Source organism: Ranitomeya variabilis, chromosome 1 (genome assembly GCF_051348905.1).
Source record: "Ranitomeya variabilis isolate aRanVar5 chromosome 1, aRanVar5.hap1, whole genome shotgun sequence".
Classification (NCBI taxonomy): Eukaryota; Metazoa; Chordata; class Amphibia; order Anura; family Dendrobatidae; genus Ranitomeya; species Ranitomeya variabilis.
The window spans coordinates 469,015,053-469,159,231 of NC_135232.1; the positions used below are offsets into that span (position 1 = coordinate 469,015,053).

A 144,179-nucleotide genomic window follows, 5' to 3' on the forward strand; every position below is an offset into this window, starting at 1 on the left:
TGTTCACTGATGGGGTTTATATACTGCTCTCTTTTCTCTCTTATTTATCATGTACAGTACAAGTATACATGTGACTATTATCAATTTGTCCATCTTTGGCAAGATTTTTTCGGTGCCTAACATTACGCTGTCTCTCAAAGCAGGCCCCCGCTGCTATCTTAGCGTTGTTTTCCATCTCATTTCCCTAGCGCAAGCGCTCTTTACCATTGTTTATGCGCTGCCATGGCAACCAGGAGCGGAGCTCATACTTCCGCTCTTGGACGCCGGCGCATGCGCAGTAACCACATGCCGGGCCCGGCAGACTAACAAACGCCATTACTGCTGCTCCATGCGGCCCATCTGGCCGCCTACACAGCTGCATATTGGTAAGTCATTTTATGACGCTTATTTAAGCTGAAGGCAGGGCATGCAGACATCACCCCTGACGAAGCCACCGCTGTGTGGCGACACGCGTTGGGTGTCTGCTGCCCGCACCTCCTTTAGGGTACACATGCCCGTGTAAGCAATCTGTGGTATTTTTTGTGTTATTACAATTGCCTTTGTGCTCCAGGTCGTGGCTTTCCCTTATCTGGTGGGTATTCTACCCATGTTCACACATAGCATGCTGTCTAAATCTGGTCATTTAATCATGTTTAAAATGGTGTGTATTTTTTTGCTTCCCCAGATTGTACATCACAATTAGGTATGCACTACACCCTTGCATCCTAGTGACAGCTAGCATTCAGGGAGGTGGTTACTATTCTTAGCCATTACTGCACTCTGTAGGACAGGCTATGTATTATTTTGGGCATGTGCAATTAATACCCTTTTGAGAGTGATGCGGTGCTGTGGCCGTATTATGGGCCTTTTGTTTGCACAGGGATATGTCACATCCCTTTGTTTTTAATGTTTTTAAATAATGTTCTGTCTTTTGCATATTTGTGGAATAAAGCTGTTACTATGATATTTATATGGTGGTGACTCCCGTTTTTGTTAGGCCCACCTTTTTTCTCTTCATATGTCTCACAGTGGTCTTTGGGCCTAGGTTTGAGTCCCACCGACCGTGGTGCCCCCATTTGCTTTTTTGGTCCACGTTGTGGAATCTGATGCAGATTTTTCCACGCAGATTCCTAAAAATCTGCAGGTAAAACACAGGGCGGATTTACAGCGGAATTACCGCGTTTTTTGTGTGGATTTCAACAGCGTTTTTACACCTGCGGATTCCTATTATGGAGCAGGTGTAAAAAGCTGCGGAATCTGCACAAATAATTGACATGCTGCAGAAAATACAATGCAGCGTTTCTGCGTGGTATTTTCCGCAGCATGTGTACGGCGGATTTTGTTTTCCATACGTTTACATGGTACTGTGCAACGCATGGAAAACTGTTGCAGATCCACAGCAAAATCCGCAGCGTGTGCACAGAGCCTGAGAAACCAGTCACCACTTCTGTATTTCTCACCCTCCTGGTTTTGGCTTACACATATGTCACGAGGATACAAGGAGGGCGAGAGCTAATAGCCCGGGCCCCTGCAATTTCCCTCAGACTAGGGAAACCCTGTCTGACCCTCTACCTGAAGTTTACACTGAAGGTGTGCATGTTCAGGCCTCCACCCTCACCCTGACTCCTGATTCAGCCCTAGACTGAACACCACCGCGCACCACCCAGTGAATGCAATAGACCAATACCAACAGTTATAACAAACAAGGATAAAGGAAAATATACACCACGCCGCAGTCAATCAGGAATACACTATAAAGGTGCAGGGCAAAATAAATACAAATATAGGAAGGAGTAAATAAGACAAAGGAAAATACACCACCAGCAACAATTCTCTCCAACCAGCTCTCCACTCCGGACCGAGATAACTACGGATAAGACAGAAGCTATAATCGGCGACGCCCAAAGATCAGGAGAACCATTTAAAGGAAATGGACATGGCCCAGCTTCCAATCCGAGGATCAGATAAATTAACCCCGGAGCAGCCAGACGAAAACTAGCCGACGCCAATGAGCAAACAGTGGTCAAACGCGGAATTACCGCTGTCTGTCAGACGACCTGGTCTGGACAGTGTCCGACATGACAACATACTGATGTGAAATACTGACCAAATACTGATCGTGTGAATGTGGCCTTAAGCATACTGTAGACAAAACAAACATCCTCATTCCAAAAAAAAGCTGAAAAAAGTGTGAAGAACACCACAAAACAAGCTGAAAACCAGGGGTTTTGAACGCAACGTTTTTACTGCTAATAGAAAAGGTTTTGGCTACTGAAAAAAAATGCTGCATGTGAACATAGTCCTACTCTGAAATGCTATGTCTATCTGTGTACATAGGACTGCATGTGATATATACTAAATTATCTGTACTCAGAGAGTTATCACTGTATTATCTGTGGTGTTAAAAAAAAAATTAAGAGGGGGTTGGGGGGCAACTCTTTGTCTTGGGGCTTGGGCCCCCAATCTTTTCTGACCCTAGCAACGCCCCTGCATACAGCTAATAGTGGCAGACCTGTTGGCCGATATAAGGCCCCTAAATATGGGGGCCACAGTGAGAGTACTGGCTCCAGGCCCCTCCACCAACTGTATCCGCATCCTGGTCATGTAATGTAACTTAAATGTTTGTGTGATTTTACAATGTTAGCATTTGGGGCCCCACTTTAAATTTTTGCCTAGGGCCCCACTTTATCTAAAACCGGCCCTGCGTATAGCATCGGATGCTAGATGCTAATGACACTCGGTTCCTGCCCTGCTGCGAGGGCAAGCCGAGTGTCAGTGCTTCAATCCTCTCATATCAGAGAATCTGAGCACAGGTGTGGAGTAGACGGAGAAATTAATTTCTCCATCTCCTCCATTGCCGGTGTCCACGGAAATCGCACTTAGAGATAGCTGAGAGCTGCTACTGCACAGGCAGCGCCATTTTGGAAGAGGAATTTTTCTTTTTCAGTAAGATGGCGCCATCGGCACATGCGCAGTAGCAGCTATCGGATCACAGCTATAGACACGGATAGCAGCTACTGCGCAGACGTGGTGGGTAGTGTTGAGCGATACCGTCCGATACTTGAAAGTATCGGTATCGGAAAGTATCGGCCGATACCGGCAAAGTATCGGATCTAATCCGATACCGATACCCGATACCAATACAAGTCAATGGGACTCAAGTATCGGACGGTATCCCTGATGGTTCCCAGGGTCTGAAGGAGAGCAAACTCTCCTTCAGGCCCTGGGAACCATATTAATGTGTAAAATAAAGAATTAAAATAAAAAATATTGCTATACTCACCTCTCCGACGCAGCCTGCACCTTACTGAGGGAACCGGCAGCCTTCTTTGCTTAAAATGCGCGCGTTTACTGCCTTCCGTGACGTCACGGCTTCTGATTCCCATGTGACGGCGACGCGACCAATCACAACAAGCCGTGACGTAATTTCAGGTCCTGAATGCCTAATTCTAGGCATTCAGGATTTGAAAATTACGTCACGGCTTGTGATTGGTCGCGTGCCGCCCATGTGACCGCGACGCGACCAATCACAACAAGCCGTGATGTAATTTTCAGGTCCTGAATGCCTAATTCTAGGCATTCAGGATTTGAAAATTACGTCACGGCTTGTTTAAATTAAATTAAATATGCAAATTGCATCTTCAGAGAGGAAGAGGGCTTGAGCCACCCAGAAGAGCATTGCATGGCCTATAAATCTCCTTACACTGTCATGTCAGGCATGTCACGCTCCATAAGGAGAGGTGTCACCTCTTAGAATCCCAGTCAGAGACCTCGTATATAGCCAAATCAGATTTTATGCTTTGCCCTGAGGAAAAACAACACCTCAAAACTCGTGTCTGCAAATTGAAATTCTGGTTTGTTTTTTATTCTAAGTCATAAGGCAAGTCTCAATAAAGAGTCGATTTTGACTTTTAGGATTGCTACTTCCAATAGGTGGCAGTACAGTTCAAGTCCTTTTCCTCTTTGAAGAGGTAATTTGCACACTGCATTTCAATTATGCGTTTGGGAGTTGTGACCCATTGGAGTTATGTTCTTTGCCTCAGTTTTTTTTAGGTGTTTTTATATTTTCTGTAATATAGTGTATTAATTTCTGATTTATATTTTATTTGTGTGAGTTCTTTTGTATAGGTAGGTGGTATAACTCTCTGCCATAGTGAATGAAAGCCTAGCTGCAATTCTGATTTAGTATTTTGATATGAGTCTTTCACTACTACAACAACTAGTTTTCTTCTTCCTTTATACATTTTAACTATTTTATTTTCTAATTTCTATATGAAACATTAAAAGAAAAGCTATAAATGGCAAACTTTTCATTACAATTGTTAGTATTTCCTATTTCTCCATGTGTGCATGTTTTATTACTATACTTTCTTGCATATTTGCTAGGAATGTTTCATATTGTTTATCTTTAGACAGTGTTTAGCTCGATTGTACTGTGCCTCCAAAGCAGCGCTCCGTTGTGGCTCCACATCTTTTGTAAGCTCTATTGTCTTCTCTCCGCTGCTATTCAATGAAACCAGTCAGCTTGGAAGGGGCTTTCTTTCTCAGGAGAAGCTGAAAGTGGTATTATAGCCACTTGGCTAGGGGCAAGGCAGATGACAGAGCCCACAGTAGTCCTTCCTAGAACATCACTGTATCTAATTTGCTGGGCTTATCTGCACATGGGAGCTGAATGAATGATGGAAAGAACTGTCCCTTTTCCAAACTTCTTTGGCACATTAGTGATCCCGGGGAGTGGCTTCTAAGCCCCAGCTGTCCAGGGTTTTACTGTCAGAGCCCATTAGCACTCAGTTTGTTTGGGACAACAGGAGCAGCCTGTCACTGAGCACAGGGACAGTAGTAAGGTACCAGACATGCAGTACCTCTTGTTTTTGCTACCAATATCCTTATGGCTGCACCATATACATGAAGTAGATGCATCGGGCTGTGGCCCTTGTGCCAGTGATGCCTGCAGATCTGTCACCTGTGCAGCTCCTGAGCTGCTCACTAAAGATGAGTGTGACTGCTGTGACCGATGTCTCAGCGTAGAAGGAGAGGAATGCGGTGGACGAGACGAGTCAAGGTCCCGCTGTGCTCCCGGCATGGTTTGTGTAAGCCGATCCAGTTTCGGAAGTGAATCTTCCTCTTTGTCGGATGGAACAGGGTTCTGCTTGTGTGAAGAGGATGGTGCTGTATGTGGCTCTGATGGAAGGACCCATTCAAGTGTGTGCGCTCTACGTCTGCACAGCTGGAAGACACAAAGCCAAGGTGAAAGTTCTGTCCATAAGGTCCATGATGGAGAGTGTACATTTGGTAAGATTTTCTGTATTTATTACTCTAATTGTTAGGCCATGTTCACACATTCAGTATTTGGTCAGTATTTTACCTCAGTTTTTGTAAGCCAAAACCAGGAATAGAACAGTCAGAGGAAAAGTCTAATAGAAACACATCACCACTTCTGTATTTATCAACCACTCCTTGTTTTGGCTTACAGATACTGAGGTAAAATACTGAATGTGTGAATGTGGCCTTAAACAAAGTATTTGTAACTACTTACATGTTTTTTTTATGAATACTGGATACAAAAAGAGATGTGTAAAAACGACATGACAATAACTTGGAAAGTCAATAATTTAAATATGGATTACTTCAGAAAGCAGATGCTGCAACTGTGTAATACCTTTACATTGGTTCTAAGTTTCCAGCTAGTATTTTGAGGGATCACAACTAAAGGGACCCCAGAGTTATTATACATTGTGTCCAGTGTTTCATACTTCATTTATTCCTATTTACTCTTCCAAATGGGGACATCATTGAAGTCACTATACTAAACTACCATATAATTTTGCAAGAAAAAATGTTCTAAAATTCTTTTTCTGCCAGCAGAAACGTAATGGCCTTAGTTGAGTCGTATTCTTGCTCGTATTCTCCTATGACAGGCTGAATTCATATAAATGTATTGTAGAGAAGAATATTGGTCAGTATAGAGTAGAATACCGACCTCATAATTGCTTCTTGAGTGGGTGGTATGTTATTTCAGAAGAGAGAATTATTGGAATCAGTCAACAACTAAACATAATATAGTTAGGTTATTGTAGGCAAAGCCGAAAAGCATTAGTGTGCATGTGCCAGCGCAACATGTCCCGGAAGTATTTCGCTGTGTTCCGGGACATAGTGCGGCGGCGCATGCGCACTAATGCTTTTTGGCTTTGCCCACAGTTGGGCAAAGCATACTGCACGTGCGCAAGGCAAGATTGCTTTGCGCACGCGTGAACTACGGAGGAAACCTACTGAAATTCAAGAAAATATTGCAGCCAGCGGGAAAGGAAGGGGTGAATGAAAGAAGAGGAAACACCGCCCATCGGACCGGACACAGGGCATTTACATAGCCCACCAAAATTCAGGAGACAGAGTCCCCTTAAATTCACACAATCAAGCGGGAAGACGTGATACATTTTTTTTACATTTTTCTTGATATTTTTGGGTACCATTGATTGCCTAAGGGCTAATGCGCTCAAAATAAGTGTCCCTTTTAAATCTCCTATTAAATAAGAGGCCCCTATTTTATCTGCATATGCCTTTCAATATTATATATAGCTCCCAATAGATCTGAACATAGGAACATTCTCTACGTTTTGCCGTTCCGCCATTATGCTGGGTGCATGAGTGCTAAAATGTGAGAGGCAAAGACACCTGTGGTCTAGATAAAAGTAAAATTAGAATATCAAAGAGATTATCTTATAATCACAACTTATCATCATAATAACAACTTATCATCATGATAATTTGTTAATTGCTGCGGGGTCCTACTGTTGACACACTTACTGATACTGAGAATAGAGCTCCAGATTCAGACAGTAGACGTGGAAGCCGCATTCTCATGATTTCTACAGGTCCAAACATTACGGTGAGATGATAAGTTGCAGTTATGGGACAACGCTAGAGAATCATGCAGTATACAGGATTTTGGTCTTAATCTTTCGAGATTGAGATTGTATAGAAAAAAATTTCAAAAGAACAATAGAAACCTGTTCTAATATCTTCAGGAACACTAGAAGGAGTGTCCCATCATTGGACCTAAACCTTTATGGAGGGATATGATAGGATATAAACCTTCAAGACCCAAGAATATTTCTCCTTTGAGTTTGTTGGTCAGGCTTTGTGTTTGTTGGTCAGGCTTTGTGCTTGTTGGTCAGGCTTTGTACACACTGGTATATTGTCTTCTGTTTGTAAAGGGTTCATAATGATATCATGAATCAGTTTTGCTACTGATCGTAGATCATTTTAACTGATCTCAATGACTTATAGCTTTCAGTCAGCCAAATATTTCTTCTGACACTACAATAATCTGAGCGTGATGGAATTAAGACTTGTCTAATGCAGAAACAAGGATTATATGTGTGAAAATCTAACACACCCACTACCTCTTCCCCGTAACATCAGTCAGGAGACCACCAAACACATGAGATCAGCTGCTAGCTTTCCTATTTCATTTCCTTCATTAGACCTGTTGTTTATTTCTGAAGTTAGTATTAGGCCGTGATTACGCAGTGGGGATAAGTGGCAGTTTTATCATGTTTTCCTGGAAAAGTAGCAATGCTGCACGCAAAGTGGAGTTGTGTAGCAATAGTGTTGTTTTACACAAAAGACTGGTCATGTACATTGAGAAATGGTAATGAAGCCTCTGCAACAGTTATTGTGGTTGAACAAAGCAAATGTTAATAAATATGGACTTTTAGACCATATTTTCCAATATTTTGTGTGCCAGGCAGATGGGTATAATTCGGCCATGTGTTGTATAGAGGAACATTCATGGTGGTATTCTCAATTCTCACAAATTAGCCTTAAAGGGGTATTCCAATCTCCAAAATTCAATCCCAATATGTTGTAGGTATAATAATATTAGCAATTATGTCCAATTAGAAATGTAGTATAGTTCTTCTGATTCGCTATGTCGGTTACCCCATGTGCAGGGCATTACAGTAGCTTAGGTATCCATGGTTACAACCACTCATGTAGTGATAGCTGTTACTGGTCGTAACTATTGATACCTAAGCTACTGCAATGCCCTGCTCATGGGGTAAGTGACATAGCCTATCAGAACGACTATCCTACATTACTAATTGGAGGTATTTGCTATTATGATTATTATTGCGCCTACTATATATTAGTATATGATCTTTGATATGAGAATTCCCCTTTTAACTCTTTCCTTTTTGGTGCATCAGGTCCACTTTAGGGTGTTAGACATTAGAACTGGCTTGTATTGTGCAGAGTTAGCATGAGCTGGCCTACAGACTTTGATTTGGTGTCAGACTTGCTATCTTCTGTCCTTCATACCGCTCTCTTTTACGTTACCTTATCTGTGACCTGGCTGACATATAAAATATAGTCTGATGCCTTCTTACAATGGGCATCAGCTCTGAATTCCACCGAGAGCATTGCTATACAATGAAAGTGAATGCATGAAAAGCACCAATACCTGTCTGCTGGAAGAAGAGGCCTCCTTTGTCATCACTGACAACACAATAGCCCTTCAATACAACATCAGGAATGCATTGTAGGCTAGATCCTTTGTCAGAGTACTGTGGCTGGGTGGCTGGGATATAGTCTGATGTGTGACATTGTTCTTTTTTACTAGTCTCAGCACAGAACTGTTGCTTGCCTTAGTAGTAGATTACAAAAAGAGCAATCACATGGAGCTGCCATAGCATCTTTCATCCCTCTCCTCTTCCTATATGTAAGGGGATTTTTTTCCATGTCTCAATTTTATCGGTAACACATAGGGCTTTCGTCAGTTTGATGACTGTCAGAAGTCCAAGACAAAGAAATGCTAATTTAATGAGTGTACTAATTCTGCACGCACCCCTGGGGATGTGGTGAAAACATAGTGAACATGGGGTTATGTAACACGCCATCTGCCAAGGTATTAAACAATGACCTTCTCCCCTGGCACTTCCATCTGATTTATAGCTTAAAAATGACCCCATGTCTCAAGAGAAGACCCTGAATAGTTCACTTGCTACAAATCTATTTAGAAAATAAATTTAAGAGCTTCACTTTTAGGCAATTTTGGGTTTGATACTGTAGAAAGAGCAGAATGATGCAGGTCAGGTAATTATCTGACTAATCTAACTAAATCTGAGAAGAAGTGTTCACCCATACAGGGTAGTTGAACTGGTACACTACATATGGGTAATTAAATAGATTTCTCTAATGCTGTAAAAACAATTAACTTAATTTCTACAATTCTTCATCGTCTCTGCCGCATGGGATGCACAAGGGATATTTCCTTTTTATTGCAGATCGCATTGGTTTGTGTTTTGGATCAACAAAGAAAATCTCAAATTCCATTTCCTCTTTTTTTAAAAAGGGATATCCAGGATTATTTTACAGGCAGGTAGATACTAACTAATGCATGTTTTGTCTGGCACCAAACTCTGCTGGCCCAGAGTGGTCAGCGACTGCTCCTGCAGCTTCCCATGATGTCATGTCGACAGCACATCTGCTTCTCTTCTGCTCTGCTCTGTTGATGGAGTGTGCTTGCCAATGTCGTGCTGATTGACAGCCAGGTCCTCGCTGCCTAACAGCCCCATCGGCAGAGCAAAGCGGAAGAGGAAGAGCTGCTCTGTTGACATCATGGGAAGCAGCAGTATTGCCAGCAGGAGCTGTCATGACTACTCTGAACCGGCAGAGATCGGCTCCAGGCAATACAGGTAGGTAGATGACAACTATTTACTTGTCAGTTCTTAGCCCATGAGAAAAAATAAAATAGTCACAGATAACCCCTTAATCCACAGCCTCCTCCCTTGTTTGAACTCAAATCTGTTACTCTTATAAATCAAGGCTATTTCACAGTCCTGTTCAGAAATTGACATCACTTACGTCCTATCCCCAGTCACAATGTAAATTTGCAGAGAAGGCCAGACTGATAACTGAAAGTTGTAGGGAAAACTCCATTTTATCTGCTAAATACCTTGGGAGAACTGTATCAGAGCCAAGGCTTATCTAAAAGAATCTGGTTTTAGACACAAACTCGAAATAATGTCTTACATTTGCCATCTCTGACCCAAGGTTGCTAAATGTCCAAAACTTCCTGGACAATCTGTAAAAATAGGACACTTTTTGCACAATTATGGGCTGCAGACATGTAGCACTTAAAATGTTACTGATTTATTATGGTTTTCTAATGAGCCAATAAAAAAAAATGTCTGCCTGGGCTTTTATGAGGTGTCCAGAAAGAATAAAAAATGAAGTTAGCAACTCAGCTCTGAGACAATCTAAAGCCTAATTTAAGAAATTCACTGGCACTATTACTGGTTCAGCATATCTTCTAAGTGACACATATGGAAAGCCATACCATAGCTTCTTCACCTGTCAAGACCTTGAGGAGAAATCAGTATTGATGGCATCTCATGTTCCTTGTATATGTACGTATATATGAAGGGCACTAATGGATGGGTGATAGTCTTTTCCTGTAGATCTCTGTGTGGTCCCCTTGGGATAATACAATCTAAACAATGAGCAGCTTTCATAAACATATTAGACACACACTTTAAGGACTTTCTAAACTATGGCGCACATCCGTCTGTAGAACAGGATGTAACAACAGCTTGCACTCTTTACTTACATAATGTTTTAATGAGAAAATCCAACTACAGTAGAGTGTGTGTGTGCATGTATGTATATATACGCTGCTCAAAAAAATAAAGAGAACACTTAAACAACAGAATATAACTCCAAGTAAATCAAACTTCTGTGAAATCAAACTGTCCACTTAGGAAGCAACACTGTTTGACAATCAATTTCACATACTGTTGTGCAAATGGAATAGACAACAGATGGAAATTATTGGCAATTATCAAGACACACTCAATAAAGGAGTGGTTCTGCAGGTGGGGACCACAGACCTCATCTCAGTACCAATGCTTTCTGGCTGATGTTTTGGTCACTTTTGAATGTTGGTTGTGCTTTCACACTCGTGGTAGCATGAGATGGACTCTACAACCCACACAAGTGGCTCAGGTAGTGCAGCTCATCCAGGATGGCACAGCAATGCGAGCTGTGGCAAGAAGGTTTGCTGTGTCTGTCAGCGTAGTGTCCAGAGGCTGGAGGCGCTACCTGAAGACAGGCCAGTATACCAGGAGATGTGGAGGAGGCCGTAGGAGAACAACCCAGCAGCAGGACCACTACCTCAGCCTTTGTGCAAGGAGGAACAGGAGGAGCACTGCCAGAGCCCAGCAAAATGACCTCCAGCAGGCCGCAAATGTGCATGTGTCTGTACAAATGGTTAGAAACCAACTCCATGAGGATGGTCTGAGTGCCGGACATCCACAGATGGGTGTTGTACTCACAGCCCAACACAATGCAGGACGCTTGGCATTTGCCACAGTACACCAGGATTGGCAAATTCGCCACTGGCACCCTGTACTCTTCACAGATGAAAGCAGGTTCACACTGAGCACATGTGACAGATGTGACAGAGTCTGGAGACGCCATGGAGAGCGATCTGCTGCCTGCAACATCCTTCAGCATGACCGGTTTGTGGGTCAGTAATGGTGTTGGATGGCATTTCTTTGGAGGGTCGCATAGCCCTCCATGTGCTCGCCAGAGGTAGCCTGCCTGCTATTAGGTACCGAGATGAGATCCTCAGACCCGTTGTGAGACCTGTTGTGAAATTGGATTTTGGGCTCCCCCGGTGGCCACTGGTGGAATTGAACTGGTGTGCATCATCCTCTCTGTTCACCTGTTTCCATCAGGATGTGGGAGTCGCTATTTAGCCTTGCTCCTCTGTCACTTCCATGCCGGTCAACATTGTAATCAGAAGCCTTTCTGTGCATGTTCCTGCTGCTAGACAACTCCCAGCTAAGTTGGACTTAGTCCTTGTTTGTTTTTGCATTTTGTTCCAGTTCACAGCTGTAGTTTCGTTTCTGTGTCTGGAAAGCTCTTGTGATCTGAAATTGCCACTCTGATGTTATGAGTTAATACTAGAGTCTTAAAGTAATTTCAGGATGGTATTTTGATAGGGTTTTCAGCTGACCATGAAAGTGCCCTTTCTGTCTTCCTGCTATCTAGTAAGCGGACCTCAATTTTGCTAAACCTATTTTCATACTACGTTTGTCATTTCATCTAAAATCACCGCCAATATTTGTGGGGGCCTCTGTCTGCCTTTCGGGGAAATTTCTCTAGAGGTGAGCCAGGACTATATTTTCCTCTGCCAGGATTAGTTAGTCCTCCGGCCGGCGCTGGGCGTCTAGGGATAAAACGCAGGCTACGCTACCCGGCTACTGTTAGTTGTGCGGCAGGTTTAGTTCATGGTCAGTTTAGTTTCCATCCTTCCAAGAGCTAGTTCGTATGTTTGCTGGGCTATGTTCTCTTGCCATTGAGAACCATAACAGAGACCATATGCTGGTGCGGTTGGCCCTGGGTTCCTCCTAATGCAAGACAATGCCAGACCTGATGTGGCTGGAGTGTGTCAGCAGTCCCTGCAAGATAAAGGTATTGTAGCTATGGACTGGCCTACCCATTCCCCAGACCTGAATCCGATTGAACACATCTGGGACATCATGTCTTGCACTGTCCACCAACGTCACGTTGCACCACAGACTGTCCAGAAGTTGGCGGATGCTTTAGTCCAGGTCTTGGAGGAGATCCCTCAGCAGACCATCCGCCGCCTCATCAGGAGCATGCCCAGGCATTTTATGGAGGTCATACAGGTACGTGGAGGCCACACACACACACTACTGAGCATCATTTCCTTGTTTTGAGGCATGTCCACTGAAGTTGGATCAGCCGGTAATTTGATTTTCCAATTTGATTTTGAGTATCATTCCAAATACAGACCTCCATTGGTAATAAATTTGATTTCCATTGATGATTTTTGTGTGATTTTGTTGTCAGCACATTCAACTTTGTACAGAGCAAAGTATTCAATGAGAATATTTCATTCATTCAGATCTAGGATGTGTTATTTGAGTGTTCCACATAATTTTTTGGAGCAGTATATATATTGTGATATATGTGATGCAGTAACCCCTGTAACAGGTAGGGGGCGCTGCATGATCTCCCCAGTATGCGCTTGGAGGCGTGATGGTGAAGAGAGAAAGTTTGGCAGGATTGTAAATGGCCAATATGTGTGTTGCAGAGGAGGTTACTCTGCACTGTCAATCTGATTGTAAGTTGGTCTGCTGGGACCTGTAGTCCCTCAAGAGTTTGTGTTATGTGTATAGTTCTCATGGGAGATTGGCAGGGCTAGTCATGAGAGATGGGAGGGTCAGACTAGCCACACACACACACTCCCACCCAGGGGAGTGGTTACCAGTATGTAATGTGACCAGGGTGTGGATCAGTGTTGGTTGTGAGCTCCCTGTGTGTGGAGCTGAGAGGTGTGTCCGGTAGGTCCTGTGTGGTTCCTGTGTATGGACCTGACCGGTGAAGGTGCTGGATTGTCCTAGGAATGACTAGGGTCCTGCAAGCACCTGAGACCGTGAGACTTGGCTTCGGGTGGCCTGGGTATTGGACGTTCCCGGCTGGGGAAGGACGTCCTGAAGAGTACCCGAACTAGGCCACCAGGCGGGGTCCTGGCTACCTGGGTGTTGGGAGGTCCTGCGAGGAGGACCGGATCCCTGAATAGCACGAGGTGAGGACCGGGATCTGCGGAGCCAGTGACAGTTACTGTGTGGGGAAGCTGGAGTCCTTCGGTGAGGTCTGGACTAACTACTGTGTGCCGGACAGGCAAGTTGGGGATCCCCGTTAGGCAGCTTACCCAGAAGAGTGTTAACGGAGTGTGGGGAAGCTGGAGTCCTTCGGTGAGGTCTGGACTGACTACTGTGTATTGACCAGGCAAGTTGGTGATCCCCGTTAGGCAGCTTACCCAGAAGACTGTTAAAGGAGTCGGCAGGTGGAGCAGGAGCTCCCGTCAGGTACCAAAGGGACTGTTGGTGCTTGTTGTGTTTTATGAGCTATAAGTAATGTACTTTGCATAACCCGGTTTATGGCATTTTTAATAAACCGCATGGACTGTTTTGTTAGAAAGTTGTGCCTGGCTACATTAATCCCGCGCCAAGCGAGTGTCCCCCAATACACTCAGTAAGAGTAATCTTACATGTGGTGGAGAATGCGGGCAACGATCCAGGTGGCACACGTGGAGTTAATTGCTGTGGCAGAGCCACGAAGGTGACAAGCGTCTAGCTGTAACTTGGCGGGGTTACGAAGGTGACAAGCGTCTGCTGTGACTCGGCGGGGTCACAAAGGTGACAAGCGGCAGCGGTGGAGCCGTGCAGAGCCATGTGGAGAGTAGCCGCGGTTGCAGCGAGAGGTTCCGTAGCAGCCAGAGCTGCAGTGGCAGCAGCGGTGACTTGTGGTTTGCTGCCGGTTATGTGTGACTGCAGCGTGAGCTGTGGCAGTGCCAGCAGGTGCTGGTGAAGAGTCGGAAAAAAAAAACAAAAAAGAGGGACATTTTTTTTTCTGTTTGCAGACTCTTAAAGGGCCAGAGTCACATTAGTGTATTGTGTGAACTGGGGTCTGAGTGCCGTGGGGAAGTCCACGGGGTGTATCCCAGGGAAGGAACTATCCCTAATTGTGAGCGGTGACCCAAACGGAGATGGTTGTCCAAAAGGGGGCGGAGTCCCAAAAAGGGGCGGTAACCCGAACAGGGGTAGTGGCCCAAGAAGGGGTGGAACCCGAAGGGGGGCTGAATCCCGAACAGGGGTGGTGTCAAAAAGCAGAGCACTTGTCCAAAAAGGGGGCGGAGCCAAAAAAGGGGTGGCAATCAGTGAGGAGTCACGACTATGTCCTATTTGGCTGGCAATCAGTGAGGAGCCACGTCTGTGTCCTTTTTGGCTGAATGGAGAGCGTGTGCAGGGGTTGTTAGACCCGGGGAGAGAAGCGTCTTTACTGAGAACCCTGCCAGGAAGTTCTGTATCACCTGGGGACACTAAATGTCTTCAGGCAGCCACTCTCTCCGTTACTGCAGCTGATGTTTCCACATACCATGAGGTGGTTGTAGTCCCGAGCTTGCCGTGTCCTATGGTTATAGGACAAGATTTGGTGACACTGTGGGACTGGTGGAAAAAGGGTGAAGTGTTTGTGGATGTTATGTGGAAGGGTGGTAGTATTAGTGAGAATGCGCCCCCTAGAGTTGACAGTCCTAAGGTGGGCGGGACCAAAGAAAATGATAAACGTGCCCAACTTACGGACATGCCACCTGAAGTGTGCCACAATGCGACTGGTAGTGGTCTGGTGGATGAAATAAGTGGAGCTGACACCCAGACAGAGAGGGACTTGCGGGATCTTCGTACTCTGGGTGGTGACTATGACAAGTCATGGCCAGTAATAGGCGCTGGAGCGGAGTATGACTCTGGGCTATCAGACGTACTGACACAGAGAGACGACAGGGCTCCACAGGCTGAAGTCATGACAGCAGGGGCAGCCATTCCAGAAGTTGTGACCTGTTTAGAAAGGGACGGCTGGTTCCTGGATGACAGATCGGGTGGTGGTGACTCCCAATCAGACGGTGACGAAGGCGGTAAAGAGGGCAGTAAGACTGACGCTGGTATAAGGAGCAAAACTTCCTCCCGTCGCCGAAGACGTAAAAGAGGCAAAGGGGCTGAACCAGTTGCGCCTTGTGAAGATTTGATGGGAGATACGGAAGACCTGGAGTGTGTGAAGTACTCTGAAGTCCCTGTGAATCAGGACGAGGTTAAGGTTGTCACTACTGAAGCCCTAGAGAGGGTTGAACCTGTTAGTGAAGGGGTAGGAAGATCTCTGAAGAGGCAGAGTGTGGGTGAGCAAACTGACCCATCTGAAATAGAGCTGATTAAAGAGACAGTGAAAGAACATGTCGAATGAGAAAGGGTCCTGAGACAAGAGGCTGAGCACAGGGTGAATGAGCTGGAGAAGGAAGTCTCGGAGCTCAGAGGTCACCTGTTAACCTGGCAAGGTGTGAACAAAGCCTTAAGGGAAGATGTGAAAGGGCTCAGAGAAGCAGTAAGTGGTCTTCTACAAGAGAAGAAGATGCGGGGCGAAGGCTCACATCTGCTAATGCCCATCTTGACCAGGGGTCTGGAAGAGGGTAAAACTGAAGAAGAGTGGGCGTTAAGAGCCGAACAAGATAGTCACCCGGTTGTGGCAGATGTCTTGTTGGAAAGGTTGATGGCAAAACAGGGGCCATCCGTTCCTGAAGAAAGTGAGAATCCACTCTTCAAGTGTGTGATAGATGTACCCGAAGAGGCGCAAGATGCATGTACCGGTGAGGGTGTGCATGAAGCCTTTAAAAAGGCAGTAGAAGCGTGTAGTGTGCATTGGGCACTAGAGACGAAACAGTTGGTGATACTGTCGACTAAGGAGGTCACAGTGAAGCGGGTAGCTGTCCTGAAGGATATGCATCTACAGTGCCTCCGCACAAAACAGATGATCCTGTTGAGGAATAATGAAGCCACTCGACGTTTGGAGCAAGCCAGGAAAGCTCAAAGTTGTCTGGGCTTGGTGGAAGACACAGTGCGAGTACCCAGAAATCGGGTGGGGAAGATCATTGGTAGATTTGGGAAAGTGATGCAGGAGATGGTGAATATATCCGGTGTAAAGAGGCTGGGGATTGCGGCTGATGATGAGGCCCAGATGGCTGAAGATGGGATGGTTCCATTCCTTGTTGTCGGGTCCAAGGAGAGTCTAAGGAATATCAGGATGCTCCTAGGGTATCGCGTGACATTCCTGAAAGAAATAGAGCAGCTAAGACTGTACAGACAGCGGGTCAATAAACAGCTGCAGAACACAGGATGGCGGCCGCCTTCTTCCCAAGGAAAAGGGAACAAAAGGGAACCTCCAAATAGTGGAATGGCTGATCGCCAAGGAAGAGTGGGAGGCAGTAACTCCTCAGTTAACTCAGTGTTGAGTGACCTAGGTGGGAGACCTGGTAGAGAAAATGTGGTGACTAAAGGTTTGGTGACACAGACAGACTGTGACTTAAGGGCCAAAGCTCAAGGCCTACGTGTTGACCGCTGGGGGCGGGGTAAACCCAACAAGGGTGTGATTGTGAGTGTTGCTCAAAACCGACTGAGACGGTCTTCTCGACTGGTAGGGCAAGGTAGTGTGCGTGACCTGTCTCGAGATTCCAGGTGTTTGACAGGTGTTCAACCCTACAGGTGTGAACAGAGGGGGGGGATATGTGATATATGTGATGCAGTAACCCCTGTAACAGGTAGGGGGCGCTGCATGATCTCCCCAGTATGCGCTTGGAGGCGTGATGGTGTTAAGTCCTTCTCAGTCCCTGGCTTACTGGAGGTAAGCTTCCAGGTAAATGACACGCAAACAAAGTATTGTGTGATCATATACAGGGGAAGCTCAGGAGCGCGTCTGACTCACTGGACTTTACCCCTCCTTTATATAGAAAAAAAAACATACATTTACAGACATGCGTACAAGCGCTCATTATTTCACATTCTCTTACAAAGCTTATCTATACTGTGAAATTTACAACCTCTAGTATGTAGGTAAAAGGCTATAATAACAGAAGGAATGCGTGCATAAAAAGGAAATGTCAACTTGTTCAAGTTTCTTGATATGAGCCAGATGTCTCAGAAGAAAGATACAATGGATTCTTTCAGTCTAATCTCTACAATTCCCCCCTTTGACATATTCCTTTTATTTATTACCATAGGGCCAAAGACAAAGCCTTTATTTTTGGTATTACACATACACACACTTATATTATTAATAAGAGAATCAAATCTAGTATTAATTCTTCTATTGCAAATTATTTTCTTCTTTAGCAGTATACTAAAATATAAAAACAAAAATTAGTACAGTAATATTAATCAGAATCACTAGAGGATAACATAAGAATAAAGGAGAAAGAAAAAAAAACTTTATACTCTTGCATCGATTACACAAAGTTTATCTGTGCATACTGAGATACCCTTGAGCACAATCTGGAATAGTACGTATATGACTATTATAAGCTGATTCTGTACAGCTATACTAGTGTTTAGTATATCCAATATATCCCAAATCTGATCATCTAGATAATCCGTGGCTCTAACTAATTTATCCCACATCTGTGTTAACATTATTAACATCAATATCATGAGTTTTGTACTGCTTTTTTGCAGTGGCTTGCATGTATCCATGATGCCTTTCCTTCAAGCTTGACTGATGTAGGTGTTGTCAACAGGACTTGGAAGGGTCCGTCAAACCTTGGTTCTAGAGCCTTTCTGGTGTGTCTTTTTACATAGACTTGATCACCTGGTTCCAACTTGTGACTTCCTTCAATGTTGTCAGGATCTGGAAGAGAAGCAAAAACTTGTGCATGCACCTTAGTTAATTGTTTCTGGAGGTTTTGCACATAAGAAGTCAATGACTCAATATTTAACACAAGTTGTTGTGGAAAATAACATCCTAAATTGGCAGTCCTGCCAAACAAAATTTCATATGGAGACAGTTTAGTCTTACCCCTTGGGGTATTGCGTATTGAGTAAAGGGCCAGTGGAAGGCATTCTGTCCAAGGCTTTCCTGTTTCAGCCATGGCTTTCTGTATTTTTAATTTTAAAGTTCCATTCATGCGTTCCACCTTACCGGAACTTTGAGGATGGTATGGAGTGTGTAACTGACTTTCAACACCCAACATTTTCAGTACATTTTGAAATATTTCTCCAGTGAAATGAGTACCCCTATCTGACTCGATCACTTCAGGGAGACCGTAACGGGGTATCAGTTCGGCAACTAGCTTTACAGCAGTGTTTTTAGCTGAAGCCTTCCGAACTGGATAGGCCTCTGGCCACCCTGAGAACATGTCCACACACACCAACACATACTCATACCCATTACTTTTTGGCAGCTGGATAAAGTCTATTTGTAATCGCTGAAACGGATAGAGAGGTCGGACGTGGTGCTTCATAGGGGTCTTTGTCGTCTGTTCGGGATTATGTGCCAGGCATATAACGCATGCAGCACAATAGTCTCTTGCGTAGTTGCCAAAACCTGGAGCCAACCAGACTTGCTTTGCCAGTAGTGTCATTGCATTTGCAGACACATGAGTAGGGTGGTGTAGTCCACCAACTACAATCGGGTACCAGGCTCTAGGTAGACATATTAGTCCATCTTTCTTCCAAATTCCTGCTTGTTCTTCTGCCCCTTCCTTTTTCCACCTGTCCCTCTCCTCTTCTCCTGCATCTTCCTGTGCTTGTCTCAGTCTATCTTCAGTATTTTCTGTGGGGTTTACAGTATGAACCTGCTGTAAGGGTTTGACCGCTGCTGCCTTGGCTGCTTTATCAGCCCTATCATTTCCCCTAGATTCCCTAGTGTCGAGTCTCACATGTGCAGCTACCTTAATTACTGCTACTTCTTTTGTTTCTTGTGCAGCCTCTAAGATCTGTTTGATCAGAGAAGCATGTTTTACAGGTTGGCCTGACGCTGTCATGTAACCTCTAGCTCTCCAGATTACTCCAAAGTCAAACACAATACCATGTGCATACCTAGAATCAGTGTATATATTAGCTGTCTGATTCTCAGCTATTTTTAGCGCTTCAATCAATGCTGTTAGTTCTGCTTCTTGTGCAGACTGTTTCGGTGGAAGAGGTTCTGCTTTGAGAGTTTCAGATTCTGACACAACTGCATACCCTGTATGGAAGTTACCTGTGTCATCTGCAAACCTACTACCGTCTATAAACAGCTCTAAATCTGGATTTTGAAGTGGTGTTTCGGATACATTGGGTAAGCCTGCTGTTTCTTGTAAAATGAGCTCTGTACAATCATGTGTGTCTGTAGGGAAAAAATTTGCGTGTGGATCAGTGTCCTTATTCCCCTCTTCAGACTCGAGAGGTAGCAGTGTAGCTAAATTGAGAGTCTGAAGCCTTGCAAATGTGATAGTAGAGGGAAGCAGCAAAGAACACTGTAGCCGCAAATGTCTGGCCATGGAAATGTGTTTTGGTTGGACCTGGTTTAATATCCCATAAACATCATGTGTAGTTTGAACTGTGAGTGGATGCTCTAGGACAATTTCTGATGCTTTGTCCAACAATAGCGAGACAGCAACAACCACACGTACACAGGTTGGCGCTGCTCTAGCTACGGGATCTAACCTTGCTGAAAGATAGGCAATTGGTCTTTGTTTCCCTGCATGCTTCTGGGTAAGAACTCCTGTAGCATGAGAATCAACTTCTGCAGCCATAAGCTGAAATGGTTTTGTGTAGTCTGGTAGCCCTAACGCTGGAGCTGAAACAAGGGCATCTTTTAATTGTTGGAACGAAATCTGACCTTCTTTTGTCAACAAATAAGGTTCACTTTTTACACAGTCATACAGTGATTGCATTAGTTGACTGGCATGTATAATCCATTGTCTACAATGAGACACTATTCCTAAAAATGCTCGTAGCTGTTTATGATTTCTAGGCTCATTCATCTGTCTTATTGCTTCAGTTCTTTGAGGTGTAAGATGCTTTTTACCTTGAGAAATGCAATGACCTAGAAAGACCACTTTGATCTGACAAACTTGTAGCTTTTGTCTATTCACTTTACACCCTTCTTTTTCTAGAAAACATAGTAAACTCACAGTGGACCTTTCTGCAGTTTCTAGATCTGGGCAGCAAAGTAGTAGGTCATCCACATACTGCAAAATTACTACCTGTGATTCAGGTTCAAACCTTTGAAGAACTGTTTGTAGGGCATTTGAATAAAGAGTAGGGGAGTGTATCATTCCCTGTGGAAGGCGTGTCCACGCCAACTGTTTGCCCTTAAATGTAAATGCAAACAAATGCCAACTATCTTGGTGTAAAGGAACCGAGAAAAATGCATTTGAAAGATCTATTACAGTAAACACTTGAGAACTGGCTGGTATCTGTGATAGTAACGTATGAGGATTGGGTACAACTGGGGTGATTGGATCTAGAACTTTGTTTATTTCTCTTAGATCATGTACCATACGATATTTGGGCATGGAACCCTTATCAAGAGTTCTCTTCTTGACTGGATACAGAGGAGTGTTAGCAGGTGATTGTATCTCTACCAGAACTCCTTTCTCTCTATATCCCTCTATCTGTTTTGTAATTGCTAATTCCTGCTGGGCACTCACAGGGTATTGTCTGAGCTGTGGGAGAACAGCTCCTGGTTGCACAGATAATTTTACAGGAGAGATATGCAATAGTCCTACATCAGTATCTCCCTGTGCCCACAGTGTTTCTGGGACCGTTGAGAGGTCTAGATCTGTGGTGTACTCTTTTTCTTCAGTATAATCCTCAAAAGCCTGAATTCTGACATATTGTTCTAATGATTCTGCATCATCAGGGATAGTCAGCATAACTGTGCCATCGTCCCTAAATTTGATGTTAGCTTCTAATTTCTTTAGTACATCAGTTCCTAACAGACATGTTGGGGCACCTCTGGCATACAAAAATCTGGCTTATGATTCTCTCTCATATCCATGGCTATTCCTAAACATCGTTGTTTCACAATATTTAGTTGTTCAATTGTTCTCCAATCTGGAGTAGAGGATTTAAATTTTTCTCTGATTTTTGGATCTAGCCCCTCTATTAATTGTTTTGTAAAAAGTCTCCTTACTGAAGCATCAGTCAAATCCAATCCTTCATCCCTAAAGTTATTTTCTAGTTCTTGACTATATTCTTCAATACTTTGCCCAAATTTCTGCATAATCACACCTGTAGACCCCCTTTCCCTCTGTTTTCCTCTCATGAAAATTATTAATGCCTCTGTGAACTGGGTACCTGATGCTTCTGTCTGTAAGGCACCCCCTTCTGCCACTGGTCTATTGGGCTGTAGGTGTGTCAATAATTCCTGAAAAAGTCCGGGGGACATTTTCATTCTACATAATTCTTCCCCGTCCGCCCAGACCCCAGCATGAGTCTGCATGATTTGTTGTATATACTGCGCAAACCTTATGGGGTATTGAGTGGGATCAGGCGCATTATGCAGGAGGGACATACCCTCAGCAGGGGACCAAGGAAAGTATTGTCTGGTCTGATGATATCTGGTGTTCATTACCCCGTCAGCACCAGCTTCTCTAAAAGGTCTTGGTACTACCCTAACAGGGGCAAGTACAGCGCCATATCTAGGTGTACCACAGGCTAGGCAATCATTTCTCCAATCTGGATTTTGTTGTCCACAGTGTGAACATTCCCATCCTCCTACCCCACCAAGATTGGGATACAAGGCTGGAAATTGTTTTCCTCCTTCTGCTCTTCCAGATGGTACAAATGATTGGGCTTTTGGATCTAGGTAAGGTGGCGGGATTATGTCACAACTTTTTCCCTTCCCCATGATCCATTTGGAAGTGTCTGGATCGTACTTCCAATTCTCCTCTTTAGCTGTTTTTGAGACCTCTATCATACAATGTATGATTTCTTCCCACCCATTGTCTTTGATAATTCCACCTCGTTCTTTACTCAGTCTTTCCCATTCTGTACTGAACATTAGTGCTTCTGAAATTCCCAATTTTCCTCTTACCCTTCTAATCTGTCTTCTGACTATCTTTCCACATCTTTCCTGTATGATATCTGCTGCTTCCACTTGTCCTAAGACGGTTTTGGTCTGTTTATTTCCCATTTTTCTTTTCAATATTAGCTATGACTACCCTAGGTGACGTTTGGACAACCACTTACTCTATGGTGATGTCTCGTTGCCTTCTCTCCTAGGGAGCTAAAATATTGAAGGGCTGATCTGCTCCGTTCCCATTTTTCTTTTCAAAATTAGCTATGACTACCCTAGGTGACGTTTGGACAACCACTTCCTCTGTTGGTGGCGTCTCGTTGCCTTCTCTCCTAGGGAGCTAAAATATTGAAGGGCTGATCTGCTCCGTTTCTTCTAATATGCAGGACGTACTTAAGTGCTATTATGCACGCAGACAGACCCAGCAACACCATACAGATCACAAAACTTTCTGTGTCAGTTAGCATACTTGTCCCAGGCTCATGAAAACCCGCGTCCTGGGCTCATTCTATCAAACCTTATCCAGAAATGAAGGAGGTTAAGCACTTAATGAATAGTCAAGCATGGGCGGAGGTCTCCCAGAAGGACGCAACCACATGACCCAGTTAGGCTGACTTCCGTGTATAAGGCTTATACCCCAACTATTTCGGCTTATTTTTCTACGCACTTTTGCTCTTCTTTCACAACATACCACAACCTTCACACTGTTCACACACTGCCAGGGACAGGACTCATAAGTCTATACAATATGGTAACCCGAGTTTTATAGGTATCTACTCACTACTAGACTAACCCAGCGTGACACGGCTCATAGAGATCTTTCGGATAATACAGGGCAGATAAAAGAGAACTAATAATGTCTCTTACCTGGCCAGGTTTTTCAGTTCATTTGCCGTCCATTATCCCAGATCTCCGTTGTCCGTATCCGCAGGTAAATCTCGAGCAAATACTCTTATCTCAGGTCCCTGTTCGATGCGCCAAAGAAATGTTAAGTCCTTCTCAGTCCCTGGCTTACTGGAGGTAAGCTTCCAGGTAAATGACACGCAAACAAAGTATTGTGTGATCATATACAGGGGAAGCTCAGGAGCGCGTCTGACTCACTGGACTTTACCCCTCCTTTATATAGAAAAAAAAACATACATTTACAGACATGCGTACAAGCGCTCATTATTTCACATTCTCTTACAAAGCTTATCTATACTGTGAAATTTACAACCTCTAGTATGTAGGTAAAAGGCTATAATAACAGAAGGAATGCGTGCATAAAAAGGAAATGTCAACTTGTTCAAGTTTCTTGATATGAGCCAGATGTCTCAGAAGAAAGATACAATGGATTCTTTCAGTCTAATCTCTACAATGGTGAAGAGAGAAAGTTTGGCAGGATTGTAAATGGCCAATATGTGTGTTGCAGAGGAGGTTACTCTGCACTGTCAATCTGATTGTAAGTTGGTCTGCTGGGACCTGTAGTCCCTCAAGAGTTTGTGTTATGTGTATAGTTCTCATGGGAGATTGGCAGGGCTAGTCATGAGAGATGGGAGGGTCAGACTAGCCACACACACACTCCCACCCAGGGGAGTGGTTACCAGTATGTAACATGACCAGGGTGTGGGTCAGTGTTGGTTGTGAGCTCCCTGTGTGTGGAGCTGAGAGGTGTGTCCGGTAGGTCCTGTGTGGTTCCTGTGTATGGACCTAACGGGTGAGACTGTGGAGACCTGGGTGTCGTAACCAGTGCCTTCCCCCCTCCCATCAATCCCGTAATGAAACACACACAGTCCTAGGTGGGTTGAACAGGTCGGTCACAGTTTATTAATTAAATAAGCTGAGAAGGGCAATTACCTATCGTAACGGCCGCTCGCGCCGAGCTCCTGTCCGTGATCGACAGGGGAATTGGACCAACGAGCGACTACGACCTTTGCCCTCCTCCGCTTCTTCCGCTGTGACTTAATAACGGTTACTAGGGTTAGTTATAACACGTACAAATATACAATTTTTTTTTTTTTTTTTTAAATGTAAAATATTACAATAGCATTTACCGATTTACATCATCCCGCAGGTTAGTCTCATCTTTAGCCTTTAAAAAGGGAGGGTGGGTGGGACAATGCTTCCAGGTGTCCGCCGGGAGGAAAAGAGAAAGTTCCCGGCCGGACACCTGGATTTAACCCCTGTAGGAGTGGCCGTAGGACCCCTCCCCTCCAGTGCCCACTGGCCGGCCGGGGGTCTTCCAATTAGTGCATCACTAAAGGGGAGTGATGCCAGGGGGGAACTGGCACTGATAACCTTTCCGTGCTGCTCTATCTAGGTGCTCCCCAGTCAGAGACGCGCACCTTATACAGTACCGCGTCTGCCAGACTGTGGAGACCTGGGTGTCGTAACCAGTGCCTTCCCCCCTCCCATCAATCCCGTAATGAAACACACACAGTCCTAGGTGGGTTGAACAGGTCGGTCACAGTTTATTAATTAAATAAGCTGAGAAGGGCAATTACCTATCATAACGGCCGCTCGCGCCGAGCTCCTGTCCGTGATCGACAGGGGAATTGGACCAACGAGCGACTACGACCTTTGCCCTCCTCCGCTTCTTCCGCCACGGAGGATCCCGTGTATTACCTACGCGGGACTCCGACCCCACCCAACACTTTTAGGGCCTGTTCAACCCCGTCCTGTAAACCAGACAGAAAAATATCGAGGCCAATGTCCGTTAGGTGAACTCCGTCCGGTCTTAATTGTGGCGTGTTTTTCTTTTGTAGGTATTGGTGATGAATCGCGATACCGCCTCTTCCTCTCACATATTTTCCGATCCGAGCATTGAATTTCACCCTTGTCCGCTCTATGGCTTTTTTATCTCTTGCACCACGCCATTCGGCCCGTGGTGTTATCTCCGACCACACCAGAATCATGTTCCTGAACAGACTGCTGAACCGTTCCGTATCCGTTGTCACCCATTTGTACAATTCGGCCACCTTTTGTTTGCCCAGGTCATTGCCACCCACGTGTAACACCAATATCACCGGGCGTTCCGCCATCCTTGCTATGCCCACCATCTCCTTGAACACCTGGTTCCACCGGAGGCCTCTGATACCCCTCCAGTTAACTTTTATTACCGGGATGTAGAGATTTGTTCCTCCTGGCCGCAATTTGGCCCTCTTTTCGGCCCAGTGTACGTAGGAATCTCCTACCACCCAAACTTCAACCCCTTTAAGAGACAACACATGTTAATTAAGCAAGTCGGGTCTGATGTATCTGGCGAAGCATGCGGACTTCCAACGACCCATTCTCTGAACTTCTGCCTCCGGCACTCCCGCCCTAGCTGCCTCTGTGGCCGCCCCTATCCGGAAAGAATGTGTTCCGTACTCCTTTGGATTTGCCCCGGTTTTTTCCAAGCATAGCTTGAACATTGCCTGGAATTGGTACTTGGTCAGAGGGGACCCGTCTGTATGAGTGAAGAAAAATCTACCAGCGTGTCTTATTACGGCGTATGTTTTAACCATTTTTAGTGGGCAAGCTGGGCCCTCTGTAGAGTTAACCAGGACCCATGTGCCCCTACCGGTGGGATCGCATTTGGATTTTCTAACCCTGATGCGCAGGGCGTCGCTGCATATAACTATGTCCTCGTTAATGAGGCCTCCTTCCGCCGCGTTTTTTGACCGCGGTAACAATTCGCTAATACGCAGTGCTCCGAAAAAGACGGTCGCAAAAGCTGCTGATATGAGGGCCACCTCATATTGCGCTGAGCAGACTGACGGGGATATCGCAATCAGGTCCTGCAATAGTCTCAGAGAAATGGGGCGGCGACATTCTTGGCTTGGCTGTAGCCTTTTCCAACCTTTTATGGCTTGTCTTATGCAGAAGGATTTAGTAACGTCTACCCATCCCAATAATTGAAAGAAAAATGCTAGACCCGCTAATTTCCGTTGTGCCGTGGTGCCCGACGCCCCGCCTTCCCTCATCCGTAATAGGAAGTCAGTTGTCACTGCGCTTCGCGCTCCGTCGCTTTCGTCGACTGGCCTACCCTGAATTAGTGAGCACCACTCCTCCCAAGCCTTACCATACACCTGCCAGGTAGCTGGCGAAACGGAGGCCCGGATTAAGGGCATCAATGATTGGCCACTGTGTCCCGCAGGGACAGTGGACACAGAATACCCCGGGTTTGCACGTTGGGTTGCTGGATTCTGAAAGCCTGCCAATTGGAAAATAATAGAGGGTTAATGATATTATCATCTACTTCCGCTACCACAGTGGCTCTACACCAAATATTGTTTTCAAGGCAAATCAGCGCTAGCTGGCGCAAGAGAGCGAGTATGGGCAGGGATGAAGAAGACATGTGATTTAAACTCTTTGCCGTTTTCGTATTTTTTGTTTGGAAACGAATGTTCGTGTTCCTCAACTGAACGGCCCATATCTCCAATGCTGCTACCACCGCAAACAATTCCCATAGGGCCGGGTCTTGCCCCCATTTTGTTGTCGTCCATCTCTCTGGCCAACCCGATTTGCACCATTGGTTTTTATAAATTGCTGCAAATCCCTCTTTTTTGTTCCACCCTACAGTCAGCCCTAAATCCTTGCTTGCGATCTCTCTCGCCATAACGCACGTGTGACCGTTGTACGATTGCAGGAACGTTTGCCATACTAGCAGATCTGCTTTCAGCGATCGAGTGAGCCTGATTCTATGGCCGGGCTGAGAAGCGCCTTTTGTTGCCAAGGATAGTCTGCGCGAGAATGCTCTGCCGACCGGCATTACGCGACAAGCGAACGTTAGTAGGCCCAGTAATGCCTGCATTTGCTAGAGGGTTACCTTATTAACCACGCGGAAGCCTTTCAACATTTGTAGGGTTTTTAGTATTTTATCCTTTGGTAATCGGAAAACCATTGAAGTGGTATCTATTTCGATGCCCAAGAACGGCAATACATTACATGGTCCTTCCGTTTTTTCCGGTGACAATGGCACGCCGAATTCGAGTGAGATATATTTGAATTTTTCAAGTAGCTCGGAGCAGAGTTTAGAGTTTCTGGGGCCGACAAACAGGAAATCATCGAGGTAGTGAATTAGGGATTTACTGCCCGTTTCGTACCGAACTACCCAATCTAGGAATGTGCTCAAAATAGTGACAAGAGATGGAACATCCCATCGGGAGACACATGTCGAAGTAATAGAGCTGTCCACTTTGCAGCCCAGAAGGTGGAAACATTCAGGGTGCACGGGTAGTAAACGGAATGCCGATTCAATATCGGATTTGGCTAGCAGGGCGCCGGGTCCGGCTGCCCGTACTAATTCTACCGCCTTATCGAAAGACGCGTATGAGACAGAGGCTTCTTCTGGGGAAATTGCGTCATTAACCGAATCGCCCTTCGGGTGAGATAAATGATGAATTAAGCGGTATTTACCGGGTTCCTTTTTTGGTATAACGCCTAACGGTGATATTTTCATGTTTTTGAAGGGGAGCGACTGGAAGGGGCCTGCTATTCTACCCAACTCGACCTCCTTTTCAATTTTTTGTCTAAGTATTTCGGGGAATTCGCGAGCCGATTTTAGGTTATCGGATAGGGTTGGCGTTCTTGTTAGCCTAAATGGAATAAAAAACCTGTCGGAGAATCCTGCTTGCAGCTGCTGAGCCGCTTCCTTTTTGGGGTAGAGCTTTAGCCAGGGGGCCATCGCGGTTACGCTCACTGGGGTTCTGCCGCGTAGGCGCTTTGTAAGGCTGACGAGTGCACCTTGACGCTGGGTGGCCCCCCCCCGCAAGCGGAACAGTCATGTCTGAATTTGCATAATGCGTGGAAACGGCAGTTTCCCTCGTTGAACAACCAGCAGGCCCCGGGTTTTCGCACGACCACTGAGTTTTGACCTGCGACTGCGGTGTAATTAGTGGTCGTGGCCGAAAAGGGGGGCTGCTTTTGGGACAGCATCAAACGCAACCATACGTCTGTTGCTTTAACCCCCCAACCTAGATCGGGCTGTAGGGCCAGACGCCTGCGGAACTCCTCGTCATACCGCCGCCAGGCTGAACCGCCGTGCGACTTGTATGAACTATATATCATGTCCTGGTATATAAACAATTCGGAGCAGCGTTCCGGATGTTTCTGGCCCATAATACAGCCCAATACTGCGAAGGCCTGGAGCCAATTATTCATGGTTAATGCAATTCTGGATCTCCCCCTATCGAAACCCCTCTCGTTAGGTTTATCCACCGTTTGTTGGTCCGCTGATAACAGCGACCATATATCAATATAATCGTTGCTCCAGATTTTTAGTCTAGTTTCCTGATCTATATGGGCGCCTAGCGGGCTGATCCCGCAGAAGAAGGCGCCTTTGTGTAGATTAGCGGATTGTGGTGTTGTATTGTTCACCACCTTTCCGCTCGAGTGTGATAGTTGTAAGATTAACTCCTTTACCGCTGAGGTTAGCTCCATTTCCTTTAAGTTAACACCGTAGCGTAACATTTCCTCGCTACCCTTGGAACACTCACCGCTGTGTGACTCTGGACGAGTGTACTCCGATCCTGGAGGAACCCCCGCAGATGTTGACGGGGTGATGTCGCAGGATGGGGAAACTCTGGCTCCCGCTACAGCGTGGGATTGTCCGATGGTCTGAGTATCGTGTGTTGGAGCCCGATTACAACCACATAGTGGCGGATTAATGGCTCTGTCTTCGGCACCTGCACGGTTGTTGTTGTTGTGGCTGGAAGCCGTGGGGGATTGTTCTCCCCGGCTGAAAGCCCTAGAGGGTGCGCGTGATTTTGAAGTCCTGTCACGTGCCCGCTGACTCCTATCCGGGCTCTGCGATACATCGGACCCCTCAGATGTTGCTGATGACAGCCATTCTGAGGCCCGCGATCTGCGGCGGCTCCTATGGGAGCTGCGTCTACGTCGGTAACGGGAGGGGCGTTTAGAGGGGTAGCACGAATGGCGACGGGGGTTATCGGAGGAAGATTGGGAGGACGTGCGGCGTCTACGCCTTCATCCGCCATTACTATGCGGTGTCATGGGAGGGATTGTATCAGTAGCCCGAAGGGGATCATTGGCCGTAGACGGTCCTGTAGTGCTCCTTAGGAGGGGGGGCGTTAGGAAGCCACCGTATTCGGCACCATTACTGGGATTTAACAGGGCAGCGGCTATCGTATAATTTTTATTGGGCATGTGGGCGGTGTGGGGCGGTGCGAATGTGTCCGTGATTGGTGCCGTTAACAAAACTTCACAGTAATTGTTGTTGTGCAGCTGTTGAGCGCCTTGATCGGTCCTTGTGGACCGAATAACGCGCTCCTCAGCTGCCCTGTCACCTGTACTGCCCAATCCCTGATACCCCCGTGCAGGCAACATTACTGCGTCTGCCGGGGGTATGCTGGAGGTTGGACCTGGTGGGGGATCTGCGCACCGATCGGTCAGATTCGACCGATCAGCGCAATCAGGGGGCTGCGTGGCATTAAAGCCCGCCTCCCGATTACTCCCTGCGGGCGGCGTATATGTGCCCGCAGGGAAGGCAATGGAGGACCGGCCAGCGCTGCCGACGCTGGGGAATTGCGGTGACCGGAAGTCGGGGGGCGGGGACCGGAAGTGCCCGGCCGGAGCCCTTGCAGAGCCCCGGGCCGACACCGAGGGAGCCGGAAGCCGCCGGCTGCAGCGAGGCGGCGAAGCCGCCCCCTCCCCTACCTGGAGACGCTCCGGGGCGCGTGGTAAGCGGGCGGATCACCTTCCCACCGGCGCCGCCGTTAGCGTCTCCGGAGCGGCTGGGGAAAGGGGGGATGCCGCACACCGCCTGTCGCCACCAGCAGCTCCCGATGCCTGCCGCACTCCGCAACCCCCCGTCCCTGCAGGGGCCTGCAGAGACGCCGTCATCGAAGAGATGCCCTCCACCCTCCGACGGGTGCGACGCCCGGCCCTGCCCCGCCTCCTTCGTGCGGTCCCCGGGCCCTCTGCAGCCGGGAGCCCCTGTGCCTGCAGCGGCACAGAGAGGGGCCCCTGCATACCGTTCTGTGCCGCTCCAACCTCCGGTCCCCCGGGTGCTGGCGTTCCGGATTGCAGCAAAGGTGAGTTAGACCCGAGGGGACCCGGGGGCGAAGGGGAGAGGTAGGCCGGACCTAGTGGACCCGGGGGCGAAGGGGCGATTGAGGCCGGACCTAGGGGACCCGTGGGCGGGGGGGTGAGTGCGAACGGATTAGGGGGTGAAGGGGTGAGGAAGGACCGGTCGGGAGAGGGCCCAGGGAGGTGAGCCCTGACGTCGGTAATAATGGCCTGAAGCCAGTGCTCACCTCTCTGTTCCACTCCTTTCAGCAGGGCCTCGACCAGGGGGTCCGACATAACTACGGAGTAGGCAGGGGCTGACAATGCTTCCAGGTGTCCGCCGGGAGGAAAAGAGAAAGTTCCCGGCCGGACACCTGGATTTAACCCCTGTAGGAGTGGCCGTAGGACCCCTCCCCTCCAGTGCCCACTGGCCGGCCGGGGGTCTTCCAATTAGTGCATCACTAAAGGGGAGTGATGCCAGGGGGGAACTGGCACTGATAACCTTTCCGTGCTGCTCTATCTAGGTGCTCCCCAGTCAGAGACGCGCACCTTATACAGTACCGCGTCTGCCAAGGTGCTGGATTGTCCTAGGAATGACTAGGGTCCTGCAAGCACCTGAGACCGTGAGACTTGGCTTCGGGTGGCCTGGGTATTGGACGTTCCCGGCGGGGGAAGGACGTCCTGAAGAGTACCCGGACTAGGCCACCAGGCGGGGTCCTGGCTACCTGGGTGTTGGGAGGTCCTGCGAGGAGGACCGGATCCCTGAATAGCACGAGGTGAGGACCGGGATCTGCGGAGCCAGTGACAGTTACTGTGTGGGGAAGCTGGAGTCCTTCGGTGGGGTCTGGACTGACTACTGTGTATTGACCAGTCAAGTTGGTGATCCCCGTTAGGCAGCTTACCCAGAAGACTGTTAAAGGAGTCGGCAGGTGGAGCAGGAGCTCCCGTCAGGTACCAAAGGGACTGTTGGTGCTTGTTGTGTTTTATGAGCTATAAGTAATGTACTTTGCATAACCCGGTTTATGGCATTTTTAATAAACCGCATGGACTGTTTTGTTAGAAAGTTGTGCCTGGCTACATTAATCCCGCGCCAAGCGAGTGTCCCCCAATACACTCAGTAAGAGTAATCTTACAATATATATATATATATATATATATACATATATATATATATATATATATATATAGTGATGCAGTGACTCCTGTAACAGGTAGGGGGCGCTGCATGGTCTCCCCAGTATACACACAGAGGCGTATTGAGGCCATAGGTATGCATGGATGTGATAGAGAGACAGTGTCCGGCATTGTGGTTAATGGGAGGTATGTGTCACAGGGATAGATGCTCCCTGCGATGCAACCCGGAGTATCTTGTCATTAGAGCACGTAAGCACGGAAGATGTCATTTAGTGCACCTGGGTCCGACTTGTGGGTAGCTATGAGAAATGGGAGGGTCTGGCTACCCACATACCTCACCACTGGGTGAGGGTGCTCACTATACCCCTTTTTCCTGCGGGAAGTGCGGATGTTTGAGGACCTGCATTGATGTCAGGATCACGTGACCAGCCCATGTGATCCATACCTCACCAATGGGGGTGTGGTTACAAGGTACATAATGTGACCAGGGTGTGGGTCACATGTCCCTGTGTATGTTCCTGTGTGGTTCCTGTGTTGGAAGACCTGGGAGTAGGCTTCCTGAAAAGCACATGCTGGTGTTGGGAGGTCCTGGGAGTAGGACCGGATCGCTGAGCAGCGCACAGTGAAACTAGGGGAAGCTACCGTCCTTCGGTGGGTCTGGACTGACTAAGATATGCCGCAAAGGCAAGTTGGTGATTCCCGTGAGGCAGCTTTCCCAGAAGAGAGGACTGACAAGGAGTCAGCAGGTGGAGCAGGAGCTCCCGTAAGGTACCTCCACAGACTGTTGGTGCTTGTGATATGAACTGTGTGGTAACCCACAGCAACTGGCAAGGGAGGACCAGTGTGTTTAGTTGCTGCAACCGTAATGTCATGTGTTGGTGCCTGTTGTGCTCCATGGACATAAATCAACTGTATGGCGTGCGGTCATCCACGATAACTGGACACAGAGGTTCAGTGTGTTCAGTGACCGCGTTTCAAAGCCGTATACTGTTAATGTGAAGATTGATGGAAAGACTGTTTGCTTATTGTTCATATTTCTGTGGTTTATGGTGCCATAATAAACCACGTGGACTGTTTAAGTGGAAAAACACCCGTGCCCTTGTGCTTGAATCCCGTGCTAAGCGAGTGTCCCCCAACACACTCAGTAAGAGCATTCTTACAATATATATATATATATATATATATATATATATATATATATATATATATATATATATATATATATGTGTGTGTGTGTCTCAGAATTAAGAGACATATGGAGAATCAATATCAATCACTAGTGGGTGATGGCTCTGATATCGGTCCTACTATATTATGCAGTAAGGTAAAAGCATATCCGCATGTGTTGCTGACCTTGTAAACAGGATTGGCACTGCCAAGAATAATATGCCAGCCTATGAGCACTGATGGATCTAGTATGCATTGTTCAGTGCTCGTCGTTTATTGTAGTCTGCCTTTATAAACATGCTTTTAAATTACCACAGATCGGAAAATGTTTATCGACCTGTGGTCATTAAGTGCCGCTGGTTGGTCAGGGTAAACAGAACCTTACTCCCCTGGTGGCATAAATGTCTTTTTATGCCCCTTCCTTTGTTTATGCCATCATAATGCCTCAGGCCTCATTCACACATCAGAATTTTTGATCAGTATTTCATCAGTATTTGTAGGCCAAAACGAGGAGCTTCTCCAAAACACATAACAGGTGTCAATCTTTCAATTTTTCTCTTCCCCTGTTCCAAGTTCCAAGTTCCAATCCTGGCTTTGAATTACAAACAGTGATGCAAATTACTGACCAAATACTGATGTGTGAATGAGGTGTAACATACAGTTATGGCTGTCCCTGGTACCCCAGGTTATTTTCAATCGTTTGAGACATGGTAAACTGCAGTACCAGTATAATCAATAGAGGGGAAATGGCGCTTACTCCTCTATATGCATGCCTTAAGACTTCCATTTTTGTCTCCCATTCTTCCAGTGTTAATGTATGGGTAACATGATATTTAGCGTTTTAGCACTATTCTCTCCTAAATTTTTAATTATGAACTCATTTCTTACGAAAACGAGTGGAGTAGCGTTGAGTGGTCATGCGAAGCCTCTGTATGTGCCTACCATAATGTTACCAAAGGAAGATATTTAATAATGAAGAATGTGGTTTTCAGGGGATTTCATCTGTGCTAGAGATTAAAAGAGCACGCATGATTAATGTGCCATAAAAAATCGGGCAAAGTGAATTTCTGAATAAAAATTATTGAAAAATGAAACGCCAAATGCACAATTGAAGTACTTAATTTTGTGTCCCTTGCATATATACTTGGCAGGTTCATTTCGTTCCTCCTGCCTGACTGAATGTATGATTTGATTAACCTCTGCACTCGGGGAATAGGGCCGCTAGTAATGTTCTCCTCTGAGAGGTTCAATGCTACTGATCCTGTCTGTTAATAGACAAAGCTTGTGCCTTCATATTGCATTTGTCCTCTTGAATATTTATTTCCTGTCAGCTGCACCAAAGGTTTTCATAGTCATTTTATTCCTAAAGCCAGATCAGGAGGGATTAAGAAAAGCTTTGGTTTGGTCTATGGCCTGTGCCTCATTGAGATCTATTATTCAGAGGCTGATCCACTCTTGAATAGCAAGCGTCTGTGTCTTTGAAGTGCAATTCAGCCTGACAGTGCCGGGCACAAGGGTTTGCAAATACACCGGTGACAATTTGCACCTGGGTCTTATTTTATTTGTCCTTTATGCATTTCCTATTGCCCGTAAATAATATGGAAATGCAACGATGTAAAAAACATATTTGCAAGTATTATTATTATTGTTATAATTAACAATACATTAGAATTATTTTACTGCAGAATCTAATACCCTACCCTACCTCACATCAAAACCTTACTAACCTTATTAATATTAATTGCGCTCCTTCATCTACTTTTAATTTTGCCCTCTGGAATCCACTGTCTGTATGTAACAAACTTCCTTTCCTGCACATTTACTTTCTGAACAACTCTCTTAATCTGTTGGCCCTCACTGAAACCTGGATTCAGGATTCTGACACTGTCTCCCCTGCTGCATTTTCCATGGTGGCTTACAATTCTCCCATTCGCCGAGACCCACAAACAGACTTAGTGGTAGAGTCAGCTTACTCCTGTCCCCACAGTGCACTTTCCAGGTCATCCCCGCAGTTCCATCACTCTCATTCCCTTCTTTTGAGGTCCACGCCATCAGGATCTTCTGTCCCCTCTCACTAAGAGTAGTGGTCATATACTGGCCCCCAGGCTCACCCACCCACTTCCTTGACCATTTCTCTGCCTGGCTGCCGCATTTTATGTCCTCAGAACTACCAACCCTTATCCTGGGAGACTTCAACATCCCCATTGACAGCCCCACTTCCACATCTGCATGCCAGCTTCTATCACTAACCACTTCTCTCGGCCTCTCACAGTTCTCAATCTCTGAAACATATAAATACGGTAACACCCTTGACCTGGTCTTTGTCCGGCTCTGTTCATTCTCCAAGCTAGATAACTCACCGCTTCCCCTCTCTGACCACAACATTCTCTCCTTCATGCTGTCGTAGCTGTTTTCATTCTGAGCCAATGTCAGTATGCCAGATCACCAGTGAGGCCAAATCAAGAGGTTACGCCCGCCATTTTACAAACCCACTTGGAGACAAAAAGACACCTCACACATATCCTGTGAGCAAGTCACTTTTATCTGATGTAATGCAGAAAGATGCAGTATTTTATACCATTTACAACAAATGTAGCACACAATGTAATTCATGTAGCCCCCCACCATTACCCAGGGTCATACTTTATTTATCATGCACCCAGAACATGTTGTGGCTGACTATTGAAAGCATACATGATAAGAAGTGTATTCTCCTTGAAGAGGAGACCATCAGACTACTGCGTCAACAGATTCTAGTAATTTGTTGTGAATTTGCTTTTTGGCTCCCTCTAGTGGTTACTAGTGATTTGACTCTGGGTATGTCAGTCATCCCTTGTATGCTCACCTGGGCCGTTAGTTCAGGGGTGTTGCTATATAAGCTCCCTGGACCTTCAGTTCAATGCCTGGCAACGTTGTAATCAGAGCTAATCTGTTGTGCTCTTGTCTACTGATCCTGGTTCCTGCTAGATTAAGCTAAGTCTGCTTTCTTGCTTTTTGCTATTTGTTTTTGTTTGCATTTTTGTCCAGCTTGTACTTAATCTGTATCCTGTCCTTGCTGGAAGCTCTAGGGAGCTGGTGTTCTCCCCCCGGGCCGTTAGATGGTTCGGGGGTTCTTGAATTTCCAGCGTGGATGTTTGATAGGGTTTTTGTTGACCATATAAGTTATCTTACTACATTCTGCTATTAGTAAGCGGGCCTCTCTTTGCTAAACCTAGTTCATTTCTATGTTTGTCATTTCCTCTTACCTCACCGTTATTATTTGTGGGGGGCTTGTATCCTACTTTTGGGGTCCTTTCTCTGGAGGCAAGAGAGGTCTTTGTTTTCCTCTTCTAGTGGTAGTTACTTCTCCGGCTGGCGCGAGACATCTAGCGACCAACGTAGGCATGTTCCCCGGCTACTTCTAGTGTTGGCGTTAGGAGTAGATATATGGTCAACCCAGTTACCACTGCCCTATGAGCTGGATTTTTGTACTTCGCAGACTTACCTATTTCTCTGAGACCCTCGCCATTGGGGTCATAACAGTAATTCTAGCAATTAAAGGCAAAAGGCACTTAAAGGCAAACTATTAACCCTTCTATATCAATGCTCACAAATCCTCACCCTCCTCAGCACACTCCTACCTTCCACACAGTCAGAAATCTACAAGCCATTGACCCTCCTACACTTACAAACTACCTACTCTCATCACTGTCCCCAATCTCCTATTTTTCCTGTCCTGATGTCGCTGTACACCACTACAATGACACTCTCAGAAGCAACCTTGACCAAGTAGCTCCCCTCACCCTCAGAACTTCCAAGCATAGAGTAAAACAACCCTAGCTCACATCGCATACTCTATTTCTCCAGCAATGCTCTAGGATTGCTCAATGCTTATGGAGGAAAACTTGCACACCAGAAGACTTCATCCACTTCAACTTTATGTTAAGAACCTATAACTCTGCCCTTCACCTCGCCAAACTCACCTACTACACCACCCTGATGTCCTCACTATCCTTCAACTCCAAGAAACTTTTTGACACCTTTCACTCACTCCTCAGGCCGAAAGCACAAGCCACTATCACAGACATTTGTGCTGATGACCTGGCCTCCCACTTTATAGAGAAAATAGATAATATCCATCAGGAAATCAGCTCCAAGCCACCAGGTGCCATGACTCTCATCCCTCCCTGCATTTCCCCTGGCTCACGCTCCACATTTGATCTCACCACAGAAGAAGTCTCCAATCTCCTCTCTTCTTCTCGTCTGACTACATGCACTACTGATCCCATTCCCTCACATCTCCTGCAGTAACTACCATCTTTTATCTCTCCCTCTCCTCGAGCATTTTCCCCTCCTCCTTCAAACACTCTATCATTACTCCATTATTAAAGAAACCTGCTCTCAACCCATCCTGCACAAACAACTACAGACCAGTCTACAATCTCCCCTTTATCTCTAAATTCTTGGAGCATCTGGTCTACTCCCGCTTTACTCATTACCTCTCCACACATTTCCTCCTAGTCCCTTCACAGTCCGGCTTCCACCCCATACATTCGACATAAACTGCACTCATCAAAGTGACCAATGACCTTCAGGCAGCAAAATGTAATGGTCACCACTCTATGCTCATTCTTCTCAAGCTTTCTGCAGCTTTTGACACTGTTGACCACTATCTCCTACTCTCTATGCTCCAGTCACTAGGCATTAAGGACACTGCTCTCTCCTGGTTCTCTTCCTATCTTTCTGACCACTCATTCAGCGTTTTGTTCACTGGCTCCACTTTATCTCCTCTTCCTCTCACTGTTGGGGTACCTCAGGGCTAAGCCCTCTTCTCTTCTCTCTCTATACGGCCCCAATTGGACAGACCATCAGTAGATTTGGCTTTCAGCACCATCTTTATGCTGATGACACACAACTATGCACATCATCCCCTGACCTTACCTCCGCTGTACTACAGAACGCCAGTGACTGTCTGTCCACAGTCTCCAACATCATGTCCGCTCTCTATCTGAAACTCAACTTTTCCAAAACTGAACTTCTCCTCCCGCCATCTACTAACCTCCCTAAATCTGACATTTCCCTCTCCGTGGGTGGCACCACAATAACGCCTAGGCAGCAGGCACGCTGTCTGGGTGTTATGTTTGACACCAATCTCTCCTTCACCTCCCATATACAATCTCTTGCCCGCTTTCACCACTTACACCTAAAGAACATCTCTAGAATCTGCCTTTTTCTCACCATGGAAACAACAAAAACCCTCACTGTTGCCCTGATCCACTGCTGCCTGGACTACTGTAATGCTCTATTAATTGACCTGTCCCTCACTCGACTTTCCTCTCTCCAGTCTATCCTTAATGCAGCAGCTAGGATCGTCCATCTGGCTAATCGGTACTCAGACGCGTCCGCTCTTCACCAGTCATTGCACTGACTGCCCATTCATTACAGAATCCAATTCAAAGCACTTGCTCTCACCCACAAAGCTCTCCACAGTGCGGCACCCTCTTACATCTCCTCCCTCATTTCTGTCTGCCTAGCCGATCGCTCTGCTCTGCAAATTACTTTCGACTAACCTCTGCAGTAATTCATACCTCCCACTCCCGATTCCCAGACTTATCCCGTGTTGCGCCAGTCCTCTGGAATGCTCTACCCTAAGAAATTAGGACCAGCCACAACTTGCACAGTTTTAGGCGCTCACTCAAAACACATTTGTTCAGGGCGGCCTATCATGTTCCCTAATCAAAGTAATTTTATGTTAAGTGTGTGTGTGTGTAGCCCATTCACTATCTCTATCTATCCCCCACTCCCTCAAGATGGCTGGACCATCATTGTAAATATACACCTGTACTCTGTATCTCCCCCACCTCATTGTAGATTGTAAGCTCTCACAAGCAGGCTCGTTTTATTTTGCTTTAATTATTGTATTATTGTTAACATTGTTACTTATGACTGTTGTGTTTGAAACTGTTAAACTGTAAAGCGCTGCAGAATATGTTGGCACGATATAGTGTAAATAAAGATTATTATTATTGTTTAACCCCTTCACCCCTGAGCCTGTTCCTGATTCAGTGCAGCTTGTGGGCAGAGTCTTATCTTCCTGCTCTAAGTCAGAGAAACCAAGGAGAGACATGCTCACAGGCCACCCCGAAGCATAAACAGTCTGTCTCTATGATGAGGAACATGTTTGTGCTTTGGGGCGGCCTGTGGGTAGGTCTTTCCCTGATTTCTCCAGCCTAGAGCAGGAAGATAAAGCTCTGCCTACAGTTCTGGTTCAGAACACGGGCATTCCATTAGCTGCAAACTTCTAACACTGATTACACAAGAACCACAAGACTGATTTCTTCACCCCAGGTATCATCTTAATCAGTTTAACTGCGCCAACCTGCCACTGTCTGTAGTTTACTTAGCAAACTCCTGCTGACAAGTTCACTTTAAGTGCGGATATCTTTAAAACTTTTTTTTTTCAGAGTACATTTTCTTTATTTAAATAGATGTCTCCAATTGGACTCCACTGGAGTGATTATCACATCTAGAATATAACTTCTATTAAAAGATACAGCATTTTGCTGATCTCATTTCAGGAACATAGCCCTGCCAAATGAATTTAGACATTAAACTAAGAGACATAGAGCACAGGCCAATGATATTGAATATCACCATCTCAGCTACAGGTCACTTAAGCACAAGGCTTTTTTTTTTACTTTGAATAAAATAAAAACATAATAGTCTTATTACTCCTTTCGTATGGTTTTATCAGTTTTTATTCAAAAATATGGCTAAATGGAATAAGTAGAGAAGGTTCTGATCTGTCCGTCTTTGACCAAGTATCAGTGTTAAATGTTTGTTTCGGTAAACTTTCTTTCCCCATTAATTTTGCCAGTTGTGTTTGATTATGTGGCAGTAATTATTATATATCATCACAATGAAGTAGATATTAAGAAATACAGTTCATTGAAGTAGATTTGTCACAAGAATAACCATGTCCGTATGAGGTCACCACAGTATCAGGTGTTAATAGACTTGAACCCGACAGCAGGATTTATCCCTATTAACTAATTACAACGTCACTGATTTCTAGCAACCCTAATGTTAAGGGAAACATTTTTAGCATAATCGTAAAAGCAATGCTTTAATCTTGTGTTGCTGCATATTTTAATTAGTTAGACAATTCAGAAATGCTGAGCAGTCTAACCCAGCCAACCGATATCCCTATTACTGCAGTTATAGAGGCATGGTTATAGTCTGTGCTTACTCCATGCTTCCATTGTGCGTGCCCGACTTGACTTTTGGAATGCGCAGTGATATGCCACTGCCTGACCGGCCAAGCACTTTCTTCTGTGCTGCTGTGTTATAGTAATGATACAGGAGGTAGTAACATGTACAATGAACTTCTGCCTGCGTGCCACTACATGCCAGTTCAGCACTATACACAGCAGCGCAGAGCATCAGCAATCAGATCGCAAAGGAAAAGTCTCCTGACTTTTCACCCACAGTTTACGTATAAAGGTACCTTCACATTAAGCGACGCTGCAGCGATAGCGACAACGATGCCGATCGCTGCAGCGTCGCTGTTTGATCGCTGGAGAGCTGTCACACAGACCGCTCTTCAGCGACCAACAATGCCGAAGTCCCTGGGTAACCAGGGTAAACATCGGGTTACTAAGCGCAGGGCCGTGCTTAGTAACCCGATGTTTACCCTGGTTACCAGTGTAAAATGTAAAAAAAACAAACAGTACATACTCACCTTCGCGTCCCCCGGCGTCCGCTTCCTGCACTGACTGAGCCCGGCCCTAACAGCAGAGCGGTGACGTCACCGCTGTGCTGTACTTTCACTTTCACTTTACGGCGCTCAGTCAGTGTGGGAAGAGGACGCCGGGGGACGCGAAGGTGAGTATGTACTGTTTGTTTTATTTACATTTTACGCTGGTAACCAGGGTAAACATCGGGTTACTAAGCGCGGCCCTGCGGTTAGTAACCCGATGTTTACCCTGGTTACCAGTGTAAAACATCGCTGGTATCGTTGCTTTTGGTGTCAAACACGACGATACACGCCGGTCTGACGACCAAATAAAGTTCTGAACTTTGTTCAACGACCAGCGATATCACAGCAGGATCCTGATCGCTGCTGCGTGTCAAACTAAACGATATCGCTAGCCAGGACGCTGCAATGTCACGGATCGCTAGCGATATCGTTTAGTGTGAAGGTACCTTAAGGTTCACACTTATGTAGAGATATACTTCTTGCTACAATGGAGAGTTTTGGAGAGTGGCATGTTAAATACCCTAAACCCTAGCAGTATAATGACATTTTGGTGGATTAGGGTACAAATATCTAGTGACATGTTCTCTTTTAGGGGATCTCACCACCTAATATACTTTTCTAAATACAATATTGTTGTTAACAAATTACAGTTAGATTTACTGCTTAAAGACCTGTGACGTACATTTTCATCATAAATTGATAAGCAAAGTATAAACCTAGTTGGAGTGGAGCCCGCTTCATACGAAGCCAATGTCGGCTGTGTTGTATCGCTGGCATCTGCCTGTAATTGCAGCAACAAGAGCTTGCTCTGATTGCTGCAGTTTAACCATGTAAATGTCCTTGTCAATCTCTCAGCGATATTTAAATTATGTCATTTGTGGTACATGCGCGTGTAAGGGGGTGCCATGTCTCTACCCTCTTAAAGTAAAGTATTTTGCTGCTAAATATGTATATATATTTATATTTAGGCTGTGTGCTTTGTACTTGTGTTTGCTTTATTTATATTTAGATATTTCAGGGTAGTGCAGTGCTGAAGTCCGTCCACTAGATGGGGGCACACTAGTGCACTAGTACTCAGAAGTGTACATAGTTAACATAGGAGGGGTTTGCTGTAGTTAAGATAGGAGGACTTCCCGACTCCAGCCAGAAAGGACCAGGGTGCCCAAGGAGCTCGGGTAGGCATAAGGCCCGAGCCACGCAGCAACCATGTAACATTTGGGAAGTAAAGTGTCCAGCCATCCAGAGTCTGCAGGGAAAGTCAGAGGTACAGCTGAAGCAGCAGTGGGACTGCAGTCTGAGCTGAAGACAGAGGGAAGGTCCAGGACAGTACACGGGACACAGGTCGCTCAAAGATGTAGCAGGTCATTGCGTGGGTCAATGCCCTTAGATCTGAGGCAAAACAGACAAGGGAGTCCTCAGCCATAGAGACCTAAAACAGGGAGGAAGCGGTGTTACCGCAGGAGGTGGTAGGACCCAGTAGTGTACTAACAAACGTAGAGCAGAGGGCAGAGGAAGGACGTGTTGTATACTGTGTAAAAACTGATGTTGATGTTGACACTAACCAGGATGTGCTGCTAAACACAACAAGTAAAGTTCTTCATTTTAAGTTTGATACTGATTTTGTCTCTTATTGTGAACTTTGTCAGCTACAGGATTTCAGCATGCCCGACCTTGGCGGTACAGAAGTGTAGCAGAAGCTGACAGAGGGACAGTATTTTTATGTGATGGGAGACCAGGGTGCACTACAAAACATAGTCTCAGCCACGACTACCCCTCTGGCCCTCCCTCACATATGCACTAGTTCCTATCAGACCCCCTTTATGCAATCATAAAGAACTAATGGATTTCCATGTCTGCCGGGAGCCTGTAATTGCCATGCTAGCTCTCCTGCAAATCTAAGGAGAAGCAAGATTTTGCTATATAGAGCAACATAGTGTACTTAATTAGGTGATTAACCCCTTCATGACATTTGACATATCTATAAGTCGGGAAAAGGAAAGACTTCCTGACCGATTAGGTGTATATGGAGCGCCCCCACTGCCGCAGGGCCGAGGGGTACCCGGTACCGGGCCTCTGAGTCTCTGTTCTGGGGGGTGGTCACGGTGGCTAGGCCCAGTCCGTGACCCTGCTGAGGGGCGTCCAGTGAAAGTGTGGTAGTGAGGTTGCGGTGTGGTGCAGGTCGCAGTTAATAACGAGGACACCAGGGTGCAGTCTCTTTACCTCTTTACTGAAGATCTCTGAGTCCTCAATCCGGAATACGGTTAACCAGGCTGCGCAAGTCCGGCCGGTCCGATGGCACCTCCAGAGTTCCCTTTGCAGGTGGAAATCTGTGCCTTCCTGCTAGCGCTATGTGTTGTGGTCCTCCCCTGCTGTGCTTACGGGATAGTCCCCACAACTGTTGTGTCTGTTTCTCGTGTTCCCTCACAACTCGATTAGATGATGTTCTGCTAATCCGTCCCTCCCGGTGTTATGGTTGGGATGCACCCGTATGACGGGTAGGCTCGGAGCTCTTCCGGGACCCTAGAGTCGCCCCTCTCCACAGGTTGCCCCCTATGTCTTCTTAGGTGATTTAGGTGAGACAGCCCACCTATGACTGACAGTCCTGCCGTTGGTTTGAAGTATTGCCTGAAGCTATATATAGAAATACTTCCTCGGCGTTCCGGCCGCCGGCTGTGTGCCTCAGTAGGATGTTGCCTCGGTCTTACAGCACGACTCCTACTGGGATTCTCCTTCTTGCTTTGATCTCGTTTCTCACTCAGCACAATATATCTCGCTTCTGATCCTTTCTTAGGGCACCGCCGCTATGCTGAGCAGGCACGGTCCCGTGACGTTCTTTCTTGTTGCCAGGCCTCTGTCAGGGTCCCAAACCTGACAGGGACCCTACCGAATCTTCCCCTACAACACCCTCTGCCACCAGGTGTTGTCTGGTTCCAACCCAGTCAGCGTTCCCTCGTAACTTCCTGCCTAACCCCCAGTTTTACCAGACTGTGAGGAGTGGCTTAATGAATAGTACCCTTAGCTCTCCCTGGAGGCCAGACTGTGAAATGTATTGGTGTCTGTGATACCTGGTCAGATGAACTCCTTCAGTGCCATCAGACGTACCATAGCTCCCCTTAGTGGCGGAGCCACAGTACTGCAACGACCAGGACTCTGGGGCGCTGCATATATATACAGCTCTGGCAAAAATTGAGACCACTGTAAAATGTTCAGTTTGTCTGATTTTTCTCTTTATAGGTATATTTTTGAGTAAAATGTAAATTGTTCTTTTATTCTATAAACTTCTGACAACATGTCTCCGAAGTTCCAAGCAATAATTTTTGTATTTTTTTTCTGACAAAGAAAAATGGTCAAATTTTATTTATTTTTTTTTAAAAGGGCTTTCAGACCTCAAATAATGCAAAGAAAACAAGTTCATAATCATTTAGAAACAACAATACTAATGTTTTATCTCAGGAAGAGTTCAGAAATCAATATTTTGTGGAATAACCATGATTTTTTAATCACAGCTTTCATGTGTCTTGGCATGCTTTCCACCAGTTGTTCACACTGCTTCTGGCACAAAAATGTAAGCAGTTCTTCTTTGATGGCTTGTGACTATCCATCATCCTCTTGATTAGGGTTGAGCGACCTTTACTTTTATAGGATTGGGTCGGGTTTCACGAAACCCGACTTTTTCAAAAGTCGGGTCGAGTGAAATCGGCCGATCCTATAAAAAAGTCGGGGTCGGGGTCGGCCGAAACTCGAAACCCAATGGGTTTCCAATGGTTCCCAGGGTCTGAAGGAGCGGAAACTCTCCTTCAGGCCCTGGGATCCATATTTAAGTGTAAAATAAAGAATTAAAATAAAAAATATCGCTATACTTACCCTCTGACGGGCCCTGGTACTAACCGGGAACCTTCCTTCCTTAGAATCAGCCTTCCAGGACCTTGCGGTGACGTCACAGTGACGTCGCGGCTTGTGATTGGTCGCGCGGCCGCCCATGTGACCGCTCGCGCGACCAATCACACGCCGCGACATCACCGTGACGTCACCGAAGGTCCTGGAAGGGCTGATTCTTAGGAAGGAAGGCTGCCGGAAAGAAGCAGGGCGTGTCCGAGGGTGAGTATATACCTAATAGGAATATACTCACCCTCGGCTTCGTTCCAGCAGCCTTCCTTCCTAAGAATCAGCCCTTCCAGGACCTTCGGTGACGTCACGGTGACGTCGCGGCTTGTGATTGGTCGCGCGAGCGGTCACATGGGCGGCCGCGCGACCAATCACAAGCCGCGACGTCACCGTGACGTCACCGCAAGGTCCTGGAAGGCTGATTCTAAGGAAGGAAGGTTCCCGGTTAGTACCAGGGCCCGTCAGAGGGTAAGTATAGCGATATTTTTTATTTTAATTCTTTATTTTACACTTAAATCTGAATTCCGATACCAATTCCCGATATCTTAAACATATCGGGAATCTGTATCGGAATTCCGATTCCAGATTCAGAAGATCGCCGACTTCATGGCCGACCCCACACAGGGGTCGGGTCGGGTTTCCTGAAACCCGACTTTGCCAAAAGTCGGCGACTTCTGAAAATTGCCGACCCGTTTCGCTCAACCCTACTGTTGATTACATTCCAGAGGTTTTCAGTAAGTTTCAGGTCTGGAGAGTGGGCCGCCCATGACAGGGTTTTGATGTGATGGTCTCTTAATTTTTGCCAGAGCTGTACAAAAAAAAGTCCAAGAATCCATCATTCAATCTGATGAATTGATTTACAGCATGTAGAAAGTGTACAAAATGTTTCATTCGTTAGATGTTTGTCAGTTTTATACTAAATGGTTAATTATGCAAATTGTCTCTTCAGAGTGGAAGAGAACTAGAACTCTAGTGCCACTTATTGGAAGGTAGCAATCCTACAAGTCAATGTTGACCCTTTAACGAGCCTTGTCACATGACTTAGGATAATAGCCAAACCAGAATCTTGGGGAGACAGTAGATAAAAAAATAAAAAATTGCAAAATTAATTGTGTTGTATAATTAAATTGTGTCTAATATTTAAGCCTGCTGGATTTTCTCACCTGTTCACCAAACAGTAGTTTTCCCCCACATATGGGGTATCTGGATACTCAGGAGAAATTGCACATTTGTGGGTCCATTTTCTCCTGATACTCTTGTGAAAATAAAAAAAATTGGGGGGTAAAGTAAACTTTTTGTGAAAAATATATATTTTTTTTCCTTCCTCATTGCTTTAATTCCTGTGCAGCACCTGAAGGGCCAATAAACTTGTTGAATCTGTTTTTGAGGATATTGAGGGGTGCAGTTTTTAGAGTGCTGTCACTGAGTAGGTAGCACATATGTTATTCACCGACCACATATACAGTGGCATGTAAAATTTTTGGCACCCCTGGTCCAAACTACTGTTATTGTGAACAGTTAAGCAAGTTGAAGATTAAATGATCTCTAAAAGGGCAAAAGTTAAAGACACATTTTCTTTGTATTTTGGTATTTTGGGTGAATATATAAATATATATATATATATATATATATATATATATATATATATATATAAAAGCAGAAAATGGAACAGCACAATGCTCACCGGTGGGTGCCTGGCCTCCAGGGTAGAATGGTCCACTCATCCACCTAACATGAATAACAAATAGAAAAAAGAAGGCAGCACTCCAAGTCCTTTTCAAGGTGAAAAATGTGTAGTTTAATGGACCCACATCTTCTGAGCGACGTTTCGGATCACACTGAGCTCGGTGTGAGCTGAAACGTCGCACAGAAGATGTGGGTCCATTAAACTACACATTTTTCACCTTGAAAAGGACTTGGAGTGCTGCCTTCTTTTTTCTATTTGGTATATATATATATATATATATATATATATACACAGCTTTTACATTTTAAAGGTTACAAAAAATGAGCTGATGCAAAAGTTTAGGCTGACTTGGAGATTGACATTGACCATTGCTTCAGATATTAATTAGCGTGTTAAGGCCCCGTCACACTTAGCGACGCTGCAGCGATACAGACAACGATGCCGATCGCTGCAGCGTCGCTGTTTAGTCATTGTATGGTCGCTGGAGAGCTGTCACACAGACAGCTCTCCAGCGACCAACGATGCCGAGGTCCCCGAGTAACCAGGGTAAACATCGGGTTGCTAAGCGCAGGGCCGCGTTTAGTAACCCGATGTTTACCCTGGTTACCAGTGTAAAATGTAAAAAAACAAACAGTACATACTCACCTTCGCGTCCCCCGGCGTCCGCTTCCTGCACTGACTGAGCGCCGGCCCTAACAGCAGAGCGGTGACGTCACCGCTGTGCTGTGCTTTCACTTTACGGCCGGCAGTCAGTCAGTGCGGGAAGCAGACGGCAAGGGACCTGACGGACACCGGAATGTGAGTATGTAGTGTTTGTTTTTTTTTACATTTACGATGGTAACCAGGGTAAACATCGGGTTACTAAGTGCGGCCCTGCGCTTAGTAACCCGATGTTTACCCTGGTTACCAGTGAAGACACACCGATTCAACGATGTCAGCGGGACCTCAACGATCAAAAAAAGGTCCAGGCCATTCCGACACGACCAGCGATCTCACAGCAGGGACCTGGTCGCTGCTACGTGTCAAACATAGCGAGATCGCTACTAAGGTCGCTGTTGCGTCACAAAACTTGTGACTCAGCAGCGATCTCGCTAGCGACCTCGCTTAGTGTGACGGGGGCTTTAGAGTTAAGGCTTGTTCACCAAAATTGTTAGGAAAGGTCAGGTGATGTTTTATAAAAACCCAGCCTCCTCTAACCTTGTGCCAAAAAGCAACAGCCATGGGTTCTTTTAAGAAGCTGCCTAGCATTCTGAAAATCAAGATTGTGAAGGCCAACGAAGCAGGAGAAGGCTATAAGAAAATAACAGTGTTTTCAAGTTGCCTTTTTCTTAGTTTGAAATATAATTAAGAAATGGCAGTTAACAGGAACAGTGAAGGCCAAGATAAGGTCTGGAAGACTAAAGGTACCGTCACACTCAGCGACGCTGCAGCGATATAGACAATGAGCCGATCGCTGCAGCATCGCTGTTTAGGTTGCTGTAGAGACGTCAAACACAGCAGCTCCAGAACGACGCAGGAGCGATCCTGTGACGTAGCGGTGACGCACTTATCGTTCTCACAGGTCGTTAGCTCCATGTTTAACATTGCTGATATCGTTGCTTTTGCTGTCAAACACGACGATACATGCCGATCTGACGACCAAATAAAGTTCTGGACTTCTAGCTCCGACCAGCGATATCACAGCAGGATCCTGATCGCTGCTGCGTGTCAAACACAACGAGATCGCTAACCAGGACGCTGCAACATCACGGATCGTTGTCGTTCTCGTTGTAAAGTTGCTGAGTGTGAAGGTACATTAAGCAAAATTTCACTGAGAGCTGCTGTGATTGCTAGAGAGGTAAATCAGACCCACTGCTTGACTGCAAAAGACCTTCAGAAAGATTTAGCAAATTCTGGAGTTTTTGTACATTGTTCTACCATTTTGAGACACCTGCACAAATATGGCTTTCATGGAAGAGTCATCAGAAGAAAACCTCTCCTGCATTCTCACCATAAAATTCAACGTCAGAAGTATGCAAAAGAACATCTAAACAAGCCTGATGCATTTTGGACCGATGAGGATAAAATAGAACTCTGGCTACAATGATGAAAGGTATGTGTGGAGAAAAAAGGGCACAGAATTTCAGGAAAAGAACATCTCAACAACTATTAAGCATTAAGCATTGGAGTAGAGCAAGCATAATTTGGAGTTGTGTTGCAGTCAATGGCACTGGGAACATGTAATTGGTATAAGGACGAATGGATTTAATGAATTTAAACAAATTTGTGATGCAAACTTAACACCATCTGTCAAAAAGCTGAAGTTGAAAAGAGGATGGCTTCTACAAATGTATTATGATCCTAAACACATGTCAAAATCCACGATAGACTACCTCAAAAGGTGGAAGCTGAAGATTTGTCCCCAGATCTGACATCATTGAAAATCTATGGCTAGACCTCAGAATAGCTGTGCCTGCAAGATGACCCAGGAATCTCACAGAACTGGAAGAATTTTCCAAGGAAAGAATGGATGAAAATTTCTCAAACAAGAATTAAGACTCTTGTCTGGCTGCAAAAAGCGTTTACAAGCTGTCATACTTTCAAAAGGGGTGCTACAAGGTAACCATGTAGGGTGCCCAAACTTTTGCAGAGGTCCAATCTCCTTTTTGTAATTTTAAAATTGTGAAAAATTACAATATATATATTTTTTTGCCTAAAATTTAAATGAAGTGTGTCATCTTTAACTGTAGGCCTTTTAGAAATCATTTGAACTTCAACTTTCTTAACTTTTCACAATAACAGTATTTTTTACCAGAGGTGCCCAAACTTTTACATTCCACAGTAGCTGAAATCTAAACATTAGACTTGAAGTTTCACATGACTGAATTTTTGATTTGATCGCAGTCCGTAAAAAAAACACAGCACTCAGACCAAGTTTATCCAATGGGGCAGTTCCCAAATGAAGGATTGTTTTTTACCGACTGAATCTGCATTTGAAAAAAAAATCGCCACATGCACTAGTTTCTTCTTTGTGTCAGATGGGACTCACCCATTCAAATCAGTGGGTGCAGAACAAAAATAAATGTATTCCATATGGAGCCACCATATAGTATCATAATTCTTTGACACCGGAAACTGAATTTAGTCTTGTACATTTTTAATATCTGCTGCTGTATAAAAATGGATTGCACCAGGATAACAAATGAGAAAAAAATAGTGCAGGTTTTCTGGATGAAACGCAAATGATTCTTTTCATTTGCCCATGTGAACCTGATTTTATGTAAATCTGGATTAGGTCGGTGTCACACTTGCGAGTGCAATGGGAGAAACTCGCGCATCAACACTCGGCACTGCCGCCGGCTCTCGGGACCGGAGCGTGCGGCTGCATGTATTTCCATGCAGCTGAATGCTCTGGTCCCAAGTGCCGGTGGCAGTGCCGGGTATTGATGCGCGAGTTTCTCCCATTGCACTCGCAAGTGTGACACCGGCCTTAGACTCCTTTCACAATGAATTGTTGACTCCTTTCATATACGGATTCATGTTTTTCCCAAAAATTAAAAAATATCTAGCTGGAAAGCCATCATCAATAATTTTCAGTTTCACCCCATGCTACATATTAATACTTTATTTTTACATAGAAATAAAACATACTAACAAGACATAGAAAAAAAATGTTGCTTCTATTCTCAGATATTGAATGGTTCTTATTAAGGAGAGCTTAGTTTCACTAGGCTAGTGACAGAACAATGAGAGGCTTTCCTGCCAAGAATATGGGTGACCCCTGACTGTTTTCTTGTAATTGAGCCTCCACACTACTGAGGATTAGATGAACAAGAAATTAGCTATATGAAATGCTAGTTGAATTTTAATTATCCAAGGTTGGAGAAAGCCACAAGTAAATTGGATGTAATTAAAAAGGGCCAAATGATTTAAACATCCTGTATTTTCATTTTTCAGAAGAGTCTTACTAAAATGAAGGCCATACCTTGAGGAATGGACAGAGGAGTAATGGACACTACATTGTTAGGTGGAAATCTGTCACTTGCAATTCATGTCCGTTGTAATGTCTCCTTTCCCTGAATACAGATGTCCCAGTGCTACTAATACTCAGCCATTCAATGGCATGAATATTTGTAGGCCCGTATTCTAGAATCCTTATATACCATGCTGGACATTATTTATTCTAGGACCATAAACCTTTACGTAAGTGATTAGTTGAATAGGCTAATGGTACATAGTTTGTATGGTTTATTTTGATTGGTTTCATGAATGGTAAATGGTAGTGTTTATAGAGACATGATGAATTAATTAGCACATAATTACGATGCCAGAATGACTAACCATATAACTCTATTAAAAATCTTGTTTTGTTAAAAAAGGATCCAATTATCCAATTGGACACAAAGAGTACAAAAGAAACAGTGTTTGTGTGCAAGCAGAGTGGAGGTCTCTCTGTGGGAAGCCCCTCTGCTGATCATCTGTTCATGGTGTGGGGTCATGTATATTCATATATTGCCATAGATATGATAAAATAATGTATATAATGAGATCCTCAATTAGAACCATGTCCATATCGTCAAATGCCTACAATGGGCTGCCTTTCAGGCACCTGAGCCAAGCTGAATGAATTTAAGTGACCATAAAATGAGCGTAAATAATTATGGCATAGGACATGGTATAGATGGAACATAAAGCACAATATTCTTTTTTTAAAGAGGTTGTCCATTACTGAGGCAGCCCCGTCTCAATCAGCATGTTTGCCCCATATGATAACAATCACTTCCAGTGCCAGCACCATTCCAGCGGAGTCGGCACTGGCTCTCTTGGGTCTCACGTGAAATTGTTATATTACGTGAGACCCATGCCCAATCAGTGCTGGCTTCATTCTCCTCACTTTTTAACGTATCAAACATCAAGAGGAAGTGAGCGGCTAGTCACAGGTCTGACTTCCTTTTGTTGTCTGATTTGTGTGAAGGTGAGGAGAATGAAGCCAGTACCGATTGGGCACGGGGCTCACATGATATAACAATATCACGTGAAACTCGGGAGAGCGAGTGCCAACACCACTGCAACAGCACCGACACGGGAGTTGAGTATGACTGTTATTATTTTATGGGGGTAAATATGCTGATTGAGACGGGATTGTCTGAGAAGTGGACAACGCCTTTAAGCTGCATTTACACTGGAAAATAAGGGAAAGTGTTCTTAAAAACACATTTATCCTGATTACCTTGCCGAGTAACCTTGCCTATCACCCTATGAATGAGCAAAATGTGTCTGCGTAAATGGTCCCTTATTACTTTTCCCAACACAAAGTATCTAAAGATAAAGGAGAGAAACTAACAAAAGTTTAAATAGTATTCCCACAAATTAAAGTCATTCCCTATTAATAGAATAGAGGATACTTTACTGATTTCTGGGGGTTTGACCAATGGAACATCTATCGATTCCAAGAATAGGGCTCAACAAATTCCCAATACTTACATATATTATACTTTCCCATATGGATCCTGTGCCCAAACTGTTTTTAACAGTCCAAAGTCTGTTCCCATGTACAAACTATACTGTAGATACTTCCGTAGACTACTGTTTGGAACTCTGAGGGACCCTGCAACAATTACAGGTATCTCTCTTTCCCATTTTTTCCTGAGAGGTTTCGAAATTTTTATTGCTGCTCATTGGATCAATTCCCTTACAACACATTTATCTTTATTCTTTTTTTTTTCTTTTTCGTGCAATGCATTGATTAGTGACGCAAATCACTGATCTGCACTCTTGCTCGCTGTTTTCCACAACTTTTTTCACTATCTCCCCCCCTTTTTGCACCACATCGTGTGTGCGTCCCATGGTCTTTCACTAACTATCCCACCACCTTTTTGCACCACATCCGTGTGTGCATCCTTCAGCCATCGAGTGCTGGTCGGTGACTAACATCATTGACGGGGATAGTGAAGAAGCCAGAGCTTTGGCAATATTGGAGTCAGAGGTGTAGTTAGGGTTTTGGTTTGGGGGGGATACTTCCGAGTGGGTCCCTAACCACGTAACCTTGCTTACATCTGGGTGATGCACCCTAATAGTGGATGTAGGAGAACCTCAGCAGATGACTGCTGTTGCTGAAAATAATCTCTATACAAGGACCTACATTGATATTACCGCCATATAGTCAATAGTAAATACCAGTCCTACAGAACATATAAGAGATTACAGCACAGTTACAGATAAAGACTTACAGCTGAACTTCTTTCTGATGGAGTTGTTCACTTTTTACATCTTCCATCTGGCCCAGACCGACATGACTCGGATGCAAAGATTACAATAAAGACACATTTCACTTCTCATATTTTCAGCACTGCTGCCTTATGTGTCCCTATTACTGCACCTACTGTGTGGTTCTTTGTGCCCTCTAAATTCTAATGCAACCCTCTAGAATATAGTAATGCTATACGCAAGTGCCCTAGAAAACAGTGCCGACATTTTGTCCCCTAGAAAGTAATTATGCCCTCTGTGTGCCCCTTTGACAGTCACAGTAACCCAAGCTACCCTATAACAATAAGTGCCCATTTTACATTTAATAATGTCCTGAGTCTCCCCTGTACAGCTCCCCTATACACAGTATTTTACCCCCTCACTGTATAGTACCACACACAGTATACTGACCCCTTAGAAGCCCCCAAACTGTTTGATGGCCCCCTCACCATAATCTCTACACTGTATGATGGTCCAATAGATAGCCTCCATATAGTATGCACCAGATAGTCCTCAATATAGTATATGAACTTCCCATAGTCCTCCATATAGTATAATATACTCCCCATAGGCTTCCATATAGCATAATGCACTTACTATAGGCAGACTCTATATAGTATAATGTATTCCCCATATGCATACTCTATAATGTATAATGCTTTCCCCATAGGCAGATATTGTATAATGCGCTCCCCATTGGCAGACTCTATATTGTATAATGAACCTCCATAGGCAGACTCTATATAGTATAATGCAATCCCGATAGTCAGACTCTATACTGTATTGTATTATGCACCCCCCATAGGCAGACCCTATATTGTATTATGCACCTCCATAGGCAGACTCTATATAATATAATGCACCCCCAAAAGGAGACTATAAAGTATAATGCACCCCCATAGGGAGACTCTATATTGTATAATGCACCCCCAATAGGCAGACTGTATATTGTATAATGCACTCATCATAGGCAGACTCTATAGTATAATGCAACCCCCTTAGGCAGACTCTATGCAGTATAATGCACCTTTATAGTGAGACTATATATAGTACAATGCAGACCCATAGGCAGACTCCTTATTGTACAATGCACCCCAAAGGCAGAGTCTATATAATAATGCACTCCCCATGGCAGACTCTATATTGTATAATACAACCCCATAGGCAGAGTCTATAATATAATTCACCACCCCATAGTCAGACTCTATAGTATAATGCACCCTCCATAGGCAGACTCTATATTGTATAATGCACCCCCATAGGCAGACTCTACATAGTACAGGTGCATCTCACAAAATTTTGAATATCATCAAAAAGTTAATTTATTTCAGTTCTTCAATACAGAAAGTGAAACTCATATATTATATAGAGTCATTGCAAACAGAGTGATCTATTTCAAGTGTTTATTTCTGTTAATGTTGATGATTATGGCTTACAGCCAATGAAAACTCAAATGTCTTTATCTCTTTAAATTAGAATACTTTATATCACCAACTTGAAAAATGATTTTAAAATCCAAAATGTTCACCTACTGAAGCGTATGTTCAGTAAATGCACTCAACAGTTGGTTGGGGCTCCTTTGGCATCAATTCCTGTATAAATGCGCCATGGCATGGAGGCGATCAGCCTGTGGCACTGCTGAGGTGTTATGGAAGCCCAGGTTGCTTTGATGGCAGCTCATCTGCATTGTTGGGTCTGGTGTCTCTCATCATCCTCTTGACAAAGGCCAGGCGGTTTGCTGGTCAATTAAGCACAGTGATACTGTTGTTTTAAAACCAGGTATTGATACTTTTGGCAGTGCAGACAGGTGCCAAGATACTCCCAAAAGAAGGCAGTACACCAAAACGCGTGTTGGTGTGGGTGGCATCACAGTCTAACAGGTAACCCCTCAGGCATACATGTACTTTATTGTTACAATCTTTTGCTCTACACTCTTTTTCCTATTGTGGCTGTTAGCCTCCATGGACTTTCCTTGTGCCTCCAATGTACCTTTATCTTTGGATATATTTTCCATCCATACTACCTAAAGGCCCCGTCTCACATAGCGAGATCGCTAGCGAGATCGCTGCTGAGTCACTAGTTTTGTGACGCAACAGCGACCTCAGTAGCGATCTCGCTATGTGTGACACGTACCAGCGATCAGGCCCCTGCTGCGAGATCGCTGGTCGTGTCGGAATGGCCTGGACCTTTTTTTGGTCGTTGAGGTCCCGCTGACATCGCTGAATCGGTGTGTGTGACACCGATCCAGGGATGTCTTCACTGGTAACCAGGGTAAACATCGGGTTACTAAGCGCAGGGCCGCGCTTAGTAACCCGATGTTTACCGTGGTTACCAGCGTAAATGTAAAAAAAACCAAACAGTACATACTCACCATCTGATGTCCGTCAGGTCCCTTGCCGTCTGCTTCCTGCTCTGACTGACTGCCGGCCGGAAAGTGAGAGCAGATCACAGCAGTGACGTCACCGCTGCGCTCTGCTCTCACTGTACGGCGGCTCAGTCAGAGCAGGAAGCAGACGGCAAGGGACACCGAAAGGCGAGTATGTACTGTTTGTTTTTTTTGGTAACCAGGGTAAACATCGGGTTACTAAGCGCGGCCCTGCGCTTAGTAACCCGATGTTTACCCTGGTTACCCGGGTGCTGCAGGGGGACTTCGGCATCGTTGAAGACAGTTTCAACGATGCCGAAGTCGTTCCCCTGATCGTTGGTCGCTGGAGAGAGCTGTCTGTGTGACAGCTCCCCAGCGACCACACAGCGACTTACCAACGATCACGGCCAGGTCGTATCGCTGGTCGTGATCGTTGGTAAATCGCTATGTGAGATGGGGCCTTAAATGGCACACTTTGTTGCACAAACCACTTGCACTTTTGAGCAGACTTATATGTTTACAAATGTTTACTTTGCCTGTGATTTTTTCTGTCTGTTCATAACTGTGATTCCATCATTTTTTCGGCATACCACTGTCATTTCCCTATTGCTTTTATATTATGCATTTTTTGTCATTTGAATAAAAGTTTTCACCTTTAGTACCTCGGTTGTTGTCAGTGCTCCTTTTCTGATATGATTTTCATTATTCCTGCATAGAACCTTTCCTACACATCCTTGCACCCTTATATACTGATCCTCCTATCAGCAGTACAATTAGTGGCTGTTGGCTTGGTATATAGGTTATTGTAGCTATCATCTATCTTTCTATATTATATCTATCATCTGTATACTGTGTCTGTTATCTATCTGTCTATAAATATCTATCTATCTATCTATCTATCTATCTATCTATCTATCTATCTATCTATCTATCTATCTATCTATCTATCATCTTCTAGCAGACATCTGAGATGTTCTTACATTGCTGTTGGTTTCAAAGATCCATGCAGACAACAAAGGGGGCAAGCAGACACTTTTCAGGAATTAATGCTCTGTCTCAGGGGGAATAATTTAGGGATTTGTGTGAGCTGCATCATCTTCAACAGAGCCAATTAGCCTGTTACAGATGCAGATATACTTGTTTCAGAGGTAAATTAACAGAAGGCATGTCTTTTACCAGATGGTCTTTCTTTCATTCCCATCTATTTGGGAAAAATGATGTGACCTCTTGCAGCTGCCAAATTATCTGTGAGGGTCCTTGCTCCTATTTGGATTGCTCATTATTCCATGTGCATACAGTACCCCAACAGGACAGGCCATACTGTGCCACTGTAATTCAGTACTATAATAGATAAGTACCAGGGGGTCATCAATAATGGTTTGCTTAGCTATTTTATGTACCTTTATGATCATACAATCATTATTTAAGAGGCCTTTTATTTAATTGTTGATATTTGGCAAATCATACAGTGTTTTTCTTATTATTTATTGATTTTTGTTCTATTTTTCTACCCTAATTGTAATTTACTATCTCATCTTTTTTAGTTAATACTGGTTTATAATATGTTTAATAATGTAAAAACATAATCATTTATAACCACAATACTGTATATTACAGCAAAATATAACAAGTACAGATAACCATTAAATTGGTTCTTGGCCCGCAGTTGGAGTGTTCCCGCTGGGATCTTCTTTTTGAAACCTTTGGCACTTGGGTGACAGTTTGTATTTTATTTAAGTAGTTCAAAAAGAAGCAAAGATTCTATGTGGTGAATGCCAATCTACTTTTTGATATTCTACATATGAACTCTCTTAAAGGGAATCTGTCACCTCATTTTGCCGCTTTAAACTGCGGCTACTGCCATTAGTGGCTTATCTAGAGCATTATGTAATGCTGCAGATAATCCCCCGATGTAACCTGAAAGATAAAAAAACAAGCTAGATTATACTCACCCAGGGGCGGTTCCGATTCGGGTCCGATGGGTGTCGTAGGTCCGGGTCCAGGGCCTCTCATCTTCATACAATGTCGTCATCCTCCTTGCTTCTGTTGTGGCTCAATAGAAATCAATATTTTATTAGCAGGAGATTATCAATAGAGGACTAGTTGTCTTGTGCCATGTAGTCCTCATGCTCTATGTAACCCCACCCCCACCACTGATTAGCAGCATTATGTCCATGTACAGTGTGCACAGAAAGCGGCCAATCAGTAGTATGTGAGGGGTTATACAGAGCTCAACATTCCAAGATCTACTAGATCTGCAACAGAGAAAACATGCCAAATTCATCAATACTACACCATGCAGACCAATAAGTGACACATCATTGGAATCAGGGTCTCTGCCCCTACATCATGTTGGTCTTTGTTTACATTTCAAAAACCTGGCAACAGATTCCCTATAATAATAATAGTAATAATAATAATAATAGTAACAATAATAAAAAGATGTATAACATTTGCCACATACTAATGTGTACCTATCACATAAAGGTCACCACACTGTATTAAGACTAAACTTGATATCTTTTTCACTGTTTTATTAATGATTTATAGATAATTTTTCATAATGAGTGCAGAGGTGAGCCTACTTAACCCCTTCCCGACCTTTGACGCAGCGTATGCGTCATGAAAACCGGTGCCAATCCGACCTGTGACGCAGCATATGCGTCGTGGCCGGATCGCGTCCCTGCAGGCCGGGTGAAAGGGTTAACTCCAATTTCACCCGACATGCAGGGACAGGGGGAGTGGTGCTACAGCCCAGGGGGGGTGGCTTCGCCCCCCCGTGGCTACGATCGCTCTGATTGGCTGTTTCACTTTCAACAGCTAATCAGAGCAATCTGTAATATTTCACCTATGAAAATTGGTGAAATATTACAATCCAGCCATGGCCGATGCTGCAATAGCACCGGCCATGGCTGGAGACCCCGATCTGGCCCCCCTACCGACTGGCGGCGGCGTTCTGCAGCCATCGTCAGTGTTCCCTACCCCTCCGTCCTGTCCTAAGCGCCTTCCTCGCCCCTCCCCCGTCCTCCCCTCCGCCCCCCCACTGTCTGATCGCACCCCCCATACTTACCTAGTCCCGGTGTCCCTCACGTTGTCCTCCGTCTTCTCGCATGGGCGCCGCCATCTTGGAAAATGGCGGGCGCATGCGCAGTGCGCCCGCTGAATCTGCCGGCCGGCAGATTCGTTCCCTCTACATTTTGATCGCTGTGATAAGTTCTATCACAGCGATCAAAATAAAAAAAATAGTAAATAAACCCCCCCTTTATCACCCCCATAGGTAGGGCCAATAATAAAATACAGAAAATATATTTATTTTTGTTTTTCCATTAGGGTTAGGGGTAGGGTTAGGGTTAGGGGTAGGGTTAGGGGTAGGGTTAGGAGTAGGGTTAGGGTTGCACTTAGGGATAGGGTTGCACTTAGGGATAGGGTTGCACTTAGGGATAGGGTTGCACTTAGGGTTGAACTTAGGGATAGGGTTGCACTTAGGGATAGGGTTGCACTTAGGGTTGCACTTAGGGCTAGGGTTGCACTTAGGGCTAGGGTTGCACTTAGGGCTAGTGCTGCACTTAGGGCTAGGGTTGCACTTAGGGCTAGGGTTAGAATTAGGGTTAGAATTAGGGTTAGAATTAGGGTTACAATTAGGGTTAGAATTAGGGCTAGGGTTGGAATTAGGGTTAGAATTAGGCTATGTGCACACGGTGCGGATTTGGCTGCGGATCCGCAGCGGATTGTTCGCTGCGGATTCGTAGCAGTTTTCCATCACGTTTACAGTACCACGTAAACCTATGGAAAACGAAATCCGCTGTGCCCATGGTGTGGAAAATACAGCGCAGAAACGCTGCGTTGTATTTTCCACAGCATGTCAATTCTTTGTGCGGATTCCGCAGCGTCTTACACCTGCTCCATAATAGGAATCCGCAGGTGAAATCCACACAAAAAACACTGGAAATCCGTGGTAAATCCGTAGGTAAAGCACAGTGCGTTTTACCTGCAGATTTTTCAAAACGGTGCTGAAAAATCCGCACACAAATCCGCAACGTGGGCACATAGCCTTAGGGTTAGGGTTGGAATTAGAGTTAGGGTTGGAATTAGGGTTAAGACTAGGGTTAGGGGTGTGTTGCTGTTAGGGTTGTGGTTAGGGTTGGGATTAGGGTTAGTGGTGTGTTGGGGTTAGTGTTTGAGTTAGAATTGAGGGGTTTCCACTGTTTAGGCACATCAGGGGGTCTCCAAACGCGACATGGCGCCACCATTAATTCCAGCCAATCTTGCATTGAAAAAGTCAAATGGTGCTATCTCCCTTCCGAGCCCAGACGTGTGCCCAAACAGTGGTTTACCCCCACATATGGGGTACCAGCGTACTCAGGAGAAACTGGACAAAAGTACTTTTTCATTTTTACGGATCAATTTGTGAAGCACCTGAGGGTTTAAAGTGCTCACTATGCATCTAGATAAGTTCCTTGGGGCGTCTAGTTTCAAAAATGGGGTCACTTGTGGGGGAGCTCCAATGTTTAGGCACACAGGGGCTCTCCAAATGCGACATGGTGTCCGCTAACGATGGAGATAATTTTTAATTCAAAAAGTCAAATGGCGCTCCTTCCCTTCCGAGCCTTACCATGTGCCCAAACAGTGGTTTACCCCCACATGTGAGATATCGGTGTACTCAGGAGAAATTGCCCAACTAATTTTAGGATCCATTTTATCCCGTTGCCCACGTGAAAATCAAAAAATTGAGGCTAAAATAATTTTTTGGTGAAAAAAAAGTACTTTTTCATTTTTACGGATCAATTTGTGAAGCACCTGGGGGTTTAAAGTGTTCACTATGCATCTGGATAAGTTCCTTGGGGCGTCTAGTTTCCAAAATGGGGTCACTTGTGGGGGAGCTCCAATGTTTAGGCACATGGGGGCTCTCCAAATGCGACATGGTGTCCGCTAAAGATTGGAGCCAATTTTTCATTCAAAAAGTCAAATGGCACTCCTTCCCTTCCGTGCCGTGTGCCCAATCAATAGTTTACCCCCACATATGAGGTATCAGCGTACTCAGGACAAATTGGACAACAACCTTCGTGGTCCAGTTTCTCCTTTTACCCTTGGGAAAATAACAAAATTGTTGCTAAAATATCATTTTTGTGACTAAAAAGTTAAATGTTCATTTTTTCCTTCCGTGTTGCTTCTGCTGCTGTGAAGCACTTGAAGGGTTAATAAACTTCTTGAATGTGGTTTTGAGCACCTTGAGGGGTGCAGTTTTTAGAATGGTGTCACGTTTGGGTATTTTCAGCCATATAGAACCCTCAAACTGACTTCAAATGTGAGGTGGTCCGTAAAAAAAATGGTTTTGTAAATTTTGTTGTAAAAATGAGAAATCACTGGTCAAATTTTAACCCTTATAACATCCTAGCAAAAAAAATTTTGTTTCCAAAATTGTGCTGATGTAAAGTAGACATGTGGGAAATGTTATTTATTAACTATTTTGTGTCACATAACTCTCTGGTTTAACAGAATAAGAATTCAAAATGTGAAAATTGCGAAATTTTCAAAATTTTCGCCAAATTTCCGTTTTTTTTCACAAATAAACGCAGAAATTATCTACCTAAATTTACCACTAGCATGAAGCCCAATATGTCACGAAAAAACAATCTCAGAATTGCTAGGATCCGTTGAAGCGTTGCTGAGTTATTACCTCATAAAGGGACACTGGTCAGAATTGCAAAAAATGGCCAGGTCATTAAGGTCAAAATGGGCTGGGTCATGAAGGGGTTAAATAGAAATCCATGTAAATATACTTGATCTTTCATCAGACTCAGTGAATTTATGTCATCATACTGTCACGCATAGTGTGGGAAGACTAAGTGCAACACGAAGGGATGAGGGAAAGGAAGCTCAGACACTAGGGAAAGGGTGAGTGGAGACCTCTGATAACACTCTACCAGCCCTACCATCCCAAAATTGTTTTTTCACCAATCGCCGAGCAGGAAACCTAAACCCTGTATCTCCCTAGAGCTAGGCCCTGGATAGGGAGGGGGTTGGATGAGCACTGGTCAGTCCCCACTGTAAGCTAAAGACAAAAAGGTAGACAAACAAGGGGAATGAACTTAGCTTGAGCAGACTCAGAGGTAACACCAAACATCCTCCAAGAGCTCCAGAAAGGAAGCTGCTCCAACTGCTTTAGCTCCTAGCCTTCACAAGGGGAAAAGGTGAATATCTCCGGCGACTCCCTGAAGCAGACTGAGATTCCATAACCACCTAGGTGCAGGTGTGTCAACCAGAGTCGGAAGGAAGTTACCGCTGGGTCCAAATGCCAGAATGATTAAGGAGGCATCTGTAACGCCAAATTCAGAGACCTGCAGCCAGATGCAGAGCGACAGTCTTTGCATCTGACACACCCGTGACACGTACCCTCTGCCCACCAAGTAGTAGCATCATTTGTGAGTTGGACGATGGAAAGCCGTATGTAAAGATAGCGCAACACAAAAGCTTCGCTACAGTCTGGACTCTAACATGATTCATCGATGAACAATTATTTGGCAAGAGATTGAATGGACAGTCTCGCAATCATAGTGTAACGCCCAGATGAAGGGTCTGCCAAAACTGAGATTGGGGTTTCGCCATCACAGAAGGGGTCAATGTTACATGGATATCTATCCTTTATACTTTCTCCCTTTACAAAATTTAAATAGCGGTTTTAAGTACAGTGCATTAATCGGACACATTGATCCATAAAAGTATGCACATTTGACGTATCTTTTTCTGGAAGTTTTTTTTTTCTTATATATGGTCTATATATTTGACATCTTCCCATATCTGTAGAGGGTGCCATTCATGTTCATTGTTATGTAGCAATAATAAAAATGACGCTGATGCAATCTATAGTTTCATTGAGTATATACATTATCGTTCTTCTTTCTGCTTGTACGGATGAGACTTTAGCCTAGTTGAATGCTCTGTGTCAGTAGCAGGTCACCATTGTTGCTGTTAGAACTCATGCTTTGGATTACTGCAGTATTTCATTAACCCAAGTGTGAATTTTACCAAAATTGTTCTCAATCATGTGGCAGAATATTCCCATATTGTGCTTGTGCTGTGGCTGAAAGGCAGTGTACCAATGTAAAGTCTAAGCCCTTTGATTCGCTCTCATGGGATAACTACGGTGACTAGTTACATTCAGTAGTTATGCTTTTTTAAGTATTTTTTTGGCTGCACAATGTGTACTTCCACAAGAAGCCTCCATTGGATGCAAGTGTATAGGTATTGTAAGGCGGTGACCGATGTCACAGGTAGGGGTTGCTGTGTGTTCTCCCCAGGATGTGCACGGAGGCGTATGGAGGCAATGAACGTGCATTGCAGTCACAGGCATAGCTGTGATTGAAATGCAGACTAAAAATAAGTCCTAGTCTTGGGCATGTTAGTGTTCAAGGCAGAGTTGGGAAAACCTGCTCTGGGGTTTTTGTATTTTGAGGCGGACTGCAGGATGGTAGTTGTGCAGTCCATTTCATTCCAGGCCCGGGTTTTCCATGTGGCTGAAGGCCACAGATCCCAGTTAAAATCCCTGCAATAGAGGGTTTGGGTGTGTCAGGGTCAGAGTCAGTATCAGTCTGGTGTATGCTAGAGGGCAGAACAGTTGGCTCTGCAGAGCTCCTGTGTGAGGCAACACAGGCAAGCGGAGCCAAGCAGCCAGGGGAGCTGAGACACCTGGCACCCACAGCATGCACAGTGGTGCAGTCGCCCATGGTAACTGGTCAGCGGAGGACTGGCGTGTTTAGTGACAGTAAACTGAAGGATATTGCATGCTGTGTAAAGCTGTGAGTAAAGAGACATAAACACAGTGGTGCAGTCACCCACGGCAATCGGTCAGAGGTGGACTGGTGTGTTTAATGATTGTAATCCAGATGATATGGTTCCCTACTGCGATCTGGAGGATATCGGGTACTATGTAGTGCTGTGAATAGGACATTAATGGTACATACTTGTATGAATTGGATATTAAGGTTGTGAAGTAACCGCATTAAAGAGACTTTGTGTTGGAACTTTGCTGGGTCACTGCCTCCTCATTGCATAAGTGTGCTACCGCTGCGCTACAGTATACCTGTATCGTAGTCCCAAAAAACATTATAATGTCCATCAATGTCTAGATGACGTCCGCCAAATCTTGACGGATCCGTCACATGGCGGATGGAACGGACGACTGTGAGAGTACGGTGAGAGTCTGAGAGAGAAAGAGGGGGCCATGCAGCCACGAGAGGTGCTGCAGCTCCTAGTAGGAACAATAACAGAACAGTTTGTGGAGACAGTGAAGGAGGGAAAGGAGCAAAGGAGAGTTGAGAGCTGGGGAGAGAAGCTGCGACAGGGCTTCCTCCACGCTGAGCGCAGATACTGGTAGCTGGAAGACTGAGGTTGTGGGGGTAACTCTATGCCCCACGGCAGAAACCGGCAGACAGCGGATTGCAAGTTACCTGTCCACCATTGAGACCCGAGGACACGGTAGTAGACAGAGCCCGGGTCGTGATAGAGATCCTGTAAAAAGGCTGAAGCTACCTGTCGTAACGGTAGTGTCCTACCAAAAGGGGGACAGAGAAGAAACGTGAGGACCTTGTGTGAGGCCTAAGACAGCAATGGACTACAACGCAGCCCTAAAGGAAGGCTTCCAACCCCACCTGATAAAGGGGATTCCAGATTCACTTCCAAGCCGGCCGGACCACTACCAGCACCTGCGATCCAGTACCCTGGACTGTGGCTGCCTGAATTTATAAGTAAAGAGGTAAAGAGCCTGCAACCCTGTGTCCTCCATTTCTTTCTACACCATCTACCACCTGTCCCAACTACACCGGGAGCCCTGGGGACCCAGCTTCACCTGTGGGAAGCCATACCTTCCCAGCTGCCATAATATCACCCCAGCGGACACCTTTAAGCAGCATCGGTCACCCCTGACCACAGGTGGCGTCACAAATTTGTATTATTTCACAAACCCCTTTAAAGACCGTCCCCTTAACTTAGGCGCCCAGGGTCATGGGCTGGGTCACCACCGCCGTGATGCATCCCTTTAAGTACCGGACCCAGTACCGAGTACCCCACGGCCCTGGTGGGCATTCCAGCGACAGGTGCTCTGGGTAGTGGTGACAAGAGGTATGGACACGCATGTTCGGCAACCTGACATTGTACTATTAATGTCATGTTGCTGAGCCGTACTCAGCACTTGTTAAAGTATGGCCTCTTTCACACTTCAGTCTTTTGGCGTCAGTTTGAATCCGCCGTTTTCGTCAAATAGCGGATCCGCCATTTTTTTGCGGATCTGCTATTTTCCCATAGACTTGCATTAGCGACGGATTGTGGCGGATGGTCGTCCGTTCCATCCGCCATGTGACGGATCCGTCGAGATTTGGCGGACGTCATCTAGACATTGACGGACATTATAATGTTTTTTGTCTGTGCAAAAATGGTGGTTCGTGACGGATCCGTCATGTCCGCCATTCCATAGAATGGCCGCCTATGGGCAACGGATCCGTCGCGACCGTCATTTGGCGGATCCGTCGCCCCAATCCGCTTTATCAATTGCGCATGCTCCAAAAAGTAAATACTTTTCCCAGACAACCCCAAGTAACGGATCCATCAAAAAAACGGATCCGTTAGAACCGTTTTCTCAACAATTGTGACGGATCCATCGATCCGTCACTATGTCGGAGCTGACTGACGCCAAACAACTGAAGTGTGAAAGAAGCCTAAGGGGGTTACTTTTTCCAGTAGTTATGACTGGTCTGTAGCCTGGCATTACTAGTACAATGTCAGGTTGCCATGTTCCTACCGCTACAGTGTTCAGAGTTCACGCTACATCACTTTAAATACTGACTGGGCTCTGCTGTTTCAGTGTAAAGCCTCATTCAGACGTGATGCACATACATCTGACTGAGGCCTTACTGCTGCCTGTGCAAAGCGCATCAGCCGAGATCACTTTGTCACTGGCTACAGTGCTCTGTATGTTCAAGTGAAACGTGCAGAATGCAGTAACCTATGACCGTCATCTCGTCTGTGCCACTTTACAGAGGCAGCAGTAACACTGCTCTCTCAGGTATATGCATCACTTCTGCACTTATTGCTCATTTGCATGACAGCTGAACAATGACTTTCTCTAAGGCTGGTTTCACATTGGCGTTCAGGAGTTCTGCGGTTGGCTGCGTACTTCCTCCCTGAAGGCCCGCCTATGCTCCGCCTACTTCTGTATGCATCCTGCGTTGCCCTGCGTACCTATCTTTAACATTGGGTACGCAGGGACATGCGTTGTATGTGGATGCGTCGATTTGACGTGTGCGGCGACCGCCCAAAAATGCAAAATTCACTCATATAGTAACAGTTAGCTAGTTGCTAGTGGTGATAATCATGGATAACTAAGGTCCTGCAACTAAGTTCTCCAACAGTCATCCAGTCATCTTTTAGCTCGCTAATGAGAAATTCTGTATTCATTGAAGATACCTTTTACATGTACATTGAGAATTTTGAGACTGATCAGTACAGGAGGAGCAAGCAGCTGCCAAGATAGGATGCGTTGATAAGATGTATTACTTTCATATGTTCATGTGGACCTTTAATTTATGGGAAAATATTGAATAATTAAAACGACGGTTGCTCTTTAAAGAAGCAAATCAACACATTTTTGGCATCTCTGTGATCATAATGGCCTAGAGAAGCTTTGCGAGGTTTGCAACTCGTAAGGCCAAAAAACTATTATGACATTATCAATAACTGTGTGCAAAATGATTCAGACATTCACTGCATTGTAAAAATGATCTGGTAATATGATTCTTTAGGTCATTATGATTACAGAGATGCCAAACGTGTTGATTTTGCCCATTACTTTATGTTGAAGACCAATCCTTAGGTTATGTCAAAAGTATCAGATCGGTGGGGGTGCGATACCTTGCACCGATTGACTATCCCTGGTGCCGGCGGCGGCTAGGTGAGCTCTGTTGAGGAGTGGAACTACACAGCTCTGTGGACTCTACAGTGGTCACGGTTGGGTACTGCACTTCCATCTCTATTGATTGGAATGGGGTGGGTCTGCAGTACCTCGCTACGGCCACTATACAGTTTGTAGAGCTCCTCAATTGAGCACATCCGGCCGCCACCAGCACCAAGAACAGCTGATTGGTAGGTGTAAAGGATTATCCTTTAGCAGTATTTGTGGCTTTATCTGAATATACTTAATTTAAGTGTTATACAGCCATTGAGACATGGATTTTTCGAAGTCCGGTGTAAGAGATTTATTTAACAATGTATACAGTTTGCATTGTGAAATTGGATGACAAATGACATTTAATACAGCTGTTCTGCTTGGAAAACCATAATATCTTCTTCCCATGAGCAATGATTTAGTATTACATTAACAGGGTGAATAATTCATATTTTGTTTTCTCACTGCATATACACAGCTGTGGAGCTGTATATAGAGGTTACCAACAGCTTAAAACATAGAGGGAATTTCAGTTCCTATAATAACACAAGAACAGATTATTTCTGCTGTGTGAAGATCATGACTAATACTTGGCAAACAGCAGTAGATGCTGCCTGCCACCACTGATCTCCCATTTTAGCCCTTCTTCATCTTTGTTGCTTGCACAGACACTTTTTTCTTTCTTTTTACACAAATTTTCATAATCTACAGTCATCTGTAAAATAAGACGGAAATTCAGTCTATGTATCATTATGTGTCCTCTTAATAATGTTATGTCTCTTCCTTTTAGCTCCTGTGATTACAGTTGCACCTAAAAAGATTCACAATGTAACCGGAGCTCAGGTTTATTTGTCTTGTGAAGTCAAGGCAGTTCCGACTCCAAGCATCTCCTGGAGAAAGGTAAAAAGGGAGATTGTTGCCCAGTGCTTGGTTGCCTGGTATGATAACATTTTACAATTTACAGATAGGGCTACCACCAGACATTTCAGGGCCCCTTACTGGCAACATCAAATGTATCATTTTTACATAATTAATTTGCATGAAATAAGTATTTGATACAATATAAAAACAATGTAATATTTGGTACAGAAACCTTTCTTTGCAATTACAGAGGTCAGAGGTTTCCTATAGTTCTTGACCAAGTTTGCACACACTGCAGCAGGGATTTAGGCCCACTCCTCCATACAGATCTTCTTCAGATATTTCAGGTTTCCGGGCTGTTGTTGGGCAACATTGAGTTTCAGCTCCCTCCAAAGATTTTTGCAGTCGTCCTGTCCCCTTTGCATAAAAGCACCCCCAAAGTATGATGTTTCCCCCACCATGCTTCATGGCTGAGACGGTGTTCTTGAAGTTGTACTCATCCATCTTCTTCCTCCAAACACGGTGAGTGGAGTTGATACCAAAAAGGTCTCATCTGACCACATGAACTTCTCCCATGCCTCCTCTGGATCATCCAGATGATTGTTGTTGAACTTCAAATAGCTTGGATATGTGCTGGCGTCAGCAGGGGGACCTTGCGTGCCATACAGGATTTTAACCATTGCGGAGTAGTCTGTTACTAGCGGTAATGATTGAGGCTGTTGTCCCAGCTCTATTCAGATCATTCATCAGGTCATCCTGTGTAGTTCTTGGCTGATTCCAGACCTTTCACAGAATAATCTTTACCCCGCGAGGTGAGATCTTGGATGGTGCCCCAGACGATGAAGATTAACAGTCATTTTTTGTTTCTTCCATTTTGTAATAATTGTGCCAACAGTTGTTGCCTTCTCACCGAGCTCCTGGCTTATTGTCCTGTAGCCCATCCCAGCCTTGTGCAAGTCTACAATTTTGTCCCTGTGGCCTTAGACAGCTCTTTGGTCTTGTTCATTGTGGAGAGGTTGGAGTTTGATTAATAGTGTGTGGACAGGTAGCGTGTCTTTTATACAGGTAACAAGTTCAAACAGGTGCAATTAGTACAGATTATGGATGCAGAGTAGGAGGGCTTCCTAACTCCTTTCTGACAAGGGGCTTAATAGTACGCCAATATCGGACTCCCCCTGTTTGGTGCCGGCTCCTAGCAGGTCTGTGAGAGCCCGAATTCTTGCTGGCTGTTAGGTGATCAAATACTTATTTCAGGCAATTAAATGCAATTAAATTATTTAAAAATCATACAATGTGATTTACTGGTTTTTATTTTTAAATTCTGTCTCTCTCAGTTGATGTACATCTATGATAAAGATTATTATTCTTTGTATCTAGGGAAACTTGCAAAATTGGCAGTGTATCAAATACTTATTTTCCCCACTGTACATACCCAGCAGCTTTTGTTTTGGCCAAAATATTTTTTAAGCTGCCACTACAGCTAGGTAGACTCTTTTCGCTGGGCCCTACTCTCACCTATTAAACATTTCTTAAAATATCTAATACTCTTTTTAGGTATATTATATTTATTTTTATTTAAGGGAATGTGTCACATACATTTTTTAAAATGACCAATAATACTACATAAAAGGTACAAATACTGTCACACCATGACCAGACCACATATTGCCACCTCATAGTCACTGAATAATACCACATACAAGGAACAAATACCTCCACATCATGACCAGACGACATATTACCACCACATAATGACTGAATACTACAATACTGATCATTAATTAAAAAAAACCCACAATACTAATATTTCCATAAGTGCCATTATACACAGGAGCTCTCTATATAGTATCAATGTACAGGTAATATAGGGATCACCAGTGACATTACACACAGGAGCTCTGTATATAGTGTACAGGTAATACAGGGATCACCAGTGACAATATACACAGGAGCAATGTATGTAGTGTACAGGTGATACAAAGATCACCAGTGTCATTATAAACAGGAGCTATTTATATAGTATACAGTGTATAGTGTAAGTGTACTGGTAAAAAATTGACTCACCGGTGACGTCTCCTGTTGAAGTTCCTCATCTTCGCTTTTCTTCTTCATCCAGTGCAGACCGGCCACCACTTTTTCCAGCCAGGACTAATTTCTGCATAAAATAACACAGTTATCTAGAGCACCGCATCCAGAGCACATTGCCTACCTTCTACACTGCGAGGCTGAATACAGACATGCACCCACTATTTAATATACAATTAGTTACTATGCAACCCACCCTTCTAAATATAAATTGTAATCCTCCAATGTGCTCTCACTAACTATAAATAGCCACTTTTCCCACGCAATTCATTACCAGTCACACTCCTGCATCTTCAATGCCCCCCCACTATGTATCTCCCACACTTCCATTCATTACATTTACATGCCCCACTCCTCCCCAATTCATTAAGTCATGAACTCTCTCTCTCCCACACCCACTCTCAATTCATCATTTGCTCTCCCCACGCTCAATTCATAATTTGCTTTCTCCCACCCTCAATTTGACATCATTTGCTGTACCCCTCTCTCAATTTATTAGCATTTGCTGTGCCCAATCCAACAGTCTCAACTTATCATCATTTACTCTCCCACCCTCAAATCATCATCGTTTACTCTCCCCCACCCTTAATTCATCTTCATTTGTTCCCTCAACTCTCAATTCATTATCATTTGCTTTGCATTGATCTCGCATTATTGCAGTCTGTGACACCTTTGACGTGTCTTCTGTGTCTGCTGTGGCTACTGCTGCTGATGTTCTAAACAATTTTTTTAAATGTGAAGACTCGAATTTGGGTCTCTATCTGGTGGGTTGCCTGTAGTGGATGGTTTGTCCGAGGCCTATTATAATATTTCTACTCTGTGGAATTTGATGCCTCTTTAGTGGTGTGTGACAATAATTTTTTTTCAAATGTGAAGACTCAAAGTTTGGTCTCCATCTGGGGTTTTGCCTGTGGTGGAAGGTGTGTCAGAGGCTTCTTATATTTCTATTCTGTGGAAATTGATGCCACTTTAGTGGTGTGTGACAAAAAATGTTTTAACTATGGAAACTCCAAGTTGGGTCTCCATCTGGTGGGTTGCCCATGTAAGTAGGTCTCTCAGACAGGCAGGTACGGACTGGGGCTGAAATTCAGCCCTGGCATTTGAAATCCCACAGGCCCATGTTGTCTCCATCCCCAAGCACCAGAACAATATTTTTAATAATACCTGTGGCCTGGTGGGGTAAGTGACGAGTCAGCGACTTTGTGCTCTGTCACAACTCTTAACAGCATGGGTGTCTTGAGAACACCGATTCTGCTAACAACATAGCAGACAAGGCAGCCCACAACCAGCCAGGCCCTTCTGGCATTTGCCAGAATTGCCAGATGGCCAGTCCAGCCCGGCAGACAGGCCTGCACTTACTTTCAGTCAACTACCTGTGTTGCTTTCCTTACACTTTTCTACCAATATTACTGTATGAAACTGATGTTTGTGCCATGTCAGTGTGCCTGAAAAAAAAAAATTTGTAGGGGTTGCATGAGGTATAAGGGCTCCCAGGTAAGAAGGCTTACACAGCTCCCTTAACCACCAGGTCCTCATTGAAACTTCAATTCAAAGCTATAAATGCTGGCCCAGACCCTGAGACCTCATACATGGCCCATGGCTGACTGCTGCTGTGCCATTTGGAAATTTCTACTGTGGGTCAATTAATGCCTCTTTTCATGGTGTCTGCCCCTAATTTTAGCTATTGAGAAGTTTTTGTTTTTTTAAGATGTTGTGAATACGTTTGGATTGGCCTCCCATCGAATTTAAAGGTGGTTCGAGTAAATTCGTTGAACTGTTTGGTGAGCATGTTCAGCAAACGTCTAAACGTTTGGCGAATCGAACTGAACAGAACAGAACCTTGAAAAGTTTGCTCATCTCTAATAGATATCCAATACAAAAAAATGAAATCACAAAAATATATATCTAATATATAATTGCCTAGAATACTACTTCCTGCAATTTGTGCCAACTTCCGTGGCTTTGTCCGGAGCTAATGTCCGGAGATAATGTTCGGAGCTAATGTCCGGAGCTAATGTCCGGAGCTAATGTCCAGAGATTAATTGCCTAGAATACTACTTCCTGCAATTTGTGCCAACTTCCGTGGCTTTGTCCGGAGCTAATGTCCGGAGATAATGTCCGGAGCTAATGTCCGGAGCTAATGTCCGGAGATAAATGACGTCACCAGTGTCCTACACCCAGGCAGAGCACAGGGGCCCCAGGCAGCATATGGGGCCCCAGGCAGAGCACAGTGGCCCCAGGCAGAGCACAGGGGCCCCAGGCAGCATATGGGGCCCCAGGCAGAGCACAGTGGTCCCAGGTAGAGCACAGGGGCCCCAGGCAGCCTATGGGGCCCCAGGCAGAGCACAGGGGCCCCAGGCAGCATATGGGGCCCCAGGCAGAGCACAGGGGCCCCAGGCAGCATATGGGGCCCCAGGCAGAGCACAGTGGCCCCAGGCAGAGCACAGGGGCCCCAGGCAGCATATGGGGCCCCAGGCAGAGCACAGTGGTCCCAGGCAGAGCACAGGGGCCCCAGGCAGCCTATGGGGCCCCAGGCAGAGCACAGTGGCCCCAGGCAGAGCACAGGGGCCCCAGGCAGCATATGGGGCCCCAGGCAGAGCACAGTGGCCCCAGGCAGAGCACAGTGGCCCCAGGCAGAACATGGGGCCCCAGGCAGAGCACAGGGGCCGCAGGCAGAGCACAGGGGCCCCAGGCAGCATATGGGGCCCCAGGCAGAGCACAGTGGTCCCAGGCAGAGCACAGGGGCCCCAGGCAGCATATGGGGCCCCAGGCAGAGCACAGGGGCCCCAGGCAGAGCATATGGGGCCCCAGGCAGAGCACAGTGGTCCCAGGCAGAGCACAGGGGCCCCAGGCAGCCTATGGGGCCCCAGGCAGAGCACAGTGGCCCCAGTCAGAACATGGGGCCCCAGGCAGAGCACAGGGGCCCCAGGCAGAGCACAGGGGCCCCAGGCAGCATATGGGGCCCCAGGCAGAGCACAGGGGCCCCAGGCAGCATATGGGGCCCCAGGCAGAGCACAGTGGCCCCAGGCAGAGCACAGGGGCCCCAGGCAGAGCACAGGGGCCCCAGGCAGAACATGGGGCCCCAGGCAGAGCACAGGGGCCCCAGGCAGAGCACAGGGGCCCCAGGCAGCATATGGGGCCCCAGGCAGAGCACAGGGGCCCCAGGCAGCATATGGGGCCCCAGGCAGAGCACAGTGGCCCCAGGCAGAGCACAGGGGCCCCAGGCAGCATATGGGGCCCCAGGCAGAGCACAGTGGCCCCAGGCAGAGCACAGGGGCCCCAGGCAGCTTATGGGGCCCCAGGCAGAGCACAGTGGCCCCAGGCAGAACATGGGGCCCCAGGCAGAGCACAGGGGCCCCAGGCAGAGCACAGGGGCCCCAGGCAGCATATGGGGCCCCAGGCAGAGCACAGGGGCCCCAGGCAGCATATGGGGCCCCAGGCAGAGCACAGTGGCCCCAGGCAGAGCACAGGGGCCCCAGGCAGAACATGGGGCCCCAGGCAGAGCACAGGGGCCCCAGGCAGAGCACAGGTGCCCCAGGCAGCATATGGGGCCCCATGCAGAGCACAGTGGCCCCAGGCAGAGCACAGGGGCCCCAGGCAGCATATGGGGCCCCAGGCAGAGGACAGTGGTCCCAGGCAGAGCATAGTGGTCCCAGGCAGAGCACAGGGGCCCCAGGCAGCATATGGGGCCCCAGGCAGAGCACAGGGGCCCCAGGCAGCATATGGGGCCCCAGGCAGAGCAAAGGGGCCCCAGGCAGCATATGGGGCCCCAGGCAGAGCACAGTGGCCCCAGGCAGAGCACAGGGGCCCCAGGCAGAACATGGGGCCCCATGCAGAGCACAGTGGCCCCAGGCAGAGCACAGGGGCCCCAGGCAGCATATGGGGCCCCAGGCAGAGGACAGTGGTCCCAGGCAGAGCATAGTGGTCCCAGGCAGAGCACAGGGGCCCCAGGCAGCTTATGGGGCCCCAGGCAGAGCACAGTGGCCCCAGGCAGAACATGGGGCCCCAGGCAGAGCACAGGGGCCCCAGGCAGAGCACAGGGGCCCCAGGCAGAACATGGGGCCCCAGGCAGAGCACAGGGGCCCCAGGCAGAGCATATGGGGCCCCAGGCAGCATATGGGGCCCCAGGCAGAGCACAGTGGCCCCAGGCAGAGCACAGTGGCCCCAGGCAGAGCACAGGGGCCCCAGGCAGAACATGGGGCCCCAGGCAGAGCACAGGGGCCCCAGGCAGAGCACAGGGGCCCCAGGCAGCATATGGGGCCCCAGGCAGATCACAGGGGCCCCAGGCAGCATATGGGGCCCCAGGCAGAGCACAGCGATATTTTGGACCACTGTGCGGTGTTTCAGACCCCCTGTGTGATGTCTGGGGCCCTGTTCTTAAGTATATTAAAGATTAAAGTAACGTATATTAAAGTATATTATAGATCAAATTTGACACGTTTATGAGCACCATTGAGTGATATACTCAAGAATGACATAATTTTTCAACATTTTATGGTTTCAAACTGTAAACACTCATTTTTTTTACTTCAACCAGAAAACCTTAACGGTTCATAAAAAACTTGACTGTTCAGGATATGATAAAAGTCATAGTATTCTGAATCTTTAACTTATAAAGATACCTTTACATGGGGTGATTATTGGTTCCAGAGAGGCTTTTGGCCGATAATCGTACACATGGCTGGTGACAGGACAATCTAATATATAATTGCCTAGAATACTACTTCCGGCAATTTGTGCCAACTTCCGTGGCTTTGTCCGGAGATAATGTCCGGAGATAAGTGACGTCACCAGCGTCCTACACCCGCTCAGGGTGGACAAAGATATATGCCTTCGTGGTGCGCGGCACTTTTCTGATTGGTTGCCGCCTGCCACGAGCGACCAATCAGAAATGTGCCATACTGTGACACACTCCGCCCGCCATTTTGGTGTGATTTTTGAATTTTTACCTCACAGCAAGTTTGTACTGCGTGGAGGCGGTCCCAGTGACGTCGCTCTTCAAGCTCCTGCCGAATTTCGTCAAAAAAATGATAATACCATTTACCAAAACTATATATATTTAGTTGTGAAGTGGTTCAGTGACATTTTCACACCAATTTTGAACTTTTGTTTGGTGTTTTCTCCATATACTGCCTATTATTCACTGACTGTTATACTGAGAGACTGCCGTTTATTAACCTCTTCCTTGCCACACTGGGTATATTGCTCTATTATTTGCCACATAAGGACATTGTCCATTATTGCCCAGCAATTTCTCTGCAATATAAACTGCCTATTTATTAATATCTGTATTCCTGCAAAGAACTATTGCCTATTATTAACTGGCTATTTTCCTACTACCTGACACTGCCTCTTATTAACCTGTTGTTTGCCACCACCACGCTTAAAGCTGTTTAGCTTAGCCAACATGAGCTCTAATAGTAAGGATACTAATGACACAGAGCCCAAAGCTGCTGATGGCGCACGTAAGATTAGGTCTGATATAAAGTATACTAATAATGCAGAGCAAAAAGACGCCGATGCCGCACGTAAGCGTAAACAGCGTGCTAACAAGAGTACAGAGGATAGATGCAAGCGCCTGGACACTGTTAAGTATAGTAATGACACAGAGTCCAAAGCTGCTGATAGCGCACGTAAGATCAGGTCTGATATAAAGTATGGTAATGATGCAGAGCGAAAAGCCGCCGATGCCGCACGTAAGCGTAAACAGCGTGTTAACAAGAGTACAGAGGATAGATGCAAGTGCCTGGATACTGTTAAGTATACTAATGACACAGAGTCCAAAGCTGCTTATGGCGCACGTAAGATCAGGTGTGATATAAAGTATGGTAATGATGCAGAGCGAAAAGCCGCCGATGCCACACGTAAGCGCAAACAGCATGTTAACAAGAGTACACAGGATAGATGCAAGCGCCTGGATACTGTTAAGTATACTAATGACACAGAGCCCAAAGCTGCTGATGGCGCACGTAACATCAGGTCTGATAATAAGTATACCAATGACGCAGAGCGAAAAGCCGCCGATGCCGCACGTAAGCGCAAACAGCGTGCTAACGAGACTACAGAGGACAGACAGAAGCGCCTGGACACTGTTAATGCTGCTTGCAATAAACGCATTACTAATGAGTCTTTTGAGGACAAAACTAATCAATTAAGTAATAAAGCTGCTGCTGCACGCTCTCAACGTTGCAAACATAATATTTCCACGTCCTCAGTCATAGATTCTGCCCACAAGACAGCTTCTTTGTCTCCATTCATAGAATGTGTGCAGCCTGAAGCTCCTTTAACCGTTGGTAAATCTGCACGTAAGCGCAAACACTGTCCTACTTACACTCCAAATGATAAACGCCGTTGCCTGTACACCGTTAAGTCTGCTTATAAGACATGCTTCACACCTGACTCTTCTAAGGCAACAAACAAACCATTACCAAATGCAGCTGGTGCACGCCGTGAATGGCGCAAAAAAACCGCTTGCACCTCCATATTAATAAACCCTGACCACGATACACCTTCCAACTCCTCAGTGATTGAATCTGTGGACAGTGAAGATCCTCTACCAGGTCCACGCTTTATATATGTTGGCTTAAAGAAACATTCCAATGCTCCGTTACCACAACCTGTACCTCAACATCCTACAGGTTTTACTAATGATGACAGTACCATAGTAGAACACTCCTGTGGTCCTATGAACTATTTATGTGAACATTGTCAAGCATTACATTTTAATGCTGAGATACCAGCAGATAAAAATTTTACTCTGTGTTGTCACAAGAGTAAAGTGCATATACCTATACCCCAATATCCCGAGGTCTTTAAACGATTGCTGACAGGGGAGAGTGAGTTCAGTAAGAATCTCATGGAAAATATTCGTAGTATTAACAGCTCATTTGCTTTCGCCTCCATGGGTGCCAATATATCCCCTCCACCTGGACATGGCCATTACTGTTTCCGTATACATGGACAAATATATCATCGTACTGGAACCCTACATCCCAGTGATGATCAAGTTGCAGCTTATGCCCAACTGTATATTTTGGAAACCGCTACCGCGAATGAACAACGTTTAAACTGTGAACAAAATCAACTAGATGGGTATTTCCTGAAGGAACTACAGATAGTGCTTTGGAATGGTGCCCGGGTTGCCCCAGCAAGACTTTCACACTTGGGTGCCCCTCAGGCGCTGGTTTGGTAGTTGTAGCCACTCTGGGTCCGATTTGGCGGGCGGCGCCACTCGGGGTCCGATTTGGCGGGCGGCGCCACTCTGGGTCTGATTTGGCGGGCGGCGCCACTCTGGGTCCGATTTGGCGGGCGGCGCCACTCTGGGTCCGATTTGGCGGGCGGCGCCACTCTGGGTCCGGTTTGGCGGGCGGCGCCACTCTGGGTCCGGTTTGGCGGGCGGCGCCACACTGGGTCCGATTTGGCGGGCGGCGCCACTCTGGGTCCGATTTGGCGGGCGGCGCCACACTGGGTCCGATTTGGCGGGCGGCGCCACTCTGGGTCCGATTTGGCGGGCGGCGCCACTCTGGGTCCGATTTGGCGGGCGGCGCCACTCTGGGTCCGATTTGGCGAGCGGCGTCACTCTGGGTCTGATTTGGCGGGCGGCGCCACTCTGGGTCCGATTTGGCGGGCGGCGCCACTCTGGGTCCGATTTGGCGTTCGGCGCCACTCTGGGTCCGATTTGGCGGGCGGCGCCACTCTGGGTCTGATTTGGCGGGCGGCGCCACACTGGGCCTGATTTGGCGGGCGGCGCCACTCTGGGTCCGATTTGGCGGGCGGCGCCACTCTGGGTCCGATTTGGCGGGCGGCGCCACTCTGAGTCCGATTTGGCGGGCGGCGCCACTCTGGGTCCGATTTGGCGGGCGGCGCCACTCTGGGTCCGGTTTGGTGGGCGGCGCCACACTGGGTCCGATTTGGCGGGCGGCGCCACTCTGGGTCCGATTTGGCGGGCGGCGCCACACTGGGTCCGATTTGGCGGGCGGCGCCACTCTGGGTCCGATTTGGCGGGCGGCGCCACTCTGGGTCCGATTTGGCGTTCGGCGCCACTCTGGGTCCGATTTGGCGGGCGGCGCCACTCTTCGTCCGATTTTGCGGGCGGCGCCACTCTGGGTCCGATTTGGCGGGCGGCGCCACTCTGGGTCCGATTTGGCGGGCGGCGCCACTCTGGGTCCGATTTGGCGGGCGGCGCCACTCTGGGTCCGATTTGGCGGGCGGCGCCACTCTGGGTCCGATTTGGCGGGCGGCGCCACACTGGGTCCGATTTGGCGGGCGGCGCCACTCTGGGTCCGATTTGGCGGGCGGCGCAACTCTGGGTCCGATTTGGCGGGCGGCGCCACTCTGGGTCCGATTTGGCGGGCGGCGCCACTCTGGGTCCGATTTGGCGGGCGGCGCCACTCTGGGTCCGATTTGGCGGGCGGCGCCACTCTGGGTCCGATTTGGCGGGCGGCGCCACTCTGGGTCCGATTTGGCGGGCGGCGCCACTCTGGGTCCGATTTGGCGGGCGGCGCCACTCTGGGTCCGATTTGGCGTTCGGCGCCACTCTGGGTCCGATTTGGCGTTCGGCGCCACTCTGGGTCCGATTTGGCGGGCGGCGCCACTCTGGGTCCGATTTGGCGGGCGGCGCCACTCTGGGTCCGATTTGGCGTTCGGCGCCACTCTGGGTCCGATTTTGCGGGCGGCGACACTCTGGGTCCGATTTGGCGGGCGGCGACACTCTGGGTCCGATTTGGCGGGCGGCGCCACTCTGGGTCCGATTTGGCGTTCGGCGCCTCTGGGTCCGATTTGGCGGGCGGCGCCACTCTGGGTCCGATTTGGCGGGCGGCGCCACTCTGGGTCCGATTTGGCGGGCGGCGCCACACTGGGTCCGATTTGGCGGGCGGCGCCACTCTGGGTCCGATTTGGCGGGCGGCGCCACTCTGGGTCCGATTTGGCGGGCGGCGCAACTCTGGGTCCGATTTGGCGGGCGGCGCCACTCTGGGTCCAATTTGGCGTTCGGCGCCACTCTGGGTCCGATTTGGCGGGCGGCGCCACTCTGGGTCCGATTTGGCGGGCGGCGCCACTCTGGGTCCGATTTGGCGTTCGGCGCCACTCTGGGTCCGATTTGGCGGGTGGCGCCACTCTGGGTCCGATTTGGCGGGCGGCGCCACTCTGGGTCCGATTTGGCGGGCGGCGCCACACTGGGTCCGATTTGGCGGGCGGCGCCACTCTGGGTCCGATTTGGCGGGCGGCGCCACTCTGGGTCCGATTTAGCGGGCGGCGCCACTCTGGGTCCGATTTGGCGGGCGGCGCCACTCTGGGTCCGATTTGGTGAGCGGGGCAATAATTATAATAAGACTACAGATAGTGCTTTGAAATTGTGCTGTGCTATCACTTTAAGAGCTGATATTATCTGGCAAAAAAACTGTGCTGGTGTGGTCATGTACAGTTCGCAGGCGTTGGCATAGTAACTGGGCCTGACTGCGCATATCAATGAGCTAATCAGCCAGGTGGCAGGTACATTTCAAATTGCCTCAGAAACCCGGCCATTATAACCTATGGGAAAATTTCCCTATTGAAATGCATTACAATGAGGGGAAAAAACATTTTCAAACGCAAATTGCGCCAAAACTACAAATCCGATCGACGCGAAAAATACTTAGCACACCTCTTGGGGACGCTGGCTTCGAAATGACACCTCACTGGAGTCTGTGAGTGAAGCGGTTCGGGCCGCATTACGTGCGGACTGAATAATAATAAGAACTAGATGGGTATTTCCTGAAGGAACTACAGATAGTGCTTTGGAATGGTGCCCGGGCTGCCCCTGCAAGACTTTCACAATTGGGTGCCCCTCAGGCGCTGTTTTGGTAGTTGTAGCCCCTCAGGGTTGAGGCTACTCTCAATTTGGCGGGCAGCGCCACTCTTGGTCCGATTTGGCGGGCGGCGCCACTCTGGGTCCGATTTGGCGGGCGGCGCCACTCTGGGTCCGATTTGGCGGGCGGCGCCACTCTGGGTCCGATTTGGCGGGCGGCGCCACTCTGGGTCCGATTTGGCGGGCGGCGCCACTCTGGGTCCAATTTGGCGGGCGGCGCCACTCTGGGTCCGATTTTGTGGGCGGGGTCACTCTGGGTCCGATTTGGTGGGCGGGGTCACTCTGGGTCCGATTTGGTGGGCGGGGTCACTCTGGGTCCGATTTGGTGGGCGGGGTCAGTCTGGGTCTGATTTGGTGGGCGGGGTCACTCAGGGTCCGATTTGGTGGGCCGGGTCACTCTGGGTTCGATTTGGTGGGCCGGGTCACTATGGGTCCGACTTGGTGGGCGGGGTCACTCTGGGTCCGATTTGGTGGGCGGGGTCACTCTGGGACCGATTTAGTAGGTGGGGTCACTCTGGGTCCGATTTGGTGGCTGGGGTCACTCTGGGTCCGATTTGGTGGGCGGGGTCACTCTGGGTTTGATTTGGTGGGCGGGGCACCTCTGGGTCCGATTTGGTGGGCGGGGTCACTCTGGGTCCGATTTGGTGGGCGGGGTCACTCTGGGTCCGATTTGGTGGGCGGGGTCACTCTGGGTCCGATATGGTGGGCGGGGCCCCTCAGGGACCGATTTGCTGGGCGGGGTCACTCTGGGTCTGATTTGCTGGGCGGGGTCACTCTGGGTCCGATTTGGTGGGCGGGGTACCTCAGGGACCGAATTGGTGGGCGAGGTCACTCTGTGTCCGATTTGGTGGGCGGGGTCACTCTGGGACCGATTTAGTAGGCGGGGTCACTCTGGGTCCGATTTGGTGGGTGGGGTCACTCTGGGTCCGATTTGGTGGGCGGGGTCACTCTGGGTCTGATTTGGTGGGCGGGGCACCTCTGGGTCCGATTTGGTGGGCGGGGTCACTCTGGGTCCGATTTGGTGGGCGGGGTCACTCTGGGTCCGATTTGGTGGGCGGGGCACCTCAGAGTCCGATATGGTGGGCGGGGCCCCTCAGGGACCGATTTGCTGGGCGCAGTCACTCTGGGTCCGATTTGCTGGGCGGGGTCACTCTGGGTCCGATTTGGTGGGCGGGGTACCTCAGGGACCGAATTGGTGGGCGGGGTCACTCTGTGTCCGATTTGGTGGGCGGGGTCACTTCGGGTCCGATTTGGCGGGCGGCGCAACTCCGGGTCCGATTTGGCGGGCGGCGCCACTCTGGGTCCGATTTGGCGGGCGGCGCCACTGTGGCAGGCGGCGCCACTCTGGGTCCGTTTTGGCGGGCGGCGCCACTCTGGGTCCGACTTGGCGGGCGGCGCCACTCCGGGTCCGATTTGGCGGGCGGCGCCACACTGGGTCCGATTTGGCGGGCGGCGCAACACTGGGTCCGATTTGGCGGGCGGCGCCACTCTGGGTCCGATTTGGCGGGCGGCGCCACTCTGGGTCCGATTTGGCGGGCGGCGCCACTCTGGGTCCGATTTGGCGGGCGGCGCCACTCTGGGTCCGATTTGGTGGGCGGCGCCACTCTGGGTCCGTTTTGGCGGGCGGCGCCACTCTGGGTCCGATTTGGCGGGCGGCGCCACTCTGGGTCCGATTTGGCGGGCGGCGCCACTCCGGGTCCGATTTGGCGGGCGGCGCCACTCCGGGTCCGATTTGGCGGGCGGCGCCACTCCGGGTCCGATTTGGCGGGCGGCGCCACTCCGAGTCCGATTTGGCGGGCGGCGCCACTCCGGGTCCGATTTGGCGGGCGGCGCCACTCCGGGTCCGATTTGGCGGGCGGCGCCACTCTGGGCCCGATTTGGCGGGCGGCGCTACTCTGGGCCCGATTTGGCGGGCGGCGCCACTCTGGGCCCGATTTGGCGGGCGGCGCCACTCTGGGTCCGTTTTGGTGGACGGCGCCACTCTGGGTCCGACTTGGCGGGCGGCGCCACTTTGGGTCCGACTTGGCGGGCGGCGCCACTCTGGGTCCGACTTGGCGGGCGGCGCCACTCTGGGTCCGACTTGGCGGGCGGCGCCACTCTGGGTCCGACTTGGCGGGCGGCGCCACTCTGGGTCCGACTTGGCGGGCGGCGCCACTCTGGGTCCGACTTGGCGGGCGGCGCCACTCTGGGTCCGATTTGGCGGGCGGCGCCACTCTGGGTCCGATTTGGCGGGCGGTGCCACTCTGGGTCCGATTTGGCAAGCGGGGGCACTCTGGGTTCGATTTGGCAAGCGGGGGCACTCTGGTCCGATTTGGTGGGCTGGGTCCGATTTGGCAAGCGGGGGCACTCTGGGTCCGATTTGGCAAGCGGGGGCACTCTGGTCTGATTTGGTGGGCTGGGTCCGATTTGGTGAGCGGGGCAATAATTATAAGACTACAGATAGTGTTTTGGAATTGTGCTCTACTGTCACTTTAAGAGCGGACATTATCTGACAAAACTTGTGACCTGGTGGGCTGATGTAGAGTTTATAGGCGTTGGCATAGTAACTGGGTCTCACTGCGCATATCAATGAGCTAATCAGCCAGGTGGCAGTTATTTTTAGAAATTGCCTCAGAAATCAGGCCCATTATAAACGTATTGGAAAATTTCCCTATTGAAACGCATTGAGACACTTTTTTCAAACGCAAATTGCGCCAAAACTACAAATCCGATCGACACGAAAAATACTTAGCACACCTCTCAGGAATGCTGGCTTCGAAATGACACCTCACTGGAGTCTGTGAGTTTAGCGGTTCGGGCCGCATTACGTGCGGACTGAATAATAATAAGAATAATAATAACTAGATGGGTATTTCCTGAAGGAACTACAGATAGTGCTTTGGAATGGTGCCCGGGCTGCCCCTGCAAGACTTTCACACTTGGGTGCCCCTCAGACGCTGGTTTGGTAGTTGAGGATTTGGTGGGCGGGGCCACCACCGGGGCACTCTGGGTCCGATTTGGTGGCCCGGGTCACTCTGGGTCCGATTTGGTGGCCCGGGTCACTCTGGGTCCGATTTGGTGGCCCGGGTCACTCTGGGTCCGATTTGGTGGCCCGGGTCACTCTGGGTCCGATTTGGTGGCCCGGGTCACTCTGGGTCCGATTTGGTGGCCCGGGTCACTCTGGGTCCGATTTGGTGGCCCGGGTCACTCTGGGTCCGATGTGGTGGCCCGGGTCACTCTGGGTCCGATGTGGTGGCCCGGGTCACTCTGGGTCCGATGTGGTGGCCCGGGTCACTCTGGGTCCGATGTGGTGGCCCGGGTCACTCTGGGTCCGATTTGGTGGCCCGGGTCACTCTGGGTCCGATTTGGTGGCCCGGGTCACTCTGACTGACAGCAGGATAAGGGAATGGCTGATAACAGAGAATAGACTGACAGCAGGACAAGGGAATGGCTGATAACAGAGAGAATAGACTGACAGCACGACAGGGGAATAGCTGATAACAGAGAGAAATAGACTGACAGCAGGACGGGGAATGGCTGATAACAGAGAGAAAAAGACTGACAGCAGGACGGGGAATGGCTGATAACAGGGAGAATAGACTGACAGCAGGACGGGGAATGGCTGATAACAGGGAGAATAGACTGACAGCAGGACAGGGGAATGGCTGATAACAGAGAGAAATAGATGGGTATTTCCTGAATGAACTATAGATAGTGCTTTGGAATGGTGCCCGGGCTGCCCCTGCAAGACTTTCACACTTGGGTGCCCCTCAGGCGCTGGTTTGGTAGTTGTAGCCTCTCAGGGTTGAGGCCACTCTGGGTCTGATTTGGCGGGCGGCGCCGCTCTGGGTCTGATTTGGCGGGCGGCGCCGCTCTGGGTCCGATTTGGCGGGCACTCTGGGTCCGTTTTGGCGGGCGGCGCCACTCTGGGTCCGATTTGGCGGGCGGCGCCACTCTGGGTCCGATTTGGCGGGCGGCGCCACTCTGGGTCCGATTTGGCGGGCGGCGCCACTCTGGGTCCGATTTGGCGGGCGGCGCCACTCCGGGTCCGATTTGGCGGGCGGCGCCACTCCGGGTCCGATTTGTCGGGCGGCGCCACTCCGGGTCCGATTTGGCGGGCGGCGCCACTCCGGGTCCGATTTGGTGGGCGGCGCCACTCTGGCGGGCGGCGCCACTCCGGGTCCGATTTGGCGGGCGGCGCCACTCCGGGTCTGATTTGGCGGGCGGCGCCACTCCGGGTCCGATTTGGCGGGCGGCGCCACTCCGGGTCTGATTTGGCGGGCGGCGCCACTCTGGGTCCAATTTGGTGGGCGGCGCCACTCTGGGTCCGATTTGGCGGGCGGCGCCACTCTAGGTCCAATTTGGCAGGCGGCGCCACTCTGGGTCCGATTTGGCGGACGGCGCCACTCTGGGTCCTATTTGGCAGGCGGCGCCACTCCGGGTCAGATTTGGCGGGCGGTGCCACTCTGGCGGGCGGCGCCACTCCGGGTCCAATTTGGCGGGCGGCGCCACTCCGGGTCCGATTTGGCGGGCGGCGCCACTCCGGGTCTGATTTGGCGGTCGGCGCCACTCCGGGTCCGATTTGGCGGGCGGCGCCACCCTGGGTCCGATTTGGCGGGCGGCGCCACCCTGGGTCCGATTTGGCGGGCGGCGCCACCCTGGGTCCGATTTGGCGGGCGGCGCCACCCTGGGTCCGATTTGGCGGGCGGCGCCACCCTGGGTCCGATTTGGCGGGCGGCGCCACTCTGGGTCCGATTTGGCGGGCGGCGTCAGTCCGATTTGGCGGGCGGCGCCACTCTGGGTCCGATTTGGCAGGCGGCGCCACTCTGGGTCCGATTTGGCGGGCGGTGCCAGTCCGATTTGGCGGGCGGCGCCACTCTGGGTCCGATTTGGCGGGCGGCGCCACTCTGGGTCCGATTTGGCGGGCGGCGCCACCCTGGGTCCGATTTGGTGGGCGGCGCCACTCTGGGTCCGATTTGGCGGGCGGCGCCACTCTGGGTCCGATTTGGCGGGCGGCGCCACTCTGGGTAGAATTGGCAAGAGGGGGCACTCTGGTCCGATTTGGTGGGCTGGGTCCGATTTGGTGAGCGGGGCAATAATGATAAGACTACAGATAGTGCTTTGTAATTGTGCTGTACTGTCACTTTAAGAGCTGATATTATCTGACAAAACTTGAGACCTGGTGGGCTGATGTAGAGTTTATAGGCGTTGGCATAGTAACTGGGTCTGACTGCGCATATCAATGAGGTAATCAGCCAGGTGGCAGTTATTTTTAGAAATTGCCTCAGAAATCAGGCCCATTATAAACGTATTGGAAAATTTCCCTATTGAAATGCATTGAGACACTTTTTTCAAACGCAAATTGCGCCAAAACTACAAATCCGATCGACACGAAAAATACTTAGCACACCTCTCAGGAACGCTGGCTTCGAAATGACACCTCACTGGAGTCTGTGAGTTTAGCGGTTCGGGCCGCAGTACGTGCGGACTGAATAATAAGAAGAATAAGAAGTTTACCACGGTGGAATAACAGTATAGTGCTTTGTTCCAAAGCACTATAATAAGAAGTTTACCACGGTGGAATAACAGTATAGTGCTTTGTTCCAAAGCACTATAATAATAAGAATAAGAAGAAGTTTACCACGATGGAATAACAGTATAGTGCTTTGTTCCAAAGCACTATAAAAATGTCATCCCACTTTGATGAGTATAATTGCTCTTCAGTTAGACAATGTGAATCCCTTTGTTGCTGCCTACAAAATGTTACGAGATGTGGAACATGAAGAACATCTTAAAGCTGAAGCTAATGGCACTCTCATGCCAAATATCATCATGGCCCTTAAACAAGATCGGAATCAAGACCCTCGCCGATATAATAATCCAACTGTCAATGAAGTTGCTGTCGTATTTGAAAATGACAATGGAGAGCCACCATTTAATCGTGATATTTTAATACATTTACAACCGGACCCCAAAAATCCTTTGGTGCCAAGAACAAAACAGGTCAGCATTCTACACAGTAATTTAGATGCTTTACTCTATCCTTTATTTTTCCCTTACGGAGACCAGGGCTGGCATGATGGCCTCAAGCAACAAGGGCAAAGTCCACGCAGAGTAACACAACTGCAATATCACTGCTATGTGCTGTCTGTCCGTAATCAGTTTAATCCACTCCTGAATGGTGGCAAACTCACTCAGCAGTACTTAGTGGATGCTTATGTGAAAATCGAGGCAAATCGCCTAAATTATATCCGTCAACACCAAAAGGATTTGAAAGTAGAGGATTATTGTGTACTCCAGGAACATCTCCAGAAAAAATCCATTGAGAAGGGCATCCCCATTGGAAAAACGGTCATTTTACCGTCTTCGTTTGAAGGCAGTCCCAGGAATATGCAGCAGCGGTACCAGGATGCCATGGCTATTGTGACTAAATATGGTCGTCCTGATCTATTCATCACCATGACCTGTAATCCGAAATGGAATGAGATTACTGAGAATTTGGAACCTTGGCAGCGTGTGGAACATAGACCTGATTTGGTGGCACGTGTTTTCAAAATAAAACTGGAAGCACTCTTAAAAGACATTAACAACGGATTATTTGGGAAAGTTTGCGCTATGGTTCATGTAATTGAATTTCAAAAACGTGGCCTTCCACACGCTCACATTTTGATTATTCTGGACAGCAACTCCAAATTAAGGACTGAGGAGGACATAGACAATACAGTGTGGGCTGAAATTCCCAATCCTACCCACTACCCTCAGCTCCATAAAATTGTTCTCCAACATATGATTCATGGTCCGTGTGGAGAACACAACCCAAATTCTCCCTGTATGGATCTGGGGAAGTGTACAAAAGGTTTCCCTAAAGATCTGCAACCAAGAACCATCATAGCTAAGGACGCCTATCCTACTTATCGCAGACACTTTGGCCCATCTTTTCAACACCATTCTAACATGATTGACAATTCGTGGGTGGTTCCATATAATCCGTTCCTGCTATTAAAATACAAGTGCCATATAAATGTCGAAGTTTGTGGTTCCATTCAGGCTGTGAAATATTTATTTAAATACGTCTACAAAGGACATGATAAAGCCAATCTTGAAATCTGCCAGACTAACATCCAACATGATGAAACACACCAATTCATGGATTCAAGATATGTAAGTGCACCAGAGGCAGCTTGGCGAATATTCTCATATCCAATGCATAAACAATCTCATAGCATCATTCGCCTTGCTGTACATCTACCGCATTCTCAGCCACTCTATTTTCATGAGGATGACTCTATTGGAAACATCAAACAAAAGCTCCATCAAAATTCTACACTTATGGCCTACTTCAAGCTTAATCAGAACGACCATCATGCTCATATTTATTTATACCGTGAAATTCCCGAAAACTATGTTTGGAAAGAAGGTTCTTGGGAAGTTAGAAAGCGAGCAGGTGGTTCTGTGATTGGACGAATGTATACTGTCAGTGTGAAAGACCAAGAACGCTACTATTTAAGATTGTTATTGTTACATGTCAAAGGTGCAACCAGTTTTGACAGCATAAAAACTGTACACGGAGTCACACATGAAACCTTCAAAGATGTGGCATTAGCTCTTGGCTTACTATTTGATGATAGTCTGTGGAGAAATACATTACTTGATGCCAGTATTCTCAACATGCCAGCACAGCTACGTGACATGTTTGCCTACATTTGTATTTTTGGTCCTCCAGCTAAACCTCGGGACTTATGGGATGAATTTAAGGAACACTTTGTAGAAGACTACTGCTATGCATACCACTCCGACACTCTGGAGTGTGTCAATTGTGAAGGCTATGCTATGACAGATGTCCAACATGTTCTTAAAGCTCATGGCAAAACTTATACTGATTTTAATTTGCCACGTCCAGTCAAGAAACAACACCTCCTCCCACAGTATGATAAAGATTATGAGTTATCAGCAGCTGCTGAAATGAAAGCTACTCTAAATGAGGACCAACTTTTTGCTTTTGATGCTATCACTCAAGCTTTAGAAGACACTAATTCTACAGCAAAGTGTTTTTTCCTTGATGGTCCTGGTGGCAGCAGAAAAACGTACCTATATCATCTACTCCTACATCAGCTAAGAGGACAAGGAGACATTGTGTCACCTGCTGCCACTACTGGAATTGCCGCCAACTTGCTACAAGGTGGACGAACCATTCATTCTCTTTATGGGATTCCAATTCCTGTGAATGAAACATCTGTTTTCAGGATTAAGAATGATACCGATGCAGCAAAAGATTTGCACAGCACTAAACTTTTTATTATTGATGAGTGCACAATGCTATCCAAATATGCATTGCATGTCATTGATAGAGTTTTACGTGATGTCATGACAACAAATGTAGCTCACAAAGAAAAAACACCGTTTGGAGGTAAAGTGATTGTTTTTGGAGGCGACTTTAGACAATGTCTTCCTGTCATCCCTCATGGGACAAGAACTGATGTTGTAGAGAGCTGTATAAAATATTCACAACACTGGCAACATTTTACTCGCCAGCCACTTATTAACAACATGCGCTCCATTGATCCTCACTACAGCAGTTGGTTGCTTCAACTGTGAAATGGTGAACTATCTAATGAACATAACCTTGGAGATGATGTAATTGAAATTCCTCCAGACATGGTATGCACTGGCTCTTTAATAATTGAAATTTTTGGAGATAATCTTTGTATTGATGTGAATGACACCGAAAGCATAAATACAGCTGCATCTCATGCAATTTTATGTCCAAAAAATGAGGACGTTGAGAAAGTCAATTCCCAAGTCATGGATTTATTGATAGCTGACTATACTGAATATATCAGTGATGATTCCATCGATCTTGATGAAGCTGATGACCTCGATCAATACCCACTTGAGTTTTTGAATTCACTAACACCAACTGGAATGCCTTCACATCGGCTGAAACTTAAAATTGGCACCATTGTCATGTTATTACGTAATCTGAACACGAACAAAGGTCTCTGCAATGGTACGCGGCTCATTGTCACTGCCTTACATGCCAATATCATACTGGCTAAAGTAATTAGTGGGTCAGCAGCAGGAAATGTGGTATTCATTCCACGAATTGATTTGTATCCATCAGAGACTGGATTACCTTTTAAATTAAGACGGAGACAATTTCCTATCAAGCCCGCATTTGCAATGACCATAAATAAATCTCAAGGCCAGACCCTCCATCGAGTTGGCATTTATCTACCAGAACCTGCTTTTGCCCTTGGTCAATTGTATGTTGCTTTTTCCAGGGTGAAGCAAAGTTGCAATGTGAGGGTTAAAGTGGTTAATACACCACTTCAAGGACAATTATTGGCTGATAGTACTAAAGTCTTCACACGTAATATTATCTACAAAAATATTTTAGTTTAAAGTTACTTTTCTTTTTTTTCATTATTCAGTTTTTCTAATAACATAGACAGCAATAGGCAAATTCTATGTATAGAGATAAGGAAAAAAAACAAAAACAAAAAAAAATTTGTGTAGCCATAGACATATAGATTTTAAGTACTTATGTAGGAAATACGTATATAACATACGTACTCATTAGCATATAGGGTTAATAACTCTATATCATATCTACATAAATTTAGAAATATGATATATCAATACATATTTTTATAGGTAAGTAGAACACACATTAAGTACAAGATGTAAGATGTGTATCATCCAAATGCCTGTATTTGGTGATAGGAACCTGTATTTGAAGCTCCAGCAGTATAGCTGCTGAGAGATTTAATTTTGTTTTTAAAAAGGGTGAGGTTTTTGTGAACAGGTAAGAGACGGGTGGGATGGCTGTTCACACACATCTCTATCTCCAGGTGTGTTCTGTACATAGAAATAGATATATAGATAGGTACATATTTAGATAGATAGGGAAAGAATAGAGATTTTGCTTTCACATCAACATTTTTCTGCTATTTGGAGAATTTATGGTGGAAAAAAGGCTATTTCTGCACTTCCTGCCTAAGGGCTGACCCACGCCACTCTTGCTGTAAGTTGCATGCAATGTATACGGAATTTGTACTTCACTTGCGGCAGGTGCGGCACATGTGGTTCTGCAGTTTTCGCCACAAAATCTCCACTTACCAGTGTTTTTGTTGTGGCTGCATTTAATGCAATTGTCGAAGCCGTGTTTGCCGCATTTACTGCAAGTTAACTCCAAGCTTCATCTACATTGCATGGCACTTGCTGAAAGTGTGTTGTAGGTCAGTTCTTTGGTGCCAAGTGTGGAAGTTGTATTGTTTTTAACATTACTTCTGCAAATATCAGAAACATGCAGATGTGAAAGAGGTTTGAGTATTAAGAAATAGGAATCAGTTAGTTAGGACCCATCAGTTCAAAGGCTACCGTGACGTGGTTGATGGGCATGCTTATATTAGCCCATCGGTGTACTATGAACGTTGATTTCTTAAATTTTACACTTCTGTAAAAATAAACACAAAAAATTTGGATACACAAAAAGGCTTTTATTTCTGTTGTACTTATTAGAATTATTTAAAATGAAGGCTTAGCTAAGCCCAAGAGATGATTAAAAACGTTTCATACCAACCCATCAGATGTAAAATTACTGTGAAAATACCTGATGGGCACACAAGTATGCGCCAGTATGGGTACTAAGAGCTTTTCCACATAATAATGAAATATTTTAAAATGTCATAGAACATACCAATATACATAGTTATTGATACATATTATTTACTTTACTTATTACTATTATTTATTAATTGTATTATTCTTACATTTGAATAAATAAAGTATATATGGATTCTAGACTCCCGATTCTTTAGAATCGGGCTGCCATCTAGTTGTAATATAAACCTCTGTGGACTTGAATTTGCACAGAAAATTTACAAGATATCTGCCTCCTCTCAATATGACCTTAAAGTGGCCATATCACTGATCCAGCAACAGGTACTGTGTAGATGTGAATACAACATTCTACTAGAGTGAAATATAGCTTACATTTTTTAATTGGATTATTAAAATATAATTTAAAAAAATGTTTTTTTACCACTTTCATTGGTGATTGGGTTCTTAAAATAACCATATACATATGATACCTGTTGGCCTCTTGTTTGCATATGTCAGTTTTGTCTGACCACTCTATACACATGTCAGCTTGGACTGGCAAAGCAAAGAATAAGTGGTTATCAGGCACAGACATGAAATTGTGAATGCTTCACCCTAAAATCAGAGTAGTCCACCTACCGAGACCTTATGTCCATACCAGCCTACGTCTTTTTCTCTGCTTGCCTATGATAGCTATTATTTCTTAATCTAATGTCATGTGTTTTACATGTTCCTTTTTTTGAGGTCACTGAATCGCCAAAAGGAGTAAGGCTATTTGATGAGCTTCCTGGAGACAGAGTTAATGTTGCGGTTCAAGTTCGTGGTGGTCCCTCACGTCATGAAAGCTCTAGCTGGGTTATGGTGAGCTCCGAGCAATAAGATATATAAAGCGGAACGGGTCAATGCCACTGTAATAATATGAGTGATATACTGTGACCATATATGTGACAAAGACAAATCATCTTTTCTTTAGATCAAGCCATTGACAAAAGAAGATGAAGGAACTTACCAATGTCATGCAACGAATATGGTTGGAGATGCCTTTGCTGAAGGGTCAATCAAGGTTTCACAACATAGCATACGCAGGATGAAGAAGAACCATCATTCCAGCTCTGAGGTCATTGTTTAATCAGGTAATAGCCTACTATCACAGTGGGTTAAATAAGTATTGAACATGTCTCCAATTTTTAATAAGTAAATATATTTCTAATGGTGCCAATGGCATGAAATTCTCACCAGATGTCGGCAACAACTCATCAAATAAGAACAGGGAAAGAAATTGAACCATAAATGTCCATAAATTATGTGTAGTAATGAGAAATAACACAGTGAAAAAGTATTGAACACATGAAGTAAGATAGGTTAAAAAAGATATGGAAAGTCATTACACCATCTGAACTCTATCAGTAATTAGAAAGCAATACTGCTACTTAGTGAAAAATAACATCAGCTGGTTCAATTTATGGCCTATAAAAAGGTGTCTGATTAGTAAGGTTCCACAAAAGAAACCTCTCATGATGAGTAAAACCAGTGAGCTGTCTCCAGACCTTCGCAACTTTATTGTTGAAGAACATACTCAAAACATACTAATGGCATTGGTTACAGAAGAATTTATAAACTACTAGAGGTTCTGGTGAGCACTGTTGAGGCCATAATCCGGAAGTGGAAAGAACATCATTTCGCCATAAACCAGCCACAACCAAGTGCAAGCTTTCAGACAGAGGAGAGAAAAGAATTATTAGAAGAGTTGTCCAAGAGCCGAGGACTACCTGTGGAGAGCTACAGAAAGACCTGGAATCAGCAGGTGCAATTGTTTCAAAGAAAACAATAGGTAATGTACTTATCCTCCAAAGCTTGTATGCACACTCGCCACACAAAACTCCATTGCTGAACCAAAGGCATGTTCAAGCACGTTTAAAGTTTGCTCAACAATACTTAGCCTGTGAATTACTGGGAGACTATAGCTTGGTCAGATGAGACCAAAATTGAAATCTTTGGATGCCATAATATACATCATGTTTGGAGGCCAAAAGGACATTTCACCAAGTGAATGATCCCAACGGGCAGCACGGTGGCTCAGTGGTTAGCACTGCAACCTTGCAGCGCTGGGATCCTGGGTTCAAATCCCACCAAGGACAACATCTGCAAGGAGTCTGTATGTTCTCCCCTTGTTTGAGTGAGTTTCCTCCGGGTTCTCCGGTTTCCTCCCACATTCCAAAGACATACTGATAGGGAACTTAGATTGTGGGCCCCATCGGGGACAGTGATGATAATATGTGCAAACTGTAATGCGCTGCAGAATATGTTAGCACTATATAAAAATAAAGATTATTATTTATTATTATATCCCAACCAAACAGCCACACTCGACTGGTTTCAGAGAAAAAAATAAATCTGCTAAAATGGCCCAACCAATCACCTGACCTGAATCCAATAAAAAATGCATAGAAGGAACTAAAGCTCTGAGTTCATAGAAGGAGCCCACAAAACCATCAGGATTTGAAGAGTGTTTGCATGAAAGAATTGGCCAAAATCACAACTTAGAAATGCATGCGACTAATTTCTCCATACATGAGGCGTCAGGGAGCTGTCATCACCAACAAAATCTTTTGTACTAAATATTAATTAAATTTCAGTAGGCGTGTTCAATACTTTTTTGTCATTTCACATTATTACACACAACTTAATTTATAGACATCTATGGTTTGACTTCTTTGCATGTGTGGATTGGATGGGTTGTTACTGACATCTGGTGAAAATTTGATGCCAATAGCACCTGTAAAAAAAAATATAAATATTTATATAGAAAATTGGTGAGATGTTCAATACTTATTACACCCACTGTATATGCAATACAGTAGTAGTAGTTACAGTGGCAAAGGGGGTGCTACTAGGTACTAACCATAGACTATCACAAAAGATTATTTGCCCCAAAGCCCATATTGGGTATATAAAGGCAAAAATTAGAAGTGACAAATATAATTAAGTAAAATTAAGTATATTTTATTGATAAATAGATTAAAAAAGTATCAGATAAAAATCAGGAATAGGTACAGGAAAAATGGAGCCTGGAGTAGCTCATTAAGGGGTATGTATAGCAGCAAAGTTATACAGTAGGTGAGCAACGTATTCAGACCCCTTTACATTTTTCATTCTTTGTTTCATTGCAGCCATTTGGTAAATTTAAAAAAGTTCATTTTTTCTCATTAGTGTACACTCTGCACCTCATCTTGACTGAAAAAAACAGAAATGTAGAAATGTTTGCTAATTTATTAAAAAAGGAAAACTGAAATATCTCATGGTCATAAGTATTCAGACCCTTTGCTCAGTATTGAATAGAAGCACCCTTTTGAGCTAGTACAGCCACGAGTCTTCTTGGGAACGATGCAACAAGTTTTTCACACCTGAATTTGGGGATCCTCTGCTATTCTTCCTTGCAGATCCTCTCCAGTTCTGTCAGGTTGGATGGTGAACGTTGGTGAACAGCCATTCTCAGGTCTTTCCAGAGATGCTCAATTGGGTTTAGGTCAGGGCTCTGGCTGGGCCAGTCAAGAATGGTCACAGAGTTGTTCTGAAGCCACTCCTTTGTTATTTTAGCTGTGTGCTTAGGGTCATTGTCTTGTTGGAAGGTGAACCTTCGGCCAAGTCTGAGTTCCAGAGCACTCTGTAAGAGGTTTTCATCCAGGATATCTCTGTACTTGGCCGCATTCATGTTTCCTTCAATGGCAACCAGTCGTCCTGTCCCTGCAGCTTAAAAACACCCCCATAGCATGATGCTGCCACCACCATGTTTCACTGTTGGGATTGTATTGGGCAGGTGATGAGCAGTGCCTGGTTTTCTCCTCACATACTGCTTAGAATTATCACCAAAATGGTCAATCTTCATCTCATCAGAGCAGAGAATCTTATCTCTCATAGTCTGGGAGTTCTTCATGTGTTTTATAGCAAACTCTATGTGGCTTTTCATATGTCTTACACTGAGGAGAGGCTTCCGTCGAGCCACTCTGCCATAAAGGCCTGACTGGTGGAGAGCTGCAGTGATAGTGATAGACTTTGTGGAACTTTCTTCCATCTCCCTACTGCATCTCTGGAGCTCAGCCACCGTGATCTTACGGTTTTTCTTTACCTCTCTCACCAAGGCTCTTCTTCCATGATTGCTCAGTTTGAATGGATGGCCAGGTCTAGGAAGACTTCTGGTGGTCTCAAACTTCTTCCATTTAAGGATTATGGAGGTCACAGTGCTCTTAGGAACCTTGAGTACTGCAGAAATTCTGTTGTAACTTTGGCCAGATCTGTGCCTTGCCACAATTCTGTATCTGAGCTCCTTGGCCAGTTCCTTTGACCTCATGATTCTCATTTGGTCTGACATGCACTGTGAACTGTGAAGTCTTATATAGACAGTTGTGTGCCTTTCCAAATCAAGTCATGTCAGTTTAATGAAACACAGCTGGACTCCAATGAAGGAGTAGAACCATCTCAAGGAAGATCACAAGGAAATGGAGAGCATGTGACTTAAATATGAGTGTCTGAGCAAAGGGTCTGAATACTTATGATCATGTGATATTTCAGTTTTTCTTTTATAATAAATTTACAAAAATTACTAAATTTCTGTTTTTTTCAGTCAAGATTGGCTGCAGAGTGTACATTAATGTGAAAAAATGAACTTTTTTGTATTTATCAAATGAATCAAAGAGTGAAAAATGTAAAGGGATCTGAATACTTTCTGTACCCACTGTATACTAAAGAATACACACAAGTGGGTTTTTGTACTTGCAACAGAGCCATCATTTATAACAAAAGTTACAAAATAGTAAATAATAATAAAAATAATAATAATAATAATAATAATATAAAGTGCTCATGCTTACAGGGAGACTATAAACATTAAAATAGAAGGCTGGCATAAAGATTGATGTACAGTACAAGGTTATCATTCTCCATAAATAAATAATTTCTATCCTGTAGACGCAAACAATTGCACATACACTGAAAACAGGAACCTTAAATGCATCAGGTAAGTGAAAAATTACTAGACATCAATCAACATCCTTCTTAAACAACCTTAAATTAAGCTATGTCACGCCCCCCGAAGAAGCAGAGCGAAACGTGCGCTTTGGGGCAGGAGGCTGAGTCCTCTCGCATACAGCAGCTTAATTTAAGGTATATCTGTGATTTCATTTTGGGTTTTGTCTATCTTTGTAAACTTATCTTCACTGCAGGGATCTCCCTCTCAGTTTTATTATGTGCCTTTACTTGCAAAACCTGCGGGTTATTTCTGCTTGAGCACTTTATATTCCTGTCGCGGAGCGCCACCTGGTGGTTTAAGAAGGACCCTAGATTAATGTCTAGTAACTTCTCAGTATATGTGTGATTGTTTGCATCTACAGGATAGAAATTATTTATTTATTTATGGAGAATGATTACCTTGTACATAATTCTTTGACAGCCTTCTTTTTAAAGTTTATAGTCTTCCTGTAAGTATGAGCTAGCTTATTATTATTATTATTATTATTATTATTATTATTATTATGTACTATTTTGTAACCTTTGTTATAAATGATGGCTCTGTTGCCGGTATAAAAGCCCACTTGTATGTATTCTTTAGTATATAACCTTGCTGTTATACATACTCCTTAATGAGCTATTCCAGCCTCCATTTTTCCTCTACCTATTCTTGATTTATTTTACAATATATTTAATTTTACTTAATTATATTTGTCACTTCAAATTTTTTCCTTCATGTACCCAATATGGGGTTTGGGGCAAATAATCTTTTGTGGTAGTCTATGTTTATGTAGAAATGTTGCTCATTTATGATTAAATGTTGATCTAGGGGACAACTTTGTTATGTACTAGGTACTAACCATGCAGGGTTTCCAAACTTTTGCATCAGCCCATTTTCCTTTTTGTAATTTTTAAAATGTAAAAAATATATATCTTTTTTGCCTAAAATATAAAGAAAATGTGTCATCTTTAACTTCAGCTATTTCAGAGATCATTTCATCTTCAAATTGCTTAACTGTTCACAATAATAGTAGTTTTGAACAGGGGTGCCCAAACTTTTACATGCCACTGTATGTCTATAAAGAAGCACTCCCATTAACTCTTTTTTTCACTAAATCCGTGTATGATGTGTAACGTCAGTGTGTTATTATACTCACCTACCACCAATGTCTCTGGGATCCAGCGCCGTTCCAGTCCTCTTCTGTGTGACATCCCCGCTCTTCAGATTCTCTGGGCCACGCTTGGGTCTTTGGCAATGTAAGCCTATGGAACCCGTGTTCTGATGCTCCATGTACTTACATTGTAAAAGTAACATCGGATTATGCGGAGCACAGTGTGACCTGGAGAGACTGAAGAGAAGTGTTGCCACCGAGAAGAGGAGCAGAATGACACTGGATACCTGAGAAAGCGGTAGAAAGTAAGTATATTAACACAATGACACTACCCTGCATACACAGATTAAGTGAAAACGCAAACTTCATGGTAGTGCTACTCTAAGTAGAAACTAGTTGTTCTCTTTCTAATTGTAAATTAAGATAACATTTTAATTTCCGCAAAGTGCAACCTTCCAGAAGTGATAGAAGGGTGGCATTGTGTCATCAAAAGTTACCTGTAGTTTTAAGAACTTAAAGAGGTTTTCCCATGAACAAAGTACATTTTAATCAATAGATCTTGAAATAAAAATAAGTTCAACAATTGGAAGTGTTAAAAAACATGTTCCTGTGCCGAGATAATCTTATAAAGTGTTAAATTGTCTATGTACTGTGTACTTACCACAGCTCCTGGGCAGGGGAGAATACAAAAGAGTATACAGACAGGACAGCATAGGTCACAGCTGATATTTTTTATGAGGTAAAAGATTTTTTTAAACAGACAGGAAAGTGTTTTACCTCTCAGAAAGAATCAGCTGTGATCCCACGCTGTCCTGTCTGTATAATATTTTTCTTCCTCCATGTTAAATATGCTTATTTTGAACATTTATTTAATCAAGACTATTCACCAGGTGCATTACTCTTAAAGAAAAATGTCATGATATTCTCATGAAAAAGGTAGTGGTTTATTGAATTGTCCACAGAAAAATCAGTTTGCAGTAAGACATAAAAATAGACTAAATAGTTACGAACAGATTGTTCATGTGTAGAGATCAGCACTTATACTCATCTTCCCCAATGTTTGGATGGTAAAAGCAGTCTGTCTGTGTGAAGTTTGAAGGTCATGATGGCAGCTAGCAGCTGTTGTTCCTTCCTTCTCGGACATCCATGGGGAATGATGGTGAAGACGGGAGGTGACAGTCCCACGTAACAAAAAGCCCCCACCCGCCTAAGAGACGTATATATATGTTTCTACAGACCACGTGTTACCCTTTATAAGGCGTTGACTTATGCTCTGAGCTCCTATATATATAAATAGTTTTTGTAACGTCAGCAAGAAGCAATGTGCTCTGTACTGCATCGAGACCAAGAATAAGTCAATTAATTAATATTTAACAATTCCCCCTTTTGAGGGTGACAGACATTCATTGATTGGAACCCTCAAATAAAATATATTAATAAGATCTTCTTTCTTTTTTTCTTCTTCTTTGGCAAGATAATTTAGTGTTCATAATATCAATAATAATAATAATAATGTTATATGTACTCAATAATATAATGATATGTAAATTCATGTTATGGTAAGCCGTGACCAATATTCATATAAAATATATAATTATACTTCCCTATATCTACTTGAAGCATCTCTGGTCTGATCATCATCTGATGTCATCTGGTCTTCATCTTGATGTCTTCTCCTTGGTTCTTTTTAAAACAATCTTTATTATAATTCTTTTGAAATAGATGATGTCATGTAGATATTGTAGAGACTGTGTGTCATGTGTCAATCAAAGTCCATAAATTCAAATGTTGATAAGAAAACAAAGTTCATAGATGAGATGTAGCTTTAATATCTGTGCAGTGTCACCTTTAGAGACCTGGACTTACATTGGCTCGCCTTGGAAATCATCTGAAATCCTTCATATCATCCGCAGTAGTCTTGGAACAGGTGTGACATTTTTGGTCGGCACAGCAAGGGATACATTGTCTCTTCCCTGCTAAACATAGCACCATAACCAGTCTTTAGTACACAGGACACATGTCAGGGTTGTAGCGTCCTGACAATTACCTGATTGTTCACCAGCTTTCATGGAAGTCTTATAGGTGATAGGAAACCACTGGAACGTAATAACACAGTTCATCTTAGCATCATAGGATAATCATCCTCTCCGTGGTTGTCAGTTTAGATACTGTACTCATACTTGTCAGTGATGGATGCTGTAGTTGTGTGTGGTGACATGAATTGTATTTGACACAGTCTATTATTACTCAGAAATTATAGCATTGTTACCTTGTGGAACTTCTGGATAGCGGCTTTTTCTTCTTGTAACTTTTAATTGAATATAAAAATATACAAAGTCTTTATTAACGTAACTTTCGGTGTCTTGATTGAAGTCTTCATTCCCTATTCTATACCAAATCTGGTTATTTTCCTAACCTATAATATCATAGCTTACCATAGCAATCAATAATATCCATATAATTATTATCGGAATATTAATATGGAACTCATATTTGGAAAAATAAAATAATAATAATAATAATGAAAAATTATAATATATTATTAACCATATTCTTCATGTAATAGCACATTTTTATGTCATAGGTGTAATTTCTTTTTGAACCCATAGATGTCAGTGTGTCTTTTATGTAACAAGAGCAGATATTACTAAAACTTTATTAATAAACTATAACCAATAATATGTAAGAATGTGTAGCCATGAACCAAAATAAGGATATATATATATGAATAAATGAATGAAAGAATTATTGTATTTAACTCAGAATTGAAACACTTCTTATATAATGAAACCATATGATCATTATATTTAATAAAGCAATATTCTTGTATTAGGCATTACTTTATTAAATATTGATTTTTATTTTTCTTGAGATAAAAAATAAAAATTAAGAATAAAAATTGAAGACGTGAAAAATGAAAAATAAAAAAGAGAATAAAATAAAGATAAAAATAAGAAAAAGTGAAAAATGAAAAATGAGAATAAAAATAAAAATAAGGCCTTTATATGTTGAAGATAAATTGAGAGGTTATGTCTCAATAACACATTCCTTAATATATCCATCATTTAGATGTTGTCATAACCTTGGATTACCAAAATATTGAAATTATGCAACTTTGCATATAATATCCTTCATTAGAGAAAAAAAAATGACTTTTATAATACTTATTGTATTGTACCCAATAATACCTTATTAATATTTCTTCTTTATTAAAATGTGTGAAAAAGAGGTATTGATGAAATGTGATGATGTAATCTGGATCAAAAACACATTTCCCCCTTAATACCAAAAAATATTATTTTATGAAAAAAATAAATTTGTAAAAACCAAAACTAAAAAATAATTAATTTATAATTGTCATATCAGCTTGTGCCATATATTTGTTTGAAAATGGGTATCCATTTATGTAATCAATAAAAAATACACTAAATATATAAAAAAAATATAATTTGGAAAATGTTCTAAATGTAAATTTCTTGATAAACCATATTGATGTGTAATTGCACTTATTCACTATTAATTAAATCAAGAAATAATAATTACTAAAGAAATATATATATATTGAGTAAATAATATTTAAATATTTCATAATATTGACTGAATCTTATTTTCTATTTTCTCTTACACACAAGTTGTTTTTTTTTTTCTCTCAACATACCATAAATCATGAGGCCTCTCACATACCGCACGTACCACGCTAGTCTCTCTTACGTTACACTCTTAGCAGCTGCTCATACGCTCATCTGTCATCTGTCACTCAGATTGTGACACACATAAAAGTTGAAACTACATATTTCACATACAAAGAAGAATACACGTATATTAACCCAAAATATTGTATCCTAATTATCAATCAATGTGCATTGTATACTATTAAATTTAGTATTCTAATATTTCTTTGAATATTCCCCAAATACTATCTACAGTAACGCTATGTTCTAACCTATGGATAGGACTCATCTATAAGAAACAAGGGTATCTGTTCCACAGCTATTTCTGGTACAAGACCTAGAACTTCTAAACTTTCTTCTTATAGCTCTAAGTTAAAACAAGAGACTGTGAGATGTCACGACATGCAGTGAGGAAAAAAAAACTACATTATTATTACCATGCAAAGGAAAAAACAAGTTTTAGAACAAAAATTACAATACACAAATTTTACATTGTTAGTTATATATTATTTATTTTTTTAAGTGTTAAATATATACAATCATGCAGTTATTATAGCTTCCTGTGTAAATAAAACCTAAATTCATGTAAAAAGGTTTTTTGTTCAATTCCTGTTTTGAAATGAAAGCTCTAAGGAAAAATAAAAGATAAAGGTTAATTTCATATTTATTTAAAAACAAAATAATTTAAATATGTTATACATATGTATATATTTAATATATGTAATTAATGTAATTCTAAGTATTATTACTGGAATAAATTTTAATTATTTCACTATGCATATAAAAATACAGTTACTATAATCTCTACTTATATAAATATGCTACAGTATTTACTGTCTACTATATAAATATATATATATATATATGTAACTGCAGAAATATATTGTATAAAATAATTACATATTAATAAATAATACATTGTATAACTCATCTACACATCATATATGATTACATTTTTAGCCAATTCCTAAACCAAAATGTACCTCTCTGTCAATAATCTGTTGGAAAACTTTATTTAATAAGGTCATCTTTAACCCTATGGACTCTTTGAAGAACTGCGATAATGGAGTGTTCAGCTGAGTGTTCACTTGTTTCCATCTGTCAATTTCCGCCATCTTTATAGACAGATCTGACCCTTCAGCTTTTAACCCTTTCAGCGCAGCTCCAGTGGAGGACTCCTGAATCGTTTCATAGGGTTTATAGCATATATGTAATTTTCTTCGTACTTCATAGATTTGATTTTGGGTCAGTTTTGGAGATTTTGATTTTGGCTTCTGATAAGATATAATTCTGCTTGGTTTAAAAACCTTAGTATGATTTGTTTTCCTTTCAAGATTCTCATGTTTTCTAGAAAAATCAAGGGATTGCGCACATTCATATAAAGAATCTTTTTCTGTCGCAATAACACGAGATACAGGATTTAGGAATCTAAATTTGTTTACAAAACAATTTATCATTAAATTGTTTATTGGAATTAGTACTGACCAGTCTGTAAACCCTTTCAAAAATAGACATGAAGGTAAAAGTACATTCTTTCCGGCCAATCCTCAATTTTAGAAGAATATCAAGATCTGGATAATTTTCTTTTAATCCACAAAATATCAAAATTTTTAATCGTTCTACATCAGTCATTTCTTCATGGAACTCATCCTGCATTTTTAATGAGAATCTTCTGATAAAAATTACTGGTAGCCAAATTTTAAACAATGTATTTTTCTCCTGATTAGTCAGATCATACTTATTGGCAAAACTTTCAAAAATCTCTGAATTTCTGCACACATCGATTTTGTCATCATATGCAGGAATGATTTTGCATAATTTTAACAAAGTCTTCCTAGATTTAATTAGGAGTTGGGCCTCTGAGCCGTCTTCTATTTTTAGTGGCTCTTCCACATCATCTTTGTCAGTTGTCATGTCTCCTACGTGTCCTCCATCTTGTTTTTCATCATGAGGCACAAAGTCAAGGTCACCTTGGGTGGCCGCCATTACAGACATGTGCGTCACCTCTTCCTCACACTTTACATTACAGTCAATCTTGAGAACATCATTAATTTCCATTTCCTAAGAAATTCTTTCTACACAATCTTTTTGGACTTATCTGTAACAAACTCATGAAATACATTAACCATATGTAATATATTTTTCAGTTGCTCTTTTTCTTTTTTCCTAGATACTAGCTTAGAATCTAACTTTAAATTAGCGATTTTGCATTCTGCAAATAAAGAAAGCCAAAATATTTCTACACTAGATCTGTACAAACTTACAAATTCTATCTGACTTGATTTAGCATATGAATTAATCAAATCCATTGTTCTTACCTTGAAATCTCAGCTTGTCTTTACAACGCTGGACTGTAGACTTCAGCACGGCTATTTTTAGCACGTCTGGCACTTGTAGTACTCCTACTACTTGTCAATTCAACTGCCACCTGTTAGTCTCTGTAATTCGTAGGTTCTTCTTGTGAGATCTTTGTGACTTGAAGTTTTGAAGTGAAATTCATGAATACTTGCACAATATCTAGCAAACTCTCTTCCGTCGTCCCCCCGTGTGCAAAAATGAAGGAAATTCACGTAAAAATAGCACTAAAAATCAAACCTGGCTGGCTTCGGCAATGTTAAATATGCTTATTTTGCACATTTATTTAATCAAGACTATTCACCAGGTGCATTACTCTTAAAAAAAAATGTCATGATATTCTCATGAAAAAGGTAGTGGTTTATTGAATTGTCCACAGAAAAATCAGTTTGCAGTAAGACATAAAAATAGACAAAATAGTTACGAACAGATTGTCCATGTGTAGAGATCAGCACTTATACTCATCTTCCCCAAAGTTTGGATGGTAAAAGCAGTCTGTCTGTGTGAAGTTTGAAGGTCATGATGGCAGCTAGCAGCTGTTGTTCCTTCCTTCTCGGACATCCATGGAGAATGATGGTGAAGACGGGAGGTGACAGTCCCACGTAACAAAAAGCCCCCACCCTCCTAAGAGACGTATATATATGTTTCTACAGACCACGTGTTACCCTTTATAAGGCGTTGACTTATGCTCTGAGCTCCTATATATATAAATAGTTTTTGTAACATCAGCAAGAAGCAATGTGCTCTGTACTGTATCGAGACCAAGAATAAGTCAATTAATTAATATTTAACACTCCACTGCTCAGGAGATGTGGTATGATCAGACCATGTACCTACACGGTGAGACACGGCCATTACACAGTACAGGTAATTTTTTTTAATTCAAACTGATAAAATTATCACCGCCGGTCAGACAGCTGTGGTTCCCACACTGTCAAAAGATAACGTGGGCCAGCAGCTGTGATTAGAGGTATAAAGTCTACCTCTGGTCATTGGTGTCAGCTGATGGGACTACTACTGATGATGGGAGCATTCATCAGCCGGCGCCTGCACTGTAAATAAATAATTTAAAAAAAATGTGGGTTTTCCTGTATTTTTGACAACCAGCCAGGCAAAACTCACAGCTGGAGGCTGCAACCCTCAGCTGTCAGCTTCAGCAAGGCTAGTTATCAAGAATAGAGGGGTCCTCAGTCCCATATTTTTAACCCTGCTGTTGTCTTCGGTCAAAAACGACCGATTTTGAACTTTAATATTTTTTAAAATATTCAAGATGCAGTTCTGAAACTTGTGGTTGATTGACTTAATACGCATAGTAAGAACCCCTCAAATGAGGATAAGTCAATCAACCACAAGTTTCAGAACCGCATCTTGAATATTTTAAAAAATATTAAAGTTCAAAATCGGTCGTTTTTGACCGAAGACAACAGCAGGGTTAATTATGTAAATAAATCATTTTAAAAAATGGCATGGGGGCTGGTATTCTCAGGCTGGTAAGGGGCCATGGATATATGCCACCCCATAACTAAAAATAGCAGCCCACACACCCATAAAAGGCAAATCTATTAAATGAACCAATTCTGGCTCTTTGCCTGGCTTTTCTCACTTGCCCTGTAATGGTGGGATGGGGTTGTTGTCACTTTTGTATAGTAGAGTGACATCAAGCCCACGGCTTAGTAATGGAGAGGCGTCTATAAGACGCCTATCCATTACTAATCCTATTGTTATATTGTAAATAAAGACATAGCCAGAATAAAGTCTTTTATTTTAAATAAAACAAAACACACTTTTCCATTTTTAAATAACAAAACACAGTTATACAGAACTAACACAATGTTAGGTGTCAAGTTCCCACAGCTGAACAGGGGGAATCTCAAACCATGTCTGCTGCGGTCTCCCATTCTCTTCCTGCCACAGTGGAACCTGCTTAGCAGAGACATCGGTCCCAGCATCTGGCTCGGCCTGATACTGTGCAAATGGTTACTGTTACCTTTCCAGGCTCTGCCCTTGTAGCCAGCACTGGTCAGCGGCGAGCAGGCTTTTCTGGGACTAAGTCCTGCTATTCACGCACTGAGCATGCCCACGGGAGGTCCTCTCATTGGAGGTCGGGGTCACACACTCAGGCCCTGTTGCATCTCCTATTGGTCCACCAGGAAGGTCCTGTAGAGCTGCAACTATAAAAGGTTTGCATGGCCGCACGGCCATGTGCTAGTATCAAATGTGTTTGGCTTATGCCATGTGTTTTGCTTATGCCAAACAGTGCTTATACCACTCTATACATATGTGGTTTGAGGCTGTAGCTTTGGGACTGTACACTCAGGCAGGCAGCTAGCGTCAGTGGGGGCAATTAGCCTTGGCTTAGCATCTGGTTCGTTCATGTGTGCGGTTAACACAGAAGAGTTCCAGGGCAAGCACAACCCGTAGTTAGGGTAATAGTTTTGTGTACAGCGTGACTTTGTGAGTCAACAGAGAATGCTTCCAGTTCACACGGGGTGAAGCTTAACCCACGTGTGAGCTCAGAGGTTATCCGCCATTACTTTGCAGCAGATATCTCTGCACGGTGGACCCCGGGCTGCGAACGCACCTTGTAGCTACCTATCTATACTCGGTGCGTTCCACTAGCCCTAACACACCCATTCCATTAAATCCCTCGTCTCCTGTAATAAAACAAAAATAGAAACCAACAATATCCCTCACCTGTCCGTTGTTCTGTCCCACGCCGTAATCCCTTTCTGGGGATAAACAGTTTTCAACCTGGACAGCGCCAAGATATGACCATCCAGGCTGAGAACCACTGAGGAATGAGCTGCTGCGAGCACAGCATCAGCGACCAGCGTTAAAGTCATTGAGGTTATCGCCGGTCACTGAGGCTGCGTTCTTAGCCAGGCCAGTGACCTGCAGTGACCTTGGGGAGATAACCGCTAGCAACATGAGAAAAAGTCTCATGGTGCAAAGGTGAGTTCACTGGGAGAATTTCACTGCAGTGAACTTACCTCTGTACCGTTCGCATCCGCCCATCTCTACTCCTGAGTCATTTAGTAGCAAGAGAAAAGTTGGTGTAGAGAATGGCAGAGGTCACCTTGCTCCAAATTTAATCTACCCTATGTATCAAACAAAGGGCATAGAACTCACCAAGTGCACTTCAACACATTTATTTCAACAGTGGCATACAACTGAATGCTAGTGCGGCAGAGGTCAGGGCTTACATTGCCAACCAATGTTTACCTGTTGCTTTTGGGAATAATTTATTGAACTGCTGTGCTAAATGTGTGGGTCTTTAGTAGATACATACAGTTGTGCTCAAATGTTTACTTACCCCATCAGAATTTTTGCTTTCTTGGCCTTTTTGCAGAGAATATAACGCCAAAACTTTTTCTCCACTCATGTTTAGTGGTTGGGTGAAGCCATTTGTTGTCAAACTACTGTGTTTTCTCTTTTTATATAATGAAAACCCAAACCATCCAAATGACCCTGATCAAAGATTCACATACCCTGGTGATTTTGGCCTGATAACATGCACAGAATTTGACAAAAATGGGTTTGAATGGCTACTAAAGGTAACATCCTCACCTGTGACCTGTTTGCTTGTAATCAGTATGTGTGCGTAAAAACTGAGTGAGTTTCTGGGATCCAGACAGACTCTCGCATCTTTCATCCAGCCCCTGACGTTTCTGGATTGTGAGTCATGGGGAAAGCAAAATAATTGTCAACGGATCTATGGGAATAAGTACTTGAACTGTATATAACAGGAAAGGGATACACAAAGATATCCAAGGAATTGATAATGCCCGTCAGCAGCATTCAAACTGTGATCAACAAATGGAAAATCAGGGGCTCTGTAAAAACAAAACCACAGTCAGGTAGACCAACAAAATTGTCGTCTAAAACTGCCAGGAAAGTTGTTCGAGATGCAAAGAAAAACCCACAAACAACATCAGCTGAAATATAGGACTCTCTGAAAACTAATGGTGTGGCTGTTTGAAGATGCACAATAAGGAGACACTTGAAGAAAAATGGGCTGCATGGTTCAGTCACCAGAAGAAAGTCATTACTGCGCAAATGCCACAAAGTATCTCTCCTACAAAAACAGCACAGAGACAAGTCTCAAAACTTCTGGAACAAGATAATTTGAACTTTTGGGCCAGAACCATAAACATTACATGTAGAGAGAGGTTAACAAGGCCTATGATGAAAGGAACATCATTCCTACTGTAAAGCACGGAGGTGGATCGTTTTGGGGATGTGTGAGCTACAAAGGCATAGGAAACTTGGTCAAAGTTGAAGGAAAGATGAGTGCAGCACATTATCAACAAATACTGGAGGCAAATTTGCACTCATCAGCCCGGAAGCTGCACATGGGATGTATTTGGACGTTCCAACATGACAATGATCCAAAACACAAGGCCAAGTTGACCTGTCATTGGCTACAAATGAACAAATTGAAGTTTCTGGAGTGGCCATCTCAGTCTCCTGACCTCAATATCATTGAGACACTCTGGGGAGATTTCAAGTATGCAGTTCATGCTAAACAGCCCAGGAATTTACAGGAACTGGAGACTTTTTGCCAAGAAGAGTGAGCAGCTTTATCATCTCAGTAAATAAAGAACCTCATCCACAACTACCACAAGAGACTTCAAGCTGTCATTGATGTTAGAGGAAGGAAAAGTACGGCTGATTAGGGCGCTCAGACCAAGACAGACACTTGTTTTAGATAGAAAAGAAACTTCTTTACTTGGTCATTATCTCCTCACAAAGCTTTTCGGCAGTGTATCCGCCTTCATCAGGTGATGACCAGTGTAACAAACAAGAGTTATTTTTCAAGAGAGCTAAATCAATGATCTAATTTGGACAAATTAACCCCTTCCCAGCTTGAAATTAGTTGTTAAAAGGGGCAATACATGGTATTAAAAAATGAGGTATGTGAACTTTTGATCAGGGTCATTTGGATGTTTTGGGTTGTTATGATTTAGAAAGAGAAAACACAGTAGTTTGACAATAAATGGCTTCACCCAACCACTAACCATGAGTGGAGAAAAGGTTTTGATGTTATCATTCATATTCTCTGCAAAAAGGCCAAGAAAGCAAAAATTCTACTGGGGTATGTAAACTTTGGAGCAGAACTGTACTTCTAAAGGGACTACTGTTTAGTACCTCTATGATTACAATATCTGTGTCTCATTACAGTACCTCTTCCTAGTGCCACCTATGCTGTTTCTTATCTTCTTTATGATCTTCATCTTTTTTATGAAGAAACATCACTGACTTAGTTTTTCTTTATTTTTCTACAGGACTGAAGACCATCGGATTGTACAACATTTTGATGACTTAGCTATGTATAAGACAAGTAGAAATAGTTTTATATCGGTATTATGATGTTTTTGTTCAATCTTTATAATTGAAAAAGTTTAATAAAGTTTCATAGCTAAATTTCACAGTGTCATGGGACTTAAATTCAGCCCTGGAATTTCAAAGCACACAGGTCCATACTGTTACAGCTTCATTCCCCAGATCGGGGTCGCTATTCCTTTTATTACCCTATCTGCAGGAAATCAAGATTTACCTATGTTTCCAATAATACTGCTACATAAAACCATATCACTAGCATAGACTAAAGTGATCATTAATCACAACCAATGTACAAGGGCTGATATTACCACCATATAGTGACCATAAGATGATACGATTTCTGCACCAGAGCTCTACAGAACATGTTTGTGTGTACTGCAGGTTCCCACCATTGAACTTCTTGCTGATCGCAGTGATTTGTTTTCCCTTTTATTTTCCATTGTCTATCCTGACGACCATGACTTCTTCTTCCACCTATAACTTGTCCCTGTGAAAATGTAACACAGAGACATATTTGACTTACTGCTTTTCCAGCACACAAACTATATAGACTTGAAACATAATTAGAAGTCATAATTGAAGTCATAATTAGAGATCCTGTAAAAAAGCTTGCGTTACCTGCCATACCTAAAGGGGGACGGAGAGAACGTGAGGACCTTTTGTGAGGCCTAAGGCAGCAAGGGACTACAACACAGTGCTAGAAGAAAGGCTTCCGATTCCACCTGACTTAGGGGATTCCTGAGTCGTTTTCAGGCTGGCCAGGCCACACCAACACCCGTGATCTGGATCCTGGACTGTGGCTGCCTTGCATAATTAAAGAGGTAAAGATGCTGCAACTTGTGTCCTCTGTTTCTTTCTACACCACCTACCATCTTTATCTACTACAGTGGGAGCCCTAGGGACCCAGCTTCACCTGTGGCAAGCCATACCATCCCTGCTGCCATAAGATCACCCCATTTACATTTATTGTATATTTAACCATGTCCTCTCTTCTTTTCTCTAGTTCTTGGGGACTCTCCTCCTATATTCTTATTTTCCCATTCACTCCTCTTACTCAAGGTCAGTGCATTATTGTGGCGGCTTGATCAGTGTTATTTACCTATATTTATTTGTGTCTAGCCTGGTATTTCTGTTTCAATACAACAACGTTCTTTGTAATAGTTCTTACTCTAACCTGATCTCAGGGGACCATAAGGCGATGTGCACACGTAGGTTCGGGTCCCTGCGGGTTCTCCCGCAGCGGATTTGATAAATCTGCAGGACAAAACCGCTGCGGTTATCCCTGCAGATTTATCACGTTTTGTTTTGCGGTTTCCGCTGCGGGATTACTCCTACTATTGATGCTGCATATGCAGCAATATGCAGCATCAATAGTAATGTTAAAAATAATAAAACTTGGTTATATACTCACCCTCTGACGTCTCGATCTCCTCGGCGCTGCACACGGCGGTCCGGTTCCAAATATGCTGTGCGAGAAGGACCTTCGTGACGTCACGGTCATGTGACCGCGACGTAATGTCAGGCCCTGCTCGCACAGCAACCCTGAGACCGGACGGCCGCGTGCAGCGCTGAGAGGTGAGTATATCATCATTTTTCATTTTAATTCTTTTTTTTACCACAAATATGGTTCCCAGGGCCTGGAGGAGAGTCTCCTTTTCCTCCACCCCGGGTACCATCTGCACATTATCCGCTTACTTCCCGCATCGTGGGCACAGCCCCATGCGGGAAGTAAGCGGATCAATGCATTTCTATGTGTGCAGAATCGCAGCGATTCTGCACAAAGAAGTGACATGCTGCGGGTTGTAAACCGCTGCGTTTTTGCGCGGTTTTTCCCGCAGCATGTGCACAGCGGTTTGAGGTTTCCCATTGGTTTACATGTTACTGTAAACGCAATGGAAACTGCTGCGGACCCGCAGCTGCAGAAACGCTGCGGTTCCACGGTAAAAAACGCTATGTGTGCACATAGCCTAACTTAGCTCGCTATATGCTATGATTAATTGCCCTTGGACTGAGACATGTCCTTATCTAATACATTGCGAGCTGATATGATGGATGATGGATTTGGACCTCGGACACATGTGCGCCGATGCGCTTGATGAGACTTCCGGTATGCGCCCTATTTTAACCGGTGAGAGAGTGAGCTAGCAACAAACCCCTTTTTGAGAAAGCGACCGCGAAACGTGCGTCAAGGGGGTGGTGTGTGGAGCGTGGTGAGACATCTCAGACTTAATGGGTAAGCTGCTCTATATGATATGAGGTGATGAGCCCTGTAAGCACTATGGCAATTTAGCTAGTGATATAATCCGCACTGTGGCACCTTTTCTTAAGCAATATAGCTATGATGATTAGGGCTATTGCCACAGATTGTTTTCACACTATGGCTCCCATAATAACAGTCCTTGTGATATGATGTGATAGGCGTTTTCACCCGCTCCGCCACTATCATAGCGTTTCCTCCTCCACTAATCCTGTTATTTATTTATATGTATTGTATTTATATTTGAGTACTCAGTTTGAGTTATATATTTTGATAATACAAATAAAATTATACAATTTTTAAATAAAATGCGTATTGGGATTTGTATACTCCGTTCTGTTGTTTTGTATTTATTGGGGAGTTTCCTAGACTGTCCTATTGTTTTGGACAGAAATATTGGGAGAGATATAACAAACCTTGTCTCTCGGCCACGCATATGTATCAATTTTTGTGAGTTTTGTATTGAGTCTAATTGTTCTGTGTTTTTCACAGCATCTAACTACAAAATGGATTTTCGTACCCGGGACCAAACTTGGTTATCCCGGTTACAGGAGGTGTTCAAGGAGGACGCTAATGTTGTTTTAACTTCTGACAGAGGGGACTCTGGGGAGAGGATTGTTAAATTGAAGTCACTTTTGTATAGGAGGACGAAGCTGTGGTGGAATAGGGCTTCCCTGGGCCAGTACCTGGCTCGCAATCTAATACCTAGGGGCTTACGGGTCCAGATCTTCCCTTCGTTTACAGTAGATGATGAAGTATTTAAAGGAAAATGGGAGGATCTGGCCACCAAATGCTCTAGGGGGTTTATTGAATTGTTGATGGGATTGGACGAGACTAAATTGGGAGAAATTGAGAGGGATATTGATACCCTCCAGTCCCAAATCAAGGATGACCTGACACCAGAGGCCTTGGATAAATTGAATGGAGACTTAGACAAAGATTTTTTAAGGTGGGAAAAGGAGATTGGTGCAGTTAAAACCAAAAAACTACAGAGGGATAACTCTGATTACCAAGACAATAAAGTGTACCGGTGGAGAAATAACAACAAAAGGGGTCGCCCGTATTCTCAGTCCCGATCCGGATCTATCTCATCTGTAACTTCTATTGATGAATCAAGTATCACATCTGACCACTCAAGGAATAAGCAGTCAGTCAGAAAGATACAACCGGGCAGAGTTGCCAAGAAACGAAATTTCAATAAGAATAAATTTTCACCAACAGGGACATATGACTGCAAATCCAAATCCTCTGACTTGGAGGTAATTAATTTATCATCCCATCATCTCTCCCAAACACAGGTGGAACTGTTGAAATTGGGTTTAAATTTTGTACCCTGTAATAACTTTGACTTTTTTACAGTCCTAAAAGATACCCATCTCTTTTGTCGTAAGTTGATACTTAAGAAGTTATATAGTCAAAGGGATTCCAATCAAGATCTACCTGTGGATGCGGAACGCGAAGCCTTGGAGGCATTGGAAGATCTTTTGAGGGAGCAGGAGTCTGAACTTCCAGGTAAATTTCCTCTGTCGGTTGTGTCCAGATCCTCTTCATTCCCTCCCTTGTCTCTCTGTCCACAAGTTGAGATCTTCTGTAGACTTGTAACGGAGGATCTCAAGAAGATATCAAAATTTAGATGTAATGACAACCTTACACAGATACAGAGGAGAGCTCCGAAGGAATTACAATCATTGGATTCAGTGGTTTTTAAACCAGCAGACAAGGGAGGGAATGTGGTTATCTGGCCAACCGACAAATACGAGAAGGAGGCATTTCGACAGTTGAGGAACAAAACCACTTACTGTGTGTTGCCTCACAGTCCTTTACAATCCTTCACTAATGAAATAGAGGTGATTCTATCTTATGCTGGGGAGTCAGGGATTGTTCCAAAGAAGGTCCTTGATGGCCTTCTTCCAAAATTTCCAAAGATTGCCACCTTTTACTTACTGCCGAAGGTGCACAAAGACGCTGTCAATCCCCCTGGCAGACCGATTGTCTCTGGCATGGGAGGGTTGTGCGATAATGTGTGTAAATTTATTGACTACTATCTAAAACCACTCGTGGAAACGCTCCCCTCCTATGTCAGAGACACTACTGATGTTCTAACAAGGGTCGATGGCCTGTCCCTCGAGGCGGGTATGCTTTTGGTTACCATCGATATCGAATCATTATACACGTCAATTCGACACAGCGATGGGTTAAGGGCGGCACGCTTCTTTCTTGAGACAACCAACTGGGATGGACATTTTTCGGAATTTATTTTAGAATTATTGGAATTTATTTTGAAGCACAATTTTTTTGTTTTTAAGGATTATTTTTTTTTACAGTTACAAGGTACTGCAATGGGCGCGGCATGTGCCCCGTCTTACGCTAACCTATTTTTGGGGTACTGGGAAAGAACCATCTTCCAGGGCGACGGGGCACATGCCGCGGACCAGGTGGTGGGCTGGTTTCGTTACATCAATGATGTACTTATGATCTGGAACGGTGACGAGACCAGCCTGACCCAGTTCATGCAGTACCTTAATCAAAATTGTTTTAATTTGAAGTTTACCTATTGCTGGCACAAAACTCGGATTAATTTTTTGGATATCACTCTTTGTGTTGCCGCAGATGGCTCTATTGAGACGGATCTCTATCGCAAAGAGACGGCCGTCAATTCTTTACTTCATGCCTCTTCGGCACATAACTATTCAACTATTAAGGCCATCCCAGTTGGTCAGTTCTTGAGGAATAGGCGTGTCTGCTCTACCGAGGCCCGCTTTGAGGGACAGTCCGCGACTCTTTCGGACAGATTTAAGGCCAGGGGGTACAGTTGTCGGTGCATCAAGGCAGGTTACAGACGGGCGAAACAGACCCGGAGAGAGGATCTGTTGGTACCATCTAAAAAGACCAACAAAGCATGGGATCCTGAGATACGGTTCATTTCCACAGCAAATTGCCGGTGGGATCGGATCCGTGATATTCTGACCAATCATTGGTCGGTCTTAATGACGGATAATGTTCTGGCGAAACATTTGTCTCCAGCCCCATGTATGGTACAGCGCAGGGGAAGAAATCTTAAAGACAGTCTGGTGAAAAGCCATTATGTGGCAAAATGTGATACCTTCCTGGCGAAAATAAATCCCAGACTGGGTTGCTTCCCCTGCGGGTCATGTGTCGCGTGTCCTAATATCCTTAGATGTGGGACCTTCTTATCATCCGATGGGAGCAGGGAATATACAATTCGTGATTATATTTCATGTAATTCCACCCACGTGGTATATTACGCTACATGTCCCTGCTCCCTGATTTATATCGGTCTCACATCTAGGGAATTGAAGGTTAGGACGCGCGAGCATGTTCGTGACATTCTGGCTGCAAAAGAAACAAAGGATATATCAACTTTGAAAACCCTACCTAGGCATTTCCGCATGTACCACGGGTCTGATCCCACCGGTCTAAAAGTGGGGGGAATTGATAGGATTCATGGAGGTATCAGGGGTGGCAATCTGAAGCAACTGCTTGCACTATGTGAATGCAGGTGGATTGCCACCCTTGACACCATGTCCCCCAAGGGACTTAACGAACAATTGAGTTTTGTTCCATTTTTATGATACGCCTTTCCCACCTCGTATGTGCGATTGTTGTTCCACCACGGCTTCGTCCTCATTGGTAGTACTTTTGTGCTGTTCCAGCACTCAGTACAATTCTGACTATTGTTGTTTATCCTCTTTCCAGATGACTCCTTTCTGTGTTTTTAAGTTCTATTCTAATAAGTTTGTTCTCTTGTCTTTAGTTTTTATAAGTATGGGACGCCGCCGTAATGTGACCTGTTATGCGATCTCTCACCGGATCCGCCTGAGACCTTCTATGAATGAAACCGGATTTCAACTTTATTATTTTGTTATTTCATATTTTTATTTTCCTTATCGTATTATTTGTTGTGTTTATTTTTCTTTATTATTATTATTATATTATTTATCGTTCTTATATTATTTTTCTTGTATTATTTAATTACTCATATATATTTATATATATATATTTATATATATATTCATTATTGATTACGGTATTTGTATTATCATACTTTCATTATTTATTATTTTTATTCCTGCTGTGCTGCATTTATATGTATGTGTACACGTTTGTATTTATTTATGTATTCACATATGAATTTATGTTTAGTTTTTGTATATCACTTATTATGTTTTTGATGGGCCCCTGTCATGGTGCACACTGTTATGTTTTCACCAAGCATGAGTTTCTATTTTGTATAGCAGGAGGGGTTGTATGATCTCCATTAATGATATTTCACTATTTTAATTGTGCTTATGCACGTTATATCTCACTATTATAATATAGCGATTCCCATGGTTATCCATGGGTGGGTTTTGGATTTATTTGTGTAGGCAGTCACTTTGTTTACAGCACTTTAAGCACTTTTTTTTTGTGGTCCCCGATATGGTGATCTGGGGAGTTAAACGATGTAATTCACAGCAGGCATAGCAGTATTACTTACTTTGCGGTGATTCGTGTTTCTGATGGTCTCTGGTCAAAGGCTGTCTTTTATTTACTCACATGTTACTTTGTAACACACTGGATATCATTTAGAAAATGGCGGCCGCCATGGACTTCGGTGGGAGGGTCTCAGGCTGTGCGCACACGTGCTCTAGAGTCTATGCACCTGACTTCCTGGGCGGTTATCATTAGATGCCGCACACACACTATGTGACGTCACTGAGCGGTTTTCCGCCCCCTGTGTGTGCGGCTCTGACGACCACCGGGTATGATGGATTTGGACCTCGGACACATGTGCGCCGATGCGCTTGATGAGACTTCCGGTATGCGCCCTATTTTAACCGGTGAGAGAGTGAGCTAGCAACAAACCCCTTTTTGAGAAAGCGACCGCGAAACGTGCGTCAAGGGGGTGGTGTGTGGAGCATGGTGAGACATCTCAGACTTAATGGGTAAGCTGCTCTATATGATATGAGGTGATGAGCCCTGTAGGCACTATGGCAATTTAGCTAGTGATATAATCCGCACTGTGGCACCTTTTCTTAAGCAATATAGCTATGATGATTAGGGCTATTGCCACAGATTGTTTTCACACTATGGCTCCCATAATAACAGTCCTTGTGATATGATGTGATAGGCGTTTTCACCCGCTCCGCCACTATCATAGCGTTTCCTCCTCCACTAATCCTGTTATTTATTTATATGTATTGTATTTATATTTGAGTACTCAGTTTGAGTTATATATTTTGATAATACAAATAAAATTATACAATTTTTAAATAAAATGCGTATTGGGATTTGTATACTCCGTTCTGTTGTTTTGTATTTATTGGGGAGTTTCCTAGACTGTCCTATTGTTTCGGACAGAAATATTGGGAGAGATATAACAAACCTTGTCTCTCGGCCACGCATATGTATCAATTTTTGTGAGTTTTGTATTGTGTATATATTCTTTGTAAAATGAATTTCACCCTTTTTTTTTTGGCACATGTATATTTGTACAGCACACTTATATGATGTATTTATTTTTGCAGTGAGGTTTTGAGAAAGACCGTGCCTGGTCGAAACGTTACCTTGTTGTCCGCAATCACCTGCCTTTTTCTTTAAAAATTGTTTGGTGGTGCCTGTGCAGTTGAATAAATACAACAACATTTTCTACATGAACGCAAAGACTTGAGTGCGGCTGTTTTTCTTGTATATATAAGATCACCCCAGTGGACCCCTTTAAGCAGCGTCGCTCATCCCTGACCGAACACCACAGGTGGCATCACGAACAAACTTTATAAACTATATTCCTATTCACTGCTACCCCTTTTATTGGACACCCAGGGCCACAGACCAGGTCACTGCCACCATGACACATCCCTCTAAAAACCAGCCCCGTACCGAGTACTCCAGAGTCCTAGCGGGTACTCCACAAGCTCTTAGCTTTGGCACTGTAGGAGGAAAAAATATTTTTCGTGACCACAACTATGAGACCTAGATCTGGCTGCTGTGCTGAGAGAGGGTGGATTAGGGTAAATGGTGCGCCCTCATGGGGCCATGGGGGTACTCAGTGCCGGGTCCTTCGGTTCACAGGGGGATGTCACGGTGGCTGACCCTGTCCATGGCCTTGGGACGTCCATGTAAAATGGAAAGGTCTTTAAGGGGAATGTTCATGATGCCACCTTTGGTATTCGTTCAGGGTGACCTACGCTGCTTTAAGGGGTCCGCTGGGGTGATGTTATGGCAGCTAGATGGTATACCTTCCCACAGGTGAAATGTATCCCCAGGGCTTCCCGGTGTGTAGATGGTGGATGGTGAGAGGTCCAGAGAAGAATGAGGACACAAGGTTGCAGTCTCTTTACCTGTACTGAAGACTTCAGCATCCACAGTCCAGGGCACCAGATCACAGGGCAGGCAGAGTCCGGCCAGTTTGGAGGCAAGTCCAGAGTCCCCTTGTCCAAGTGGAAATCAGTAGCCTTCCCTTGCGCTGCAGTGTTGTAGTTCCTTACTGCCTAAGGCTTCACATAAGGTCCTCACAGATGTGATGTCTCTCTCTCTCTCTCTGTCCCCCATATAGGATAGGACAAACCCGTATGACTGGTGGCTTGAGGCTGTTTAAAGGGACTCTAGCATGCCCCGGCCTCCATAAGCTGCCATTGTGCCTCCTGGGTGTAGGGCGGGCAGGTAACTTGCAATTAGCTGTCCTGCCGGTCTCTGGAGCAAAGCATAAAGATCGTTACTCCCTCTGTGTTCTGGGTACGAGGATTCTGTGCCTCAGAAGGAGGCAGCCTGTGTAGGGCTGGTCCCCTTCTGGTATCCCCTCCTTTGCCAAGACTGCCTTCACGCTCGCTGCAATACAGTTCTGCCTTCTGAATGTGACTCTTTCTGGGAGCTGCAGCTCTTTAGGCCGCAGGGCTCCTCTCCTTCCTTTCCCTCTGTCTCTCTGACAGGAACTGAACTGACTGAACTCCTTTTCCCTCCAGATCAGGATGTTCTTATAGGGGAGTTCACCCAAAACAGGCTTAGAGCTCCCCCTTCTGATCTGGAGAGTGAACATGTTGCATGCATTGTGTTACCTGGATGCAGTTATCCTTCATTGCCTCCAAACGTAATATCACTCTCCCCGTGGGGAAAGCAATACCACTGCAGTGACCAGGACCCTGGGGCACTGCACTCCCCCCGTTAAATCCAGTACCCCCGGACTGGGAAAAGAAAACAACAGTTACAGGTTAAATAATGCAAACATTTTGAAAAACATTTTTGAAAGACATTTGAACAATTATAAAACTTTGACTTCCTTTTATGGGAGGTGAGGACACTTTAGCGTTGCAAAATCAAGTTTATAAAAGTACATCTGTAGTGTCTTTGGTTGGATGAAGCAAAGAAAGGCTCTACCCATGCCGGCAAAGTGGGTGGAACCAAGGTGCACCTTGATGGTGCCAAACTATTTACAAGGAAAGTTTTTGGGTAAGCATTGTCCATTACCACAATGTCCATTTTTTTTTAACCTGTAACAAAGATAAGCAAGCAATTCAAACATGTAACAGCAATTATTGACATTTTTAATCCTTGTACCTGGCTGGGATTTGACCTTTGGTACTACGAGTAGACCTGCGTATATTCTGATCTAACATGTCTGCTGTTACTGTAATGGACCCACTAGTGTGTGTACTATCTGTAGGCCTGCATTGTGTAGGTAAATTGGGCAAGAGTCTGTGTCTTCTTAAATTCACCATAGGTCTGACAGATTCACCAATAGCAGAGGGTGGATTTTCTGGTTCCACTGCTGGGGCGACATTCGCTGTTTGAACCTGCTGGTGTAAAGTCTCTTCTGGCTCAAGATGGTCTGGAATCACATTCTGTTCTGGTATTTCCAGCTGGGGAAAAGTCAAGACAGGTATCACGATGGCCTGATGTACTTGAGTCCAGGACTGGGGAAAATCTCCAAGAACAGTGTGTATCATCTTCTCTTCCATAGGTGGAGATGTTCCTGGATCTGTTTCTCTGTTCCTCAATTTATCAGGGCATTTCTTGAGATGGTCTCTGGATACTGCCATCGAAGTTTCTCCTCCATCTTTGCTGATAAGACAGACTTTAGTACTGTCAAAGTTGGACGGTAAGATGGTATATGCTCTTGCTTCCCACTGATTGTCAAGTTTGTTCATTCTCCTTTTACGCTTTAACTTTTGTTCGCCTGGTGACAAAGGGAATTGCAGGAGCACGTTGGTTGTAGTCTCTCTCTTGTTTTTGTCTGGCTTGAGATAGACTTCTTTCTACACACTCTTGTACTTGGCGGTACCTTTGTTGTCTTTCTGTATCCCAATCTGCATCAGATGAGGTATTTTCTGGGGTTAGGACTCCCATGTCTAGATCAACTGGTAGTTTGCTGGATCTTCCTCTCATCAGGTATGCTGGAGTACAGTTGTGTCATGAATCCCCAATGGCTAGGGATAGCACAGGACAAGCAAAGTACAAATAAATAACGGACGAGCTCTAGGGTGATGGAACCTGGGCTGACCGCTGCCCTACGCCTGACAAACGCAACTAGAGATAGCCAGGGAGCGTGCCTACGTTGGTTCTAGACGCCACGCACCAGCCTAAGAGCTAACTAGTACTGCAGAGAAAATAAGACCTCACTTGCCTCCAGAGGAACGAACCCCAAAAGATATAGTTGCCCCCCACATGTATTGACGGTGAAATGAGAGGAAGGCACATACATAGAGATGATATATATAGCTTTAGCAAATTGAGGCCCGCTGTAAACTAGAAAGCAGAACGATACAAAAGGGGACTGAGCGGTCAGCAAAAAACCCTAATCAAAAAAACCATCCTGAGATTACAAGAACCCATGTGCCAACTCATGGCACATGGGGAGAACCTCAGTCCACTAGAGCTACCAGCTAGCATAGAGACATAATAAGCAAGCTGGACAAAAACAAAACAAAACAAACAACTGAAAATCAGCACTTAGCTTATCCTGAAAGATCTGGGAGCAGGTAGGCAGGAACCAAACAGAGCACATCTGAATACATTGATAGCCGGCAAGGGAATGACAGAAAGGCCAGGTAAAATAGGAAACACCCAGCCTCTGATGGACAGGTGGAAACCAAAGGCCGCAACCCACCAAAGTCACCCAGTACCAGCAGTAACCACCAGAGGGAGCCCACAAACAGAATCCACAACACAGTTGATTGAATTCACTGGAATGTGGTTGTACAAGTCTACCAAGTCTGGCAACTTTTCTGGCCATAAGTTCCTTTATAGGTAAGGTCTTCAGTAGGTCAATCACTATTTGGTTCATCTTCTCACACATTCCATTGGTTTGTGGGTGGTGCGGTGTTCTGATCTTTTTGCATCCATACAGGTTGCAGAATTCTTGAAACACTTCTGCTTCAAAGGCTGATCCTTTATCAGTAAGTACCTTCACCGGATATCCGTGTGGTCTACAGAAATACCATTGAAAGGCCTTGGCTGCTGTTCTTGTCATCAGATCCTTGACATGTACAACTACCGGGAATCTGGAGTAGTGATCCACGATGGTCAGAGCATAAACATAACCTGATCGGCTGGGTGTTAGCTTCACGTAGTCTAAGGCCACCAGTTCAAGTGGCTGTTTGGTGACTATGGGCTGTAGGGGAGCCCTCTGGCTGTCACAGTCCTTTCTGCGCAGGCTACATGGGCCACACTCTCAGCACTACTTTTCGATGGCTTTTCTCATGCCAACCCAGTAGAACCTTCCACGAAGTAGACTCTCCAAATTCTTCCATCTGAAGTGTCCAGCTCAATCGTGGTACGCTTCCAGAACCATTGGCACAACTTGTCTTGGGACCACTATCTGCCAAACTAACTCATGAATGCATGGGTTGATGTTTCTCCAGCACAGCTTACCATCATAGACAAATAGTTTGCCTTTCTCCTTCCACAGCTGTTGCATCTCTTGTGGATCATCTGGGCCAGGGTGTGAAACTGCCTGCATCAGGAGTTTTTTCACCAGACAGACCGCGGGGTCACTGTTCTGGGTCTCTGCCCATCCATGGTGGGGCAGGGGATTCAGCGTGGCTTCTGGCTTGTTTCTGTGCTGGTTCCTCACTTGATGAGAATGGTGAGTTGCCTTGGGGTGATGGAAAGCTGGCAATTCTTTTTCTTCGAGTGTTTCTGAAACTTCTCCCATCTCTGGCAAGTTGGGCATTCTGGAAAATGCATCGGCATTCGCATTCTTGTGCCCTGCCTGGTACTTGATGGTGAAATCATAATTGGACAACCGAGCCATCCTCCCTTGCTCCAGGGCACCAAGTTTTGCTGTGTCCAAGTGTGTCAGTGGATTGTTATCCGTGAAGACGGTGAATCTTGCCGAGGCCAGGTAGTGATTGAATCTCTCCATCACTGCTCAGACGATGGCGAGGAACTCCAGCTTAAAGAAACTGTAGTTTTCAGGGTTCCTTTTGGTGGGACAAAGTTTCCTACTGGCGTAGGCGATTACCCTTTCTTTGCCTTTCTGGACCTGGGACAACACGGCTCCTAGTCCTATGTTGCTGGCGTCCGTGTACAGCACAAACGGTTGGTCATATTCAGGGTAGGCCAGTACCTCATCTCCCATTAGGGCCAACTTCAAACCAGTGAAAAATCTCTCCAGTCCGTCGTCCCCGTCAAATGGGGTATTCTTACCCTTGGTTTTCTTGGATTGGCCCACTAACAGGTCTTGTAGCGGTGCGGCTTTCTTGGTGAAGTCTCTGATAAATCTCCTGTAGTAGCCTACCAACCCGAGGAACTGCCGGCCTTCATGGAGGTTGCGGGGCTTCGGCCAGTCTCTGATCACAGTGACCTTGTCAGGGTCTGGGGCCACTCCTTTGGCACTCACCACATGGCCCAGGTACTGCACTTTGGGCTTTAACAGATGGCATTTGGATGGCTTTACCTTCAGACCAAAGCTAGACAGAGCTTCGAACACCTCGGCCAGGTGCTCCAGATGGTCCTCATAAGTCTTGGAGAAGATGATGACATCATCCAGATACAGCAAGACAGTTTCAAAATTCTTGTGTCCGAGACAGCACTCCATTATCCTCTGGAACGTTCCTTGGGCATTGCACGGTCCGAACGGCATGTAGTTGAATGGGATCGGCCATGAGGTCGCCGATCTGCGCGCAAAAGTCGCGTTTTATATGACGCTTTCAGCGCCATTTTTCAGCCAATGAAGGAGGACGCAGAGTGTGGGCAGCGTGATGACATAGGTCTCGGTCCCCACCATCTTAGAGAAGGGCATGACAGTGATTGGCTTGCTTTCTGCACGCCAACCGCCATCTTACTTCTGCTGATTTTAGCATAGGGAGAGGTTTCTGCAGCTGCATCAGAAGAAGGGATATAGTTAGGGAGGGAAGATTAACCCCCAAACTGCTTGTGCTGTAGCGATTTCCACTGTCCAACACCAACTTTTTTTTGCAGGGACAGTGGAGGCTATATTTTTGTGCATCAGCTCTGTAGCTTATTAGGCTGCCTTATAAGGCTCCCTGATAGCTGCATTGCTGTTTGCACGCTGCTGTGCAAACCAACTGCTTTTTTAAAAGCAAAAATCCTGCTGCTCCTTTCTGCACAGTTATCTTGTTTATTTGTCCACACTAGTGTGCAGCAGTCCTTTTTATTGCTACCATACTTGTCCTGAGATCATTGTAGGGAGATTGAAATTGTACTACAGTCCTTGTATTTTTTTATATATCTTCCAGCCACTTTCTGCCACTTACATTGTGTTGTTTTATACACTGGGCCTAAGTTTTGGTTCAGTCTCCCCCCAAAAAAGTGAGATTCAAATTCTCACAAAGTGGATATACTTCAGTCCTGTTAGTTTGTCGTATATCAGCCAGCCACTTTCTGCCGCTTATATTGTGTTGTTTTCTGTACAGGGCCTGAGTTTTGGTTCAGTCTCCCCCCAAAAAAAGGGAGATTTAAATTCTCAACAAGTTTATATACACCTTCTACCTTGTTTTACAGTACCATATAACGGTTGTTATTTTGGTTAGATTTTCCAAAAAATTAGGAAGTCTGGTGGAAGAGCCCGTGGGCGGTGGTTGCCAGCTGGTACTGATGGTGGTGGTGGTGCATCTGGTGGTAGTGGCAAAAGCACAATAGCACCTAAGGCTAGAGGTGTTGAGCCAGCGTCATCGTCTGGCTACACAAGGCCTCGAAGGCTCCCTTATCTGGGAGTAGGAAAACAGCTTTTAAAGCCGGAGCAGCAGGAAAAAGTTTTGGCTTTCCTTGCTGACTCAGCCTCTAGCTCTTTCGCCTCCTCTTCAGAAAGTTCCAAATATAAAAGCAGCGAGTCATCAGTGGATGCTCCCGGTCAGGAACAAGACGTTTCCTTGTGTCCTTGACCCAAATCAAAAGTGAAGGATGCGTCAGGCAACACTACAGGTTACTCCATGGAGCTCTTTACACATACCGTGCCTGGGTTAGAAAGGGAAATTGTTAACTGCCCATTACAAGATGAATCGGACATGGAGTGCACTGATGCACAGCCACAGCTAGATTATTATGCTGTTCCATTGACTCAGATCACTACATTGCCCTTGCAGTGTACTGAGCCAGAATCTGATGAGAGTATGGTGCCCCGTCCTGAACGCTATAGCACCTTACACAGTGACACAGAGGAAGGTGCACATGACATTGAAGAGGAGGTGATAGATGACCCAGTTGTTGAACCAGATTGGCAGCCATTGGGGGAAGAGGGTGCCACTGCCAGTAGCTCAGAAGCGGAGGAGGATGATCCGCAGCAGCCATCTACATCGCAACAGCTGTCATCTGGCAGGCACGTATCAGGCCAAAAACGTTTGTCAAAAACAAAAATAGTTTTAGGACAGCGTGGCCATCCGGTGAAAGTAGCACAGCGTGCAATGCCTGAAAAGGTATTCCATAGTAGGAAGAGTGTATTGTGGCAATTTTTTAACCAAGATCCGAATGATCAGTCAAAAGTTATCTGTAAGAAATGCTCAAAGATCTTTAGCAGAGGGAAGAATCTTCAAAATTTAAGTACAACGTGCATGCTTAGATATTTAACCAGCTTGCACTTGCAAGCCTGGACTAACTACCAAACGTCCCGTACCGTTGGTGCACCTGCTCAGAATGAAGGTAGTCAGCAACACTACTGTTATAAACTTAGTGCAGTGGAGATCAGTATCATGGGTCAGAAAAGAGGCCGAAAGACAACAGGTAAAGAGTTCAAGAATATTTATGATGGTATGCAGGTAAACAGCTATGACACAGCAGGTTAGTAGCAGACAGAGCTGGATAAGCAGTAAGCACGTGTACAGACCGTGGAAGTCCAAGTATGTCAGGTCCAGAGACCTGGAGACCAGGCCAGGCCTCCTAGCAGGGAACAGTCCAGCAGCAGAGATGAGTGCAGAGCAGATCCAGGGAAACAAGTCTTACGATGAAGAGATGTAGATCTGGAGACAGATGGGGTATCCCAAGGTAACGAAGAAACCAGCAAGATAGCAGTTCTTCCAGCTTGATCACAAGTCCAGGAACAAGATACTCAAGCAATGAGTAATATACAGAGCTCCCTTATATACACCACAGACAGGAACAGGGAAAGTCTGACAGGAAACAAGATGGCCCCCGTGAGACCAGTGACTCCATCTTAGGTAAAGGCAAAAGTAACCGAACTGAGGGCAACAGCAGACAGGAACAGATGTACAGTCTAAATCCTTACATTACTCCCTTCTTAAAAGACGTCCTCTGGACGATCTTAAGTCTGGCTTATTGGGGTATCTGCTGTGAAACATTCTGATCAGATGGGGAGCATGGATGTTTTCCTGAGGTTCCCAGGAATTTTCTTCAACCGAGTATCCCTGCCATTTCACCAGATACTGAAGACGTCTCCTATGAATCCGTGAATCCAAGATTTTCTCCACGACAAATTCCTCTTGCCCGTCAATGAGGACTGGATCAGGAGGAGCAGAGGTGCGCCCGGGAAAAGAATTAGGCACTGCTGGTTTAAGCAGGGAAACATGGAAAACAGGATGAATTTTTAAAGAGTTAGGCAACTTGAGTCGACAGGCTACAGGATTCACAATACTGCTGATCTTATATGGGCCAACATATTTTTGCCCCAGCTTGGAAGTCGGAATTCTGAGTTTTAAGTTTTTTGTTGAGAGCCAGACCATGTCTCCTACCTTGTATGTTGGTGCTGGCTTACGGAATCTGTCTGCTGCCTTCTTGATTCTTTCCTGTGCTGAAACTAAGGTGTTTTTTAGAACGTCCAAATTTTGCTGTGAAGATGCAATGCGGTCAGCAACTGCAGGCACAGACATGTCTATAGGGAGTCGAGGGAGAATACTGGGATGATATCCCTTGTTAGCAAAGAACGGAGATAATTTGGTGGAAGCATTCTGAGAGTTATTATACGTGAACTCGGCCAACGGAAGTAGACTCACCCAATCGTCTTGTAGATGACACACGTAGCAACGCAGATACTGCTCCAAGGTTTGATTAGTCCGCTCTGTTTGGCCGTTAGACTGTGGATGAAAGGCAGATGATAATTTTACTTTGATGTCCAGAGCAGCACAGAAGCTTTGCCAGAACCGTGAGGTGAATTGAACGCCACAATCAGATATTACTTCATCCGGAGCTCCGTGTAAACGAAAAACATTTTGCACAACAAGATCCGCTGTTTGCTTAGCTGTTGGGACACCAGCACAGGGAATAAAATGAGCAGCTTTAGTCAACCAGTCAACTACTACAAGAATCGTGGTTTTTCCCTGTGACAAAGGCAACTCCACAATAAAATCCATTGAAATAGACCCCCAGGGACGAGATGGAACAGGCAGAGGTTGCAACAGTCCTGTAGGTGAAGAACGAGGAACTTTTGACCTGGCACATACCTCACACGATGACACGTACCGAAGAACATCTTTCCAAAAAGTCGGCCACCAGAAAAAACGAGACAGAAATTCTTGAGTCTTCTGAACTCCCCTATGACCGGCAAACTTAGAGTCATGCATTAATTTCAACACACTCAATTTTACTGTTTCTGGGATATACAGACGCTGTCCTTGAAACCAAAGTCCATTCTTGAAAGTCAGATTTACCTGAGTGGGTGGTTGATTCAAAAGCGAATCCGCAGCATAAGCCTCCTTAATCTCAGTTAGAAGATCCTGATTATGCAAGACGCTTACAAAGTTTTTCTCAGAAAGAATGGTCCTTGAAGACGAAGACGAAGTTGCTTCATCTGAATGAATCCTGGATAGTGCATCAGCCTTCTTATTACGAGAGCCCGGCCTATAGGAAATGACAAAATCAAATTGATTAAGAAAAAGATTCCATCGAGCCTGTCTAGGTTTCAGACATCTTGCCGACCTCATGAATTCGAGATTCCGATGATCCGTGAGTATAACAATCTGTTGGGATGCTCCTTGTAACAGATGTCTCCATTCCTTAAATGCGGTTATGATGGCTAACAGTTCCTTGTTGCCAACGTCGTAATTCCTTTCTGCGGGTGACAATTTTTGCGAGAGAAAGGCACATGGATGCAAGAGATCTTTCTCACCTGTTCTTTGCGAGAGTATGGCCCCTACAGCACAGTCCGAGGCATCCACTTCCACTATGAAGGCTTTGTCTGGATCAGGGTAGACAAGAATGGGAGCTGTCGTAAATTTAGATTTCAACGTAGAAAATGCTGTTTGAGCTTGGGGAGACCAGACAAATGGCGTCTTCTTCAGGGTTAACTGAGTGATGGGTGCAACAATCGCTGAAAATTTTTAATAAAGTGTCTGTAAAAATTGGCGAATCCGATGAATCGCTGTACTTCCTTCACTGACTTGGGAGTTGGCCACTCCTGAATGGCTTGTGTCTTGCTTCCGTCCATGCTGAGACCCTGGGGAGAAATAACATATCCCAAGAATTGAATCTCTGTTTTGTGAAACTCACATTTCTCCAGTTTGATGTATAACTGATTCCGCCGTAGACGATCCAAAACCATTTTCACATGTTGCTGACGGTCCTCGATATTGCTGGAAAAAATCAAAATGTCATCCAAATAAATCACAACAAAAATATCGAGTATATCCCTGAAAACATCATTCGCCAAGTGCTGGAATGTAGCCGGTGTGTTACGGAGACCGAAAGACATAACGAGGTACTCGAAATGTCCATAACATGACCGAAAAGCCGTTTTCCACTCATCGCCAGGACGAATCCGTACTAGATTGTATGCTCCACGAAGATCCAATTTTGTGAAGATTTTGGCATGTCGCACTCTCTCAAGTAGTTCGGGAATTAGTGGGAGTGGATAAGAGTTCCTGATTGTAACTTTGTTGAGCTCCCGGTAGTCAATGCATGGTCGGAGTGAGCCATCTTTTTTTTTGACAAAGAAGATTGGAGCACCTGCTGGGGAGGAAGATGGTCGTATAAGCCCCTTAGCTAGGTTTTCATCTATGTACTCCTTGAGAGCTTTTAATTCTGGCCCAGACAATGGATAAATACTCCCGAAAGGAATCGCGGCACCAGGCAATAATTCCACGGGGCAGTCATATGGCCGATGTGGCGGTAATTTATCCGCATTCTTTTTGTCACACACATCACTAAAGTCCCGATGCTCTACCGGCAATGTCGAGTCGACCGTGACTGCTGTCTTCACTGGAGCCAGCTCTCCGGACAACGCTGATTCATTTGGAAACTGTAATTCCTTCGTTGTCCAATTGATAGTCGGATTTTGCAGCCGCAACCAGGGCAAACCTAAAATAATAGGAAAATTAGGAGAAGAAATCAACAAAAAGGACATATTTTCAGAATGATCCGCGCCCATACGGATCTTTAGTGGGACTGTTTCGAGTTTCACAGGCCCAGATATTAGTGGAGACCCGTCCACGGTCTCCATAAACACCGAAAAGTCTCTTTTTCGTGAGCGTATGCCATGTTTTTCAGCAAAGGAGATGTCCATGAGATTGCTGCAAGCTCCAGAGTCTATCATGGCGGAGCAGGTGATCCAGCAGGAACACACCCAAATTTTGATGGAAACGCAGCAGAGCCAATCCCTCCTCGCCATGGTAGAACTTACGGAAAGTAAGGCTATGTCCACAGGTGATGATGTTACCGATGAATCATCAGGAAAATCAAAGTTTTCAGCAGATATTTCCTGTCTGTGCAGAAGAGAACACACTGAAGATACATCCGAAAAGTCAAGTCCAGTTACCGCAGCTGCGGACTTGCGATTTTTCCCAGGGCACTCTGAAATATAGTGACCCGATTTACCGCAGTAAAAACATAGATTCTCCTTGAAGCGATATTCCTTACGTGCATCGATGGGTTTCCTCCGTACTGCGTCAATCTGCATAGGTTCCAGCTCTGTCTGAGATAAAGTCTTAGTCAGCGCCTCCTTGATGGGGGATGGAAAAGGCATAAAGTTATGATTAGCATCGGCCCATTTTTCTTGACGACGTTCGGTGAGACGAATATCAATCCGAATACAATGATGTATAAAGTCAGCCAAGTTAGTAGGCGATTCACCTCGAGCTAGTTCATCTTTGATGGAAGCAGATAAACCTCTCCTGAACACTGCATATTTCGCTGAATCGCACCATGTAGTATCCAGCACCCATTTCCGAAACTCCATTGCTTATTCCACAACAGGACGCTTCCCTTGACGTAGTGTCAGTAGTGCGGTTTCAGCTGTGATACTCCGATTAGGGTCATGAAACATTTGACACATTGCTGCAGTAAAGTCTTTCAGTGAATTCAAGCACACATCATTAGTCTCAATCAGAGGATTAACCCAGGCTAACGCTTTGTTTGTTAGCAACATAATTATAGTCAACACTTTATCCCGATCATTTGCAAACTGGGCCGCACGTGCAGAGAAATACGGCTGACATTGATTCTAAAACCCCAGAAATTTCTCTCTTTCACCACCAAACCTGAATAGTGGGAGTTTAGGAAAAGCCGGACCAGGAGCTGGGATTGGAGCAGATACCATGGTTGCAGCTGTAGTCTCCACATTCGAAAGTCGAGACGCTAAGGCCTGAATAGACGTATCGGCCACATTCGCATTATGATTAGTTTGCGATTCTAATGTCCCCAGTTTTGTTTTTATAGCCTGCAGCTCCCCATGAAGTCCAGAGACAAAAGAGCAAAGTTTTTTCATTCGCACCTCCATAGAATCTGACCCAGAGATCTCCATTTTTTGGGGCTTGAGTATTCTGCTATAAACTTAGTGCTAAGTGCAGTAGAGATCAGTATCATGGGTCAGAAAAGAGGCCGAGAGACAACAGGTAAAGAGTTCAAGAATATTTATGATGGTATGCAGGTAAACAGCTATGACACAGCAGGTTAGTAGCAGACAGAGCTGGATAAGCAGTAAGCACGTGTACAGACCGTGGAAGTCCAAGTATGTCAGGTCCAGAGACCTGGAGACCAGGCCAGGCCTCCTAGCAGGGAACAGTCCAGCAGCAGAGATGAGTGCAGAGCAGATCCAGGGAAACAAGTCTTACGATGAAGAGACGTAGATCCGGAGACAGATGGGGTATCCCAAGGGAACGAAGAAACCAGCAAGATAGCAGTTCTTCCAGCTTGATCACAAGTCCAGGAACAAGATACTCAAGCAATGAGTAATATACAGAGCTCCCTTATATACACCACAGACAGGAACAGGGAAAGTCTGACAGGAAACAAGATGGCCCCTGTGAGGCCAGTGACTCCATCTTAGGTAAGGGCAAAAGTAACCGAACTGAGGGCAACAGCAGACAGGAACAGATGTACAGTCTAAATCCTTACAACTACATTGCTTCCCTCATTGTAAGCCCACCGGTTAGGACACCACCAGCAAATGTGGAGGTATCGTCGCAAGGCCAAAGCAGTCAGGGAATCACAAGGTTATTGGTAGGAAACACTGTATGTAGGCCAACATCAAGAATACCATCACCAACCCTCTCTCAATCCGCCATGTCCACCACCACCACCGCTAGTTCCACCATATGCAGCTCTCCAGTCCAGCTCACCCTACAAGAGACTCTCGTTAGGAAAAGAAAGTACTCCTCCTCTCATCCGCGTACACAGGATTTGAACGCCCACATTGCTATACTAATCTTGTTAGAGATGATGCCCTACTGGTTGGTTGAAAGCAAAGCTCTCAAAGACCTGATGGCCTATGCAGTACCATGCTGTGACCTACCCAGTCGGCACTTCTTTGCGAGAAAAGCCATCCCAACCCTCCACCAGCATGTCAAAGACTGCATTGTCCATGCAATCAGTCAGTGGAAAGGTGCACCTCACAACAGATGCATGGACCAGTAGGCATGGCCAGGGACGTTACATGTCCATCACGGCGCACTGGGTTAATGTGGTGGATGCAGGGTCCACAGGGGACAGCCATAGTGGGACAGTTCTGCCTAGCCCACGGTCTAGGAAACAGTTGGCTGTAGGCGTTCGCCACCCCTCCTCCTCCTCCAGAAGCGAAAGCTCGTCCACAGAGTGCAGTCGCGCGACCGCTCCATCCGCAGCTGCTAGTGTTGCACACGAGGTGTCCCATTATCGAACAGCTAGTGGTAAGCATCAGCAGGCTGTGTTACAAATGAAGTGTTTGGGCGACAACAGACACACCGCGGAAGTACTGGCCGAGTACTTGCAGCAACAAACTCAGTCATGGCTGGGCAGTGTACATCTTGAGGCAGGCAAGGTAGTCAGTGATAACGGAAGGAACTTTATCGCTGTCATAGCCCTTTCAGAACTGAAACACATACCTTGCCTGGCTCACACCTTGAACCTGGTGGTGCAGTGCTTCCTCAAAAATTATCCGGATTTACCAGCCCTGCTCCTGAAGGTGCGAAGACTTTGCTCGCACATCCACCGGTCAACCGTACACTCCAGCCGTATGCTGAACCATCAGCGATAGCTGAATCTTCCCCAGCACCGCCTAATAATCGACGTTGCAACAAGGTGGAACTCCACACTGCACATGGTTCAGAGGCTGTGCGAACAGAGGCGTGCTGTAATTAATTTGTGGGAGGATACACATACACGGGCAGGCACTTGGATGACAGACATGGAGTTGTCTGGTGTGCAGTGGTCGAAGCTACAAGACCTCTGTAAAGTCCTTCAGTGTTTTGAGGAATGCACCTGGCTGGTAAGTGCAGACGACGCCATCATAAGCATGAGCATCCCACTAATGCGTCTGCTGATGCAAAGTTTGACGCACATTAAGGAGCAGGCATCTGCAGCCGAGGAGGAGGGATGCCTTGATGACAGTCAGCCATTGTCTGCTCAGGGAACTCTCCTGGACGAGGTGGCAGACGAAGAGGAGGAGGAGGAGGATGATGGGGATGAATATTTATGGGAGGTGGATGCTTCTCAGGGGACAATAGAAACTGGTGGCATTGCAACGTCAGGTACAGGGTTTTTGCGGGACACAAGTGATGTTGATTTGCAAGAAAGTGCTCCACAACCCAGCACAAGCAGTGAATTGACACCTGGAACATTGGCCCACATGGCTGAGTATGCCTTGCGTATCCTAAAAAGGGACCCCTGCATTATCAAAATGATGACCGATGACAATTACTGGTTGGCCTGCCTCCTGGATCCACGATATAAAGGAAAATTACAAAATATCATGCCACATGAGAACCTTGAGCAAATATTGGCTACCAAACAAGCAACTCTTGTAGATCGTTTGGTTCAATAATTGCCAGCACACAGCAGCGGTGATGGTTCTCACACGAGCTGCAGGGGGCAACATGGCAGAGGTGTTAGAGGTGCACAAATCAGATGTGGCGTTGGACAGAGGGGTTTTATGACCAGGTTGTGGAGTGATTTCGCAATGACCGCAGACACGACAGGTACTGCTGCATCAATTCAAAGTGACAGGAGACAACATTTGTCCAGTATGGTTACGAACTACTTTTCCTCCCTTATCGATGTTCTCCCTCACATGTCATTCCCCTTTGATTACTGGGCATCTAAAATAGACACCTGGCCTGAATTGGCAGAATATGCATTACAGGAGCTCGCTTGCACTGCTGCTAGTGTGCTATCAGAAAGAGTCTTCAGTGCTGCTGGTTCAATACTGACCGAAAAAAGGACACTTCGGGCTACCCAAAATGTTGATGATCTAACCTTCATTAAAATGAACCAATCATGGATTTCAAATTATTTTGCCCCACCTTCCCCTGCTGACACGTAGCTTGCCTGAAAAATGTCTTGCTTTTGGCCTCCTCTTACTGACTTCTCCAATTCCTCCATTTGCAGCTGCTGAATGTCCACCATAGGCCATTTTTATACCTCCCTAAATGGGCTGACTCCCCCCACAGGGCCGTGGTCACCACCTGGCGCAAGCACCCGTGCGAGTGCCGTTTGCCTGGACAAGTGGGTGGGCCCACTCTTGGGCGACGGCACTGGCACAGGGTCCCTCATAGTACAATAAAGTGACTCTGACGGTGGTGGTGCACAACCAACATCAGACCCACCGTCGTAATATGAGGGGCTCTGTGCCAGTACCGCCAACAAGAGAGTGTTCCCCTCAGCTCCAACAGCGCTCTACCACTTGCAATACTTACCTCTCCCTGCTCCACCACTGTGTAGTCTGTGCTGTTAAATCCTTCAATGGCACTGCCAATACAAATTTGTTGAAATGATAGATGATAGTTAAAATATACAGGGGCCCTGGCCTCCATTTAGACCAGTTAATACTTTGCGCCTACTACCACTGTCTGCTACTCAGCAGAGGAGCCCACCCCTGTACCTAGCTATGCCACCTGTTTATTTATGAACAATTTTTTAGCAGACGTTTAGCCCACTTTATTATTTGGGCCTACTAACTTAGTCTGCTACTCATTACAATTTTCTGACACTGAGCAAAGCAATGTCGCCTGTTTATTTATGAACAATTTTTTGGCACACATTTAGCCCACTTTATTATTTGGGCCTACTAACTGTGTCTGCCACTCATTACAGTTTTCCTCCACTGAACAAAGCAATGTGGCCTGTTTAGTCCTGTTACCATATTTGAACTGCATTTAGCCTACTTTATTATTTGGGCCTACTAACTGTGTCTGCCACTCATTACAGTTTTCCTCCACTGAACAAAGCAATGCCGCCTGTTTAGTCCTGTTACCACATTTGAACTGCATTTAGCCTACTTTATTATTTGGGCCTATATTGGTGTTTCCTCCTCATCCTGCCCATTGCCCAGCCACTGCTAGATGAGTCTGCTGGTACATTGACCCAGACCACTACATTCCCCTTGCACTCTACACAGCCAGAATCTGACCCTGCAGAAAGTCTGGTTCCCCTTCCCGCATACTATACCACCTTACACGTGGACAAAGAGGAAGGTGCAGATGAAAGTGCAGGTTTCTTCATCAGGTGCGGGGGGTATACTCATTGGCGACGTCACTGGCACAGGGCCCCTCATAGTACGCAAAAGTGTCTCTGCCAGTGGGAGGCGCCACCCACTGTCAAACACAACGCCGTACTATGAGGGGCCCTGTGCCAGTGCCAACGAGTGGGCCCCCTCTGCTGGCTCAGGATCACAGCACTTGCAAAGTTGAAATACTTACCTCTCCCTGCTCCACCGCCGTGATGCATTCCACGTTTCCTGGGCCCACGAAAATCTTGAGCCAGCCCTACCCCCCCACAACTTTAGCCAAATGACCCCAAGTTTTCAATGCCCAACTATTATTATAAAGTAAATTAAGATTGACAAGCTTAAATAATAAGAATTGATGTTTTTGGTATTAAAATGGGCACTGTAAGTGTTTTCCTGTCCTCCACTCACTGCCAACTTTGATTCCCCATTGACTTGCATTGGGTTTTGTTTTTCAGTCGGCCTCCGACTTTTCGCAATAATCTGCCGATTTCACCCAACCCGACTTTTGACAAAGTCGGGTTTCGCAAAACCCGACTCGATACGAAAAAAGTAAAAGTCGCTCAACTCTACACAAGAGTCCCTCAATGAACCACTCTTTTAAAAGTTTGTCTTCATCTTGCACGCTGTTAGGGTCAACCTGCCTGATTGCCCACAGTGCTTTCTGGAGATTAAGGGCATAGTCCCGTAGGCTATACTGCAGCCTCTGCTTGCACCCATAAAACTTCAATTTGATTTCTGTAGCAGTGCGGGTGTCAAAGGTGGTTTTAAGTATAGCAAAGATCCGCTGCACAGTCCCTTTATCCGCAGCTGGCCAGTATTTCACCTCCCTCAGGGCCGCTCCAAACAGTTGACCCATTACAATGAGAACTTTCTGATGCTCTGTCAGGGGATAAACTTCAAGCAGGCTGAAGAGTATTACTTTAAAGTCAGCTAACATATGCGATTCTCCAGAATATTGCGGGAGCCAGGCTGCTCCAGGTATGTACGGCATGGAGAGGGGCATGATGGCCGCTGTGGCGGTGTCTGGCCGGTCTATGGGAGCTGCGACCTCGACTGACGGCAAGGGGACAGCGGCTGTGTTCTCCGCAGGGCTCGGGGGCATCACTGGGCCTGCAGGCACATCTGCTGCGAGGCCGGGGGGTGCTATTAGGTCGCGGCAATTTTTGAGATACAGTCTTTCAATAAATCACAGTTCAGGCACAATTCTGGCACACTCCTTAGGCGCACATGACCCAATTTGTGAGCTTGAGTAGATCCTGTTCATGACACCAATTTTGGAGCACCCCCATGGGGCCGTGGGGATATTCGGTACTGGGTCCTTCGGTTCACAGGGGATGTCACTGTGGCTGACACGGTCTGTGGCCTTGGGACATCCGTGTAAAAGGGAAAGGTCTTTAAGGGGAATGTTCATGATGCCACCTGTGGTATTCGGTTAGGGTGACCGATGCTGCTTTAAGGGGTCCGCTGGGGTGATGTTATGGCAGCTAGATGGTATATCTTCCCAGAGGTGAAGTGTATCCCCAGGGCTTCCCGGTGTGTAGATGGTGGATGGTGAGAGGTCCAGAGAAGAATGAGGACACAAGGTTGCAGCCTCTTTACCTTTACTGAAGACTTCAGCATCCACAGTCCAGGGCACCAGATCACAGGGCAGGCAGAGTGCGGCTGGTTTGGAGGCAAGTCCAGAGTCCCCTTGTCCAGGTGGAAATCAGTAGCCTTCCCTTGCGCTGCAGTGTTGTAGTTCCTTACTGCCTAAGGCTTCACATAAGGTCCTCACAGATGTAATGTCTCTCTCTCTGTCCCCCATATAGGATAGGACAAACCCATATGACTGGTGGCTTGAGGCTGTTTATAGGGACTTTAGCACGCCCCGGCCTCCATAGGTTGCCACCGTGCCTGCTGGGTGTAGGGCGGGCAGGTAACTTGCAATTAGCTGTCCTGCCAGTCTCTGGAGCAATGCATAAAGATCGTTACTCCGTCTGTGCTCCGGCTACTGGGATTCTGCGCCTCAGAAGGAGGCAGCCTGTGTAGGGCTGGTCCCCTTCTGGTATCCACTCCTTTGCTACGACTGCCTTCACGCTCGCTGCAATAAAGTTCTGCCTTCTGAATGTGACTCTTTCTAGGGGCTGCAGCTCTTTAGGCTGCAGGGCTCCTCTGCTTCCTTTCCCTCTGTCTCTCTGACTGGAACTGAACTGACTGAACTCCTTTTCCCTCCAGATCAGGATGTTCTTATAGGGGAGTTCACCCAAAACAGGCTTAGAGCTCCCCCTTCTGATCTGGAGTGTGAACATGTTGCATGCATTGTGTTACCTGGATGCAGTTATTCTTCATTGCCTCCAAACGTAATATCACTGTCCCCGTGGGGAAAGCAATACCACTGCGACGACCAGGACCCTGGGTCGCCACATGAACACAACAAATTGCTGGACTGTGAGTGAGGTGCATGCAGAGATGTTATGGTGGATTGAGAATGACATGGGGTCTGAGATCAGTCAAAAACAGCAGGCATGATCAATTCCGGGACAAGTGATGGGCGCTCACTCACCCCAATTGTAGTGTGTAGAACATTTGCCATGGTAACAGAGAAGGAAGAAGCAGCAAATGTGGTTGATGGGGCTGCCGGTGGTTGGCGAGGCCTGCTAGACCACATTTTAGAGCAGTGAGATTGCCAGACTAATGCATGTTGATCGTGCATTTGCCAGGTCATTCATGTAGTTGTCAAATTATTGGAATTTTTGCCTGTACTGATTCAGTTTTTACAAAGTTGGCAGATGTATAGTAAGTTATTTTTAATGGTTTCAACACTCCAATTAATTAATACTAATTATTGATAAATTGATATGGTTTCAATTAGCTTAATATATAGTATATACAGTAAAGAAAAAACTTTTTGTTTCTCCAGTGATCAGTCCAATGGTAGAGTAAAATATACCTTTTATTTATCCATTTCCAGATTTCTTCATTAACAGTATTGCATACATTCAATCCCTTATGGATGACATGTTTCGACACCACATATGTGACACAAGGGTAGACAAGGTGAATTGGAGGTGGGGGCTGTACTGTGTGTGATGTTAAGGTGAAGGAAGAGGAGGAGATGACACTTGATGCTGCACTTGCCATCCACTATAGCACATGCTTTTCTGGCCCTCATCTACAAGGTGTACTGCTGTGCGGCTGCCAAAGAAAGGAAGTCAAGTAGCCCATAAAGTAACAGCAGTTGTCAGTTATCTTTGGATAGAACAAGCGGGTGATTGTTCAGTAGAGCTTTCAATAACATTATGGGCAGCACGGTGGCTCAGTGGTTAGCACTGCAGCGCTGGGGTCCTGGGTTCAAATCCCACCAAGGACAACATCTGCAAGGAGTTTGTATGTTTTCCTCTTGTTTGTGTCGGTTTCCTCCGGGTACTCTGAATTCCTCCCACACTCCAAAGACATACTGATAGGGAATTTAGATTGTGAGCCCCATTGGGGACGTTGATGATAATGTATGTAAAGCGCTGTGGATTAAGATAGCGCTATATAAGCAAAGCATAATACATAATATATAACAACCTACCCAATGTACACCTCGAACACTTCAACTATTCCACAGCAATTTCACTTTTTATCACTCATGTTGGATGTACCCTTCCCCTTTTATAACCAGCTGTTTCAAAACTCTAGGCCCAGACATATCAGTTACCTGTCACTAAATTAAAAATCAGTATTTATTTGCTGAGATAGTGTGTCTGGACCACATAAGTAGCACAAAAGATTTATATGCTGAACTGTGGACTGGTGGCTGAACCACACAATTAGCACAAAGGATTTAGATGCTGAAATGTGACCTAGTGGTTGGACCACACAATTAGCACAAAGGATTGATATGCTGAAATGTGGACTCCTGGCTGGAACACACGATTAGCACAAAGGATTAATATGCTGAAATGTGGACTGGTGGCTGGACCACATAATTAGCACAAAGTATTTATATGCTGAAGTGGTGACTGGTCGCTGTATTACAAAATCAGCAGCAATATGGATTTATATGCTGAAATGGCGACTGATTGCTGTAGCTCAGCACTGTGGATTTAGATGCTGAAGTGGCGACTTGTGGCTGCACCACAGAATTAGCACTCCAGAATTATATGCTGGAAGGTGGATTTTACACAGGATCCTATCTCTTTGAACTAGCTGAGAATAAACCGCCTAGCTAACTATCTGACTACTTGAAGCAGCAGCCTCACCACACTGTTACACTCACAAAAATGGTCCTATGTCCGCTTTTTATATGGAGAGGGACATGTGACTAATAGATGCACTTTTTCTGGGCAGCTGCGGGCTGCTGTTTTTAGTCCGGGGGGGGCCATATCCATGGCCCCTTACCAGCCTGAGACTAGCAGCCCGCACCTGTAAGTTTTACCGGGTTGGTTTAAAAACATAGGGGGAGCCGTCATCGCATTTTTCATTCATTCATTCTCCCCTGCTCACGCTGCTTTCCGGCATAACAGGGGACAATGGATAAAACCTGAGTTCAGCACCAGCCACTGGGGAACAGAACTTACAGTTGCGCTACTTCCCTGGCAGCCATCCATGCACACGGAGGACAGTGTGAACTGTTCCCCGTGTGTACGTGTGTGATACGTTTTGCGGCCTGTGTGTCCAGGTGAAAACAGACATGTCTGCGTGTTTTGCACATGGACACACAGTCTGTGAAAACATACTGACATGCTCATAGACCCATTCATTTGAATGGGTGTACATGTGTCAGTGTCTCCAGTACGTGTGATAACTGTCAACACACGTACCTGAGACACTGACTTGTGAAACTGGCCTAATTCTGTATTTCCCTGCAGCCAGAAATAATGAAAACCTTTCCATATATAATGACCATAGAAAAGTTTAAAATTCCCAACTCACATCACAATTAAAAGATAACAGGTGAATTCATGTTCACTATATCAAATGTGGTCTACTCAACTCTAAGCTCCAAATGTCCTACTTGGGTCTCGTTATAGATTAAACAACTTTACAAAAAAAAATAAGGATGAATTTTCATCACCGTACAATAAAAGAGAAAAAAAAAGACCTGTGACAAAGGATTTTTGTAGCCCTGATGATCTCATCATCATGGATATGAAAATATTGCAACACTATATAGAAAGTTAAATTAAAATCCAACAGAAACAGATGGTTTTCATTCTACATCAATTAAGGAATGTTGTCTTCAGAACTCATGGGAGAATCACAACCCTTTGTAAGAAGATGGACATACTGCCCACGTTTGACATGCGTAATTAGTGATTGCCTTTTTGGTTGCCTGAAAGTAGGAAGAATTGGGGTTAACCCCTTAACCCCCGGAGCTTTTTTCGTTTTTTTTTTTTTCGTTTTTCTCTCCCCTTCTTTACAGAGCCATAACTTTTTTATTTTTCCATCAATATGGCCATGGGAGGGCTTGTTTTTTGTGGGATGAGTTGTACTTTTGAACGATACCATTGGTTTTACCATGTTGTGTAACAGAAAACGGGTAAAAAATTCCAAGTGCGATGAAATTGCAAAAAAGTGCAATCCCACACTGGTTTTTTGTTTGACTTTTTTGCTAGGTTCAGTAAATGCTAAAACTGACCTACAATTATGATTCTCTAGCTCATTATGAATTTATAGACACCAAGCATGTCTAGGTTCTTTTTTATCTAAGTGGTGAAAAAAGATTCCAAAATTTGCTAAAAAAAAAAAAAAAGCACAATTTTCCGAGACCCATAGCGTCTCCAACCCCAGATCACCACCGGAGCCCACTTCAAAGAGGGGGATACTGCCAGCTGACATACTATCCTGTCAGCTGACAGAAAGGGGTTAATGTTTGAGACTAACACATAGTGGGAGGGGCTGAATTGAAGGGACAGAGACAGTCTTTTCTCAGGAAGTCAGATAAGGCCTCTTTCACACTTCCGTTTTTTGGCATCCGTCGCAATCCATCGTTTTGGAAAAAAACTGATCCTGCAAATGTGCCCGCAGGATCCGTTTTTTTGCCATACACTTTTATTGACGACGGATTGCGACGAATGGGCACACGTGGTATCCGTCGTGCAACAGATGCGTCGTGATTTTGCGGCCCGTCGTGATGAAAAAACGTTCAAGGGAACGTTTTTTCGTCCGTCGAATCCGCCCCCTCCTCCCCGGAACTCATAATGGGCAGCGGATGTGTCTGAAAACTGCATCCACTGCCCGCCGTTGGTACGTCGGGCCGATGGTTTGCTACGGCCCCGTACCGACAGAAATGTGAAAGAGGCCTAAGGCTCAGCCTGGAATAGAAGCAGACCTACGGTCTGATCAGTGAGCAAAGTCACATAGCATGGGTGTCCCTTATGTGAGTGGAGACCAAGGCAGTAGATAGCAAGATCTGGAGTAGCGATGAGGAACAGTGACAGAAAAACAGAGTGATGCACTGAAGATGATTCCTGGGATAGGACGTCTAGCAGTATGGCCCGAAGTTTACATCTCAGAGAGGTAAAGGGCCAGGACGGAACAGGGAACGTGAGAAAAAGAGCATGCCCCAGGCGGTAGTTCGAAGTTGTCATTAAGCAGAGAAGCTAAGTATAAGCCATAGTGGCAAACTAGCTTCCCTTGGGGAAAAGAGACACGGAACCACAGGTTGAGGACAGGACTCTCACTTACTGGCCTGTAGTACTGTGCTGGTCTCTGGTGAAGGCAGAGGAATTTGGGGACAGAAGCAAGTAATCCTGCATCTCTATCTTTTTTTGTGGCATTGTTCCATGTCCCCTGATGAACCCCCAGGATTTCCATGGGGGGGAAACGCGTCGGGCAATCTAGGGTGAATATCCCGGCAGGAGACCAGCGGAGCTGGATGACCACAGGACCTACAACGCTTCTGGGATGCAGATGAGTAGAAACATATGCTACAGTAATATACTGTGGAGTGGCATTATTATTATTATTTTTTGACTGCTCAATCTGCTCTGGTGGTCCCCTGCGGGGATGTTTTTGTTTTTGTGGGCTGTAGTCCTATTAGGGACATTATATATTTTTTTTGGGTACTATTTGATTGTTTGAAACCCCGGGATATATATGATTATATGGAACAGTGTGAGATGAAGTGGCCCGCTGATATTTGTTGGATAAACGAGACATTGATATTTTTTATTTTTACAAAATATTGGCATTGTTATCCAATAATTTTGTTTTGCTATGCCCTACTAGGGACCTTTTTTGTCTAATATGATAAAAATAATTTTGTTTTTTTGCTGAGTTCAATTTTTTGCTTTTTTCTAGTTTATTTGTGCATTTTCTTGTTTTTTTATATTTATTTCATTTTTTCTGAGAACGATTAGGTCTCTACTAGGGAATATAGGGTGTAAATAGGGCTATTAGGGCCAGCCGTCGAGGAGTGGGGGCGCCTACCGCAGAAACTTAGGGTGCCAACCTTCGCTGTCAGGTAGGGTGCAGTAATTAGGACACCTGATAGGGTAAGTTAGTTTTTAATCTTTTGGAATTTTTTCTCCTAACATTATTGTCTCTTATATTGGAGCAAACTGATTTTAGCTTTTATAATTAATAAAGGTTACATTTTAGGGATCCTTGTGTTTTGGTTTTTTGGTTGTTTCTAGGATTCCACTAATAATTTTTGAGTGGTCTTTTTGACAGAAGCAAGTAAGCCCGGAAGAAACTCTGTGCGATGATGCTCCATGTTGTAAAGGAAATGTTTATGAAGTTATGCACTTGCTATCTATCGTACATAATTCCCGCTAAAATACTTTTTAAATAAAAATTTGTTTATTGCAGACTGGTTGTCTCCCTCATTGAACCTCTCAACAGCTGGTCTTGGCCAACCGAAGTCACCGGCATCATGCAACCTGCAAATAAATAATTCTCCTTTAGGCCAGTCTCACACGTCCAGATAATTCCGGTACCGGAGAAAATGGTACCGGAGTTATCCGTGTGCTCTTGTGGCACATCAGTGTGGCACACGTGCGGCAGCCATGTGCCGCCCGTGTGCCACCTGAGGACCACACGGACCGTGCAGGAGAGACAGCGCTGTCCCCTGCGTGTGGTGCTGAAGCCGGCATTTATCCCTTCTGTCCTGCTTGGCTGAAAGCAGCGCTTGCAGGAGAGAAGGGATGAAAGATCAAGGTTTTTTTTGTGAAAAACAAAGTGTGGGGTCACCTCCCTTCAGCACCACATGCAGGGGACAGTGCTTAACTGTAGCGCTGTTTCTCCTTCGGCGGCACGTGCACATGGAGGAGAGTGCACACTGTTCTCAAAGTGTACACGTGTGTGGGACGCTTTGCGGACCGTGCTGCTGGAGAAAAACGGACATGTCTCCGTGTTTTGCACAAGGACACATGGTCCGTGAAAACACGCAGGCATGTGCATAGACCCATTCATTTGAATGGGTCTACGTGTGTCAGTGTCTCCGGTACGTGAGAAAACTGTCACTACACGTACCGAAGACACTGACGTGTGAAAGAGTCCTTAGGCCGGTTTCACACGTCAGTGGCTCCGGTACGTGAGGTGTCAGTTTTCTCACGTACCGGAGACACTGACACATGTAGACACATTAAAATCAATGTGTCTCTGCAGATGTCATTGATTTTTTGTGGACTGTGTGTCCGTGTGCAAAACACGGAGACATGTCAGTGTTCGTGGGAGCGCACGGATCACACGGACCCATTAAAGTCAATGGGTCCGTGTAAAACACGTACCGCACATGGATGCTGTCCGTGTGCCGTCCGTGTGCCATGCAGGAGACAGCGCTACAGTAAGCGCTGTCCCCCCAGCTTGTGGTGCTGAAGCCACCATTCATTTCTTCTCTCCAGCAGCGTTCACTGGAGAGAAGAAATGAAAAATCATTGTTTACTGTATTAATATTTACTGCCATAACTGTTATTCCTACAGTTATATGAAAAAGTTTGGGCACCCCTATTAATCTTAAGCTTAATGTATTATAAAAATTGTTTTTTTTTGCAACAGCTATTTCAGTTTCATATATCTAATAACTGTTGGACACAGTAATGTTTCTGCCTTGAAATGAGGTTTATTGTACTAACAGAAAATGTGCAACCTGCATTCAAACAAAATTTGACAGGTGCATAAGTATGGGCACCCTTATCATTTTCTTGTTTTAAATACTCCTAGCTACTTTTTACTGACTTACTAAAGCACTTTTTTTGGTTTTGTAACCTCATTGAGCTTTGAACTTCATAGCCAGGTGTATGCAATCATGAGAAAAGCTACTTAAAGTGGCCACTTGCAAGTTGTTCTCCTGTTTGAATCTCCTCTGAAGAGTGGCATCATGGGCTCCTCAAAACAACTGTCAAATGATCTGAAAACAAAGATTATTCAACAAAGTTGTTCAGGGGAAGGATACAAAAAGCTGTCTCAGAGGTTTAACCTGTCAATTTCCACTGTGACGAACATAGTAAGGAAATGGAAGACACAGGTACAGTTCTTGTTAAGGCCAGAAGTGGCAGGCCAAGAAAAACATCAGAAAGGCAGAGAAGAAGAATGGTGAGATTAGTCAAGGACAATCCTCAGACCACCTCCAGAGAGCTGCAGCATCAACTTGCTGCAGATGGTGTCACTGTTCATCGGTCAACTATACAACGCACTATGCACAAGGAGAAGCTGTATGGGAGAGTGATGCGAAAGGAGCCGTTTCTGCAAGCACGCCACAAACAGAGTCGGCTGAGGTATGCAAAAGCACATTTGGAGAAGCCAATTTCTTTTTGGAAGAAGGTCCTGTGGACTGATGAAACCAAGATTGAGTTGTGTGGTCATACAAAAAGGCGTTATGCATGGTGGTCAAAAAACACAGCATTCCAAGAAAAACACTTGCTACCCACAGTAAAATTTGGTGGAGGTTCCATCATGCTTTGGGGCTGTGTGGCCAATGCCGGCACCGGGAATCTTGTTAAAGTTGAGGGACGCATGGATTCCGCTCAGTATCAGCAGATTCTTGACAATAATGTTCATGAATCAGTAACAAAGTTGAAGTTACGCAGGGGATGGATCTTTCAGCAAGACAATGATCCAAAACACCGCTCCAAATCTACTCAGGCATTCATGCAGAGGAACAATTACACTGTTCTGGAATGGCCATCCCAGTCCCCAGACCTGAATATCATTGAACATCTGTAGGATCATTTGAAGAGGGCTGTCCATGCTCGGCGACCATCAAACTTAACTGAACTGGAATTGTTTTGTAAAGAGGAATGGTCAAAAATACCTTCATCCAGGATCCAGGAACTCATTAAAAGCTACAGGAAGTGACTAGATGCTGTTATTTTTGCAAAACGAGGATCTACTAAATATTAATGTCACTTTTCTGGTGAGGTGCCCATACTTATGCACCTGTCAAATTTTGTTTGAATGCAGATTGCACATTTTCTGTTAGTACAATAAACCTCATTTCAAGGCAGAAACATTACTGTGTCCAACAGTTATTAGATATATGAAACTGAAATAGCTGTTGCAAAAAAAACAATTTTTATAAAACATTAAGCTTAAGATTAATAGGGGTGCCCAAACTTTTTCATATAACTGTATATTATTAGTTCTGCTTCATGTCATTTGTTAAATTGATTCATTTTTTTTTTTTTTTTTTACAAATTTTGGATTTCTTTTTCACCACTTAAATAAAAAATCAACCTATCCATGTTTTGGAATCTACAAATTCATAATGACCTGGAGAATCATAAATGCAGGTCAGTCTTAGCATTTGGTGAACATGGTAAAAAAAAATAAAAAACACTTGTGGAATTGCACTTTTTTGCAATTTCACCGCACTTGTCATTTTTTTCCTGTTTTCCAGCAAATTATATGTTAAAATCAATGGTGTTGTTCAAATTCACAACTCGTCTCATAGAAAACAAGCCTGCACATGGCCATATTGGCAGAAAAATATAAAAGTTATGGTTCTGGGAAAAGGAGAGCAAAAATGGAAATACAAAAATGAAAATGGGCTGCAGCATGAATGGGTTAATATGTATAAATCAATGACTCTCAAAAAAGCTATTTTTTTTTATAAAAATAAACAATGATGTAAAATATAACAGAAACACAATTTTTTTTATATTTTCATAAATACAATAAACACACAATGCTTTTTTTGATGATTATGTTAATTGAAGATTTTTGCAAAGTAGCTAGACCTTTAGATGCAATACCATAGTGTCTTGAGTTATATTTTACAGGTAATAAATGACTCTCATTAAGAGTAAGAAACTTACATCTGTGCAGTATATTAAAATCCATCTGTCGACAAATCAGCAACTATTATTAATAAGAAAGGAAATGCTGCAAGTTTGTGACATGTTCAACTTTTCATCTACATCCATTTGAAGTAAACTGTGTGCCAGAGATAAAACAGAGACTATAGTGTTTTCTTAATTTGACATGCGTGGGAATCCCAATTACACATTCAGGAGGCCTAGAGTGACAGGCACTGCTGAGATAATGCTAGTGAAAGCTGGTATTCAATTTAAGCCTAAGTGAAGCCATCAGTAGCCTTTCAGGACAAAGAAGCGACTTTCTTTATGTGGAAAATGTTTCATAAGGAAAATAGGGAGAGTCAGCTTAACCCCAAATCAGTAGGAACTCATAGTTGATTCTCATCACAGAAATGTAGCACACTACAATCCAGTACATCCAAAGTGCAGCAGGAGAAAAAATAAGCTAAACCAAATGCTTCATTATCTCATTTTAAAATGATGGTAAAAGACGAATTAAGGGTAGTATTAGCAAACCTACACTTTTCAGCAGAAACTGTAGGCCAGAGATGGGTGCCATAAACATCACTTAAGGTACCTTCACACGAAACGACGCTGCAGCGATAGCGACAACTATGCCGATCGCTGCAGCGTCGCTGTTTGATCGCTGGAGAGCTGTCACACAGACCGCTCTCCAGCGACCAACGATCCCGAGGTCCCCGGGTAACCAGGGTAAACATCGGGTTACTAAGCGCAGGGCCACGCTTAGTAACCCGATGTTTACCCTGGTTACCAGCGTAAAAGTAAAAAAAAACAAACAGTACATACTCACCATCTGATGTCCGTCAGGTCCCTTGCCGTCTGCTTCCTGCTCTGACTGAGTGCCGCCGTACAGTGAGAGCAGAGCACAGCGGTGACGTCACCGCTGTGCTGTACTTTCACTTTGCGGCGCTCAGTCAGTGTGGGAAGCAGACGGCAAGGGACCTGACGGACATCAGATGGTGAGTATGTACTGTTTTTTTTTTTTTTACGTTTACGCTGGTAACCAGGGTAAACATCGGGTTACTAAGCGCGGCCCTGCGCTTAGTAACCCGATGTTTACCCTGGTTACCAGTGTAAAATATCGCTGGTATCGTTGCTTTTGCTGTCAAACACAACGATACACGGCGATCGGACGACCAAATAAAGTTCTGAACTTTATTCAGCGACCAGCGACATCACAGCAGGATCCTGATCGCTGCTGCGTGTCAAACACAACGATATCGCTATCCAGGACGCTGCAACGTCACGGATCGCTAGCGATATCATTACAAAGTCGTTTCGTGTGAAGGTACCTTTACACTTTCCCCTGGGTAGATTATCGAGAATTGCACTACTTGGGCACCTGGTCCCATTTTGCCGGCTCAGTATCTCATATGTGATGTACAGCTCTGGCAAAAATTAAGAGATGACTGCAAAATGTTCAGTTTGTCTGATTTTTCTCTTTATAGGTATATTTTTGAGTAACATGTAAATTGTTCTTTTAGTCTATAAACTTCTGACATGTCTCCGAATTTCAAAGCAATACCTTTTTTATTTTTTTTCTGACAAAGAAAAATGGTCAAAATTAAAAAAACCCAGTACTTTCAGACCTCAAATAAGGCAAAACAAAACAAGCTCATAATCATTTAGAAACAACAATACTAATGTTTTAACTCAGGAAGAGTTCAGAAATCAATATTTTGTGGAAATACCATGATGTTTAATCACAGCTTTCATGTGTCTTGGCATGCTTTCCACCAGTCTTTCACACAGCTTCTGGCACAAAAATATAAGCAGTTCTTCTTTGTTGATGGCTTGTGACTATCCATCATCCTCTTGATTACATTCCAGATGTTTTCAAGGAGGCTCATGTCTGGAGATTGGGCTGCCCATGACAGGGTTTTGATGTGGTGGTCTCTTAATTTTTGCCAGAGCTGTATATATACGAGCGCCAGTGTCTCCTACGTGGTGTACAGTGGGCACGAAAAGTATTCAGACCCCT

The 144,179-nt window shown here is 45.0% G+C and overlaps 1 protein-coding gene across 1 annotated transcript; it reads left to right on the forward strand.

Annotated features, from left to right (window-relative positions):
• Positions 1–4,702: 4,702 nt before the first annotated feature.
• On the forward strand, positions 4,703–106,452 carry IGFBPL1 (insulin like growth factor binding protein like 1). Its single transcript, XM_077250589.1, has 5 exons — positions 4,703–5,271; positions 66,309–66,418; positions 89,634–89,750; positions 89,863–90,022; positions 106,317–106,452. Exons 1-4 carry the CDS (start codon positions 4,833–4,835, stop codon positions 90,016–90,018), a joined length of 822 nt encoding a protein of 273 aa, XP_077106704.1. The 5' UTR covers positions 4,703–4,832; the 3' UTR covers positions 90,019–90,022; positions 106,317–106,452.
• Positions 106,453–144,179: the final 37,727 nt, after the last annotated feature.

Coding starts and splice junctions, on each gene's coding strand:
- IGFBPL1 (XM_077250589.1), top strand. CDS start 4,833: ATGCAGTACCTCTTGTTTTTGCTACCAATATCCTTATGGCTGCACCAT. Junction 5,272..66,308: donor TGATGGAGAGTGTACATTTG/GTAAGATTTTCT, acceptor TCTTCCTTTTAG/CTCCTGTGATTACAGTTGCA. Junction 66,419..89,633: donor CAAGCATCTCCTGGAGAAAG/GTAAAAAGGGAG, acceptor CCTTTTTTTGAG/GTCACTGAATCGCCAAAAGG.